Source organism: Malania oleifera, chromosome 2 (assembly GCF_029873635.1).
Source record: "Malania oleifera isolate guangnan ecotype guangnan chromosome 2, ASM2987363v1, whole genome shotgun sequence".
Lineage (NCBI taxonomy): Eukaryota > Viridiplantae > Streptophyta > Magnoliopsida > Santalales > Ximeniaceae > Malania > Malania oleifera.
The window spans coordinates 21,248,057-21,392,235 of record NC_080418.1 but is presented as its reverse complement, the minus strand read 5'-3'; the positions used below and the strand labels follow the sequence as shown (position 1 = coordinate 21,392,235).

Below are 144,179 nucleotides of genomic sequence, written 5' to 3'. Positions count from 1 at the left end.
CTCATGTCAAGTTTTAACATCATATTACCTCCTCTCACCCATCTATGTAATAATTTTGTCATCTCTTGAGCAAGAGTTATATTTTCAAAAATACTCCTCCCTTTCACAAAAGCACCTTGCTCAAGTGATATTAAATCACTCATCACTAACGATAGCTTGCCAACAAGGATTTTGGAGAAAATTTTAAGGATTACGTTACAAAGGCTTATCGGGCGAAATTTATCAAAAGACTGAGGATCCTTTACTTTTGGAATAAGAACTATATAAGAAGAATAAAAATACCGAGGCAACATATCACCTTTGAAGAACGCCCTTACCGCTTCCATCACATCATTTTTAATAATCTTCCAGCAGGTAAGATAGAAAGAAGACCCAAAACCATCCGGTCCCGAGCTACTATCCACAGAAATAGAAGAAATAGCCGCATATACCTCCTCCTCAGTTGGTTCTTCCTTCAGTTGTCTTATAGAATCCTCAGAAACCACTGATTGGATAATACTTCCCAAATTTGGCCTTTGCACAGAACTATTCTGCCCCAAGAATTGCTCAAAATAATTCACGGCCTTATTATGAACCATCTGCATATTTTCCAGCACCGAACCATTAGGAAGCACAATTGAATTCACACAAGAGTTACGTCTTTTTTGTGCAATCACCGCATGGAAAAAACTTTGAATTTTGGTCACCATTAGTTAGTCATTTCTTCTTTGTTTGCTACGCCAACCTTATCTCTTCCCATCTATACTATACCTCCAATTCAGCCTTAGAAATAAGGAACTCTTCTTCAACTGATTCTGAGTACTCTACCTGCAGTAAATTCTCATATTTTTCCATCCTTTCCTCTAACTTTTGTATGATACCACCAACACAACCAAAAGTCTGTTTATTCCACACCCTAAGCCTTTGTTTTACCCTTTTCAATTTACCCGCCAATTTACAATACCTTGAATCCACCACTGTTGACCCCATAGGTCATACCCTGTTTTGATTATGACAAATACTCTGGTATTTGTTTGCCAAAGTTTGTGTGCAAGACCATAGTAGGAAGATCATATTGATGGTACATGGCAACTCGAAGAAATATGAAGACTCTTTCTACTTTCATTGTTGTAATTTATGTTATATGAGTCTGTAATAATTTATATCGATTTGTAATAATCTCTGCATGTCATGCATATAGGTAATTGTAAGATCAACAAGACTGTAAAATGACCATAGGGACACCATAGGGACCGAATGACCTTAGGGCACCCTTCGGTCAACCGACACAGGATTTTTGGGACTATCTCAAAACGGCCTCAGTAAGACCTTAGTATGACTATAGGTCCCAACACTCACACACATATCATATAATATAGGTGTTTAATTTGTGCTAAAATTGAACTTAATTGAAAAGATTGAGAGTGTTCAGGCGACCAAAACCATTGCATTTAAAACGCTTCGAGCGACCGAACCCTGGACAAGTCAACTTGTTGACTTTTGTTCGGGCACCCGAACCATTTTGAGTGTATCTTCCTCGGGCACCCAAACACTTGTCAGAGTGCTTTTCACCAACCCAGGTGACCGAAATGTTTAGTTCAAATGAGCCTCGGGCGACCGAACTTAGCACGGGCACCCAAAGTCACGAAACTTGGCTACTGACTTTGATTCAGGTTGTCGAACCTCTATCCGAGGGACCGAACTTAATTGAACAACTTTTATTACTGTGTCTGTTCGGACGACCAAACCAAGGTTCAGCCACCCGAATCTCGCCGGGTTAAAATTAATTTAACTGAGGTAAAAATGGGTTGATTGTGTTTAAACCATTTGAAACTTTTTTTAATAATACCCAATAGGTCCCCAACAGTTATATTTTGGTCTTGGCCTATATATAGGGTTTCATTTGTGAGGATTAGTGAGAAATTAGCCAAAAATCATTAGTAAAAATCCTCTCTATCTCAAATACTCTTTTTGTCCAAATACTCTCAATTTTTTATTCCCTTGATACATTTTAGTATTGTGAGAGTATATTGATTGTGCTAGTATATATTAAGTATTGCTAATACTCCCAGTGTGCTTGTGTGATTGAGATATTATTTTTGAGGAGTTTAGCTTAGGTTTATCCCACAGATTTTCATACTATAAATCTTGTGTTAGGATAACCTAATAAGCTTAGGATATTTGCATTATTATTGCAAGTGTCAAATAGCTTGGTTTTTGTTGTGCAAATATTTTTCAAATAAGCAAAACATTTTCAAACTAGTATTGTGCGTATTTCATTGAGGAAACTCTTATTGAACTAGTTTGATTATTTGATTCATATCTTTGGAATATTGATTTGCTACTGAACTGTATTGCTTAGATTCCAAGATACTGCTTGTTTAGAACACTCTTGAGCATATTAGCGATCATATCTTATTGAGTGTAGCTTGCACAAAAATACACATCACTAAGCTTACATTTACCTATATTGTTGATGTGCATTTGATTGATTAAGTATACTGCGCGTATCTGGGTATACATCTACTTTACATGAAAGCATAATCACTGTACCATTTCGTTGTATTTCAAATATTATTGTATTTCCAGGCACGAACCTGAAGAGGGAGACTAGCCCTTTGAAATAGTCCCAAATTGGCTTTGATCCAGTTAAGAAAGCTAGGTGCGCCATCCTGATAAGGCGTGTTGGTTGAGGTCAGCCCTTTAATTGACCTGGTTAAGGTTGAGGTCAGTCCTGTGGTAATTGACCTTGTTATAATCAGTCCCACTCCACCCTTTAAGTGAGCATTAGTGGAATCTTCGGGCTTGCGAGCTAGAGGCGAGGACGTAGGCACAGTTGGCCGAACCCCGATAACATATCGTGTGCCTTGTTTATATTTCTGCTCTTTATATTTGCCGCACATGTATGTTATAATTGGTGAATGTTGCGCATGATTTTAATTTCTGCACGTTGTATCTATCTGCGCATTTGGAACTGCATAGACAAACCCTAGGTTGTGAATGTACTGCTGCTAGATTAGTTTAACTTAGGCGATAAATTTTAAATTCCAATTCACCCCCCCTCCCCTCTTGGGAATACACCAAAGCTAACAGCCACTATATGTTCTCTCCAAGATGTTTCAACCATTTTCAAAAAATCCCTATGCGACGTCCACATGTTTTGAAATCTAAAAGACGATGACCCATACCTCTTTATACTTGCACCCAGCTGTAATATGATAAGAGAATGATCTGAAGTATTTCTTTTTAACAATGATGTCTTAGCTTCACCATATTTTACAGAAAAAAACATTATCAATCAACACCCTGTCAAGTTTTTCCCAACATCTCGTCAATTTTTGATGGTCACTACACCAGGAAAATTGACTTCCTTCGAATCTGAGATCCAATAAACCGTATCTATTAATACAACCATTGAATTCAGCCATAGACGAACCCAAGCGAGGTTGACCTCCCTCCCTTTCCTCATCTGACCGAATTACATTAAAATCTCCCATAACAACCCAACCCACATCAAAACTCAAAATCCCCTAAAGTTGTTCCCATAATTCTCTTCTCTTAATATGATAACATTTAGCATACACAAAGGTAAAAAGCAGAGAGCCTCTATCCTTTGTTAACAAAACTATCAAACATTGATTTGAAGCACCCACCCAATCAACCTAAACATTACCTTTCTAGAATAGTCAAATCTTCACACCTTCCTCTACATTAGAACAAAAATTAGTAAATTGCAAATACACCACCCACCTTCGTATCTTATCCACATCTTGAAAAGGTTCAGAAACAGCCAAAATCAAAACTTTCTGATCTATCACAATTTGTTTTAATCTTTTCTTCGATGTGCCCAACGCTCTTATATTCCAAAACATAACTTTGTCAATCATAAGTTTAATTTTTGAGGCATTGTCTTAGCCCTCTTAGACTTTCTCACTTACACATCTTCTTTTTTTCTTCCTTTCAATACACCCACTGGCACATTACCTAGATCAAAACAATATTCTTTTTTAGTATCAATACAAACCTCCATCTCTCTCAGATAACACATCATAATTATCCCTACACACCACACCCTCCTCTTCCCCTTCTCTCTCATCCACCTCCTCCGCAATACACTTCTCCCCATCCTTATCATTTTCAACTTCTCCCCCCTTCTTCATCAAAAACTCAAATTTCCTGGGCAGTCCTAAAACAACTACCCAGTTCTATCTGCACTCCTAACACCCTTGACTTATGATCTTGAAAAAATTTGGCTTTCTCTCCACTATTCTTCTCTACCAAGTTCACTTCATCCACTTTATGTGTACCCGCATTACAAACCTCATTCACAACTTCTTTATTTTTCTCATTCATATTCAAAGGACCACTTACATCTTCATTCTTTTTTTCCTCCACCCTCTGATCCTGAATTCGCAAAATAGGACCTTCCTCTTCTACTATCACATTTCCTTTTCTACCCACTTCTTTCCAAACCATCTCATCTCCCTCCTTCCTCGTACCTACCTTCCTTTTATCCTTAGGTTTTACTCCAAACCGACATACCACATTAGTGTGACCTTGCCTACAACAGTTATTACAATAGAAACCCCTCTTCTCGTATACTACCCTTTGCCAACTTTGTTTTTGTCCTACCACCAACGAAAATCCCTCCACATATTCCTTTTGCAAATCTACTTCAACACACAATCTTGCACCAGTGGCTCGTGTTCTATATAATGTGGCATTATCCGTACCCAAAAATCTACCAAATCTAGTGGCAAAACTCTGTAAACAGTCCAGTTTATATAAATGTAAAGGCAAACCTGGTAACAAAATCCATTGTGGTGCAATCGATGACTCCTTGTTGACATCAAAATTCACGGACCAGTTAAATAGCCGAAATTGGCCCCTTGCCACCCATCTTCTTTCTCGTGCCCATGCATGAATATAGTCCTTTTCATTTACCCAATGCAACAAAACATGATAGTTGTCCATAAAACTTATCATTGGAACTTCAGAAAGACCCCAAAATTGGATAATATGCCTCTGAATGACATCAATAGACGACCTTACAGAAAGAAATTTAAGCACCAACGCAAATTTCATATCTTCAGCAGCCCTTTCCATCTCCACATCCGAGAAAACAAAACCTAATTCCCCATTAATCAGTTCCGACTCCCTCAAAGGGATTTTGAATTTCGAAGATGGAATTAGCCTTTTCAATGCTTCCGCAAACGATTTTCCACCAGATAAAACTTCCCCCTTTCCGGCCATATCATCCCTTGAACCACTCCCCGCAACCCGTAAACCACCGTCAGCACCTCCCCTCAACCCTCCGATAGCAGCTATCAAAGGTGGCTATATGAATTAATAACTTTTTCACTGTATGAATTGACCATGACCTAAGTGCAAAATCAAGTACATTTTAAATATACAAAGTTATTTACCTTAATGCTCACTTTACTCCCTTAAGTGAATGTGAAATTTAAAAATATGCAAATCAAAATATTATGATATTAGTGTTCTTGATTGAAAGAACTATTGACTCATACGAAGGAAATTCACATTGGTTAAAATAAGGGGAAAAAAAGTTAGAAAAGAATAATGGCATATAAAGAAGAATGGAAAAAATAAGTGACAAAATTTACACTTTTATAGAGTTTCTAAGTACATTTTAAATATGCAAATCTATTTACCATAATGTTCACTTGACTCTCTTTAAGTGAACGTGAGATTTGAAAAAGTTTAAATTGAAGTATCATGACATTTGCTTTTTTGATTGAAAGAAAAAGTCATTTATACAAAGTAGATCACATTAGTTAAAACAGGATAAGAAAGAGAGTTAGAAAAAGAATAATGTCGCATAAAGAAAAATGAAAACCAGTTAGAAAAAGAATAATGTTGCATAAAGAAAAATGAAAACCATAAGCAATAAAATTTACATCTTCTATATATGGGTTTGAAGGCCACGCTACAAGTGACTCCAATGGTAATTTCTTTTACTTTTGGTTTCTTTTTTTCTTTCTTACTTTTTTTTTAAAAAAAATTATGAACAAAGAAAAATGATAGTTTTCACAATTAGGTCATTGTTAATGTTGTCCAAAACTACCAATGCGCAACAAAAAAAAACAGTTTTGAATCAAGTAATGCAACAACCAATGATGAATAATACGAAAAAACAATCGCACACAGATAATAAAGGAAAGCAAATAATCAATGATACAAGGGCTTACGTGGTTTGACAATGTTTCTACGTTCACGGGAGCAAACGACTCAATTTTCACTATCAATCATCAAACAAGGGTTATAATATTGTTTATATGCTAACCCTACATGTACAAAGGGCATAGGAAGTTCCTAAAGTACCCCTATAGCAATTCTCAAAGGAAAATCCTCCAAAATCTCCAACCTACTAATCTTCTCGATTCAAAATTCAAAATCAGCACCAAACAAGACGGTTGACGGTTTCAGCAAACCGTTGACAGTTTAATACCGAGACTGAAATGCACAGATTGAAATCGTTGATGGTTTTCTCCCTAGGGTAAACCTTTGATGTAACCATTGACCAAACTGTCGACAGTTTTTCTCCTGTAGTCTAGCTCTCTTATCTTTGCTCATCATGCTTTCTCTGTGCATGCATTCGACTCAATATGAGTTACAAACTCCAACTATTAAAGAAAATTTTCCTTCTTACTCTCGACTTTTCTCATGATGCTTTATTTAATTGACCCAAGTTTGCAACTTTTTGAAGTAAATAAAAACCAAACTTTACAATCTTGAATTTACCCTATACTTGAATTAATTGCTAGTAGGAAATTATGGTTGATTTACCTATGGCTTCAAGTTTACTTATGTATTTTTGTTGGTCAAATTAAAGACAATCGTGTTCCCATCTTAATTCTCATTTTCTCTTTAGTACAAGATAATTTGGTAATTTAAACTAACCATTATTTAGACAAATGATTCTCTTTTTATGGGACAATGGGTTGAATTGATGATAAAATAATCAAATATGGCGACATCATCCAATTCGAGAGAGAATACATTAGATCCTTAAATAATGCGCCTGATCAATACATTTCCATCACTTTTATTAATTTTTTAACTAAGTATACATCGTTCGCATAATTTTTCAACTTTTTCCATACAATTTTTATGATTTTTCTTTAAGTTCAAACTTCACTAAGGATTAAAATGTTAGGATATGTTGAGCTTGAGCTTTGAGAAATATTTTTATTTGATTTCAAGTCTTCCAACTTTTATATTAAAATGTTAAAAAATAATAAAAATATTCTCGTAGTGGGGTTTGGTAAAATTAAGTATTAATTGTTGAACATTAAATTGAAATATGATTATGTGAATCAGTTCTAAGTTGAACTTGAGTCGTGTATCTAAAATATGAATTATTTTATCTATTTGGTATCTATATCTGAAAATGTGTTGTTTTTAATTTTAACTTTCTCAAAATTTAAAAGTATAAATATTTGATAAAATTAATGAGCAATTACATAAGTTAGAAGTTTTTAATTTAACATAAATAATATTTTCTTGGCATATATTTGATTAATAATTATAAAGAAAAATATTATAATGTATTATTGAACAAAAATTAAATGTTTTATTTTAATTTTAACCACTTCGATATTGAATTTTTTGTCATTTTCATTTTTATAAGAGATATAATTGGAAAACTAACCTTTGAATCTGAATTAAACATGCTTCTATGTTTGTTTTTATCAAAAGAGTTTTAAGAAAATTCATAACTGTCATCAAATCTTCTAATATCTAATTAGTTCACTTATTTAGTGAATTAGTTCAAATGTAACCTTTATCTAGAAATAATTTAAATCAAACAAATGCTCCCTAACTCTCTATACAAATTTTGAAAAATTATAAAATAATACAAATTTTTGTAATGTAAAACTATTTTCCAAAACTGAACCTAGTCGCCACGTATTTTATAACTAACTGCTCATTACTTTAATTATCAAATAACTATAATATAAGTAACTTATAACTAACTCATAACTAATTTCATTTATTATTTTTAACATCTTAAAAAAGAGTTTATATATAAATGCTAATTTGCAGGAAACAAAATTATTATTACTTAATCATATTTATTCAATAGCTTGTTATCTTTAACAAATTGTTGAGTAAACATTAAGAGAAAGAATTTATTCATTCAAAGTATATAAATTATAATATATATATATAGATAAAATAAATTTTATAAAAATATATTAATTAAATTTAAATAAAGGGCGTGTTCAATGATTAATTTGGCAAAGGGAAAATCTGTTAGAGAAGGGCAAGTTGAATGTCCGAAAAACCCATATTGCTCTTGTAGTCTGGGCCAAGGTCCCCCAATGGCCAGGGGCAAATGTGACTTTCTCCATGGGCTGCCTCGTGGATCATGAAATAATTGTAGACCTCACCTCTCTTATTGTATGCCAAAACTCTTTCTTTTGTTGCTAAAATTGAAGAAGCCAAACTGACAGATGCCGGTGGAAGGTACATCAAAGCAGAGAGAGAGAGAGAGAGGGATCTGCTGATTATCTTTTTGGTCGCAATTAGGACTTTAGGACCTTCCTATTACGGTAATCCTCTCCTACCTTAAAATCCTTTACCATGCTTTCTTTACAATTTAGGCAACCCGCTCCCACCACCAAGATTATGACCCCTTAACAGGATATAGCCGGTTGGGTTAACTGGTCCACCGGCTGACCAATCCCCATCTCCCGTAGATCTTATCCAACGGCCGTCGTTGCTTTTTTAACCTTTTAGAGTTTTTTTTTTTTTAAATAAATTTATTTATCAGTAATTGCACTTGATTGGTAATCTTTACTTTATTCCATTTTACTTAATTTTTGTAGCTGGTCATATTAAAGGGGCAGGGGCCCCCTAGACCCTAAAAAGGAGGACAGAGAAACAAGTAATATAATGACATTTTCCCATCACGCATAAATGGAAGAATAGAATATAGATTGGAAGAAAGTTCACCATTGTTTTATATATATTTATGTAAATAAATTTATTAAAAAATTATTTTAATATTTGAAATGTCTTGTCTTCGAATATTTTTATTGGAAAATGTCGTTATTAAATATTGAAAATCCCACAATATTTTATTGGTGACCACACTTTAAAGTTTTAGTAGGTAACGTGTAATTTATTTAATATGACTTTAGAAAACTACTTATAAATACGTAAAGTAATTCACGAGAGGATTATACTGATATCAAGTATTTATAACATATGTGTGTTTGTATCTTTATTTTGAAACTTGTTTAATGCTCAGCAACAATAACAATAATAATAAGAATAATAATGTCATTATCATGATTAACAAGAAATACTATTTTTTTTCTTGAGATTTAGAGTAGGGGTGTGTGCAAATGGCGGTTCGGCCAAATTTAGTTAATTAACCGAATTTTTTGGTTAACACTAATCCCTAACCTAACTGACCAAATTAGTTGTTGTAATCGAATCGTACCTGACCGAACCAACTTTTCGATTAACCGAATTTGACTGAATAAACTTAAAATTAATTATAAAAACAAAATATGATTGCAAATTTTGTTTCTAATTTACCAATTTCAACTTAATTAATAAGAGGGTTTATTGATAAAATGGATATTTTAAGATTAAACATTTAAGATTTAATATATATCATATATAAACATTACTAATTTATATTCAATTATTAATTAATTAGAAATTTGGGTAATTCGGTTAACCAAATTAAAGATTCCCCATACCCGAATCGAAAACTAAATACGCGAAATTATCCAAATCTCAAACTGAACCGAGCCGACCGAACTCAGTCGATTAATTCGGTTCAACCTGAGTTATGCCCACTCCTAACTTAGAGTAAACGAGGTGAGATTGTTAGTACAGTCATAGAGGTATACCCCCACACCACCTCGAAATTACTAACTTCAAATTAAAGAAGTGTCATATTACATAACTTATGTGAACGACTTTCATTGGATCACATGGATTGATCAAATGTAAGCATTTAGGTTAGTGCCACACTAAGAAACTTACTGATTATGTTTAAGACTGACTTCCTCCACTCTAAGTAACTGTTTAAACAAAAGCTATCCAAGTGTATTAACAGTCAACTATTTAATTTCAACACCCTATTAATAAGTTTTCCATCCATACATGGATTTAAGTAATAATAATATAAACAAGTATCATAGACTTAAGCCTTGAATTAGTGGTCATTTACCTCTATTTCACGTGAAAGGTGAGGTTTAAGTTCGCACAAGGTGATTATTTCTTGCCTTTAACGTGAAAGGTGAGGTAGGTTTAAGTCCCACAAGTGGAGAACGAGATTGGGGCATGGTTTTGAGTAAATTAAGTAATTAAGTTTGTCAGCAGTGACAACACTTGTGGAAACCACCACGCTGCCTCAAAATTATGAGCCTCAAATTAAAGAAGTATCATATATATGTGTGACTTATGTGAAAGACTTTTGTCGGATTGCATGGATGATTGAAGTAAACATTTAGGTTAATGCCACACTAAGGGGCACACTAAGGACTAAGGATGTTTAGTATCACATCCTCCACTCTAAGTAATTGGTCAAAGAAAAAGTTACCCAGGCGTGCTAGAAATCTATTAATATTTAAATTCAACATCCTATCAAGTAGGTCTGTTCTCAATAAGAACATCTTTATTGTAATAAAAAACATCATATTATAATAATAAATAAAGTATTATAAACTCGAACCTTAGAGTCAATTGAAGAATGAGTGGGGAAAAACTGAAAAAGTTTCAAGTAAATGAGGTAAACCTATCGGTTCACTTGTGAGGACACCACCACACCGCCTCAAATGTGTCGCTTGGATTCACTAAAGGTAAGCATATGGGTAAATGCCATACTTACCGCACTAATTAGGTGCTTACTGATGACGTTTTAGACTTATCACTTTCTCTACTCCGAGTAATTTTGATAGTGAAACTAACCAAGAAAGTAATTGCTCAAAGAAAAAGCTATTAGTAACTTTTTGTTATGGCACACTTGTAAAAAGAAATTTCTTTAAAAATAAAAAATAAAACTCCACCCATAACTTTTGAACTATTTTTCCTTTTAAAATTACTCAGGTCCCAAGGAAAAATTACTCCATCTTGACTCCATGATTAATCTCTTTTTTTTTTTTCAAAAAATCTTCCATGTCTTGATAACCTTTTTTTCTGGTTTAAGTAGCTTTATCATACAAGTATTTCAAAATTCAATTCATTGTCTTCTATGTTAACAGTCCTAAATAACAATAAATTCTCAATTAATTAGTTAGAAAGCTGGCAGGGAAGAATGCATGCAGATGCAAAAATTATTAACTAAAAAACATTACTTGTCCAAGAGGACATGCACAGCATAGATACTAATTCATGTTCAATATTTGACGTACGTGCCCAGAAGTTGACAGATCGAGGGTACTACTGACTCAGTGAGTAAGTCTACTATTGCGGCGCACTCTGTCGCCTCTTGCCTCGCCCTCGTCTTTCCAAGGCTGAATTAAGTTATATTCATTCCTTCCTCCCCAGTCCCTCCCCATCATCTCATTAATTAACTCATTCATGCATTGAACAAATCTAATATGTAAGCATTTGTGTGCTTCCACTTAGGCTATCATAGGCCAAACAAGTCCAATTGTCATATATATATATATATATATATATATATATATATATATATATATATATATATATAAAGAGAGAGAAAAAAAAAATTATCGTACAATTCATATTTTTACGTTTAGTTATCAAGAAAAATTTAAATTTTTTTTTAAGAAAAATACACCAATTCTATAAAAAAAATTTGATCATCCACACCGTTAATATTTAATTTTTTTTTATTTTTTAATCATATTAAAATAAACTTTCATTCTTAATAATATTCAATAGAGAATGAAAATATAAAAAAAAAAATAAGTTTTCTCTTGATTTATGTTTTCTTTCCTTTCTCCAAGAATAATGTTGGTTGATCTAAATGGATCCTGAATTTTTCTTATTTTTTAATCATATTGAAACAAATTAACTTTTATTTTTAATAGAATTTGATATATAGAGAAAAAAAAAATAAAAAATGAATTTCCTTCTCATTGTCTTTTCCTTTCATTTTCCTACCAATAGAGGTCCTCTCACATTATATCGATTTTTAGTGAATAGCTCATTAAAAAAAATTGCCAAAAAATCTGTGATTCACTACCATTAACAATTATGGATATTAGATAAAAGTTAGAAAAAACCACATAGGCACACATGTGTACAACCTATCGATCATTAGTAGCAAGAATTTTTTTTATCATGGGTCATGGTTGTTCCTCTCGATTTCCTCGCACCAACAATACTACCAAGTAGCACTTTAGATGCTAGTGAGATATAAGTTTTATTTTTCCTTTCTTAAAAATTATTCCCATTTTATATGTTTATTTAGGTATGTTTTGTGCATCTCTATGCATTACTTCTAATACTCATTCATTGGTAGAATTATATTATAATAAAAAATTTATTGATTGACTCTACATAAAGTATTTAAAATAGTAAATTTTTGCTTTATCACTTAAATATAAATTTGATATCACCTAAAAATAAATATATTTAACGTTTTGTAAAATTTAAATATATAATATAACTACAGTTTTAGAGTTAGGAAAATCCTAATCGGGTCATATGTCGAAAACTCAAAATTCATTTTTGTAGATCTTGTTGGGCTATACTGAAAACTTTAAGAATAATATCACAAAAAAAAAAAACAATTATGTGTCGCTTTGCTTTTGATTAGAACATGGGCTCACTGTACATTTTATAAGATTAAGTATATCATTTTTTTAAAATTTTTTCAAAAGAAAGAAATAATATATATATATATAAAGAATTGGAAGGATAAGTAGAATTGTGGAGTTTACTTTTTTGGGTGAGCATAATTTATAATATTATATTTGTATTATGTTTGTACTATAATATGTAATATGTTGGGGGGGGTGTCGGCAAGAGTGTACGAGGTTTGTGCTTGTGCCTAGGGAGACGTGGCTGCTTCATATCCACTCGTGGAAAGTCCTCCTTCATACCCTCCCCGACGTCGTTTAGTCAAACTTCACAATTTTTTTTATTACCCGTACTTTCATTATTTTATTATTTTCTCTCCAATCTCTCCTCAATTATTGTCCCGCCCCGGAATGATTGAAGTTTTGCTCCAAAGGGGCTCCACTGCTTTTTCCCGAAATTACCTAACTGCCCCTCCTCCCTTTCACCGGTCAATTTCCCACCCTTCACTTCTTTTGTTTTCGTTCTGCCGTGAAGGGCTGGACTGCCATGCGGTCAATTCCAACTTGTGACACGTGGCAGTTTCTTATTTGAAGAAAGAAAAAAGCGAGGTATTCGCCACCGTTGATTTGATGACTAATGTCTAATGACATGAAGTCTTTGGTTAACAAAATAAATTATTGCAATATGTTGAATAAATGTGCTTGGAAATATATATAGCTAAGAAAATTCTTTTGTTGAACTTCCCATTTATTCAAATGCAATTAAAATAAGTCGTTCGGTAATAAATGTGAATTGAATAGATTCTTATTTTATTTTTCTTAAAAAAAAAATAAAAATGAAATTTTACAAAAGCATATCATACGAGTGATTTATCATAATATGAAAAAAAAAATTACATAGAAAAATAAACAAGAGCATGAACTTCTCATTCATTTTAGAATAAGAAAAAAAGTAACACAAAACTATGAGTAAAAGAGTGGAGTTCTCATCCATAGTCTCTTCAATTTAATTACAATTTAGAACTTACACTCATCTTTTTAGTTCTTAATTTTTTTTTGCTTCCTTCAACTATAGAAATATTTTTTTTCAACAATAAAAAAAAATCTAATTGAACATATTTCTTATAATGTTTTTTTGTTATTTCACTAAATTTTATTACCTAGATAATAAAAAATCTTGATGATTCTAGTGAAAGAGAAAGCCTACAAACATGAGTTTGTAGTGCAAAGCAATGCATTATTACCTTCCCCAATCTAATTGCATTTCCTTTACTAAGAACAGCATATCCAACCATTTTTCTCAAATCACAAAAAACTTCCCAAAGAATTTTATATTTTTTTCCAACAATTTCTCTCAAATATGATTTAAAGGGCATGATTGAGTAATGAATTTTTATTACTTGTCGAGTTATTAGGTGGAATGATAACGTGACAATGCAAGTAACTAATTTCAACATTCATAATAAGATCATGTGACTCTTGTCGATAATAAAGTCATATGTTCATATCACAAGTTTTCAATAGAAAACAAAATTCTTGATGATTCATATACCACAAGGAAGGCAAAAAAGAAAAGAAAAGAAAAACTTTGTATTGCCGAAAGCAATATTATATATTTTTGCCTTCCTTTGGTGAAAATTACGATTCAAGAACTCATCGATTCATGATTTTCTTTTGTTGTCCCCTCAACTAGAAAAAAGTATCCAACTACTTTTCTCAAACCAATTCAAGAAAAATTAGTGAAAATTAAAGGTATATTATACCATTTCTCTATTACTCATAGGGCATATATTAGAGTAATGACTTTTTATTTGATGTCTAGTCATAAGAAGAAATGATAGTACTAGAATGTAATTAAATAGTTCCAGCATTCATCATATGATCATGTGACACTTGAAATATTAAAATCATTCTAGTCATGTCAAGAGTTTTAAAATACAATAAAATCTAGATGATTCCAAGCGAAATAAAAAGTAAAAACAAAAAAAAAAAAAGTACGTAGTGCCAAAATTAAAGAAGGTATCCAACCATTTATCTCAAACATAGTCATATACTACAAAAAATAAGATTATTAGTGAATAATCAAAATCATCACTAATAATCATAAAGTCGTCACTAATAGTATTAGTGACAAATTTATAATTATTAGTGACAATTTTAAATAAAACCGTTACTAATAGTATTAGTGACGAATTTATAAGTATTAATTACGATTTTAAATTAGTTGTTATATCTGTCATTACGACTAATTATTAGTGACACATTTTGAAACCGTCACTAATAATTTAGTATTCGTGACGGATTATAACCATCACTAAAACCCCAATATCGGCACTATAAATTCTATATTGGTTCGATACAAATTCATTACTAATAGTAAGGTATTAGTGACGAATTTCAAGACCGTCACTAATAGTGCAGTTTTGATCCTTCACTAATACTCTACTATTTGTGATGAATCCTGAAACCGTCACTAATAGCAGAGTAATAGTGAATTATCAAAACTGTCTGTCACTAATACTTGGTCTTTAGTAAATGATCATAATTCGTCACTAATAATGTAGTATTAGTGACTATTTTAAATTCGTCACTAATAGTTTGACTTTAGTGAAAGATCGAAATCGTCACTAATTCTTGACCTTTAGTGAAGGATCAAAATTCGTTATTAATAGTATAGTATTAGTGACGGTTTTGATCTTTCACTAATATTTATAGACAATTATTAGTGACGATTTTCAAACTATCACTAATAATTTAAAATTAATATTTTTTTAATCATTAATTCATGTGAAAATACGTAATACATGTTTTCATATAGATAACATTAAACCATAATTATTTAAAAGATTCATAAATTATTAAAAATTTTAATTCAAAATTAAATACATTATACAAATTCCGAATGTTTTGTACATGAATCTCATATGTTCAAAAAAAAAAAAAATCAAAAGATGTATTCGACTGTAGTGCATGGCATTGTGTTGATGTTGTGATAGCTGCAAACCTTACAAATTAAGAATTATAACAAAAAATTAGTGTACGATTTTTTACTGTATACGTACTGTAACGCCCCAACCTGGGTCTGCCAAGGAGCACTGCATCTCTCCTCCACCTAGACCAAATAACAAGGGGCAGGCCTTATCGGACTAATGACTGGCCCCACAGACCAACACGTGTCATTTTCAGTGTGTTTTGTCCTCACTCACAAACTTCCTAAGAAAACTTCCCAAGTGGTCACCCATCCTAAGATTGCTCAAAGTCAAGCACGCTTAACTGTGGAGTTCTTATAGGAAAGCTCTCGAAAAGAAAGGTGCACCTTGTTGATATGGGTAGTAACATCTAATCATTTTAAGTCTTTCATCCATGAGGTATCACATTCTCCCTCACTTATAAAACGCAACATCTTCGTTGCGAACCCACATTTTCAAACCCAGGCGATGTGAATCTCATCATTTATGGCTGGGTGTTGGCTCTGATATAATCTTATAACCCCCCAACCTGGGTCTGTCAGGGAGCACTGCGTCTCTCCTCCTCCACCTGGACTAGACAACAGGGGGCGGTCTTTATCGGACTAATGACTGGCCCTATAGACCAACATGTGTCTTTTTTAATGTGTTTTGTCCTCACTCATACACTTCCTGAGAAAACTTCCCAGGTGGTCACCCATCATAAGATTGCTCCAAGTCAAGCACGCTTAACAATAGAGTTCTTATGGGGAAGCTCCCGAAAAGAAATGTGCACCTTGTTGATATGGGTAGTAACATCTAATCATTTTAAGTCTTTCATCAATGGGGTATCACATGTACTATAAGTATCAATGATTTAATAGAAAAGTAATTGGACATTCGTACTAAATTAAAAAAAAAAATGACACTATTTTAAACAGCACAAACAATACAGTTCCAATATCTCCCAACAATTCATAATTCATCATATGAATAGAATTAAATAAGCAACAGAACTACCAACATGCAGTTCAAACTACGTTTTACATACCTTCTAATGAGATGAGTCACCTTCTTCTATATCAATGGACCTACTTGTTATGGATATAGATCTTTATTTTGATTAGATTTTATGCATGTCATTGATCTTCGTTTCCCTAATTGGGTCTTAAGTTGGGAGTTTAATATTATCCGATCTTTAGTTAAGGAGTTGGGAGGCTCCTATATTACTTGTAAGTTATAGTGTTTTGAAGATTTATTTTGGAGGAGGTTAAGAAAGCGTTGGAAGGAGGGAGGAGTAGGAGGGAGGAGCAGGCCGAGAGGAGAAGGGAGGAGATGGCAGGAGCACAACACGCGCAAGAGGAAGGAGAGAATTTGGGGAAAGTGTGGGAAAATATGTCAGGGTTAAGAGATTTAAGGTTTTTAGTATTAGTGACGGTTTCAAAATTATCACTAATATTTTTAAATAAATTATTTTTATTTCTTTAAATAAAAGTAGTATTAGTGACGGTTCCCAAATCCCTCACTAATAAGGGGCTAATAGTAATGAATTTTCAAATTCGTCACTAATATTGTAAAATAAATCTTTTTAATTTTTTTAAATAAATGAAGTATTAGTGACAGTTCTAAAATTCGTCATTAATAAGGGGCTAATAGTAACAAATTTTTAAATTTGTTACTAATATTGTGAAATAAATATTTTTTATTTTTTTTAAATAAAAGAAGTATTAGTGACAATTTTAAAATTCGTCACTGATAAGGGATTAATAGTGACGAATCTTCAAATTTGTCATTAATATTGTGAAATAATTTTTTTTTAAATAAAAGAAATATGATTGACGGTTTTAAAATTCATCAGTAATAAGGGGCTAATAGTGATGAATTTTCAAATTCGTCACTAATATTGTGAAATAAACTTTTTTATTTTTTTTAAATAAAAAAAGTATTAGTAACGGTTCTAAAATTCATCACTAAGGGACTAATAGTGTCGAATTTGAGGATTAGTCACTAATATTAACTTTTATTTTATTTATTTATTTTTAAATAAAAGAAGTATTAGTGACGATTCTAAAATATGTCACTAATAAGGGGTTAATAGTGACGAATCTTCAAATTCATCACTAATATTGTGAAATAATTTTTTTTATTTTTTTAAATAAAAAAAATATTAGTGACGGTTCTAAAATCTGTCACTAATAAGGGACTAATAGTGACGAATTTGAGAATTCGTCACTAATATTCACTTTCTAAATATTTTTTATTTTTTTAAATAAAAAAAGTATTAGTGATGGTTCTAAAATTCGTCACTAATAAAGAGATAATAGTGACGAATCTTTAAATTTGTTACTAATATTGTGAAATAATTTTTTTAAATAAAAGAAGTATTAGTGACTGTTTTAAAATTCATCACTAATAAGAGATGCTAATAGTGACGAACCTTCAAATTCATCACTAATATTGTGAAATATATTTTTTTTAATTAAAGAAGTATTAGTGATGGTTCTAAAATCTGTTACTAATAAGAGACTAATAGTAAAAAATTTAAAGATTCGTCACTAATATTCACTTTCTAATTTTTTTTTTAAATAAAAGAAGTATTAGTGACGGTTTCCAAATCTGTCACTAATAAGGAGCTAATAGTGACAAATCTTCAAATTTGTCACTAAAATTTTGAAATAAATCATTTTTATTTTTTTTAAATAAAAGAAGTATTAGTGACGATTTCCAAATCCTTCACTAATAAGAGGCTAATAGTAACGAATCTCCAAATTCGTCACTACTATTATGAAATAAAATTTTTTATTTTTTTTAAATAAAAGAAATATTAGTGACGGTTATTTAATCGTCACTAATAAAGGGCTAATAGTGACGAATCTTCAAATTCGTCACTAATATTGTGAAATAAATTATTTATTTATTTTTTTAAATAATAGTAGTGACGGTTATTTAATCGTCACTAATAAATATCTTTTAGTAACGAACCTGATTCGTCCTTAATATCGCATAAATCCTCACTAATATTTTTTCGGGATAATTTTTACGCAAAAAATGTTTTCCCTTGATATTTTCTTATTTTTAGTGACGAAATTATTAGTGACGGATTTGAATCTGTCGCTAATAGTGTCGTATTAGTGACGGTTCCTAAAATTGTCACTAATACCCATTTTTAGTGATGAAATTGAATCCGTCACTAATAGTTTCGACACTAAAAACCAGTTTTTTTTATAGTGATACTATAATTGATATAGAATTTGTTGAATGCATTCATTGATATGAAGATGTCCTATATATAGGACTTGTAGAGAGTATGGTTGTTACTAATTCAAAATTATTTAAATACCATAAAAAGAAGATCCTAAACTATCAAATATGAACAAATATTTAAATAATACAACAGAAGAATCTCAGGCTATCAGATATAAACCAATATTCAAATATGAAGATTCTCGGTTATATCAGCAATAAATAAAACCATCAATGATTTCACTACTCCATCGATGGTTTGGTGAAACCATTGACGGTTTCCTTTTGAAAATGTTTCTCTCTGAAACTGTCGATGTAACCGTTGATGGGCTATGCAATAACCATCGATGGTTTTCTAGTAAACTATATAATTTCCTTTTTACGCCCCCATAAGACATGCGTGCCATCAGATAAGCCGATTTTTGTGCACAAAGTTTGAAATTTCTAACATGATAGAGCTTTAGTCAGTAGGTTTGCAAGTTGATCGTGTGTGTTGACATAAGATACTTGTAGCATTCCTTTGGTGACCAAATCACGAACAAAATGAAAATCAATAGCAATATGTTTTATCCTCGAATGCATTACAGGATTAAGACTTAACTAAGTAGCACCAATATTGTCACAAAATAAATGTGGGGGCTTAGTAATCGAAATACCGAGTTCATGAAACAATGATTGAATCCAAACAAACTAAGAGGTGGTTGAAGCAAGATCACGATATTCCGCCTTGGTGGAGGAACAAGCCACAACACTTTGCTTTCACGTGCTCCAGGAAATGAGACAATCACCTAGAAAAATAAGATAGGTAGAGTTGGAGGATCTAGTATCCCTATCACCTGCCCAATCTACATCAAAGAACCCTTGAAGAGTGAGATTCTCAGTGTGCTTAAGGAGAATGTCATGATTAAGAGTGCCTTTCAAGTAACGCAAAATGCATTTGGCAGTACTCCAATGAATCTGAGATGGTTTATGCATGAACTAAGCCAACTTATTGACCAGGAAGTCAATGTCGAGCCGAGCAAGAGAGAGATATTGGAGAGCTCCTATAATTCTGCAGTACTCAGTCAAATCAGCAGGAGAAGAGCCATCGTGAAGCTGAAGAAGATCCTTTGTGGCAAGTGGTGTCACGCCCCGAACCCGGTAATGGGACCCAAGGGTGAATAAATAATCTAACCTATCCTTATATCATACAAATCATCAATGACACAGCACAATGAATAAGGGACCAACCCCGTGGGGTTCCTGTACACCCTATACACATTCATATACATTACAGATATACAGCGAAAAAAGGTCTTTCTATACACAATCAGTATCATACTAGAGTTTATACAAAGGAGTTGAAGCTCCATACAATACAACCTGAGTGTTAGCCATAACCACAAAAGACAACCTGATGCAGTCCTAGTACTTACCCAAGTACCTCTCGCAGTACACCAACCACTACGCTCCCAACACAAGGATGCTAGTTTCGGTTACTCGAAGGACCTAAAAAATATGTACATAGAGCAAGGGTGAGACACCTCTCAGTAAGGAATAATTAGGTTATATTGATGTGTGGCATATGAGTGTTATCATGACACAATAGTGTGCAAAGTTTAAACAGTAATAGCAGTTCCAGTATTTTCACAACAAAACAAGTAATACAATCTGGTGTCGTTACACCCTTCGACCGAAGTCAAACTGTCTAGTGGTATTTCACACCCTTCAGTAAAAACCGGCGATATCTCACACCCTTCAGCAAAAGCTGGCATTCTAGTGATATTTCACACCCTTCGGCAAACGCCAATACCCCCGATAACCTGGCATAGCATCAACCCACAGTGTTGAACCGATGCAAATTTGGTGTTTTCACACCCTTGGTCAAAAGCCAGTCGATCTAGTGGTATTGCGCACTCTTCGGCAAAAGCCGGATTTCAAAACCTAGAACAATTTGGAACCTCGCTCCTATTTCATTTCATCAAAACACAACTCATGCATGTTCATATAACCAAACAACTCCATATCCATTTGGTAATATAAAATCATGATTTTCCAAACATATACAATTTAAACAAGTCAAGGCACGGCCATCTCTATAACACAATATATATTACAATATATTTACGATTTTCCAATAGAACCAAGGATGCAGCACAATACCCCATTTCCCCCAAATATGTAACATGAAAAACCCATAATTTTACCCATTAGATTTCCTAAAATGAGTAACCAAAACGCACACAAGACCATGAACCACAGTTTTACCGAGTCTCATTTCAAAAACAACCAACATAAACTGAATCCCCTTACCTTTGCCCAAACGACAAACCCCGAACTCTACGGCCCCTAAAAAGCAAATCGAGTTCCCAAAACCTATAATTCACAGTACAGAACATACTCACAACTCTATTCTCTACACAACTACTGAAATGGAATTAAAAACCGAACCTTACCCCGATTTCGAGCCAAAACCCAAAAATGCCCGAAACGAAGATCTGATCCGTAAATCTTATAGAGAATCCTTCCTTGATCCTCGTGGTAACCTCGGATTGACGATTCTCACAGCGTATGACAAAGAAATCTAGAGAGAGAGTGTGGTATTCGAGTTCTTAGAGAGAGAGAGAGAGATTTAAATTTCTTAGCTGAGAAGTAATGGAAACTGATATTTATAGCCCTTTGACTTGGCCAACCTCATCGACAAGATGGCATCTTCATCGACGAGTCACTGAAAACAGTTCATCAACGACACGGTGGCCTCGTTGACGAGCCTGAGATTCTTAATTTCCCGAAACCTCTCGGCTTCTCCTCATCGACGAGCCTCTGAAATTCATCTCTGAGTAATAGAAAGCCTTTGTCGACAAACACTAGCTTCGTCAAAGAAGCTTGCTCAAATGCCATTTTACCCTTCTCCTTATTAATTTATTCCATATACCATAGTTCCGATTCTTACAACCTCCCCTCCTTACAAAAATTTCGTCCCCAAAATTTGCAATCTCTCATTCACAAACTCATTTATACAATCAGACATGCACTCAATTCTAGAAAGAATTGGTGGCTATTACAATAAAGCCCCGTCACAATACATATACATACCCTCACTTATGGCGGAAGAATACCGTGGTTACATACATAAACTGTCTCAAAAGTTCACAATACACACACTCCCCAAGACTAACCACCTATTCCAATACAAAGTAGGGTAATGCACACACATACTCAGAACAATTGTGGATACTTTCGGCGTATCTCTTCTTCCAGTTCCCAAGAAGCTTCCTCAACCTCGTGATTCTGCCACAATACCTTCACTAACGGTATATCTTTGGTACGTAGCTTCTGAAATTTATGATCCAGAATCTAAATAGGTACCTCCTCGTATGCTAAAGTATCCCCAATTTCCAAGTCCTTATAACTAACAACATGCGAAGGATCTAACACATACCTTCTCAACATGGATACGTGAAACACATCGTGGATCCTTGAGAGAGCTAGGGGTAGTGCAATCCTGTAGGCTACCGAACCTACTCGCTCAAGAACCTTGAATGGTCTGATATACCTCAGACTTAACTTGCTCTTCTTTCTGAATCTCATCACCCCTTTCATCGGAGCAATCCTCAAAAATACCTCACCCCCACCTCGAACTCTAACTCTTGGCGGCGAACATTTGCGTAACTCTTTTGCTAACTCTGATATGATTTAATCCTAACCTGAATCAAAGCCACCTTCTTAGATTCCTGCTGCACGAGTTTAGGTCCTAACACCTACTATTCACCAACCTCATCCCAATACAGAGGAGATCGACACCTCCGACCATACAACGCCTCGAACGGTGCCATCTCGATACTAGTCTGGAATCTATTGTTATAAGTGAACTCTACCAATGGCATAAATTGTATCCAACTACCACCAAAGTCTAGCACACAAGCCCATAACGTATCCTCCAAGATCTGTATTGTCCTCTCTGACTGTCCATCAGTCTAGGGGTGGAACGCTATACTGAAAGTAAACTTCGTCCCCAATGCTTCCTACAAGCATGTCCAGAATCGAGAAGTAAACCTTGGGTCTCGATCTGACACAATGGATACCGGTACCTTGTGCATTCTAACTATTTCATGCACGTACATGTCTTCTAGCCTACTCAAAGGGTAGTTAACCTTCATCGGTAAAAGTTGAGCAGATTTTGTCAACTTGTCTACAATCACCCAAATAACATTATGCCCGTGAAGTGCTTGCGGCAATCTAGTCACAAAATCCATAGAAATATGCTCCCACTTCCATTCTGGAATAGCTAAGGGTTGTAACAGCCTTGCTGGCCTATGATGTTCAGCTTTCACCTGCTGACACATCAGACACTGCTCCACGAACTGAGCAATCTGCCTTTTCATACCACTCCACCAGAAGGTCTCGCGTAAATCCCGATACATCTTCGTACTACCTGGATGTACCGTATACAAAGAACGATGTGCTTCCTTTAGAATCGTCCTTCTGATCTCGTCGTTGTTCGGAACACATAACCTGGTCCCAAACCTCAGCACACCTCCCTTAGAGATGTTATATTCTGCAGCCAACCCCTGCTGCACTTTCTCTACAATCTCAGCTAACTCCGCATCACTAGCCTGCGCAACTTTAATATGCTCAAACAAAGTCGACTGGACCACCAAGCTAGCAATAACAGCCTGATGATCCCCAAACACTAACTCTATACCCAAGCTTTCTAGATCCCGTCTGATGTGATGCTGAGCTACAACTGCAGGTGCTATAGCACGTTCCGACTTCCGAATCAACACATCGGCTACCACATTAGCTTTCCCCGAATGGTAACTGATGGTGCAATCGCAGTCCTTAATCAACTCAAGCCACCATCTCTACCTCATGTTCAACTTCTTCTGCGTGAAAAAGTACCTGAGGCTTTTGCGATCAATGAAAATCTCGCATTACACACCATACAAGTAGTGTCGCCAGATCTTCAGTGCATAAATAACAACAACTAATTCCAAATCATGCGTAGGGCAATTCTTCTCATATTCCTTTAGTTGCCGAGAAGCATATGCTATTACCTTACCCAATTGCATAAGCACATATCTCAAACCCTTCAGATACGTGTCGCTATAAATCACAAAACCGCCATCCCCAAAAGGAATGGTCAAAACTAGAGCAGTAACCAGCCAGTGCTTCAACTCCTGAAAGCACTGCTCGTAATCATTGGTCCACTCAAATTTCACCCCTTTCCTGGTCAATTGAGTCAAAGGCCCAGACAATTTAGAAAACCCCTCCACGAACCAACGATATAACCCGCTAGTACCAAAAAACTCTAAACCTCTTGCACACTCTTCGGCTTCACCCAGTCGACCACAACTTCAATCTTGTTAGGATCCACTGAAATATCGTCCTTAGACACCACATGGCCTAAGAATGCAACCTGATTCAACCAGAATTCACACTTCTTCAGTTTAGCATACAACTTCTTCTCCTGTAGAATCTGTAGCACTAACCTCAGATGGTTTTCATGCTCTTCCAAACTCCTCGAGTATACCAGAATATCATCAATAAACACCATTACAAACTGGTCCGAGTACTCCTGAAAAACCCTATTCATAAGATCCATGAACATTGTCGGAGCATTCGTCAACCCAAAAGACATGACTAAGAACTCGTAGTGGCCGTATTTGATTCGGAAAGTAGTCTTCGCCACATCCTCAGATCTAACCCTCAACTGATGATACCTTGATCGTAGGTAGATCTTCGAAAAGACCTACGTCCCCTGTAGCTGGTCAAAGAGATCATCGATATGAGGCAACAGATAACGATTCTTCACAGTCACTTTGTTGATCTCATGATAATCAATGCACATGCGCATTGACCCATCCTTCTTCTTCACAAACAGAACTGGAGCTCCCAAGGGCGAAACACTAGGTCGAATGAAACCCCTGTCTAGTAATTCCTGCAACTGCTCCTTCAACTCCTGATGTTCTGCTGAAGCCATCCAGTATGAAGATTTAGAGATCGGTGCCTTGCCAGGTAGCAACTCTGTCATGAACATCATCTCACGATCCGGAGGTAAACCAAGTAAGTCTTCTAGAAACACATCCAGGAACTCACTGACTACCCGAATATCCTCGAGCCTCAACTCATCCCACAGGAATTCCCTTATGCAAGTTAGGTACCTTTGACATCTGTCCAAGAGTAACCTCCTTGCCTGTTGTGCCGATAGAACTTGTGGCGTCAAATGCACACACAATCCTACTAAACTCATACTCCTGCTCCCCAGGAGCTCTAAACACTACCACCTTCCTACGACAATCGACCACAGCATAACTAGAGAATAGCCAATCCATCCCTAATATGACATCAAACCTCGTCATATCGTATACCACAAGGTTCCCTGGTAGAAACTTCCCTTGAATTACCACTAGGCAGTCTTCTAACATTCTCCTACAGAATGATATACTTCGAAATGGTGTAGCTACAGACAATCCTTCTTCCATGACTTGGGCCTTCAGCCCACACAGTTTAACAAAATTAACAGATATAAAGGAGTGGGTCGCACCCAAATGAAATAAAACCACAGCTCTATTCAAAAGCAATATCATAGTACATGTCACCACATTCCCTGCCTACTCAGCATCTTCTGGAGTAAGCGAGTACACCCTTGCCGGAGCTGTGTTCACTTGATATGTTCCTCGGGATACCTGATTACTTCCCCGATTCTAACTTGAAGAAGGCGTACCCCCAAACAACTGGCATTCACCGTTATGCCACTTGTGGCACTTGATACAACGATCATGCGACTGGCTCAACTGAGAACCCTGATGATCGGTACTCTGGCAGTAACCCGAGCCCTTGTTCCTCTTCTTCCATGATCCTTAGCAAGATCCAGACTGAGAGCCAGAAGGTGCTAGCCTCTTCTTTGGCTCCTAATCCACCTCATCCTCTCGAATGCCTGTCTCGATCACCATGGCCTTATCTACCAAGACTGAAAACTCACGGATCTGAAGCAACCCCACAAATTAGTGGATTTCCTTTTTCACGTCCTTCTCAAACCTCCGAGTTTTCTCGTACTCGTTCAAGATCAAGCATGGCGCAAAACGGGATAGCTCTATATACCAAGCCTTATACCCCTGCACTGTTATTGTAATAATCCCAAAAATGACTATACAAGATTAGTGGAGTGATTCCAAAAAAATAATTAATTAATTAATTAATTAAGTTGATAAAAAAAATAATAATTAAAATTTATTTTTATTTTTATTAATAAAATATATTATTATTAATATTAATTAAATATGTTATAATTATTATTATTATTATTATAATTATATTAATATATCAATTCACTTGAAGCAGGTGAGTTTAGAGAGCCCCCGCCCTTTTCCTTTCTGTTCTTCTACGAAGTTCTCTCTCTCTCTCTCCTCGTTATCTCTCTCCCTCTCTCCTCAGTTCTATGATGAATTCTCGCCTGATCGAAAATTGAAAGATACCACTGGACTCCATTCTCCGCTGCCATCATTTCTACCAGAGTGAATTGGTGGTAGGAGCGGCGTAGGCGTATCTCCTAGGATAATTTAATTTCTACTTTTACCTCAATTTCTTGTAAATTTTAAGCTCAATCGATGATCGAACACCACCACGAGAATCTAGGGATGATTATTTGGGGTTGAAGTAGGATTTTTGAAATTTAAGGTCTGGGTGAGCGCCGCAGGTGTAATTTCGAGATCGGCATGCATAATTCATAAAATTAAGTGAGGGTGTTAAATAATAGTTTAAATGTTAATTCTGGGTATATGGAGCCTAGGGAAGGTTAGTTGGGTATTATTTTAGGGAAATGAGTTAATCAATCTAGAGAAAATGCAAATTGCAGGATTTGAGTTTCGGGCACCAAGGACGAAAAAATCGAGGTTTTAACGAGACTCTCAGTAAGCCAGATAAGGGAAATAAATTATAACAGTATTTTTAGAATTACTGTTTGAATTAATATGTGAAAATGAACATATGATATTTTGTCTGGAAATTATTATGATATCAATATTAGTTAAATTGTGTGGCATTTGAGTAATATTGAATTGTGATATTTTAGAGTGTGAAATTAATATATATATATGAATATTAGATGGAGACTGTGTGGTATATGACGTATTTTGAAAAATGTGAAATATAACGATGAGTATTTTCTGAGAAAATATTGAAATGAGAATTATTGATGTGATTAGTGGAAAATAATGAAATATGGTATTTATATGTAAGTAGAAACTATTTGCATGAAAAATAAGATTTTGCAAATTGCTGATATGGGTATTTTGGGAAATGTTAAAATACGTTAAATATGATATATACTATTATGAGATGATGAAATATGCACAGAAAATGATGAGAACATTTATATTGATATGAATTGAGATACACTGGTATGTGATTAATGATGTATAATGATATGGAAATATTAAAATGTGAAACGAGAACGTGAATTCTGAAACGTATATACTGAAATATGATTAATGAAATGCCAATACCGCATAATGATTTCGGTATGTGGTAGTGAACCCTGATGGATGGTTATGGAAACCCTAATGATGGGTTGTGATATTGAGCACGATACCATTGCTAGTGGTGTAGTGCAACCACACGGACTCTTGGAGCGTGTGGTATGGCAGTCGACTGTGCCATTTTGTAGAGTTGTTGTGCCCCCTGAGTTCGAATCAGGGCTATGGGCTGCCCAGTCGTACGATAGACGCGATATGTGATATGAGATTTTGATCTGATTGGATCGGCCAACCGCGGTTAGATCCAGCCTTCGGGCCGCACAACCTTGACCATGGGGGGAAGCATGGTGTGAAAAGAAAGATTTTCAGGGTAGCCATGTGTTACAAAAGCCATGTTGGTACTAGGTACCAAGGATACTTATGAGCTGGATAGTAAAATGGAAACGGAAAGTGAAAAAATGACAAAATGGGTTAAAATGAGAAATGAAAATTGAGAAATAGAGAATGGTAAAATTAAGAAATGGAACCGTGTGAGTTAATAATATAAATAATGGAGGCGAAGTGAAACTCTCTGCATTATTGAGTAAGGTGAGTGCCCTGATAGGTATCATATGTGATCATACCTGGCTGCATAACGTGTTAGGGCAGAGGGAAGCTACCTGTATGGACGGGTAATCTTCCCTATTCTCAGGAACTTCGCGGGTAAATATGTGTTGGAAATGATTGAATTTGAGAAATGATTTTAAGGCTTATAAAAGCTTGTATTGTATATCTATATGATTATGAGAATATATTTATCAGTGTATTTTTCTCAGATGAAATGTTGATTTGAAAAGTAAAGTGCATTATAACTAAACTCATATGGCCACACACTATAAATAATTTATTCCTTCTGACTGAGATGTGTCTTACCCAAATTATCAAAATTTTTCAGGGAATAGGGATAGGCCAGGTTATAGAGCTCCGTGACCATAGGGAGCTGGGACCCCAACTCACAGGGTGAGTTTTTGGACTAGGGGAGGTGTAATTCCCCTAGAGTTAAGTTGTTTTGAGTATGTGATGGTGATGTATATGTATGTATGTTGATACTTTGGGTATTGAATTCTGACTGTTATGTATATACCGTCTTCCGCTATTAGGTTGTATAAATGAAATAACTTTTACCCGGTACCCAATGCAGGTCGGGTCACATAAATGGTAATAGGGTTGTTAACGTGACCGATTTATGGTTGTTGTTGATGACGAGTGAATATTTATTTATTTATTATTTTTTTAAAAAAAATTGTACGAAAATCGGGGCATCATAGTTTGGTATGAGAACCTAGGTTGCTAGGTTCTGTTGACTTTAGTAAATAGCATAATACAATACCATAGTATAGGAGTGGATTTTGAGGGAAATAGGAGATGCGTAGATTGAAATGTGAGCTAGTGATTGTTAGAGAATGAGGTGAGAATTTAGGGTTCTATCTTGCATCCTAGAGACAGGAGTAACAGGGTTGTTTCTGTGTTTTTCCTGGGGTGACGATTTCAGGAAAACCATGGATACAATCGTTGGGTCTTGTTTTTGAGTGGTAGGACTGAATCCTAGATGGAGATTATGGATGTGGAGATAAATGGTCGTAGAAGAGTAATTTATGAATTATAGTAGTGTATTGGTTGTGTGGTAGTAATTATATGCTGAGATTAGTTGCTTCATTTTCAGGATGGCTTCGGGGAACAGTAACATGAATGCGGGAGGTGATGGAGTAGGACCTTCCAGTATGGGTGGTGGAGAGTTCGATGCGGTGTTGTGTAGCGTCACTCAACAGGTGATGGCTGAGATGGCCAGAAGCTTGGGGGAGCGGAGCTGCACGATTGAGCAGTTCACGCGTATGCGACCCCCGTCTTTTGCTGGAGGAGCGGACCCACTAGTAGCAGAGAACTGGGTTTAGGACATAGAGGATATACTGGCAATTCTCTCATGTACAGACGAGCAAAGGGTGTTATTTTTCACATTTAAATTGATCGGGGAAGCAAAGCGCTGGTAGAGGTTAGTGAGATTACTGGAGAAGCAGAGGCTTTACCCTATAGCGAAGACATGGAGTCGCTTTAAAGAGATTTTCTTCGAGCAGTATTTTCCCACTACGGTCAAGAGTGCAAAGGCATCAGAGTTTCTATATCTGACACAGGGGTTTTAACGGTGCAGCAATACGCAACGAAATTTGTTGAACTGTCTCGATTCGCCCCATATCTGGTGCCAGATGAGGAGAGGAAGGCAAGGAAGTTTGAGGAAGGCCTGAGGCAGAACCTGTATGAGCAAGTGGTAGGTTTCTAAGCTTAGACCTTCTCAGAGATAGTGGATAGGGCTGCGGTGATTGAGAGCGTCCTACTGAGAGGTGCAGTAGCACAGAGCCAAAGGAAGAGGCCCACACCTTCTAATCTTCAGGCAAGGTCCAATTGAGGGCCGTGGAGGAGATATGATAGTAGAGGGGGATGATGACAGGGAGGAGGAGATCAATTAGTACAGGGCAGATAGATGCCCCATCTTTGTCCCAAATATTTGAGGAGACACCCAGGAGAGTGCCAAGTGAGGGAGGTTGTCTGCTATTAGTGCCACCAGCCTGGGTACATCGCAAGAAATTATCAGGCACTGCCAGCAGTAGCGGCTACTACTCGACCATATAAAGGAGGCTATCAGGCACCTCGAGGTGGATAGCAGAGGAATACTGCTCCAGCATGAGTTTATGCACTGCGTCGGGAGATGCTAAGGCGGTGGGAGATGTGGTGATAGGTACTATTTCAATACTGTCATTTAAAGCTACTGTCTTGTTTGATTCTGGGGCGACTCATTTTTTTATCACCCGAAAATATGTTAAGTTGTGTGGGTTTGAACCTCAGCAGTTAGATATTAGTTTGTTTGTTGCTACACCAACTGAGGCTGTAGGGATATGTAGAAAGGTACTCAGACACTATCCAGTGGGTATTCAGGGGAGGTCTTTATCAGCTAATTTGGTGGTTTTAGATATGCATGGGTTTGAGATAATCCTGGGAATAGACTGGCTAGCTGCCCACTATGCCAGCATTGATTGTCATCAGAGAGAGGTAGTGTTCAGACCTCTAGAGGGACAGGAGTACAGATTTGTGGGATCACATGTACGCACCCCACCTTAGTTACTATCCGCCATCCAGGCATATAGATTTCTATCAGAAGGCTGTCATGGGTATTTAGCCTGTGTGAAGGCAGTATCAGAAGGGGAGTTGAGGGTGGAGGATATCCCAGTGGTGAGAGATTTTCCTGATGTATTCCTCGAGGATTTTTCGGGACTACCTCCTGATCGTGAGGTAGAGTTTGTTGTTGATCTGGTTCTGGGGATAGCGCCGATTTTGAAGGCACCGTATAGAATGACAACAGCAAAGTTGAAAGAATTGAAAGAACAGTTATAGGAACTGTTAGATAAGGGGTTTATTCGGCCCAGTGTGTCGCCCTGGGGAGCACCAGTTTTATTTGTGAGGAAAAAGGATGGGTTGATGAGGTTGTGCATCGGCCACCAGGAAATAAATAAAGTAACTTTCAAGAATAAATACCCGCTTCCGCATATCAATGATTTTTTTGATCAGTTACAGGGGATGCAGATCTTTTCGAAGATAGACTTACGCTCTAAGTACCATCAGGTGAAAGTCAGGGTGGAAGATGTTCTGGAGACAGCATTTAGAACACGGTATGGACACTATGAATTTCTGGTTATGCCGTTCAGTTTGACGAATGCTCCTACAGTGTTTATGGATTTGATGAACATGGTCTTTCACCTATATTTGGATCAGTTTGTGGTTGTATTTATTGATGATATACTGGTGTATTCAAAGAGCCCAGTGGAGCATGAGGAACATTTGAGGATAGTGCTTCAGGTGCTGAGAGAAAAGAAGTTGTACGCGAAGCTCAAGAAGTGTGAGTTCTGGTTGGAACAAGTTACCTTGCTTTGACACGTTATATCTAGGGGTGCTATTTCTGTTGATCTGAGTAAGATTGAAGCGGTAGTAGACTGGGTACGACTAAAAAACATATACGAGATCAGGAGTTTCCTAGGATTGGCTGGGTACTACAACAGGTTTGTTGAGGGCTTCTCTAGACTATCAAGCCTTTTGACTAGATTGACCAGGAAGGGGGTGAAGTTTGAGTGGTCTGATGAATGTGAGCAGAGCTTCCAGGAATTGAAGCAGCGACTCATCACTACGCCTATGTTGACGATTCCTTCAGGAGAAGAGGGGATCGTAATTTACAGTGATGTGTCCTATAAAGGGCTCAGATACGTGTTGATGCAGTGAGGGAGAGTGATAGCCTATGCCTCACGACAATTGAAAGAATATGAGAAAAACTACCCTACCCACGATCTAGAATTGGTGGCGGTTGTGTATGCATTGAAGATTTGGAGGCACTATCTATATGGGGGTAGGTGTGAGATATTTACTAACCATAAGAGCTTAAAGTATTTCTTCACGCAAAAGGAATTAAATATGAGGCAGAGAAGATGGCTGAAGCTAAAAAAGGATTATGACTGCACTATCAGCTACCACCCAGGAAAGGCTAATGTGGTTGCTGATGCTTTAAGCCGAAAATCAGTAGAGATTCAACATCCAATCCACATAGATCTAGAGAGGCTCGGTGTGGAGTTGGTAGAGGATGATCACCAGGCGTTTATTGCTGACTTGGTTTTGCAGCCGACTCTACAAGAGAGAATTACAGTAGCCAAAAGAAATGATGCAGAACTAGTAGAGCTTATGGGGAAGGTACAGGATGGTCAGCAAACAGAGTTCAACATCTCATATGATGGAGCTTTGAGGTTCTATACCAGGTTATGCATTTATGCCGACCATGATATCAAAAAGGTTATTTTGGAGGAAGCACATCAGTCCATGTATACTGTACATCCAAGTAGCACTAAAATGTACAAGGATCTTCGAGAGTCCTTCTGGTGGAGCAACATGAAGAGGGAGATAGCCTAGTATATGGATCAGTGTTTGACGTGCCAGCAAGTGAAGGCTGAGCATTAGAGACCGGCGGAATCATTATAGCCACTCCACATTCCTGAGTGGAAGTGGGAACATATAGCGATGGATTTCGTCACAGGATTACCGTCGGCGTTGCATGGACAGGACACTATCTGGGTAGTGGTGGATCGACGGACAAAGATTGCCCACTTTTTGTCTATCAGAGTTAGCTACTCCATGGATAGATTGGCTGAGTTATATATCCAGGAGATAGTTAGGCTCCATGGCGTCCCAGTGTCCATATTTTCAGACAGAGACCCACGGTTCACATCTCATTTTTGGAAGAGTTTGCAAGGGGCCATGGGTTCTCAGTTGTCATTCAGCACAACTTTTCATCCTCAGATAGATGGGCAGACGGAAAGGACAATATAGATTCTTGAGGATATGCTGCGAGCATGTGTGTTGAACTTTGGAGGTCGTTGGATGCTGTATTTGCCACTAGTCGAGTTTGCGTATAACAACAGCTACCAGGCCAACATTGAAATGGCACCGTATGAGGCGTTATATGGGAGGAGGTGCTGATCCCCGTTATACTGGGATGAGATTGGGGAGAGACAGATATTAGGGTTAGAGCTAATAATGTAGACTCAAGATAAAGTTAGACTCATCAGAGACAGGATCAGAATAGCACAGAGTCAGTAGAAGAGTTATGCAGATACTCGCCAGCAAGAATTGGAGTTTGACGCAGGAGATCACGTTTTCTTGAAGGTGGCACCGATGAAAGGTGTTATGAGGTTCAGGAGGAAGGGTAAGCTGAGCTCTAGGTATATTGGAACATTCAAGATTCTTAAAAGAGTGGGTCCAATTGCCTATCGGTTGGCATTACCACCAGTCCTATCTTGGATCCATGATGTATTTCATGTTTCTATGTTGAGGAAATACATCCCAGACCCCTCCCATGTGATCATCTATGAGGCACTGGAGTTGGGAGACACTTTAGCTTATGAGGAAGTTCCAGTGCATATCCTTGATTGGAAGGAACAGGAGCTACGCACGAAGAAGATTCCATTAGTAAAAGTTTTATGACGCAATCATGTCATTGAAGAGCCTTCCTAGGAATTAGAGGATCAAATGCGTCAGAGATATCCATACTTATTCAATGGAATTTAGAGTTGAGCCAGTCAAAATAAAAGGAATAATACTGTATATTCTTATTTGTATAGTGTAACATAAGATAGATAGAGTTTTTTAGTTTTGGAATGTGAATGGCTTTGGGAGAATTTTGAATAGTTGTAATCTCCCAAAACCCTTGTTGTACCACGGTATTCCTCCGCCATAAGTGAGGGTAATTAATAAAATTAGAAATGTTTTCTCTAAGAATGGGAAGCAGATGAATAGCAAATTTCAAGGACGAAATTTTGATAAGGAGGGGAGAATGTAATAATCCTAAAAATGACTATACAAAATTAGTGGAGTGATTCCAAAAAAAAAAAATTAAGTAATTAATTAATTAAGTTTATAATAATAATAATAATAATAATAATAATAATAATATTTTATTTATATTTTTATTTCTATTAATAAAATATATTATTAATATTAATTAAATATGTTATTATTATTAATATATATATATATATATATATATATATATATATATATATATATATATATATATATCAATTCACTTGAAGCTTCAAAGAAGCTTCAGGGGAATTCAGGTGAGTTTAGAGAGCCCCCCTTTTCCTTTCTGTTCTTCTGCAAAGTTCTCTCTCTCTCTCTCTCTCTCTCTCTCTCTCTCTCCTTGTTATCTCTCTCCTCAGTTCCGTGACAGATTCTCGCCCGATCGAAAATCGAAAGATATTGCTGGACTCCATTCTCTACTACCGTCATTTCTATCGGAGCGGATTGGTGGTAGGAGCAGCGTAGGCGTATCTCCTGGGGTAATCTAATTTCTGCTTTTACCTCAATTTCTTATAAATTATAAACCCAATCGATGATCGGACACTACCGTGAGAATCTAGCAAATGATTCTCTATAAGTCTAGCGGAACGGATTTCTTGTGGGGTTGTCGTAAGCATAACCCTAAATTTGGGATAAGGGGGTTATTAAGGGGCTTATTATCATTTAATTAATGTTAATTTAGAAATGCTAGAATATTGAGCATTTGGGGTTGAAGTAGGATTTTTGAAATTTAGGGTCTGGGTAAGCGCCGCGAGTGTAATTTCGGGACCCGCAGACATAATTCAAAAAATAAAGTGAGGGTGTTAAATAATAGTTTAAATGTTAATTCGTGGTATATGGAGCCTAAGGAAGGTTAGTTGGGTATTATTTTAGGGAAATGAGTTAATTAATCTGGGAAAAATGCAAATTACATGATTTGAGTTTCGAGCGCCAAGGGCGTAGGATCGAGATTTTAACAAGACTCTCAGTAAGTCAGGTAAGGGGAATAAATTATAACAATATTTTTAGAATTACTATTTGAATTAATATGTGAAAATGAGCATATGGTATTTTGTTTGGAAATTATTATGATATCAATATTAGTTAAATTGTGTGGCATTTGAGTAATATTGAATTGTGATATTTTGGAGTGTGAAATATTAGATGGAAACTGTGTGGTATATGAAGTATATTGAAAAATGTGAAATATAACAATGAGTATTTTCTGAGAAAATATTGAAATGAGAATTATTAATGTGATTAGTAGAAAATAATGAAATATGATATTTATATGTGAGTAGAAATTATTTGCATGAAAAATGAGATTTTACAAATTACTAATATGGGTATTTTGGAAAATTTTGAAATACGTGAAATATGATATATACTATTATAAAATGATGAAATGTGCACAGAAAATGATGAGAACATTTATATTGAGATGAATTGAGATATACTAGTATGTGATTAATGATGTATAATGATATGGAAATATTAAAAAGGTGAAACGAGAACGTGAATTCTAAAACATATATACTGAAATATGATTGATGAAATGTCAATACCGCATAATAATTGCGAGTATGTGGTAGTAAACCCTGATGGATGGTTATGGAAACCTTAATGATGGGTTGTGATATTAAGCACAGTACCCTGCAGGTGTGGGACAGATTTTCCTAGGGGCTTTTCAGGAATTAGGTAAGGGGATAAACTAAACTAGTATTTTATGAAAAAAAATATATATATATATATTGTTATAGCATTCGATTTCAGAAAATAAATATATTTATTTATTATATATATATTTGGGAAAATATTGTTGAAAATGATGGTATGTTGAATATGAGAAAAATCTGGTAGTGTGGCATGAGTAAAAACTGTTATGAAATACTGTTTTCTGGGGATGTGTGAATGATACGAATTTTTATAATGGAAAACCAGCATATGGGCCGAGATTTTGATATATTTGTCGGTGTATGGGCCGTGCTATGTGTATGATTTGCCGGCATATGGGCAGAGCTATGTGTATGATTTACCGGCGTACGGGCCGAGCTATGTGTATAATTTACCAGCGTACGCGCTGAGCTATAAATATGTTTGTCGGCGTATGGGCCAAGCTATGGATGTGATTTGCCAGCGTACGGGTTGTGCTATGATTTATCGGCGGACGGGCCGAACTATGGTATAATGTGTAATACCGGCATACGAGTCGATGATTTTCATGCAATCGTATATAGGAAAATGATATGAATGATCTGATAAGTAATGATATGAAATATCCATGTATCATATTTTCAGTATATGTTATATGATATCAGAACTTGGTTGGCTTGGTCTAGGTTAGCACTTGCACGGTACCGTTGCTATATGTCCATGGTCATCATGATCATGATATTTGTGTTAACGCCGCTGTACGGAGTGGTGTGAGATTGGATGTTCGATATGGTTTATAAGAAGTGCGTGAGCACCCCTGGTATACGGACCAGGTCTGGCAGACCCATCAGACTTACAGACTGTACTTTTGACTTGGCAGTGGTCGGCCAACCATTGTCAGGTCCCGCCTTCGGACCACACAACCCAGTCATGTGGGGGTAATACATGACAACAGCCAGCTAACCTACCAGGAATGTTTTTGTGTTATTATTATTATTATATGAGATGAGATATGTTTATGAAAATGCAGTATGTTCTGCCATGTTTTGATGATATATATGTTTTCTCATATTTGAAAAACAGTACTAAATATGTTCTATATGGTATATGTATAACACGGAATACTCATGTTGCCACACACTAGTATTAGTTTATTTCCCTTACTAAGAGGTGTCTCACCCCAAAATTTTATAAACTTTTCAGGAGCCCCAGATAGGAGAGCGGGAAAACCCCTTCTGATTTAGAGCTGTAGATCTGCCCTTCTAAAAGGGTAAGTATTTTCATTGGGTCGGATGTATCTTGTCGAAATGACCCTAAAACATCTTTTTGGGTTGAGTGTTGTATATATATATACAGTGATTGTAGTAACTCTGGTATTGTGATGTATGGTATAATGAGATGTATATGATTATGTGTTTCCTGCTGCTTAGGCTTTTGCTATATGTTCTGATATATCCCTGGTACCCACGGGTCCAGGTGGATTATGATATGCTGAGATTTATGCTGTTGATTTTATAAAAAAAAAATGTGGAAATTAAGCAGGTCGTCACAATTTGGTATCAGAGCTTAGGTTGCTAGGTTCTATAAACTTTAGAATGCAACGGAAACAATATCAGAGTTTAGGAAATAACTTGAGGTTTTGTTTCACAGTCAAGAGGTAGGACTTTCGTGGTAGTTTCTGTGTTTTTCCTGAGGTGACGATTTCAGGAAAACCATAGCAAGCTATTGTCGAGTTGTGTTCCTAGAATGTAGAACTGGGGATTAGAAATGAGTTAGAAATGTTAAGATAAGTGGTGAGGATAGGTGGGTAAATTATGAGGATAGGGTTACTGAGTTGTAATTGTTATTTTTTAGGATGGATCCAGGGGGAAATAGTGCCCATGCAAGTGGCAGTAATGGAGCAGGGCCTTCAGGTGCAGCTGGGACCGACTCAGACGCGGTATTGCGTAGCGTGGCTCAGCAGGTTATGACTGAGATCGCTAGGATCTCGAGGGAGCAGAGTGGTCCATCTGCAGGCCATGGGTGCACTATAGAAAAGTTTACGAAGATGAATCCTTCAGCGTTCTCAGGTGGAGTTGATCCTGCAGTCGCTAAGAACTGGATGCAGGAGACTGAGAAAGTCTTGGATTTGTTGCAGTGTACTGAGGAACAGAGGGTCCTCTTTTCCACCTATAGATTGACGGGAGAGGCTGAGAGGTGGTGGACTGCGGTGAGACTATTGGAGCAGCAGAGGGTGACTCCGATAGCCATGACATGGGACCGATTTAAAGAGTTGTTCTTCGATAGATATTTTCTAGCTACTGTCAGGGAGGCTAAGGTAGAAGAGTTCCTGAGTCTGAAGAAGAGACAGCTATCCGTCCAGCAGTATGCGGCACGTTTCATCGAGCTCTCTCATTTTGCCTCGTATATTGTTCCCGATGAAGTGAAGAAGGCGAGGCAGTTTGAGAGAGGTTTGAGGCGAAGTATATTTAAGTAGGTGGTGGTGTTGTGGATCCAGGACTTTGCTGAGTTGGTCAATAGGGCGGCCTTGGCAGAGATTGGTAAGCGTCTCAATGCAGAGGAGCAAGGACAGAGGAAGAGATCTGCATCTATGGGCTACCAACAGGGTCATAGACCAGGTCAGTGGAGAAGAGGAAATCATGGCAGAAGACGGAGGCAGGAGACAGGAGGACGCGAGGTGTAGACATGTCAGGGTCCTCCAGTCTGTCATATTTATGGTAGGAGGCACTAGGGAGAGTGTCGAGCAGGTGGTGTGGTGTGCTATCATTGCGGTAGATCTGGGCACATGGTGCGAGACTGCCCTGCCCTACCCTACCAGATGCAGTTCCAGCTCCCAGACCATACCGGGGAGGTTACCAGGTGCCTCGTGGTGGCCAGCAGAGGAATGTGGCCCCAGCATGAGTATACGCTCTGACGCTGGGTGATGCAAATGCCGCTATGGATGTGGGTACAGGTACATTTACTGTTTTATCACATCCAGTCATTGTTCTTCTTGACTCGGGTGCTACTCATTCTTTCATTTCTGCATCTTATGTTAAATTATCTGAGAATGAGACCCAGTCATTAGATATAGCGCTGTCGGTAGCTACACCATCAGGATCAGTGATCAGATGTCAGAAAGTACTTAGAGGCTATCTGATAGAAATTCAGGGGAAAGTGCTACCAGCAGATCTTATTGTGTTTGATATGTGTGGGTTCGATATAATACTGGGTATGAACTGGATGGCTGCCAATCACACTAGCATTGATTGTTTCCAAAAAGAAGTAATTTTCAAACCTCATAGAGAGTAGAAATTTAGATTCGTGGGTTCATGGATACGTACTCCAACGCAGTTGATATCCGCCGTGCAGGCGAGTTGATTACTCCTGGATGGAGGTCAAGGATTTATAGAATTTTTGAAAGAAGTATCTGAAAATGAACTAAAGATTGACAACACCCTAGTAGTACGAGAATTTCTAGATGTTTTTCCAGAGGAGCTACCAGGGTTGCCTCCTGTGCACGAGGTGGATTTTCCTATAGATTTACCTCCAAGGACCGCGCCGATCTCTAAGGTTTGTTATCATATGGCTCCAGCCGAATTGGGGGAATTAAAGGAACAGTTGCAAGACTTGCTGAATAAGGGGTTTATATGACCCGGTGTATCGCCATGGGGAGCTTCAGTATTGTTCGTAAAGAAGAAAGATGGATCCATAAGGATGTGTATTGATTACAGGGATATAAACAAGGTTACTATTAAGAATAAATATCCTCTACCCCGTATAAACTTTTTGTTTGATCATCTCTAGGGTACACAGGTATATTCCAAGATTGACCTCAGATTCGGGTATCATCAAGTGAGAGTAAAAGCGGAGGACGTCGCGAAGACAGCCTTCAAGACTAGGTACGAACATGATGAATTTCTCGTTATGCTGTTTGGTTTAACGAATGCCTCGGCTGTGTTCATGGACTTGATGAACAGAGTTTTTCACCAATATTTAGACCAGTTTGTAGTAGTTTTCATTGATGATATACTGATGTACTCGAAGAGTTTTGAGGAGCATGAGATGCATTTGAGGCAGGTAATGGAGATTCTCAGAAAGGAGAGGCTTTATGCTAAGTTTAGCAAGTGTGAGTTCTGGCTTGAGAAGGTAGCATTTTTAGGCCACGTGATCTCAGGAAACGGTATTTCAGTGGATCCTAGCAAGATCGATGTAGTGGTAAATTGGTATAGGCCGAGAAATGTGCAGGAAGTCAGGAGCTTCTTGGGACTAGCAAGTTATTACCGTCGTTTTGTTGAGGGGTTTTAAGCTTTGTCAGGTCCTCTCACACGGTTGACTAGGAAAAATGCCAGATTTTTGTGGGATGAAGAATGCAAGCAGAGCTTCCAGGAATTAAAGCAGCAGCTTGTCACTGCACCAATACTAACGATTCCATTGGGAGGTGATCGTTATATTATTTATAGTGATGCGTCTTTAAAAGGGCTTGGTTGTGTGTTGATGCAGCATAGTAGGGTAATAGCATATGCATCTAGGAAGTTGAAAGAATATGAAAAGAACTACCCTACTCACGATCTGGAATTGGCTGCAGTGGTACACGTACTAAAAATCTGGAGACATTATTTATATGGTGAGAGGTGTGAGATATTCTCTGATCATAAGAGCCTAAAGTACTTCTTTACACAGACAGAGCTGAACATGCGGCAAAGGAGGTGGTTGGAACTTATCAAGGATTACGACTGTACCATCAGTTACCACCTAGGTAAAGCAAATGTGGTGGCTGATGCTTTAAGTCGTAAATCAGGAGACACAGTACAACTAGCAGCGGTAATTCAGCATCTGATTCAAATGGACTTAGAAAGACTTGGTGTGGAATTAGTGGAGGATGATCCTGAGGCGCTTATTGCTAGTTTGGTTGTACCCACATTACATGAAAAGATTAAAGCTGCTCAGAGAGATAATTCAGAGTTAGTGGAGGTGTTTGCCAAAATACAGGATGGTTAAGGAGAGGAATTCAGTATTTCTGATTTATAGGGCTTTGAGATTTCGCACCGGATTATGTGTGCCTACAGATGATAGCATCAGGAGGTCGATTTTAGAGGAGGCACACAGATCTTTATACACTGTTCAGTATGAAAATGTATAGGGATCTGTGCGATTATTTCTGGTGGAGTGGCATGAAGAGGGAGATAGCAGAGTTTGTGCAGCATTGTTTGACGTGCCAGCAGGTAAAGGCTGAACACCAGAGGCCGATAGGGCAGTTGTAGTCGTTATTTATCCCAGAGTGGAAGTGAGATTATATATCCATAGACTTCGTGTTAGGACTGCCGATGGCATTACATGGCCAGAATGCCATCTGGGTGATTGTTGACCATTTGACTATGACCGCCCATTTTCTTCCTATCAAAATCAGTTATTCCCTCAGCTGTTTAGTGGAGATTTACATTCAGGAGATAGTTCTTTCTCAAGGGGTTCCTGTATCTATTGTGTCATATCGAGACCCGCGATTCATGTCACGATTTTGGAGGAGCTTGCAGGAGGCTCTGGGGTCTTAGTTATCTTTTAGCATGGCATTCTATCCTCAGTCAGATGGGCAGACTGAGAGGACGATACAGATACTAGAATCCGAGCGTGTGTATTATACTTTGGGGGTAGTTAGAATCAATTCAAGTTGCTGGTAGAGTTCGCGTATAATAATAGTTACCAGTCCAGCATTGGCATGACACCGTTTAAGGCTTTATATGGTAGGATATGTCGTTCTCCTTTATTTTAGGATGAAGTGGGTGAGCGACGAGTAGTGGGGCCAAAGCTTGTGCAATAAGAGCGTGATAAGGTTCGGCTTATCAGAGACAGGATCGGTGCAGTTCAGAGCTGACAGAAAAGTTTTGCTGATATTCGTCGCAGAAATCTAGAATTTGATGTGGGTAATCATGTGTTTTTTAAGATAGCTCCGATGAAAGGGGTTATGCAATTTGGGAAGAAGGGTAAACTTAGTCCTAGGTTTATCGGTCCATTTGAGATTCTAGATAAAGTGGGACTGGTAGCCTACAGGCTAGCTTTACCACTTGTGTTGTCCAGAATCCACAACGTATTTCATATTGCTATGTTGAGGAAATAAGTCCCATATCCTTCCCATATCATTAGTTATGATGAATTAGAGTTTAGTGATTCACTGGTGTATGAGGAGGTACCAGTACAAATTTTGGATAGGAAAGTATAGGAGTTACGTACCAAGAAGATTCCTCCGGTGAAAGTGTTGTGGAGAAATCATACTGTTGAAGAGGCTTCTTGGGAGTCCAAGGAGCAGATGAAGCAGAAGTATCCACATCTATTTCAAGAAGTCTAAACAGGTAAAATGTAAGTAGTTAGGTAGTATTTCTTTTGCAGGTACCTGTAATGGTTTAATTAGCGTAGGATTTTAGTTTTGGGAGAATTTTTCTTTTTATGTGTAATCTCCCAGGACTCGGAATGAAACCATGGTATTCCTCTGCCATAATTGAGGGTAAGTAATAAAATAAGTAGACCTTTTCTTGTTAAGGGATGACAAGTTACGTGAATAGTAAATTTCAAGGGCAAAATTTTATAAGGAGGGGAGAATGTAACAACCCGAAGAATAATGGCATTTTAAATAATAAAAGAAAGGGAAATGGAAATCGGAAATAAAAGGATGCAGTCGACTTTGTCGATGACATTGCATTTTGGAAAGGATAAATCTCAGGAATCTAATATAATTGGGCTCATCGACGAGGTGACGTGGCTCGTCGACGAGGAAATACCGAGGGGATGATTTTGGGGTTTCTAAATTTCATCGACGAAGGGGAGAGTTCGTTGACGAATTTTGTATTGACCTCGTCGATGAGGTGACGTAGCTCGTCGACGAAGGCCACAATTTAAATAGGCCTAAAGTTCATTTTTGGACTAAATTTTCTACGCAGAGTTTCTCTCTCTCTTACCCTTCGGTTTCTCCGCCGGTTCGACGATCTGAAACCGCCACGACGCTCTTGGGAAAGTTCTCTGCAAGTTTGCCGGAGCGGATCGTCAGTGGGGCTGAGTTGGAAACCATCCCAAATCTAGGGTAAGGCTTTCTACTCAGTATTTGGTTATTTGACAGTTGTAGAAAGTGATATATGCGTAGAAATACTAAAGTTTAGTAATGGGAGTTTTCATTTCCAGGGTGTTGAACAAGGAACCCTGCAGGTGCGGGACAGATTTTCCTTAGGGGCTTTTCAAGAATCAGGTAAGGGGATAAACTAAGCTAGTATTTTATGAAAATATGTATATTGTTATAGGATTCGATTTCAGAAAATAAATATATTTATTTATGATATATTTATTTGGGAAAATACTGTTGAAAATGATGGTATGTTGAATATACGAAAAATTTGTTAGTGTGGCGTGAGTAAAAATTGTTATGAAATACTGTTTTCTGGGGATGTGTGAATGATACAGATTTTTATAATGAAAACCCAGCATATGGGCCAAGATTTTGATATATTTACCGGTGTACGGGCCATGCTATGTGCATGATTTGCTGAGGTACGAGCCGAGCTATAGGTATGATTTGCCAACGTACGGGCTAAGCTATGAATATGTTTACCGGCGTACGGGCTGAGCTATGGATGTGATTTGCCAGAGTACGGGTTGTGCTATGATTTGCCAGCATACGGGCCGATGATTTTCATGACATACGTGTATATGCAAATGATATGAATGATCTGATAATTAATGATATAAAATATTCATGTATCACAGTTTCAGTATATGTTATATGATATCAGAACCTGGTTGGTTTGGTCTAGGCTAGCACTTGCATGGTACCGTTATTATGTGTCCATGGTCATCATGATCATGATATTTGTGTTAATGCCGCTGTACAGAGAGGTGTGAGATTGGATGATCGATGTGGTTTATAAGAAGTGTGTGAGCACCCCTGGTGTACGGACCAGGTCTGGCAAACCCATCAGACTTACAGACTATACTTTTGACTTGGCAGTGGTCGGCCAACCATTGTCAGGTCCCACCTTCGGGCCACACAACCCAGTCATGTGGGGGTAATACATGACAACAGCCAGCTAACGTACCAGGAATGTTTTTATGTTATTATTATTATTATATGAGCTGAGATATGTATATGAAAATGCAGTATGTTCTACCATGTTTTGATGATATATATGTTTTCACATATTTGACAAAACAATACTGAATATGTTCTATATGGTATATGTATAACACGGAATACTCATGTTGCCACATACTGGTATTAGGTTATTTCCCTTACTGAGAGGTGTCTCACCCCAAAATTTTATAAAATTTTCAAGAGCCCCAGATAGGAGAGCGGGAAAAGCCCTGCTGATCTAGAGCTGTAGATCTGCCCTTCTAGAAGGGTACGTATTTTGATAGGGTCGGATGTATTTTGTGGAAATGACCCTAAGACATCTTTTTAGGTTGAGTGTTGTATATATATATATATACAGTGATTGTAGTAACTCTGGTATTGTGATGTATGGTATAATGAGCTGTATATGATTGTGTGTTTCCGGCTACTTAGGCTTTTGCTATATGTTCTGATATATCCCTAGTACCCACAGGTCCAGGTGGATTATGATTTTCTAAGATATATGTTGTTGATTTTATAAAAAAAATGTGGAAATTAAGTAGGTCATCACAATAAATACCATGATGAACCGGTCTAAGTATTCGTGAAAGACCTTGTTCATCAGATCCATAAATGTCGCAGGTGCATTCGTCAAACCAAAAGGCATAACCATAAAATCATAACGGTCATACCGAGTTTGAAAAGTTGTCTTTGGAACATCCTCCGCTTTCACCTTTAGCTGGTGATACCGATATTGTAGATCGATCTTAGAGAAGATCTGTGTGCCCTGTAACTGGTCAAACAGATCATCAATTTTGGGCAGCAGGTATTTGTTCTTTACTGTCACCTTGTTAAGCTCTCTATAGTTTATGCACATCCTCATCAACCCGTCCTTCTTCTTTACAAATAACACCGGTACTCCCCAAGGTGAAACACTCGGTCGAATATATCCCTCGTCAAGTAGCTCCTGTAACTGCTCATTTAACTCTCTCAATTCTGTTAGAGCCATATGATATGGAGCTTTCAATATTAGTGTCATACCTGGAACCAACTCTATAATAAACTCCACCTCTCGATCTGGAGGTAATCCTAGCAAGTCCTTTGAAAACACGTCTGGGAACTCGCACACTACAGGAATCCCCTCCAATTTACATTCTTCTTCTGGTGTGTCTTTCACAAATGCCAGGTACCCTTGGCATCCTTCCAAGCGTAATCTCCTATCCTGCATAGATGAAAGGATCTATGGTGCAGAACACACACACAACCCTAAAAGCTTGAACTCTTGTTCCCCTGACGGTCTAAACACCACCTCTCTCCTATGGCAATCGATATTGGCATAACTGGAAGATAACCGGTCCATCCCTAGGATGATATCGAAGCCATGCATGTCAAACACAATAAGACTGACTGGTAGTACCCTCTCCTAAATTTCAACTAGAAAATCACGGATTACTTTACTACACACGACTACCAACCCAGATGGCGTAGCCACTACCAGTTCATGATCAAACTGTTGAACCTCTAACCCACACAATTTAACGAATCCCTGTGAAATAAAGGAATGTGTTGCCCTTGAATCAACTGTTAGCTTTGGTGTATTCCCAAGAAGGGGGTGAATTGGGTATTTAAAACTTATTCTTAGGTTGAAATAATCTAACAACAGTATTACTCAACCTAGGGTCTGTCTAATCACATACCAATACCCCAACAGAATGATGCTGAGCAGATATATAAAACAGATGCAGCAAACTCAGTATTTTCAAATCATTCACAGTATTTAAAGCATGCACAACATTCATATAACTATTCAAATATAAACATAAATGTACATAAATTAAATTGTAGAAATATAAAGAGTATAAGGAAAGAGAGAGCCGACATAGGATTGTTATCGAGGTTCAGCCAACTATGCCTAATTCCCCACTTTGGCTCACTAGCACAAGGATTTTACTAATGCTCACTTAACGGTTGGAGCGGCACCGGTTACAACCAGGTCAATTAGCGGGGCTGAGCTCAACCTAAACACACCTTAACAGGATAGTGCACCTAACTTTCCTAACCGGAGCCAATCCGAGACTATTTACCAAGGCTAGTCTCCCTCTTCAGGCTCGTGCCTGGAATACAAAAAATTTAATATAAATTGCGTACAAGTAAAGTGCTTCTTACTCTAAGAAAATTTGCACCAATATGCTCAACCAAATAATGCACTCACATATGTTATGAATTAAAGCTCAATGTGAGAATTGCATTTTTCACTAAAAAATTATTTCTCAATAAAGACCTAGTGTGAAAAATAATTTTCTTACTAATAAGAGTAAGATACCTTCCAAGCAAAGATATTAAAATAAAAATATGCTCAAGGTACTCTTTTCAATATGTTAGGAGTTTTCCCAAAAACTAGTTTTTCAAATAAAGCTTAGGGGAATTAGGATTCTTGCTCAAAAATAATTTTACAATGAAGAATATATGAGCCTTTGAAGTCTTGCAATATGTGTGCAAGATTCACAAGCAATAAAAAAGTTTTTCTCCAAAGATATTTATCAATGAAAATATATGGAGAAAACTTAGGATTTACTCTCAAGATAATGATTTTGAAAATAATGGAATATGAGAGTATAAGTAATATGATTTGTAAAAATAAAATGCCTAAGATAAAGAATACTCTCTTAAAAATTATTTTTTGAATATATAACAAAGAGAGGATGAAAAACAAGCTTAGGAAGATGAAAAAATGATATTAAAATTTGAGAGGATTTTCTAACTAATAATCTTACTAATTTTGAGTTATGAGGGGGTGTATATAGACTCTTTAGAAAATTTGACTGTTAGGGACATATTAGTCATTTTTAGAAAAGGTTTAAGTGAGGTTAGTAAAAATAACAATGTTTTTAACCTTGATAAAATTCGCCAACTCGAGAGCATCAGCCGATCAAACTTAAGGTTCGGTTGACCGAGTGGCTGGGTTCGTTCGACCGAGAGAATTTTGAATTACGAAGATGGTCGACCATACTTAAGGGGTTCAAAGGCGATTTTCCAAATCCACGCGGTTCAGTCGACCGAATCAATTTGAACAAGGAGGTTCGGCCGACCAGACGGTTGGGGCTTCTCCCAAGGATGTTCGGTCAACCAGAGCGTTTGATTTCATTTTTTTTGTCGGTTGACCGAAGAGTCAATTGTTGACCCTAGGGAGGTTCGGTCGACCAGGAAGTTGGAGAACATTTTTTGTCGGTTGACTAAAGAGTCAAAATGTTGACTTGGTGGGAGTTCGATCGATCGAGGATCTTAGTGTAACTGAGTTTGGTCGACCGAACATGCCAATTTTGATATTTTCGGTCCTTTTCTTTTAAAAATGTTTTCCCTATTCATATGATGATCAACTTAATTTTGATAAGGCACTCTTTTATGCATTGCATACAGGACCTAAGGTCAGTCTAGGTCTTTCTGAGGACACCGAAAAAATTCGGCGTCGGTCGACCAAAACCTAAGGTCCTGTGCTCCCTATGGTCAATCAATGGTCATGTTGACTTTTATTCATATCATGCATGCAGATGCATATATTACAGACCAAATAGAAAAACTAAATGCAATACAAGTGAAATTTAAATGTCTTCAATCTTGTGAAATTTAAATGTCTTCAATCTTCTTTACTCTTGTGACTTCCTTGGAATACGCCAGCTGATGTACATGTCCTTCAAGTTTCTTCTGAATTTCATTTTTAGTCTTCTTATGTGTGCGCTAACATATCAAGCCTGCTCAAAAAATGGATACACACATAAGAAACTTGCGGTTTGTCATTATCAAAACTAAGGATCGGACTCAAAAAGTCAAGATCGAATAATATAACAGCTTTATGAGAAAACATGTAAATGATACTTGTGACTACATCACCAGCATTCTCTGCGTCACCTGGAGTCAGGGCATACACCCTAGCCTAGGCTGTACCCCCTATTGACCACCATGCTGCGCCTACGTATCTCCTTTGTATGGCTATTGTGGGGCTCCTCCATTCCCCCATATGCAACAATCTTTCACCAGATGTCCCTACTTACCACACCGCAAACAAGCCCTTGTAATCTTTTAACAATACGTTGAGTGCCTTTTACCACACGTAGGATAACCATGATAGGATGTGGTGCTCTGAGATGTAACACTACTGTTCTTCTTCTAGTTACCCTACCTTGTACCAGAAGAATAACGGGGAGGCGCTGGCCTCTTCTTCGGTACCTAAACCTCTGTGTCCTCCTGTAGACTCTCCTCTACTACAATAGCTTTATCTACCAGTGTAGAAAAGTCTTGCAGCTGAAAGATCATTGTCGGCCTCCGGATCTCCTTCTTCAGACCCCTCTGAAACTTCCAAGCCTTCATTGCCTCATCCGGTATCATGAATGGAGCAAATCGGAATAGCTCTTGGAATCTGGCAACGCACCGCTGCACTGTTAGCGACTCCTGTGTCAAACTCATGAATTCTTCCATCTTCACATTTCTAATCGTGGAGGGAAAGTACCGTTCAAAGAATAATTCTCTGAAACAGGCCCACATCATCGCAACTAGTATCAGTCAGTGCTCCTCCATTTTCTTTACCGACACCCACCATCCCTCCACCTCCTCCGACAACTTGAATGTTGCAAAGGTTACTCTCTGCTTCTCAGTGCAGTTCAGAACATCCAGGATTTTCTCGATCTCCTAGATCCAATTCTCAACTCAAATCGGATCTACAATTTTTATGAAAACAGAAGGCTTCAGTCTAGTGAACTAGTCAATGGAGCATCCCGTCTTAGCTATGGGACGGTCCTGTGCTCTATTCATTCGCACCACTTCAGCCATAAGCTGCTATGCAAAATCCCACAATACACTCATGGAGTCACTGCCAACCTCATGGTCAGCACCCTCACTACTACTGTTGAAAAGCAATTGTGACCATCAATTAGAAGCTTAATAACCTAAGTATCAGCTAATGCTACAATACTATAGACTCGGTTCCCTAAATCCACATTCCTACTACTGACGTACTTAGATAACTCAACATTCTCATTCCAACTCAAATTTCGCCCTTCCACTTGGAAACAAAACTGCTAATGGATTGTCATGATTTTTTGAACCTTTCGATTGATCCAAAAAAACACAGAAGTCTATCAATTGATTTTTGTCTCCAGGTCTACTAAGCAAAACTCAAATCTTATTCTCATCCTAAACTCTAGTATAGTTTAATCTACAAAACCTAACAACCAAAGCTCGGAGCACTTCCATAACTAGGTAGTGTGAACCATTTCACACTTCTGGCTAGCTAAGGCTCTAATACCAATTCTAAAGCCCCGGCCCTTTATACGGCCCCAGAGTGCTACCACACTTGTATAATACACCTGTCTCTATATGAACATACATATACCACCCACCCTTAATAGGGACACACGGGTGATTCATACGGATATCTAATCTCATGCACAGCGTAAAACATAAACATTTATATGGAATCTAACAGACAAAACCAGAGTTTCTAACTGTATCCTCAATTACATACGATCGTACTTAAAACATAACATTTTCTTACTATCTCCAAAAGATATTCTGAACTAAGTCTATTACATATACAAAACACTTACGTAAGCTAAAATCAAAATGACACTCCAAGTCCCTCCAATAACTAGGACCAACGTCCTATAGGACCTGAAACAAAGGTTGTATGTTGGGGGTGAGACACTCCTCAGTAAGGTGGAAGATATTACATCAGTGTGTGACAATACATATTCAAACCAATAGAAAGCAGTTACATATAAAGCATATTCTCAATACTATAATATAGAAGATATATAGATATTTCCTATAATAGATAATTAGGCATCGTTGCAAGTGGGAGTTCCCGCGGTTAGGGTAGGGTATAGGCCCATACACTATACGATCCCTTCGTCCTGTACTCAAACTTGTGACTTTACCTATTTTAGTTTTTAAATCATTTATATGCATATTCAGAACACTGTCCATCTTAGATACAATAATAACAAATGCCAACACTACCCCTTGGCTCGGGTTGTGCAATTTACTATAGTCTGACTGGTACCACCTGGTCCATTAATCCACCAGTGGCACACTCCAATTCCAGCCAACTATCTCGATGCCCACACTGAAAATCTGATGTGTATAAAGCAATAGAACCACGCTTAAGCTTTTTAAGGCTTCATATAACATTAAGCTTTTAAAGGCTCTCTTATAACGGTGAGTTTTTTAGGGCTCTCATATAACAGTGGGCTTTTTAGGGCTCTGATAATAACAAGCTGCGATTTTAAATATCATACAAAATTTTTAATAAAACCAAATTGACTTGTTTCCAATTCAAAATCACCTGTACAGTTCCAGTATTTTTACAAACTCATTCATTCATACTGTGGTATAAATCGACGCACACATTCTCGGTTTAAGCCCTTTTTACATACAAAGCTTAGTATATAACCGACACCTATTTTCCACATTTTTAGATAGCAAAATGGAACTCCAGTTCCCATAGTTCATATACATATTTAACAGATTCACATATTCCATTTCATATCATATGTCACACTCATTTGGTCAAAATCCGCTAGATAGCATATAACTCGAAAAATATCATTTAAATAGAAAATAAGGGGTTCAAGCATCTCCTACGTTAAGATTAATACAAATAATTTTGAAAAGTTCAGAGATTATATGGCAAAACCCTCATTTTTACCAAAATCGTAAAATCTACATTTTTAACAGGTAAAACTTTGCAAATAAGCAGTCAATACGTGCATATAAACATAAGCTAACTTTTTAGCAGTTTAGTTTTTCTAAAAAGACTAATGTAAACAATTCCTCTTACCTATTTTCCCAATACTGAAAGACGAACTACCTAGCTCCAAAATAACGAACCGACTTCTTAAAACCTAAAAATCGAAGAACAATACTTTAATACAATCCTATTTACTACAGATCTACCAACCAAAAATGAACTTAAACCATTACCTCGATTTCGGGATAAAACTTGGAAGTCCTTAAAACGAAGATCCAATCCGCTCTAATCATAGAGTTTTTCCCCTTGATCCACTTGGTAGCGTTGGATCGTAGATTTGGGTGATGAACAACGAAGGATTGAAGAGAGAGAGAAAGAGAGAGAGAGTGAGAGAGAGAGAGAGAGAGAGAGAGAGAGTTTTGAGTTTATTAACCATTAAGCAACCAAAAATGATATTTATAGACCCCTTGACCCGATCAAACTCGTCAACGAATGGTGCCGTCAACGAGCCACAGAAGGCTCTTCATCGACAAACCTCTTCCTTCGTCAACGAACACTTGTCCGATATTTTTCTTATCGGTCGAGATCTTTTCGTCGTCGAGGCTTTAAATTTCGGCGATGAACCGCAGAAGGGCCTTTTTACCCTTTTCCTATTTTATGGGTTCGAGTCTCTACAGTGACAATGTCGACGTTCACTCGTACCATTATGTTAAAGTGTATGAGGAGCGGTGGTTAGCCAACTAATGGAATTAGAAGAAAGAAATTGGCGAAGAACATGATATTCCCCTATAGTATCAGAGTACAAGTGCTTGATTTGAAAACCAAATTATTTTTCAAGTAGCCCTTTTATCTGATAGAAAATGGAGCGAACATCACTTTTTCGACGGATGGGAAACAACCAACAATACATGGTAAAATGATCAACAAATAAGGCATAAAAGCGAAACCCATTAAGTGAAATGGAAGACTAGGCCCCCAAAGATATGTATAGATATATTCAAGAGGATGAGTGCTAACAAGAGAAGTGGAAGAAAAAGACAATTTATGACTTTTATTGCATTGGCAATAATTACAAAGAGATAGTGAAGAGGTATGAGACTCTACAACTGGAAGAGAAAATGTACGAATAACAAAATTAACAATTTTATTCGATGGATGCCCAAGTCATCTATGCCAAGTTTCAGATGTTGTTCATTCACCAGCAAGTGCTAAAATAGAAGACTTGGTAGCGTGAGAAACCATCGACATTGGATAGACACCATCCTAACATTTACCGCGAAGAAGAGTTGCCCCCATGCTCCGATCCTTCATAAGAAAATAAAATGGGTGAAACTCAAGATAGACATTATAAGAATGGGTGAAATTATGAACAGAGATTAAATTCTCGTGAATATTAGGAACACAAAGAGTATTAGTTAATGTAAAGGGTTTCGAGGAAGAGGGAAGAGTCATAGAGCCAACATATGTGACTCGCAAACCTGAGTCATCGCCAATGACGATCTCATTCATGCCATCATACTCCAAGTGAACAGATAAATTAGCAAGATTAGAGGTGATGTTTTGAGAAGCAGCACAATCCATAAGCCACATTTTGTTGTTGGACCCAATGGTAGTGACATAATTCACAGACTTCACTCTGGAAGTCAAGTGACAAGTCTTGGCTGAGTGTCCCACTTTGTCACATAACTGGAAAACAATATAGGGCTTACCAGACCGCTCTTTGCGATTATAGCAACCAGAGTTGGTGCGATTCTAACCATAGGAATTAGTGCTAGAACGTTGGTTGTGGTTGAATTTAGAAGCGGTAGTGCGGCACTGAATGGTGTTAATTTGCAGTGGCAACCAAGGCAGAGTTGGAAGCTTCAACATGTTTCAAGTAGCTTTCATGGCTTAAGAGAAGTCTCACATTCCCGAATGGGTGCTGCAATATCACAAAATTCAGGACCGAGGCCATTGAGGACATAAAGAGTAATGTCATTTGCTGAGACGGGAAAGTCAATCACAACAATTCATCAACTAAAACCTTGATGGCATGGAGATATTCTGAGACCAAGCAGGACTCTCGCTGAATGAGAGTCAAATCCTCGTTAAACTGCATAACATGAGTACGTGAACGATTGGCATACAATCGTTGCAACTTGGACGAAGCATTATGAGTAGTGGTTGAAGCAGCAATGAGTGTAATCACTGGCTTGGATATAGATGCAAGGATGATGTGAAGGATCAACTTATCTTTCTTGAGCCAACACTAAAAGGCTAGATTGGAGACATTTGTAGAAGATGAACCGGCAGAGGAGGTGCTGGTGGAAAGCGTTGGTGACAGACATACAGTGGTACCATCAAGATAGCCCTGGAGGTCATAGCCAATGAGTAAATAAATCAGTTGGGCGCGTCATGAAGGAAAGTTGGAAGGGGTCAGCTTTAGAGGAAGCTGGGAGTTGACATTGATGGAAGCAAGAGGAGTGTTACCATTGCCAGGAAGCTCGAAATTGTTAACAATCATAAATTCAGGGGAAACGACCATGAGAAAAAAAAAAAGTTCGTTAAAGAAATGAGCTCTGATACCATATAGAATTTGTTGAATGCATTCATTGATATGAAAATGTCCTATATATAGGAATTGTATAAAGTATAGTTGTTACAAATTCAAAATTATTTAAATACCATAACAAGAAGATCTTAGACTATCATGTATGAAAAAATATTCAAATAATACAACAGGAGAATCACAAGCTATCGAATATCAACCGATATTCAAATACAAAAATTATCGGCTATATTAGCAACGAACAAAACCATCGACGATTTGCTGAAATCGTCGACAGTTTTAGTACTACATCGATGATTTGATGAAACCGTCGACAATTTCCTTCTGAAAATGTTTATGTCTGAAACCATCGATCTAACCGTCTATGAGCTATACAATAACCATCGACGATTTTTTGGTAAACTACATGATTTCCTTTATAACTGATTACTAGCTTTTATTAACCATTTAGTTATTAGGTGGAATGATGACATGATAATGCGATATTAACATTCATTATAAGATAATGTGATGCTTACAAATAATACAATACTAATAGAGGTTTCATAGATAATAATACTTCGATGATTCCTAGCAAAAATATATGGAAAAAATGAAAAAATAAAAATAAAAATAAAAACTTAGATATGCCAAAAGCAATACTTTTTTTGTCTTCCCCTTAATGAAAATTAAAATTCAAGGTTTTCTTCAACCATTTCTCTCATTTAATTATAGGAGATGGGTGAGTAATGACTTTTTTATTTTCAGCTTGGTAAATTATTAGATTGAATAATAACATGACTGCCATTAATTTAACATTCATTATGAGACCAACATTCATAATGAGATCATGTGACACCTATAAATACTTAAATCATAATAGTCATCTCAGAAGATTTCAATAGATAATAAGATCATGATATAGATAATAAGATCATGATGATTCAAGCATATAAAAGAAAAGATTTGTAGCACCAAAAGTAGTGCATTTTTTGCATTCCCCTAATAAAAATTGCAATTCAAGACATTCACTAATTCACTTATTTTGGTGTTCCTCTCAATTAAAAATATGTCCAAAAATTTTTCTCAAACCAATTTTAGTAAAATTAGTATAAAATATGTATCCAACCATTTATCTATTACCAAGTTCAAAGGAAATAATTTATTAATGATATATTTTTAATATATTTTCTATCTAGTTATTATGTGGAATGTTGAATATGATAATGGAATGAAATAGTAACATTCATTCAAGATCACATGACAAATACTAAAATCACAATAGAAAACTTATCCAACCAATTTTCTTTAAATAACTAGTGAAAAATATTGATATGTCCAAACATTTTTCTCAAACACAATTCATAGGACAAAAATCAGTGATGCATTCTTATTTATTGTCTACTTAGTAAATGGAATGATGACATAAAATTGCAATTAAATAATTTTTATATTATTGAAAATATTAGGTGGCATTGACATCACAAAGTTTCAATAGAAAATAAAAATTTCAATGACAAGGAAAAAAGAAGAGGAAAAAAGACAAAAAAATTGTTTAACACATTTGAATATAAGGTGGTTCTAGGGATTCTTGTAATGTCCCGAACCCTTAAACCCGAGTCCGGTGCGTTATACCTGATAAAATCCCTGATAATTCATAATTCATAATATATGCAGCGGAAATATAACCATAATCTCCATATAACATAATACTAGAGTTTACTAATTCTAACTACCAACCATAATAAAGTAATCATCCACTAGTATTCAAATATATACATGTCTCCAAAACATTATCCACTAATACCAGTATGTTTCACAACCATCCATATCTTATAAAACTTAAAACATAAATTATAAATTATAAAATATAAAATATACATATCAAAATTAACATAAAAATATATTCTTTTTTCTTATGTCTTCCAAAAAATGTTATAAAATCTCGAGCTCTCAAAGCTCGATCTTGAGGAATTCTTGAAAAAGATGAATTCATATTCGGATGAGACACATCTCAGTAAGGGAAGAAATAATATATTAAACTCAGTGTGTGGCCATCATGAGATTATACATATCATTTTATAATATTTGTAAATCATTAACATAATACTGAAAGTCATTTTCTAATCCTAAACAAACACATGCAAATGTTTAACTCACGAGATTACCTAAGGATAGGGGTGATTACCCGCCCATACAAGTAGCACCCTTCTGTTCTGATACATTTAACAACCTAAAGGTCACAATTTAAGCATACCAGAGCACTCACCTTACTCAGTAAGCCCTCAAGTGTTAAATTAATCTCGTACTCACGCATTCAACAATAGTTTACTGGCAAAGGCCCTAAGGATAGGGAATTCTACCCGCCCATACAAGTAGGTTCCCTCTACCCTAGTACGTTATGCGGCTACTACCACATCTGTAGCTACTAGTGTACTCGCCTTACTCAGCAAGCCCTCAGGCGAAAGGTACGCCTCGCCCAATCGTAACATGTTCTACGTACATACATACTTCTAATATCATAATACATCATTCTTTTCTATCATTATACATTCATGCACATTCATTCCTGTTCACAACTTAACTTTGCATTTCATTTCACTTTAAGTGATTCTTTCCCATTTACATCATTTATCTTTGTCATTTCATTTCATTGTCATTTTATCATCATTTCATTGCATAACATTTCATTTCATTACTTCGTACTACAGCTGGTCTTTAGCCATCATTAGTTAGTCTACATAGAAATGTGTTAGATCTGCTAACACAGCTCCTTTTAGCCGTCATCAGTTAGTCTACACAGAAGTGTGCTAGATCTACTAATATGGTTGTCTTTCAGCTGTCTTACATTTATATGGTTGCATTTAACATACACAAACAACATTGTCCATATCATATTTTATTTTCATTGCTTTACTTACATAGCCTGCATCTCATACATTTAACATATATTTGCACAGAATCTCATGCCACACAATTTAGCAATAAATTTCATACACTGCCTGTAAAATAAGCCAACCAACATTTAATGTTTATATACTGAAAATACCTTTCATTTCTTACTTAATTACCCTGAAAATATTTCCCACTTTCATCAATTCATTTTCGCATATACATATCTAATAAACAACCCTAAACTCGAAGGAAATATAATTTAAACAATTGGCATTTTACCCATACCGAAACATATACACGTACATATAACATAATTTATTTTTTCATTAAATTCATAAAAATTCTGATTTAATATATATTTTTCCCCTTACCTGGTTTCTTGAATTACGCCAACAAGGACTCCGAAAAATACCTACGGCGCTCACCCGGACCCTGAATCAAAAATTCCTAACTCCAATAAATAATTTCTGAATAAAATATTATTTAAATATTTCCTACGGCTATAATTCCTAAATAAATAAATATACCCTTAAATTTAGCCAAATTACCAAATTTCTCAAATCCCACTCTCACTTTGGAGTAGGGCCTAAAAAACCCCAATTAAAAAATTACCTATGTTAAAATGACGACAATGACGATTAGGACCTCGTGGTGGTGCCTGATCGTTGATTCAACAGTAGATTTAAAGCAAAATTGAGAAATTAGGGAAAATATACCTTTCCCCAGGAATAGGGTCTAAGCCGTTCCCACGATAAATCTGCCCCAGTAGAAATGTCAGTGGCAGAGTTACGAATCCAATGGCACCTTCCATTTCTGATTTACCATAAACTCGTCGAAAAATAAAGGAAGAAAGAGAGGCGGAGGCAGAGAAGTGGCGACGGAGAGTGAAGGTGATTGAGAGAGAGCTTTCTGGAGAGACGCGCACTGAATTCAGGTTCAAGAAGTTTTCTCAGCTTCTTTATCTTCTTCTTCATTTTTTTTTTTTTTTTTACTTTACTTACTTTAAGATTACTTTTATATATATAAATATATATATTATACTTTAACTTTTATATATACATATATTAAACTTACATATATATATATATATATCTTTATTCCTTTTTTTTTTACTATTTTTGTTTATTTATTTATTTAATTTAATAACGTTTAATTAATTAATTAATTAATTAATTAATTAATAATTACTTTTTTTTCATACTATTTCTTTTTACTTGTTTATTTAATACATTAATTGAATAATGTTTAATTAATTGATTGATTAATAATTTTAATTAATTAATTTTTTTTAATAATTTTTTTTTTTCGGGTCATTACATTCTTCCCTCCTTTAAAAAAAATTTCGTCCTCGAAATTCGTTACCTAATCTTTCATCTCCATAATTCTATGATTTATTATACCTCATACCATTTAATAAATATATCTCCCAAATAAATTTTTACATCATCAATAATTAAATAAAATCATCATCATCTTCAACATAAATTCATACTTGCCCTCTTGGCTTTATCTGCCTCATCCAGAACCATCGTATACCCACGTGCTCGTCCACCTCTACCTAGTGGTATCTGCTGATTTCCCTCGATACCATAATCTCTAAATTCAACTAACCTCACTATCGAGTTCAAATCCCAAGTTCGAATTTCTCTGCTCGAAAACATCACCATCGATGGATTTACCATGATTTTCTAAAGCTAGCTACTTCTTTAGAAAAACACTAAAGACCATCAAGGGATTTCTGCCACCAAACTTAGGAAACACGACTCAGAATTCCTAACGGTATTTTAATCTATCCATTCCTATCCTTATCGCAACTCAATCCTATACTTTGGTATAAATCATCCCTAACCTAAAACTCTAATATTTCTTTATCCAGACGATGTGAATCTAATCACACTTTCGGCTGGACATTTCTCTGATACCATCTGTAATGCCCCGAACCCTAAACCCAAGTCTGGTGCGTTATACCTGATAAAATCTCTGATAATCCATAATCCATAATATATGCAGTGGAAATATAACCATAATCTCCATATAACATAATACCAGAGTTTACTAATTCTAACTACCAACCATAATAAATTAATCATCCACTAGTATTCAAATATATACATGTCTCCAAAACATTATCCACTAATACCAGTATGTTTCACAACCATCCATATCTTATAAAACTTAAAACATAAATTATAAATTATAAAATATAAAATATACATATCAAAATTAACATAAAAATATACCCTTTTTTCTTATGTCTTCCAAAAAATGTTATAAAATCTCGAGCTCTCAAAGCTCGATCTTGAGGAATTCTTTAAAAAGATGAATTCATATTCGGGTGAGACACATCTCAGTAAGGGAAGAAATAATATATTAAACTCAGCGTGTGGTCATCATGAGATTATACATATTATTTTATAATATTTGTAAATCATTAACATAATACTAAAAGTCATTTTCTAATCCTAAACAAACACATGCAAATGTTTAACCCACGAGATTACCTGAGGATAGGGGTGATTACCCGCCTATACAAGTAGCACACATTTAGCAACCTAAAGGTCACAATTTAAGCATACCAGAGCACTCACCTTACTCAGTAAGCCCTCAAGTATTAAATTAATCTCGTACTCACGCATTCAACAATAGTTTACTGGCAAAGGCCCTAAGGATAGGGAATTCTACCCGCCCATACAAGTAGGTTCCCTCTACCCTAGTACGTTATGCGGCTACTGCCACATCTATAGCTACTAGTGCACTCGCCTTACTCCGCAAGCTCTCAGGCGAAAGGTACGCCTCGCCCAATCGTAACATGTTTTATGTACATACATACTTCTAATATCATAATACATCATTCTTTTCTATCATTATATATTTATGCACATTCATTCCTATTCATAACTTAACTTAGCATTTCGTTTCACTTTAAGTGACTCTTTCCCATTTACATCATTTACCTTTGTCATTTCATTTCATTGTCATTTTATCATCATTTCATTGCATAACATTTCATTTCATTACTTCATACTACAGCTGGTCTTTAGCCATCATCAGTTAGTCTACGTAGAAAAGTGCTAGATCTGCTAACACAGTTCCTTTTAGCTGTCATCAGTTAGTCTACACAGAAGTGTACTAGATCTGCTAATATGGCTATCTTTCAGCTATCTTACATTTACATGGTTGCATTTAACATACACAGACAACATTGTCCATATAATATTTTATTTTCATTGCTTTACTTACTTAGCCTGCATCTCATACATTTAACATATATTTGCATAAAATCTCATGTCATACAATTTAATAATAAAATTCATACACTGCCTGTAAAATAAGCCAACCAACATTTAATGTTTATATACTGAAAATACCTTTCATTTCTTACTTAATTATCCTGAAAATATTTCCCACTTTCATCAGTTCATTTTCGCATATACATATCTAATAAACAACCCTAAACTTGAAGGAAATATAATTTAAACAGTTGGCATTTTACCCATACCGAAACATATACACGTACACATAACATAATTTATTTTTCCATTAAATTCATAAAAATTCTGATTTAATATATATTTTTCCCCTTACCTGGTTTTTTGAATTACCCCAACAGGGACTCCGAAAAATACCTGCGGCGCTCACCCGGACCCTGAATCAAAAATTCCTAACTCCAATAAATTATTTCTAAATAAAATATTATTTAAATATTTCCTAGGACTATAATTCCTAAATAAATAAATATACCCTTAAATTTAGCCAAATTACCAAATTTCCCAAATCCCACTCTCGCTTTGGAGTACAACCTAGAAAACCTCAATTGAAAAATTACCTACGTCAAAATGACAACAATGACGATTAGGACCTCGTGGTGGTGCTTGATCGTCGATTCAATAGCAGATTTAAAGTATAATTGAGAAATTAGGGAAAATATACCTTTCCCCAGGAATAGGGTTTAAGCCGTTCCCACGACAAATCTGCCCCAGTAGAAATGTCGATGACGGAGTTACGAATTCAACGGCACCTTCCATTTTCTGATCTGCCATAAACTCGTTGAGAAATAAAAGAAAAAAGAGAGGCGGAGACGGAGGAGTGGCGACGGAGAGTGAAGGAGATTAAGAGAGAGCTTTCTGGAGAGACGCGCACTGAATTCAGGTTCAAGAAGTTTTCTCAGCTTCTTTATCTTCTTCTTCTTCTTTTTTTTTCTTGTTTTTTTTTTACTTTACTTACTTTAAGATTACTTTTATATATATAAATATATATATTATACTTTAACTTTTATATATACATATATTAAACTTACATATATATATATATATATATATATATCTTTATTCCTTTTTTTTTAAATATTTTTGTTTATTTATTTATTTAATTTAATAAGGTTTAATTAATTCATTAATTAATTAATAATTACTTTTTTTTCATACTATTTCTTTTTGCTTGTTTATTTAATACATTAATTGAATAATGTTTAATTAATTGATTGATTAATAATTTTAATTAATTAAATTTTTTTTAAATAATTTTTTTTTGTTGGTCATTACAATTCTTTTGAAAAGGAAAGTAAATGGGTTAGTGTGGGGCGATGCAGAAGAAGAACCCTTTAATTCTTTGGTTTGTAAAGGTTTGTGAGGAAAGGAGAGAAACATCAAACAAGGTTTGTGACGAAAGGAGAGAAACATCAAACAAAGCTTTGTCTTCGAACAACGTACCCTTTCACTGGAGAAATTTCATATACATAGTCTTGGATGTCCCAACCTGGGAGTATATACGTGTGCTCCGCAGCAGATATACAATATAGAGTCAGAGGGGGTGAATGACTCTTTTTGCGTATTTAAAATTTTCTCTACAAAATAAAATACTTTGCAAGGAACAAGCAATTATATGACAATATATAGCAAATTCAAATCAAGCACAAGTCAATATAATAAAGAGTAGTGAAAGAAAAGCTTAACACCGGGTTTTAACATGATTCGATACCAAGCCTATGTCCACGCCTTAACAGCAAGCCAAGGATTCCACAATCCACTATAGACGCTCCTTCCCCAGCGGAGCAAGCCTTACAACTTAGGTGTAAAACCCTACACTTGGGAACAAATCCCTACGCACTCACAAAGAGCCTTCACTTCGATTCACAAAGAACCTTCACCAAACCAGTTCACAAATAACCTTACAAATACATGGAAGACTACAAATCAATACTTCTCAAATGAGCAAATATGAAATACAATTCAAACCTCACACTATTCTCTTAAGGAATGATTCAAACAAGATGAATGAGCAAGAGAGATTGAGCACTTTGTGAAGGAATGACTAGTATGCAAGTGTAAAGTGCTTGGTTTTGGATTCAAAGATATTTCTCACTAATTACTTGTAATAAATAATCAAAACCATACTAAACAAGTCTATGGACTTGTATTTATAGCCAAAAATCGAAACTAACCGTTATTGGACCGTTGGGAGTGAATCTCAAGTGAAACTAGCCGTTTTCTAGCCATTGGTGTTTTGTCACCGTCCTAAACCGCTGACGGTTCTTTTGGGCTCTCTGAAACCGTCAACGATTTCCTTCATATATCGACGATTACCCAAAATTAGAAAAAGTCATCAACACAAAAGTTGTGGGATTTTTTCTTGACTTTCCATAGACATCAAGATTGTCATTTTTGAACTTTTCTAGCAAAAGTTATGCCCCAAATATCGAAAAGTGTTTAGGACTCGAGGCTGCACTACATTAGACGACAATTGCTCGTTTTTCCTTGCTAATGAGCCTTTTAAAGACTTAATACACACTTGGACAAAAGTATATAAAATATATTAAGTTTATTAAATATTAAAACTTATCCAAGTGAGTTTCCCTTTCATTATAAGATATCTTGAATTATGAAAGCATATTTGAAAGATTGTTTAGATATCTTATATGCTTAATATGTCCTTTATAAAATATTTTTTGACTTTCTTAACACTTTAGGACATAAAACTCATTTAGACATAAATGGGATCAAGTATGAAGATGTTCATAAAACCATGATGTTTGAAAACTTGTCCCTTTGAAAACATGCTTGAGTTTAGAATTGTTTTGACAAACTCTTTAATTTAACTTTGAAAACCATGAATGTTGAGTTTTTGATTTTAGTGCAATCTTATAAACTTATGTGTCCTAGTATGCATGTGCATTACTCAACTCTTGCTCAGAAATCATGCAGAAAAAAAATGCAAGAGTTACAAAAAGTTTCTACCACACACACAACCCTTATTACAAATAATTCTACAATTAAGCTTCCAGTTGTGCTTGGGTCCTTCCGAGTACGTGTTTATTTGATCTTTCCTTCTTGACGTCTACTCGGTCCAATCTTTGCCTTCGATCCAGTACTTCATATATGAGAACATGTACTAAACATGATCTGCAAAAATAGGAAAACACTAGGAACAACACATAGGTTACTATCATTAAAACACATTAAACAATGATGGTGTAGCCACCAAGGCTAACACATGGAGTTCGGATAATGAAGGTTACCTCAATACAATTGTTCATTAGCAAGGCCTAACTAGTAACCACGCTATTGCTATGAGCCATTTTTGGAGATTATGAAAAGAATGTTTTGTTTTCAAAGTGGTTCATTTTGTGTCCTTGTATTGTAGCCTCTTTATGCTTAAGTTGCAATGGTGGACAATTTGTCCTCTAATTAGGCCACATAAGTCCCTTTTATCGTGTCATAATCTCATATATCAATTGTCCTTCAGTCCCTTTTGTTTGGTTAAGAGTACAAACTAAAGGTGAAGTATTGAAGTGTGGAGGTTTTGGCAACTTCTTATCTCCAAGCTTTCAAGTTAGTAATGTATTAAATTAAGTAATTTTTCCTTAGTATATTGGTTTAAAATTGGGTTGCACCCTCTAGAAAGCATCTAGCACATATTTAAAAAAAATTTCACAAGGAAAAGAACATTGGAATGTAAGGGAACCACTTAGAAAAAAAATTCAACTTGAATTTATTAAATTTTGAACATTTGTCTAGTGGTGCCTTCACATTTTTAAAAGCATCGCGATATTGTGATGAGGGGTATAGCATGATGAATGGCACGATAGGTGAAACAACTATACATATGGAGGGTCCTAATAGAGCATATTGACAAAGCATATTTCCATTTTTTGATTTTGAGAGGTCTAGGCTATTCATGAGTGGAATTTTTGTGACTGCTTGACTTGCCATATCTTTACAACTAGCATGATCATTTCAAGTAGCTTCTACCAAGCTAGGTGTGCCAACATCCTCTCTCCAAGCTATCATAGAAAAGGAGAAGAGGGGGACTACAATGGTGCTGGCCCTCAAGATTATTTTGAGTTTTCCAATCAAAGGCTAAGTATTGAGCTAAAGCCATGGAAGAGGAGGTTTAATATATACAATAATTCCTAAAGGATGTTCAAGTCTAAGGGCAAGACTAGCCAATGACACATAAAAGGAATTTGCCCAATTCTAGACTTCCAAGGACTACTAGAAGGAAACAGACATGCACGGGATCCTTTTGTAGTTGATGACTTGAAACTCTATAAGAAAGGGGTCTCTAAGATTTCAAAAGAAGGTAGAGTGATGGACTTGAGTAGCTAAGACCCCTTAATTATGGATTTATAGGATAACTAGCTTGAAGTTACAGTAGATGACTCAATTCCCTTTCTAACCACGATAAAGCCCAGCTCTAGAGGGAGTGGACATGGTAGTGACTTCTTTAGCTACCCCTTCCACTTACATAATGTATCCCTTTATTTTTTATTTTTTTATCAATAAAAGGTAAATATATTGATCAAAAGTGGAATATGTACAAACATACACTGATTGAGGAAACAAAGTTCCCCCATCCAAGTAACACAAGTAACAAGGAATACATCAAAATCTGGGCATACCCAGGGGCATGAGGCCATTTCACATAGAACTCAACAATGCATCAATACAATCCAATGGAGACCTACTCAACTGAACATATTACAATCAAATCATGTATAGGTCAAAGTTATCAAACACGGCTCTATAAGTATGTCTCTAGATAACCTCAATCAACTCCTCAGTTCCAATAGCCTTATGTTCAAATCTCATCTTATTCCTGAAGTGCCATAGGAAAAAGACAGTAGTAGCAAGACCGACCCTTTTCCCCACCGCACCGATACCATTTCCTTTTACCTCTTTAATGTATCCCTTTATTATTGTGTATCAAGTTTGCAGCCCCTGTAGTTAGGAAAATACTTTATTTCTTTTAATAATGAATATTTCCTCCTTCTTCTTCTTCTTTTTCTTGCTTGTCATGGTAGCAAGCTAGGTTATAGAATTTTTACCTTTTTATGGGTTGGTTACCCTAAGCTTTTTTTGTGTCTATAAGCTTAATCGAGTTCTGTGCTTTATATCCTTTCCAATGTTTTTTATGCCAATACCCTTAATCAAGCTCTATGTACATCCTTTCTAGGTTATTTGCCCTTAGGGTTTTCTGCCTTTAGGCTTTACAAAGTTGTGTGATCTTCATGTTTTTTGAGCTTATTTTCTCTTAGGATTTTTTTTTTCTTATGTATATAGCTCAATTCTATGCCATTTATCTTTTCCAAGTTGGCTGCCCTTTGATTTTTTGTAGTTTGGGCCCTATACCTTTTATCCTTTCTAAACTAGTAGCCCTAGGATTTGGTTGAATTTAGGCTTGATAGTACTTTATTACCTTCTCTCTTTTTTTCTCTTTTTTTTTTATTGAATAGTTGTTCATAGAATTATCACGCCTTAAGGCTAGATTTAGGAACAAATAGAGTTGTTTTTTGTGGACTCAATTGTTGAGTATTGAACATGGAAAAATTACGTTAGATTTATATTAAGTTGGTGGACTATGATGCAAGGATTAGTATGGGACATATCCTTCAGGGACAAGGCAAAAACATCAATGTGATCTCAGTCCACATGTTCACACTTGAAATGGCCTTGCAAACCAAAAACTATACAAATAATATTTTTGGGGCTATAACTGTACGAATAATATTTTTGGGGCTATCTTCACGTCGCCCTGCTTACTCCCACTCTTCCATTAAAGATCCCTTCAACTTACATTAAGGTCACATCTTTCAAGGAGTCCAACCTAGGATATCCCGATATTGGATTACAAGTTATGGGGATTTTTATTACTAAGAAGTCTACCATTTTAACCATTAGCCTTCAAAGACGCGGTCCCTAAGGTGACTAGTAACAATAAGAAAAATAATATGTTATAGTTGATCGCTGTAGTTCGCATAGAAGGTATTATTAGATAACACCTTCTCGTTGAGGTGGCACCATAGATTCTATGAAAATGAAGTGAACTAACTAGGTAGTCAAGTTTTAAATGAACCTTCTTATGCTTAAGATGGAATGGTTTGTGAGAAAAAAAAAAAAAAAACTAACAAACATAATTAAGGCTCCCTATGGGTCAAATGATTACCCTCCAATTGGGGTTGATGTCCTATAAATAGAACTAGGATAAATGGGGTTACCCTGAGGTGATTGCTCATTAACATGGCTTAGTTTCTATGGTTTTAAGTCGCTCTCCATGGTTGTGAAATAGTGGTCTACTTTGAAGAAAAGTTAATTATTTTTCTTCTTATATCGTGGTCACTTGCGATCAAGCTATAAGGATCGATAGTTGTCCTCCTCTAAGTAGGCCACATAAGCCCCCTTATAGAGTATTAAAAGCAATGCAATGAATGAATTAATGACCAATGGTGATATTTTTTGAGGGGATTAAACGTTTTAAGTGAGAAAAGCTAATCTCGTGTGATGGTATCAAATAATTGATGACATAATTATGATTGATTTTTTTCATTATTAATTACGTAACTTTATTATATTTTTAATAATTGATTGCAAGGTGAAGCAACATATTGTGGGGCCGGTTCTAATAATTTATATGCATAGTATTTGTGAAAAGAATAATGTGCCTTTTTATAGGAGGGCCATGACCCTGTGCAGCCTAACTCAATGGCCCTCAATAATCAGTTGATTAAAGTTAAAATCCTATATGATTGTCATTAATTAGCATAAACATATATTAATTCTCATACTTTTTCATTGAAGAAGTCTTCCTATAAAATAATATATTATTAGTGTGAATGAAGAAAAGTTAACTGCAGTACAATGAAGAAATCATGCCAAATAATTAAAGGCGAGCCTGATGTATTTGACCCTGAAAATACATAATATTTAGACAACAAAAACAAGCCAAGTATTTTGAACGAAATTAAAATGAAGTCCTAACCTAAGCTCTGCAAAAAAGAGGTCTCAATTCACCTCACATGTTGCTGGTGCGTGTAATTTGACGTCAAATCAAAATTCCTTTCCCCTACTTTCTGCGCTCCGGTTTAATGCATTCATATAAATGGTAAGAGTTTACTTCAGCAATATAGACCCAATAAGGTGCACATTAATATATTAATATAAAGGCATTTTTAATTTAATGAATTAAATTATGCTAAAATGCAGCCATGGCCACATGGGACAGATATTTAAAGATTATTAATGAAGGTGCTTGCTTTTAAGCATACGTTATTTCGGGGATATTAAGATGCCAAACTATAATAATAGTTATTAAAAAAATAGTGCACCCATTCATTAATTAATTGCAGTTGGATCATAACATAATCCAAATTAGTTTAATGAATGTATATGCTTTAATTAATTAATTAATTAATTAATACTCCTTGCTTGAAAGCCAAACAAAATCCAAAAGCAGATTTCAGATAAGTTTAAATATATTTTTTTCTTTGTTTTACGCATCAAAGTCGGGCTGAATTGGGCTGTTGGCTCAGGGCATGATTCACACATCCATATTATATATAAATATATATATATATATATATATATATATAGAGAGAGAGAGAGAGAGAGAGAGAGAGAGAGAGAGAGAAGAGAAACCTTAAAAGCAGTCAATTGTTTGGCTTCTTTTCATGGTATTTTCCGTTGTACGTGCGTACGTTTACGTTGCCTGAAATTTGTCTTGATCTTTAGCTAAAGTCTAAAGAATAGACAATAGGAATTCATATGTTCGTCTATAATTGAACTCTCTCTCTCTCCTCGTTTTTGAGGACTGATCACATGATCGAATTTAACAACCACAATATTAATAATGTTTTCTTGAATCGCAGAGGAAGGAGTGCATGTTCGGGTATTCTATTCTGGTCCCAGCCATCAATCTGACTCATAAACTATATATATATATATATTAAAATGCTTATTCCATAGATGCGAGTACACCACCTTTCTCCCTATACCACCCCCCCCCCAACACAATGAACCGTTGATTCCGTTGGCACATCCTCGATCTATACACATTGATCTGACCATGAAACCCAACTTGCTTCATTCTTCTTTCTTGCTGTACTACACATTATCCATTCCTTGTAACTTTTGATCTTTTTCTTTTCTTAGAAGCTACATACACACATTCGCACATACAACTGTCTCTCTCTCTCTCTCTCTCTCTCTCTCTCTCTCTCTCATATGCTGTAAACTTGGCTGTTCACAAGAATTTCTTATATATCTATGCATCCTCCATGGTTCAAACCTACAATGGAATACTGTGTTTAGTGTTTCTTTCTGGTTAGTGAAAGGGGTGACAATGCAAGATGCAAATATACTCTTTTATGTTTGGGCAGGAGCTAGTTCAGATTGGAGCCCCTGCACTAAAAATCAAATCCAAACCAAACTTAGTTTGGCAAAAGCTAGTTTCTTAAGTTTTCTACTGGGCCATTAGGCCTCTCCCCAGTCTCCAACTCTTAAGTTTGAACTTGGAAGCATCAAAAGAAGGCTGCTGCTCAATCTCATATTCTTCCAGGCATGGGATGGATAAAACTAGGAGAGGAGTTTATTTTCCTTTAGCGTCAACAATTGATATGGACTCTCTTTCCCTTTTGTTTTCTAGGGGTTGGGTTTCCAAAGAAAATGAAAGAACTTTCCCTAGAAAAGCAGAGAAAAATATTACCTGTGATTTGTCCCAGCTGCTTTCCAGCTTGTCCATCCGGCTCCAGGCACTCCTAAGAAAAAGTCCTACGAGCTACTTAGGCCTTCAATGGAGTGGGAATCTCAAATACCATGTTCTGCCTGTGATTAACAAAATCTTACACAAGGATCCTAAAGAAGTTAAATCCAAAAAGGTTAGAACTTAGAAATAATCACATTCACAGCGATATAATTTACATTTCTTTTCTTGGGCTGGCTTCAATTTTAAAAAGGATGGATGGAAGAGAATAGTCATCAGCAGGCGCCTATTCTCTCGTCTGGTCAAACATAGGCCAACATTACATACTAGCGTGATGCCTTTGACAGATAAGATAAAGGACCTAAAATGACCCATTTTATACTTACGTGTATTGCACAAACACACAGCGCACAAGCACTCGGATTGCAGGTTGGAATCTCTTTTCTTACCTCTGGCCCATTTCAACAGTAGAATGGCTTGATTGGCTGATTCCTCCTCATCCATACTTCATATTAAAAAATAAATATACAAATAAAAACTTAAATGCAACAGGGTACAGGATTTACAGTACACCAATTCTGTTGTGCCGTGTTAGCATTATCCTAGACCCACTCGTACCCATATTTTGTGTGAAGTAGGCCTCCCTTCATGAATATCCTAAATGGTACGGGATTATTGCATTGTCAATTGGTTCCCCATTCCATACAAGTTCTTCTCATTTCGACGTGCATACTATGTTTGAATCGCTTGAAACAATCTGAAGCTCCAAACAATTTCAGTCTCTGCTCATCTTGAAATCAGACTAGGTGTGGTGGCCTAGGAATTTTTAAGCTTTTACATAATATCCGTCATACCATAAAAAAAAAATTTTATTTTATTGTCAAAACAGAAGATTTGTATCAATATGCCAGAATGGCCAGGATTCCACAATTTTTTTTGGAGATAATTCAGTGTTAGATTGTTCGATAGCAAATTCACAGTCGTTTTGTTCATCATTGCTGAGAAAAACTTGCAAATAAATAAGCTGAGACATGATCATCAATTTTATCAACATGTTCGGCATTCTCAGATCCAGGTTTACTATTTCCTTGACAGTATGTACGTAGTTCTGAGTACCTATTTACCAACAGCTTTTTTCTTGTACACTATTTCAGTTAAATAAAAATTAAAAAATACAATAAGATAAAACAAAACCCCATTCATGCAGGAAACAATTAGAAAAAAATAGAGTATGGAATAAATTTAAAACGGTGTGGAGTGAGAGGATGAACTGGGTTTTAAAGTACATTTGCGCAAAAAGGAACATTTAAAGTTTTTGAGTACATGATGAGCTCTCCCTTACCAGTAAAGGATAACATAGACAGTTCAAATATGAGATGAACTATCACAGTATACAATCACTTTATCATACCTACATTGATTGATAAGGCTCCCAACATCATTGATCAACACAAGCTTCCCCCGTTAAAATTAATGATGTCATTGTGGCCTGCATTAATCATAACAAAAGTTCATGAATACTGACACTCCTAAATCACCTTCCATTAGAACAGAGACACAAATGCATGCCACATCTATTGCCAAACACAATGCCGCATGCAGGCCTTGAGGCCCATCCATCATCTTGGTAAGTTAACTAATTTTTTATTCTTCTTTTTCCAATTTTTTGTTGAGAATTAGCATTTTCATTGCACCACTAAAGGGGTCCATAAATATGACCTACCAAAGATTTGTTTGACTTTTTTTTTTCCAGGAAATGACAGTATGTTTGGTTTGTGAAATGGAATGGGGTAGGATAGAAATGGAATGAAAATTTAAATGGAGAGCACGATGAAGTCAAGTGATAATTTGATTCCATTCCCCTCAATTTCATTCCATTCTTAGGTACCAAACATGCAGTAAAGATCTTAGTAACAAACCTTGACAGTGAATAGTGCTAATCTCCGGTCCTATCATTTCTATTCCATCATCATCTTGTAATGAAATCCCAGATGAAGTTATAATGAAGGGGAATGACAGAGGTGGAGATATTGGAGATTTTGCTACCTTGATGAACCTCTGGCCTGCAAGATAAAAGAAATGTAAGTTTCAAATATGGGTTACCACATTAACAGAACTTTGCCTGCATGCAATAGCTAAGAACTTATGAATTGTGACTTCATAGGATGGTCTTTCTGTGTCATAATCTTGAAGATTTTATCAGTTTCACTTTCCATCAAAGTACAGAAACATTAATAGAATTTTCAATCAGACACGAACAACCAGAAAACAAATGATTGAGCTTTAAGCTTGGTTTGAAGCCCAAAAAGATGTATGAAAAATTTTTAGCACTTTGGTAAGATGATTGGTTCCTTAACTAGTAAGGTATCCCTCTTTCATCGACATGGTTGAGAAGGTATCCACAGATATTGCCATTCTCAAAACACTCATGCATGAAATTGGTATTACAGGTTATGGTTGTCGTTGAGTGAGGACAAAAAACTCTTTAAGAATGTGACAGCTCCATTCTTTTGAAAAAATATGTAATTCCCTATGAACCATATTTATTGTCAAGTTGTCAACTTTCAAAGGTCCAAAGGTGGAAATATATGATAGTTGACTCTGTCGTACAAAAAATGTTTATCCTCATTTAAGTTAGTCATAAAATTGGAATGAATAATGTAAATCAATATCCACAATAGAAATTTAAGGGGGAAAAAGCTGCATTGCAATCTCTTATGCACAGATTTGGTGTGGTAATGTGGTCCAAAACCCATAAAGCCCCATTATCTTTAATATGATCTGTTGTAAATGATCACGCGAGGGTGTCCTGAAAAGATGGACCTGGAAGAATGCAATTTGCACAAAGTAACATTGCACAGCCAACCATGCACGCATGGAAGAAAGCTATGTCATTGCAATTTGCAACTCATAATACACAGCTGGAATTTATCAATTACAAGAAAGGTCAATGGGAGGCAAATGAAACTAAATTGAGGCAAAAAAGACATGGTTAAGAGCGTTATAAATCTAAAAGAACCATAAATAACCTGAGCAAGACCTGCCAATGGACATTAGATATAGATTGAAGATAAAATGGACTTCATGTATTAGAATTTAGAGTTGAAGATAAAAGAATTCTAACATTATAAGGATCTTAAAATGCTAAAGGTGACTTACTAAACGAATGCAAACCATAGTTCAAGATAATATTAGAGATCATGATCAAGTAGTTGGTTTTCATGAAGTTGAAATAAGAACCTAAGAAAATATGTTCCTTTACTTTGCATTAGGACCTAAGAACATCGAGTTCATCTTTCTAGGATACTTTGCACATTAAATAGCCTCTAACATTCCATGTAATCAAAAAATAACACGTTGAACTGATAAGAAATGACTAAAGAAAGTGTTGCAACAACAAGAAGAAGAATAACAACAATTAATTACAACAACAATTAATGGTAAAAGGTAAATTAACCAACTACCCCTTGATTTGGCTTAAAAATAATTAAACCCCCCCCCCCCCCAAACTGCCCCAACAAAGTATGAAATGAAAGGTTACACCAACCTCCTGAGTCTAGTTTGACATACAAATATTGTTAAAGAGAGGTAAAAAATGATTGTTAAACGCTCAATGTGTAGTGCCTAAAATTTATTTTCGTAATGGTGCAATGGAATCTCATATTCTGAAAGAGTGTATGAACAATTGAGAAGACCCATGTTTTTTCTTTTCGATACAAAAACATATTGAGAAAAAGAAAGGAGAGGGATTACAATGTAGGAAAGAACAAGAAATCTTCAAAAGAAAAATAACAAAAAGGAAGAGGAAAAAAAATAAAAATCAACAAATCCTAAGTAAACCGCTCTTTAATCCCTTGCCATCATAATTGACACCTTTCTCTGCCTCACTTTTACCACCATCCAACTCAATTTCTAGTGCTGCAAGATTAGGTATCCACAATCCCAAGTTATCCATTAACGGTTTGAATTCCAACACCCTTCCTGCAACTCTCCTCCACAGCGGTGGGCAAAAATCCATCCTTACCTTGATTACTCACTGGCTCTACTTCATCGAACTAATTCACCTCAAAAAAAGATACCCCTCCAAAACCCTTCAAGTGGAGCTGATGGAGAAGAATCAGAAACATGCCCAAGTTGTTCTCAAATCTCATCCAGTAAAAGTCCACCACAAACAAATACGCTACCAAACTCAACGGTTGGTTACAGCATTTCTTCCTCACTTCAATAAAAATTGTTTCTCTACCCTTGTCATCCAAACCCATTTCTTTAAATAAACATGCTCCTCATCATAAAAATTTCCATATGTATTTCTTTTTAAAAACTTACTGCAAAAGAATTTTCCTTCTTTAGCCCTTCCTGCCCTACAGTCTGACGAGAATACACCTTAGTAGAATTGGCCTTAATATGTGCCTTACCAGCATTTGGTCTACCATCACAGCCCCCCTGAATTACAATCTGCCTCTGTATGCAAGCCCTGACAAGCTCAAGCCCATACCCAGATCACCAGCAGGTTGATGCATCTGCCCCACCTTAATATCAATAATCTCACAAGGAACTTCTCTAGCTTCTCCATTGGTACCATGCGCACTACCCTTTCCAGCACCACTTAATCCACTAGAAATAGATTTAACAGACCCAGTTGATCCACTGGACGACTCCACGCGAGTTTGCTGCTTCTCTACCTGTGCATCTTTAATTTCATTGCATGATCCTCACAGCAAGTCAAACCCTGGTGTGGATAATAGTGGCCCTTACGCAAACTATTCGTCACAGCCGCATGGCTCTCAGAATTCTTCTAGGCTTGCTAGAAATCGGATCCTTGACTAGACCCTGTCTTTCATTCAGAGTCCACTGGGCAGGAATCTTGACCTGGTTCCCAGTTAAGAAACTTGGAAATTGGGCACGTTCACTCAGCCAGCACATCTCTCAAATCTTTCACTTAACCAAAATCTGGCCCAAGTCCAAAACAATAGTCAAGCACCCTGGCCCTCTCCGTGCAATCATCAATGCATTCCCAGCCCCCATTGAAATCCTTGCAGCTTCTGACATTAGTGCCATAGTCCATATGGAGATGCTACCCACAATGGACAAACAGGCTGCTGCTGCTGCATCTGCATCACACAACCACATCTTACACAGATCTTGTTCTTCTCTGCCATCACTACGTGACTCCACAAACAAATAATTTGCAGTAACCCTTTGCCTGCACCACCATTACCAGCAAGCAAATCCCTAACCAAGCACAGAATTCTTTCACGAAATCTTGCCATCCATCTCCTTTTGATCCGCCACAAACGAACACTGGAAAAATTCCCTTCCAACCCAGCTCTAGCTCCAAGCAAGTTTTGTTGGTTGAATTGCCAATAAGTATCTCACATTACCCAACATAACACTTTGAAATCCCCTTCTCAGCCTGCCAAAAATTGATAACAATCCATCCAAGAACCACTTCACTGCCATGGAAGAAAACGTCACCCATGAACCATTAGTCAAGAGACAGGCTGCATTTAAGAACAAGCAAAAAACCACTCTCCTACTTTATCCAGTCTCGGGTAAGTTTTCCCTTCGAACTGAATGAATCAAACACACCTCGCATCTGTCCATCCACCGCTCTTGATAATTTCATCCATAGTTGATTTTCAGGTTGTGTTTGGGAGAACAGGTTTAGGCCTTGGATTTGGGGCTGTGTGGATTTGTACATAACTTAATACAATTTTGCATGGTGTTCTGTCCAAATTCACATAAATGCAAATCCAAAGGCCGAACTCCAAGCTCGCAAACACTAGATTAGAGTTAATCTACAAAAGAAGACCCATTGTTGACTTCTAGGTTTATCAATGAATTACTTGGGAAGTAAATGGTCAAAATAGATTGTCTGCTATCCTAAATAGGGAACCCTAAAACCCAACAAAAATGTCATCTTCATTGTTAGCAACTTTTGCTCTAAAATTCAACTACTCTTAATTTTGCACATATTTTACATACAAAAATAATCTAAAGGACAAGTTTAGTACCATAAAGAAGTAAATAAATAAATAAAGATAACATCAGTAAATCTTGTCACTAAATTTAACATAAAATGGTCAAGTAAAAAAGGGAGATAATTAAAACACAAAACTAAACCTTGTGAAGGTCAGTATAATTTTTCAAACTGAAAGGATCGATTGTAACAAAGTCAAACCCCAATAATATTATTGTAATAATAATAACAACTATAGTAATAACAATAACAATAAAAGCAATAGTAGCAGCAGCAGCGGCAGCAGTAAATAACTTAGTTTTCAATACCATACATAAATCGTAAACAATACACAATTGACCAATTGATTGATATGCATTGATTCACACATTAAAAGCAACACATAAAAAGAACAGGTTAGGCTTCATGTATGATATAAAGTTACAAGAAATTGCTAACACCCTAGCAAATCACAAATTGATACCAATGTTCCAAAACATAGTACTTTTTTGTTTCGGAACACTAAATATAGCAATTCAAAGTTTTTAAGTCAATATTTTTCAAATAACATGTTTTTTATAAGTTATAACTAGAGAATTATCACATTATAATCCTATTTTCAGTCATTGATATATTTCATCAAAAAAATGTCTTCTAACTTCAAAACACTTCAACATCCTATCCAAGACATACAAGTGCCATTACATATTTTTCACCAATAAATCCATATAACTATATCCCTAACATTTCAAATTTAGAGCATGTGCTGTGTTCCATGTCCTAGTCAACATGGATTAACCCATTTTGCACAGAATAGAAAGGAAAAGAAACACACGCACCCGCGCGCACAAAACAAAATAGTAAAACAAAACCCAAAAAAAAAATATTTCTTAGAATATGTAGAATAACTTCCACACGAAGATTCATGATAATGTTAAAAAAAAAATTAAAATAAATAAATAAATAATTCTTAACGCTCAGTTTCCTCGTCTTCAGCCAACAGTATTCCAGCAGAACACAACCTAAACTGATATATTTAAGAAAATCACTTCTAATACGTACTAGAGAAGCACTGTGAGATTACCACTTCACCTAAAAGCTTAAGCTGTTAGGTTGTGGGCCAATAGTGTAAATCAAGCCTTAACACAACACTGCAAGTGCAGCCCAATTGCACATGGAGAGATAAACACAAATGAATAACACCCATATTGAGAACATGAACATTTTTTAACTTACATTAAAAGTGGGCAACGAGACTAGAACCCAGGACCTCCTGGCAACCATGGCTCTAATACCATGTTAAATAACCACTTTACATAAAAGCTTAAACCGTTATGCTGTGACCTGTGGGCCAACAATGCATATCAAGCCTTAACAAGAACATCCAAATATCCTCTAGATGAAAGGGCTCATTTCATAACGAGTTCATAAAATTTGAAGTAAATGTTACGCCAACCTGATTTAGATTCAAACACAAGACGAGTGGTCACAGCATGAGCCCAGTTGATCCCCAGAGCAGCAACCAGATGAGAATTCAACCTCTCAGATTTCTCTGCCCGGTCACCCCTGCTCTGTCCTGGACAGAATGTATTGTATTGCATAATTATTTGAGTAGCAGCTTAAACATATAGTATGAGACTATACCTTGGAAAGAATACTGGCAAGACTCATTAGAGATTTGGGATCTCACTTGGTTTGTCACCACAACAGGAATTTGTGAAAATTCAGCCAGGGACCTAGACGTGGGAGGAAAACAATGTCATGCAGTAGAAAAGAAAATCAAATGTATAAAAAATGTCTTTTAAAGTTTAAAGTGGACAGATTATATTCTCACTTAATAAAAGAAATATGCCAACCCAATGAGTGTTGTCTAGAACCCCCCGGCTCATGTTCCCTGGTGAAAACACAGAGGCCAGTGCTTAATGACATATAAGACGTGCCAAGAGAGTAATACACAAAAAGCTAGACTTTCCATCTATCTCATAAAAACTTCACAGAAAAAATGTAAGGATTCTATACAATGACTTATACCTTATCTAATATTGGAAAACTGAGATATGAATCATTTGAGTTAGCACATGATATCTGAAATTGGTTACCTCTGAAACAATATTATAAGAAATGGAATAAATGTCCAGAAAAAGGGAAGATAACACATGCAGCAAGGAGTTTTGAAGATGTTATCAAATCCAAAATGCATAAGATGACAACAGGGACTGCTTTCTAATAAACCATGAGAGGACCCTAAATAAACATGTAACAACCTGTAAGTCCTCATCAATCTAAAAGCTTAAGCTGATTGCTACTATATTCATCCAATATGGTTACTTATAAACCACTTCGATGTAAGACACCTGCATTCATTTTGAGTGGTACAGATCCTCTTGCTTTCAAGCACTTTACATCATTGCAAATCTTGTGGTCCACAGCTCCAAATCATGCACCAAGACTGGTGAAGTGGAGCTCAGTACTTAAGGATTGTGTGTGCACCTCTACCCACAAGCACTATGGAGTCTATGTTCTTCTACCCACAGGCTTTTTTTCTAACTGTGGAGTGCATGTGCCTACCACAAAGCTCAATCCGACAATACTCTCTGCTGGCACTAGCTCCCATGTGCAATAATTAAAACAAGAATCCTTGACAAGCACATAACAACCAATAAGCGCTCAACAACTAAGCTAAAATCTTAAGCTGATTGACACTGTACTTCCTAAGTACTTGCTTATAAACCACTTCATATTCTTATCTATGGTCAAAGTGGCACAGTAATTGATTTATTTCACATTCACATCTGGTCACGTGCTTCACTAGTTATTTTGGGCTGTTACAGCTTTTTGAGGCATTAAATGGACTCAACTAGTTATAATAGCTCGCAGCAATAAAAATTTCCTAGATCAAAAACATGGGCATATTGTCATTATTAGAAGACTTGGAATAGTTTCCCAACAGTTGGGACACACCCATTTTTTCCATTTTTTGATGTTGGAATCATACATGTTTGCACAAGTCAACTTTGGTATGGCCTAAATAGAACATAAGCCAAAACAAACCAACAATAACATTGATGGCCCCATTGTTCAAATAAAGGTTTCTTATCATTTTCCATACTCAAAACTTGTATTGAAGTTTGTCAGCACATATGTCCTTTTTGATGCAAGTAATAGAAATGGAAAAAAATGTGTCATATGTAGAAAGAAAAGAAACCAACTCGCTCTTGCATTCTCTCTTCCTAACACACAAAAGAAGAGGGACTTGCATATGATTTTTATCGACTTAAAGAAAACCTGTGATAGGGTGCCTAGGGAAGTTCTATGGTGGGTTTTAGAGAAAAAAAAAGTAGTAGGTATGATGTCATTAAGGATATGCACAGAATAGACTAGTGACTAGCACTAGGAACTTGGGACTATACGTGGAGGGTCCAGGGAATTTCCAATCACAATTGGAGAGCATCAAGGATCCACTTTTCTTATTTTTTTGCACTAGTGATGGATGAACTTACTTAGAGTATCCAATAAAAGCTCCATGGTGCATGTTGTCTGCAGATGATATTGTCTTGATTGATGAAACTAGGGGTGGAGTAGAATCTATGTTAGATTTATGGAAAGGAGCATTAGAATCCACAGGTTTTAGGATAAGTAGAAGAGAGACGGAATGCATGAAATGTAATTGCAGCGATAGAAGGAATATTGCGAAAGAATATTAAACTAGATGACCAAGAAATTAAACACTACGAGATTTCGATGCCTTGTGTTAGCCACAAATGTTGTCCGGGTCAACTTTGTGCCCTTGAATGCCATTTCCACCATGTTTTCCCTCTTATTTTATTTATACCATAATCCCAAAAAAAAATGATAAATTCAAAACTTAAAAAAAAAATTGAAATAAAAAAAACTCAAAAAATAGACACTGAAACCATTCTCATCCGAGCTTATGAATTAAGGCCAATCGGACCCTTAATTAACGTATCCCAAGCCTAGCCTACCCTAGGCCCACTGTCCAAAATCCCCACAGATCCCACATGCATGCTACCTTCCCCACAAAATTGAGTTGCCTTTGCCCTCACTCTTTTGCCAAAGCATTAAATGCAATTTGACATGGCAATGCTCACCCACTCCTTTTGATTGACCACCCCATTTCTTGAGATGACATGCCATCAGCACCATCATGTTCACCTATATTGTTTTACTTGAGTTAGAGAAAATAGGGGCATTGGCAGTACTTAAGTGCTCTGCCCTCACCAACTCCTCCCCTCTCCAAGTAACCTCATGGATTTGCCTATAAAGGGGCAAGCACACCCCCATGCATGGAGACACCCTCTTGGCCAAGGACACTCTAAAAAAACTTTGAGAAATGGATACTCTCTTGGGCTAGAAAATGCTGCAAAAGTCTTGAGATACACTCTCCGGTCTAAATAAATTTTGCAAAATTCTTGAGTGAGCTGAAGTCAAGAGGGAAAAATCCTGCAGAAATGGCCATCCTGATTACTTTAACTCTTTGATTCAGCTTCTCCACTATAATTCAGAATTTCTGTGAGATATGAAGCTAAGGGAGGCTCTGCTAAATTTCCTTTTACTGATGCAAAGGTGGGGCACTTTCTTTGATGGAGTCTCTCGGAGGAACCGCACTTATCCTTTCGTAATGAATTTTTACTCAAGCAAACCAAACGAGTGATATATAAGAATACAAAAAAAGAAAAAATTACATAGAAAGATGAATAAGAGCATGAGCTTCTCATTCATTACATAAAACGATGAGTAACAATGTGAACTTCTCATTTAGAATATACACTCATCTTATTATTATTATTATTATTATTATTATTGCTTCTTTCAAATATAGACTTTTTTTTCCAACCAGTGAGAATTTAACATTTGTACCCAATAATTTTTCTCAAACTTAATATTTTGAGATATAATTGAGCAATCACTTTGTTTTTGCTGTTTAGTTATTAGGTGATATAATGGTATGATAATGCAATTTAATAGTTTTAAAAATTTATTATTTGATTATCTAGAAGTGGAGAAGAATTGAAATAGTATTTCTTATTATTGTAAAATTAGGTACAATCTGAATGTCTTATAGACTACAAGGATAATCTAAAAGGAAAGAATAGAAGAAAGGGAAGGAATGACAATTGCTAACAAATCTCCAAGAATATCTCCTAAGAATATATCCTAGGATATCTCCTAAGATTATTTACATAATTACATAAATTTCTCCTATAATCAAGGAGAGTTGACAAGATAAATTTTGAAACTTTCCAACATATTATAACAAAAAATGATGTGATGCATGCAAGTATGAAAATTATGATAGGTTTCAATAGATAAAATCTTGATGATTTCCAACAAACACAAAAAGGTGATTAATGCGAAAAGTTAGTGTTGTTTTTGTATTTTTTAATAAAAATTACAATAAGACTTCTTTTACTGATTCATATTTTTTACCTTCTCCACCATTAGAGAAATGTATTCAACTCTTTTTCTTCTTTTGTTTTTCAAACAACTTTGAAGTAAAACAAGTATATTCATACATCAATCCCAAATCCAGTTCAAAAAGGCCAAAATTGAGTAATGATTATTTATTTGCAATCTCGATATTAAGTTGAATGATAATATGACAATTAGCATTCAACTTACAATCACAATGGTTATATCACAAGGATACAAAAAAAAAATCTTAATGATTCTAGTGAAAGAGAAGCCTAAAAATACAAGTAATGCAAAAGCAATGCTTTATTTACTTTCCCCAAATGAAAATTACAATTTAAGACATTCACCTATTCACATTTTTTGCGTTCCCCTTGCTTAGAAAAATATATCCAACCATTTTTCTCAAGTCACTTCAAGTAGAACTTTTGAAAAGTAAAACTTTTTCCAACAATTTCTCTCAAATATGATTTAAAGGGCATGATTAAGTAATGAATTTTTATTACTTGTCTAATTATTAGATGGAACGATAACATGATGATCCAAATAACTAATTCCAACATTCATAATAAGATCACGTGACCCCTATCGAAATTATGTATCGCCAAAAGCAATACTTATATATTTTTGCCATCCCTTGGTGAAAATTACGACTCAAGAATTCATTGAGTCACAATGTTCTCTTATTGTCCCCTCGACTAGAAAAATGTATCCGATTACTTTTCTCAAACCACTTCAAGGAAATCTAGTGAAAATTAAAGGTATATATACCATTTCTCTATTATTCATGGGACATATTAGAGTAATGACTTTTTATTTGATGTCTAGTCATAAGATGAAATCATAGTACCAGAATGCAATTAAATACTTTTAACATTCATCATATGATCATGTGATGCCTCAAATATTAAAATCATTCTAGTCACGTAAAGAGTTTTAAAATACAATAAAATCTCGATGATTCCTAGCAAAAGAAAAAGTAAAAAAAAGTGCATAGTGCCAAAACCAAAAATCCCGATACCATGTGCAATAACTAAAACAAGAATCCTTGAACAAGCACATAACAACCTACAAGCGTTCATCAACTAAACTAAAAGCTTAAGTTGATTGCCACTGTACTTCCTAAGTACTTGCCTATAAACCACTTCATATTCTTATCTATAGTCAAAGTGGGATGGTACAACAACAACAACAAAAAAACCAAGCCTTAGTCCCACTAAGTGGGGTCAACTATATGAATCATTTTTCGCCAATTTATGTGATCATGGACTATTTCTTTTGATAGATTCAAGGATATTAAATCCTTACTCACTATCTGCTCCCAAATTATTTTAGGTCTACCCCTACCCCTTCTACTACCCCTCACAGTAACTAAGTCACTCTTCCTCACAGGTGCACTATAAGAGCTACGTTGCAAGTGTCCATACCATCTGAGTCGTCCTTCCCTTATCTTATCTTCTATAGAAGTTACACCTGACTTATCACGAATATGTTCATTCCTTAATTTACCTTTCAATGTTATACCACTCATCCATCTAAGCATTCTCATCTCTGCAACTTTTACTTTTTGGATATTATGTTTCTTCGTCACCCAACATTTTGATCCATATAGCATAACTGGTCTTATAGCTGTCCTATAAAACTTCTCTTTCAATTTTAAGGGTATTCTACGATCACATAGCACACTTGAAGCACTTCTCCATTTTACCCAACCTACTTTAACTATATGCATTACATCATCTTCAATTTCTCCTTCAGCTTGCATAATAGATCCAAGGTATAGAAATCTACAAGTGCTATTTATTTCTTCATCATCAAGTTTAACCTTGTCTCCAATATTCCTCCTATCATTACTAAAATTACATTTCATATATTCTATTTTATTTGTACTTATCCTAAAACCTCTAGATTCCAAAGCTTCTCTCCATAATTCTAACTCAACATCTACTCCATCCCTAGTTTCGTTAATTAATATAATATCATCTACAAACAACATACACTATGGAACCTCCTTTTGAATACTCTTAGTCAATTGGTCCATCACTAAAGCAAAAAGATAAGGACTCAAAGTAGATCCTTGATATACACCTATGATAATTGGAAATTTTCTAGTTTCTCCATCTATAGTCCATACACTAGTCATTACTCCACCGTACATATCCTTAATGACATTAGTATACCTACAACATACACCCTTTTTTTCTAAAACCCACCATAGAACTTCCCTAGGTATCCTATTATATGCTTTCTCAAGGTCAATAAATATCATATGCAAGTCCCTCTTCTTTTACCTAAACTTTTCTATTAATCTTCTTAAAAGATAAATAACTTCTGTGGTAGATCTCCCAGGCATAAAACCAAACTGATTTTCTGAGATCTTCATTTCTAACCTTAATCTTTGTTCAACTACCCTTTCCCATAGTTTCATCGTATGACTCATAAGTTTAATTCCACGATAGTTATTACAATTTTGAATATCTCCTTTATTTTTATATATAGGTATTAAAGTATTTTTCCTCCATTCATCTGGCATTTTCTTAGTTTTTACAATTGTATTAAATAAATTAGTTAATCATATAATTCCGTTATCACCCAAGCATTTCCAAACTTCAATTGGGATGTTATCTGGTCCCATAACTTTCCCATTTTTCATCTTTTTTAGTACAAACTTAACTTTGTTAACTCTAATTTTGAGAATAAATATTATATTTTTAGTCTTTTCCTCATTTGACAATTCTAAGTTTAAGCCTTCTATTTGGTTTTCGTTAAACAACTTACTAAAATAACTTCACCATCTTTCTTTAATATCTTCGTCCTTAACCAAGACAATATCATCCTCACTTTTTATACATTTTACATTTCCTAAATCTTTGCTCTTCTTTTCTTGCCTCCTTATATTTTTCAAAGTTATCTCTATCTCTACATTTTTGCCACGTTTTATACCAAATTCTTTGTCTTTATGATTTTTTGTATATCTTTATCCCACCACCAACTTTATTTGCTATTCGAGAATCTTCCCCTTGATTCACCTAAAATCCCTTTTGCTAATAGAACTAGCTAATCTATTCCAAAGAGTATTTGTGTCTATCCCATCCTCTAAGGTCCAATCCCCATCTTTGATCATTTTATCTTTAAATTTTATAATATTTTCTCCTTTTAGGTTCCACCATCTAGTTCTCCTACACTGGCTTATTTTACCCTTTTTCTTCCATTTTTTAATACATATATCTAACACTGAGACTCTATGTTGTGTAGTTAGGCTTTCACCTGGAATAACTTTACAATCCTTGCATGATAAACGATCCACCCTCCTAATTAAAAAAAATCTATTTGACTTCTATTTTGTCTACTTTTAAAGGTTATTAAGTGTTCTTCTCTCTTCTTAAAGCAAGTATTCATTATACTAAAATCATATCACATAGCAAAGTCTAAGATCATCTCCCCAAACTCATTTTTGTCTCCATATCCATATCCTCTATGTATCCTCTCATAATTTTTATTATCTCTTCCAACGTGTCCATTCAAATCTCCTCCTATAAATATTTTCTCAGTCCCTGGTATGCCTCGTATAATACTATCCATATCTTCCCAAAATTGTCTCTTAAGATTTGCTGCAAAGCCAACTTGAGGAGCATAAGCACTAATGATATTTATTATCTCTTGTCATAATACCATCTTTATTTTTATAATTCTATCTCTTACTCTAGCTACATCCACAACGCTATCTTTTAAGTTTTTGTCTATAATAATGCCTACTCCATTCTTATGTTTTTCTTTTCTAGTGTTCCAAAGTTTAAATTCTGATCTATCGGTTTCTCTAGCTTACTCCCCCACCCACTTAGTTTCTTGAAGGCAAATTATATTAATTCTTCTTCTATTCATTGTATCCACAATTTCCATGCTTTTACCTGTAAGTGTCCCTATATTCCAAGTTGCTAATCTAATCCTAGTTTCCTGAACTAATGTCTTTACCTGCCCACGTCCAAAATGAAGCAGTAACCCTCGCACATTTGACACCGTACCCGGGCGTCGACACGGCGCATCTCTTCGGGGCGACGACCTAGCCCACCCTCACCCACTTTTTGCTACACCTGGGTGGTAATTGATTTATTAAACATTCACATCTGGTCACGTGCTTCACTAATTATTTTGGGCTGTTACAGCTTTTTGAGGCATTTAATGGATTCAACTAGTTATAAAAGCTCACAGCAATAAGAATTTCCTAGATCTAAAACATATGCATATTCTCATTATTAGAAGATTTGGAAATAGTTTTCCCAATAGTTGGGAAACACTCATTTTTTCCATTTTTTTATGTTGGACTTAAGCATGTTTGCACAAGTCAACTTTGGTATGGCCTAAATAGAACATAAGACAAACAAACCAACAATAACATTGATGGCCCCATTGTTCAAATAAAGGTTTCTTCTCATTTTCCATACTCAAAACTTGTATTGAAGTTTGTTAGTACATATGTCCATTTTGATGCAAGTAATAGAAAAAAAAAAATTTTGACATATGTTGAAAAAAAGAACCCAACTCACTCTCGCATTCTATCTCTTCTTAACACACAAGAGACGAGGGACTTGCATATGATTTTTATCGACTTAAAGAAAACCTATGATAGGGTGCCTAGGGAAGTTCTATGGTGGATTTTAGGAAAAAAAAGAAGGGGAGGGGGGGTAGTAGCCTAGTAGGTATGATGTCATTAAGGATATGCACGATAGACCAGTGACTAGCACTAGGAACTTAGGACTAATACAATTAGAGTATAGAAAATTTCCAATCACAATAGGAGAATATCAAGGATCCGATTTAAGACCTCATCCTTTTGCACTAGTGATGGATGAACTTACTTGGAGTATCCAAAATGAAGCTCCAAGGCGCATGTTGTTTACAAATGATATTGTCTTGATTGATGAAACTAGGGTTGAAGTAGAATCTATGTTAGATTTATGGAAAGGAGCTTTAGAATTCAGAGGTTTTAGGATAAGTAGAAATAAGATAGAATGTATGAAATGTAATTGCAGTGGTAGGAGGAATATTGAGAAAAAATATTAAACTAAATGAATTCAATGCCTTCTGTCAACGCCTAATTTTGTTCAAGTCAACATTGTGCCCTTGAATGCCATTTCCACCATGTTTTCCCTCTTATTTTATTTCTTCCATAATCCAAAAAAAATATGGCATTCAAAAATTAAAAAAATAAATAGATTAATTAAAAACTCTGAAAATAGACACCAAAACCATTCCCATCCAAGCTCGTGAATTAAGGCAATCAAACCCTTAATTTTGTAGTTAGGGGTCCAATGGATTTTAATTTACAAAATCCAGCCCATTACCCCTTTTCCTTGGCCCATTAATTCTCAAGTTAGCCCAATTTCACTTTACCCAAGCCCCAAACATATCCCAAGCCTAGCCTACCCAAGGCCCACTCTCCAAATTCCCCACAAATCCCACGTGCATGCTACCTTCCCCACAAAATAGAATTTCCTTTGCCCTCACTCTTTGCCAAAGCATTGAATGCAATTTTACAAGGCAATGCCCACCTACTCCTTTTTTATTTGACCACCCCATTTCATGAGATGACATGCCATTAGCACCATCATGCTCACCTCTATTGTTTGACTTGTATTAGAGAAAATAGGGGTATGTGCAGTACTTAGTGCTCTGCCCTCTCCAAGTAACCTCATGGATTTGCCTTAAAGGGGCAAGAAAATCCCCATACATGGACACCCTCTTGGCAAAGGAGGCTCTGCAAAAACTTTGAAAAATGGATACTCTCTTAGGCTAGAAAAATGCTGCAAAAATCTTGAGAGATACATTCTCCAGTCTAAATAAGTTCTGCAAAATTCTTGGGTGAGCTGAAGTTAGTAAAAAACTCTGCAGAAATGGCTGTCCTGATTACTCTACCTATTTGATTCGACTTCTCCACTATGCTTCAGAATTGCTAAGATATGAGGCTAAGGGAGGCTCCACCTGGTTTTAAATAACAGCCGCAACCATTATATAACACCATTGCGTAACAGTTTTTTGGGCTCCCGATAACGTTACGCACTGCAAAAATCAGTGGGAAGAAAAATCACGACAATAGTGGCCATTAAAGACCACGACCATTACGTAAAGGCCACTACTGCCGTGACATAACCACTACAAAACTGTTACGTCAAATATATATATAATATATATATATATATATTTATTTATTTATTTTTTACTTTTATTCTCACTTTTGCCCTAGCCTCCCCCACCCACCCATAAATCATTCTCAATCTACTATGTGGCAAGGAGGGGAAAAGGTTATAATGAGGATGATAATGATAAAAAATTTACTATTTTTTACATACTAACAAGAGATTCATTAATTAACAATTTGAAAATACTAACTTGTTAGGAAAATATTTTATTTTGATAATATTAGCAATTTGATATTTATGTTCTATATTTTTCAACTTCAACCCTCTTTTCTTTTCTTGTCATTGTATATTTGTATTATTCATGTCTTATGCATCTAATAGATTAATGGAGTGTGTGTTGTATTATGTTTTATTAATCAATTTAGCACACATAAGAACAATGAGAAAGTATAAATATGCACACATGTAATTTTTCTATCAATGATGGTCTAAAACAAATGTGAACTTCTTGCCCTAACCAAACAACTTAGTTAGTTGAACTAAAGGATCCAAAATACACTAAAACTCTTTCTAAGAAGGGTTAAAAGCTTAAAACATGCAAATACACTAATATGCACAAGGTTGTGCGTGCTTGAAAAAAATTCACGGCCGTTACACCTCCTTACTGTTACGTAACATCCACTACTCCTGCTTCCCATTACACCCGTTACCGTTACATTACGCTACCCGCTACTGCGATTTAAAACCATGGGCTCCACTAAATTTCCTTCTACTTATGGCAAAGGTGGGGCACTTTCTTTGACGGAGTCTCTCAAAAGAACCGCACTTACCATTTCTTAATTCTTGTTTTCTAGTTTTGCAGGTCCATATATTGTGTTGCAGGTATCGCCCTCTCCTCTCCTTTTGAATCCATCCATGATAATGCATATGTGAATATGATGGTTTCATGCTACTATACATTCACGTTATAAGCATGATTGAATATTGAGCTCATGTTTGATTTCAAAATCAAGATTAGGGTTGAATATGAATTAGGTCAAGTGTTATTTTATATGAGGCTTTACTCAATTTTCTTGAAAATTCTAAAAGCGGTGAGTGATTAAAGTGAGAGGTCTGTAAGTATTCGTTCCTTTAATCATGAGAGAAGACCATTGACGAAGTTATGGGCTTGCATGTTGCGAAATTGATAAAATCAAAAGAAAAAAGAAAAAAAAAAAAAAAAAGGACCAGTGTTAGGCAAGTGAAAAAAGAGATTATGCAAAATAAGTGAGAGAATGCAAGAGGCCAAGAGGATTAGTACTCTGGGAAGCCGAGAGCAAATTAATTTGCGGATTTGGGTTGAGGCAAAAAGTGAGAAATTGAGGTGATTAAAGGGAAAGAATAAGCGACTAGAGAATAAGAAGGTGAGAGAGTCCATAGCTTAGGTGAAGATGGATAGAGAGTGGAGCAAGTGAAAGAAAAGTGATTTTAGGATAAGATGAAAGAAAGAAATACAGGTTGGGCTAAGAGAGAGAGGGACTCAGAGCTGGAGTAAAGCATCAAATCTGAGGCTTGAGGTGGCCGAAGACCCTCATGGCTATGGGCAAAAGAGAGAAAAGAAAAAAAAAAAAAGGGCTGTCGGTGGGCAAAGACCAAAGGCTGGTTAGGCAATAGAAGCTCGCTTGCTGTGGGCAGGGTCTCTGCAATGCATTGCGAGTGAGCAAGAAAAGAGATGAAAACTGGAAGAAAAACAGCAAAGAAAGGAGGAGTTGAACCTATCGGCCATGGGCAACTGAACCAAGGCAAGGCCCCTCAGCCTGTGTTCACGAGAGCTGTGTTCAAGGATGTTCAAGCAAGGAAAAAAAGAAGAGAAGGGAGAGAAGGAAGCCAAGTATACCAACTCGGCCATGCTTGGCTGTCTTGGGGCGAAAATGCAATCAGGAGGAGGCTGGGTAGAGAGCCTTTAGTCCATGGTTGTGGCTAGGTGAAGACACCCAAGTGAAAGAAGAATGGGAAAAAGGAGAGGTGAAGAAGGTTGAGTGAGGCTTGGCCTTACCTTGATAAGCAAAAGGTGGAGAAGAAAAGAGGAGGAGGCCACTCATGCATGGCCAAGAAAGAGTCAGGTCTTGTGTGGTCGAACCCATGCATGAATTAAGTCTTGGGAATTTAGAAATTATGAGAAAGTCTTCTCCCTCTATTTTTGTGCGCATCCATGCATGAGAATGTGAGTTAGTGAAGAGATTAATGCACACACAAAGTGGGGAAAGTTAGGGTACGCATATTCATGTGTAAAAATGTGGGATGGCTGGGCGTGTGAGGTGGCTTTGTTGCCGTAAGTGCATGAGGGTGTCCAGAGTTTGAAAGTATGGGAGTGAGGACTGAGAGGAGTAATGTGAGTGAAAGTGTGCATGGGTAATAATGAGAGTGCATGTGTTTGCAGGATAAAGTGCATGTTGTGTGAAGTGGATAAAAAGGTATGGATGCATCTGGCCAAGTGTTACAAAAAATGTATGTGCATGGAAAATCTAGAAAACTCGCCAAAAAAAGAAACCTCAAAATTGAAAATTGCAAAATTACCCACAACTTTTAAAAATGATCAAAATACCTCTAGAATGAAAATTTCTCATAAATCACCAAAAAAATCCAAAATTCTTCTGAAAATCCTAGGAGAATTACGGGAGTATTTTTGGTCTATATTTTGACTAGTATAACATGATAAACAATTGCATGTTTAATTTGCATGTGGATGCATGTGTGCATGTCCCTATGATAGAAACAAAGAGAAAGGGGTATTTTAGACCTCACCTACTCAATTCTAAGGGAGGTTTATCTAGCAAAACCCCCTCTTTGGAGGTCTTGTTAGGCATTCTTGAAATCACACAATGCTTTTTGTATCTATACAGATACTAGAATGTCTATTAAATAACACATTCAGAGTTAATTAAAATTCATTTGAATCAACTTGGGATAATCTAAGGTTAATCAAGTACTGTTCGTTGAACATGTGTCCAAGGGGCACAAGTAGCTTTCCCTTGCATGACCGTACTCCTGAACTTGACTCTAGTAAGAGCGAACCGAGACTACTAATTCCTTGGTCTTAAGTTAGCCTAAAGACCAATTAATGGGTAGTAATTATGTGAACTAACCACACCTAAACATAGTTGTCAAATCGAGATTCGAATCATTGAACCAAAATTCCAATTTTGGGAATGAATCGAGAATCAAATCAATTTGAATTGTAAGATTTGGTACAATTTCCAAAATCAATTCTAAAGGATGTGCATAGATTGATATGCAAACAACAAGCAAAATGGTAAACTGCATTTAAATTTTGAAAATATTAAAAAATTTATATATTTCATGTGCATACTTTCCCTAAGCAAATGAAAACTAAAAGAAAGAGTCAAGAAATATAAATAAAAAGAAAATGAACTTTATGCTATTTTAGAGAAGGAATCAAGAAAAAATAATAAAAAATTGAACTCTTGGTGTTTATCAACAATTTAAAAAAAAAAAAAATTTATTTCATGTGTATCCTTTCACAGACTAAATAAAAAAATATGATAATAACTTAACAAACTACCCAAAAGAACCAACTCTTAAATCTCAACAACACAATGAAACATGAGTACCACCTCAACCAGCGAGTGTTCTTTCCTTTCTTCTTCATAGCAAAATAGTATACTCCTAGAGTGAAGAACGGTTTTGTGAAGGCAATAAAAGATGTGAAGTTCCATTTCTTCTCTTTTTTAGCACAAAACTAGCGTAGACAAGGAATGGAAGGTAATAGTGTACAAACAAAAGCAAGAATAAAGAAAGAAATGTTGTTTCGCGGGTTTTAAACTAGTGAGGTTTGTAAGGATATGATAGGTCTAGAGTCGTGAGAATTGATAGATTCGGATCAATTCATTAGATTCACGAGGTGAATCGATAGACTTGACAATGATTTAGTAGGTTTAGATTCACTAATAAGATTTGAATCAATTTGGTGTGGAGTTGATATGAATCGTATGAACCGAATTGAGAATCAAACGATTCTAACAACTATGCACCTAAGTAAATAACAAGTTAGTGGAGACTCCACCAAACCTAAAATGACAAAATTTCTCATCCCTTGCCATTCTGAATTGAGGCGTCGGACCCTTGGTCCACGCATTGTGACACCTTAGATCTAAAATTAAACTAGATGGTCAAGAAATTAATAGCATTATTAGATTTCAATACCTTGGATCTATCATACACGCTCAAGAAGAAATCAAAGATGTTATACATAAAGCAAGGTGGGTAAAATTCAAAAATGCTTCAGGCATGTTATGTGATTGTTAAATACCCTTAAAATTAAAAGGAAAGTTTTATATGATGGCTATAAGACCAACTATGCTATATGGATCATAATATTGGGCAACTAAGAAACAACATATCCAATAAGTAAAAGTTGCTGAAATTAGAATGCGAAGATGGATGAGTGGTATAACATTAAAAGATAAATTAAGGAATGAATATAGTCGTGGCAAGTTACGCTTAGCACTTGTAGAAGATAAGAAAAGGGAGGGGCAGCTCAGATCCCTTGGGCATCTGCAACATAGCCAAATAGTGCACCAATGAGGAGTGAGTTAGTTATTGTTAGTGGTGGTAGACAAGGTAGGAGTAGACCTAATAAAACTGCAAATGAGATAGTAAGGATTTAAAAAGTCATTATAACATGAAGAAACAAATGTTGACTTGTCTCATTTGAAGCTAGGCAGAAAATGCATAAATTTGGGCTCATTGCTTTAGCAGACCTTGTCACCCGCAACAAATCATGATTCTTAATTCTGTTGAGAGCTGAAGTCTATGCAAATGCCTTAATCTTAGAGGGAAACTTAAGACTTCCAAATAACTTTCTCAAAGGAAAAGAAATTAGATAATGGGGAACATAACAAATATGACAGAAAAAATTTAGAAGGAAACACACCAAAGGTATCCCCTAACTAGGTATCACTATCAGGGCAAGGATGAGGTACAAATGATTCAAGAATTGACATCAAACTAACAAGTCCACCACTTCTCTCTCATAACAAGAACCATAAAAAAAAATGAAAATTTCATACGAGAAAATTCCCTTCCAAAGATTGTAGCATTATGAAGGTAAAAAAGTAAAATGATGAGGAAACAATGCAGACAAAGGAGCATCTCCAACCCAAGAATCTTCACAAAAATGAAGTGAATTACCCTTAGGAACCTAGTATTGAGTGAGTGGAAAGAAAGGTGGGAAATCAAAGAAACAAACTTCAACGAGCTCACATAGCCAGCATAAACACTTTCCTTCACATACCACTCACTGCAATGAAGACCATACTTATAATCTTGTATCAAATGGAGTTTATTTCTAAAGGAAATCTCCACAATCATTTCCCACTAGAGAGTATTTTTCAATACCCAGACCCCTTTACACTTAGGCTGGCCAACCACCTCCCAACAAAGTGATCCCTCATGCCATCACCCATGCCAAATCAAAAAATCTCTCGTTGTCCTCTCCACCTCTCAACAAAAAATTCTTTCCACCTCTTAACAAAACCCAAAGGAATCCTAAAAAGGGGCAAAAAAAATAAATAGAAATGTTGAAAAACAAACGCTAATGAGAGTAATATATCCTCATAGGGTATGTAAGCTCACTTCCAACCCTCTAATCATTTTCCAACACACTCCACTACAAGTCCCAAAAAAGAAAAATAAAAAATAAAAAATAAAAAAAACAAAAACACAAAAACCTAATTTAGGATTACCCACTAGAAAACCTACATATGATAGGCGAAGACAACACAAACTACCTGCTAAAGAACTCAAACTCCTTAATCTCATGTTGACACGCACAAAGCTAAATTTAGAGCCTTGGAGGTTTTCAACCATGGACTAATTGTCTTGGTATACTTGAACACATACAACTGTGCATCCAGCAATTGCACTTCACAATCAATTAGGACTATGGAATTGAACCTATGATCACATCCTTGGTGATGACATTAGAACCATCTTTTGGCCAAGAAAACCTTTTCTTGTAAACCATAATAGTCTCCCTCCCTCCCCCACCCCCCACCACCCCCCCCCCCCCCCAACAAAGCCCAAAATATAGGCACAATGTTGGGAAGGTAATCATCAACAGGGTTTTGAAAAATCAACATTGTATAGAAAACTTGAAAAACAATCAAAAATGGAATTTCTCATAAATTTTCCCAAAATTATCAATAATATTTTTAATCTCTTATATTTATATATGCAGCAAGTTATCGGATAATATGTTCATGTTATGCTTGGTCAATCATGAGCTTGTAGATTGCCTTAACATTCGAGAGAGAGGTGAAGAACCTAGCAAATCAAGATTATACAATGACAGCAACAAACCAAACCTCGAGTTCCACTAAATGGTATAGGCTACATGAATCCTTTTCCACCAACTTACACGATCCTCGACTATTCCCTCTGAGAATTTAAGTGCCATTAAATCCTTACTATCTCATTCTGAGTTCTTTTAGGTATACCCATACCCCTTCTATCGCCACTAGCAGTAACTAACTAACTCCTCATTGGTGTACTATTTGGCCAACTTTGCATGTGCCAAAAGCATCTGAGTCTCCCCTTCCTCATCTTATCTTTGTGCTATGCATAACTTGCCGCGAATATGTTCATTCCTTAATTTAACTTTTATCGTTATATCACTCACCCTACAATAAACATACCCTTTAGGCCATGATAAATTTAAACTACTTCGATAAATTAGCATGACCTTGCTTTGTTTTGCATTAAACAAGTTCACACTAGCCATGTTATTCATTAATTGAGTTGTGTTAACTAATATTGGGAATTCCATTTGACTTATTAGTGGTAGGAGGGGCTTAGATGAAAGAAAATTATGAGGGATATGCTAAAACATAAATAACATAGGAGTTGAGGCAGAAAGAAGAAAAAAAATAAAATAAAATAATAGGATGGGGCATGCTGAAACCAGGTGTAACACCTGGCAGCACTACAAACCAGCAGATGACACCTAGCACACAGATGGCAGCACTGCAACACCCTTGTTGCCACCAGCTGCTGCAGTCCTGTTGTGTTTGCAGCCTAGAAGGAGACACTTGACAAGCAGCTGGCAACAAGTAGGTGCTGGCTTTGACCCTTCCAGCCCTGCAGAGCAGCCTCAACACTAAAGAATACCACAAACTCTTGCTGCCTAGTCCTAGAGAGAGAGAAAGAACTCTGCAGAAAATCAAGGAAATTCAAAGAAAATCAAGAGAAAATATAGGAAATTCAGAGGGAAACTTAAACTAACTTTGAAGAAGCTGAAAATCAAGGTAGGAGTTCTTAATTTTCATTTATTCACCTAGGGATTTTGGGTATTCAAAGGAAAATAGGGTGTAGAAACTTGCCTGGAATTGAATCTTAATAAGGGGTTTAGGCTTGTTTTTTTTCTAATTACTTGATATGGCTGCATATATGTTCTATTTGGTTATTGTTGCTGCATACTTTGCCTAGTTGGGAAATTTTCATGTGGTAGATATCCATCTTGTAAGGATGATATAATTGCTATGGAAAAGCTTGTGTCTGCATATGTTGAATTGATGTTGTCTGAAATAGCTGGCACCATGTGTTGTTGTGGCTGTGATATTGTGGAATTTGAGCAAGTAGGGATTGTGTCTCTCTTGGGTGAAAGACCCCAAACCTCCGGACGGTATTTCCACATTAAGCGGTGGTTGGCCAAACTGGAATTTGACACTTCTTGGTATTTCCGCTTTAGGCAGTGGTTGGCCAAGCTGGAATTTAACACTGCTTGAGATAAAATGTGCACTTAGTTGGGAAAGTGCTGCTATGTTGGAAAAATGTGTAAAGGCATTCTATTTGAATATTTTGCGATTGTAAATTTAGATGAACATATTGCTTAGAATAAAGCATGTGTTCATGCATATTGCTCTAAATAGTGTGTGTTCTTGCACCTTATGATTCTGCATGCATGTAAAAAATCATATGTTAAAGTATTGAAATCCTTATTCAAATAAGGGGGAATTAAGAATGTCTACTGAGCTTGTGGTTGCTCACCCTATTCCTTGATAAGTTCAGGTTCAAGCTGAAGGAGAGCTCCACTTGTAAGCTCTCCAAGAGACTGCCATTTTGACATGTATTACATGTTGGCAAGAAGACGATAGAGATACTAAGCACGTATACGATTGGCGGTTATGTATGTAGACTAAGAAGTGTGAAAAATGTTGTATGTGAAGTATAGCCCAATGTAAAGAGCTTGTCACTGAATGAAAAACATTTTTAGTTGTTTTAAGAAATATATGTATGTATCTTGTATTTTCAACAAATATTCACTTCAATTGGTCTCTAACTTGTTTTCAAAAGTTTGTTTAGAAAAATAAATTCTTGCCTAGGCCTAGTGCCTCCATCGAATTTAGATGGGGTCACAGCTGGTCATGTGCCAAAAACAAGGACGTGACGCATCCACCTTAGTATTCTCACTTTGGCAACTTTAAATTTTTTTTTTGGATATGCTATTTCTTTGTTTCCCAACATTCTTATCCATATAGCATAGATGGTCTTATAGTCATCCTATAAAACTTCCCTTTCAATTTCAAAGGTATTTTACAACCACACAACACGCCAGAAGAACTTCTCCAATTTATCCAACTTTTTTTTCCCTTTGTATAACATCTAACATCGTCTTCAATTTCTCGTTCAACTTGCATAGAGATCCAAGTACCGAAATCTAGTAGAGTTATTATTATTTGACCATCAAGTTTAATCTTTTCTACAATATTCCTCTTACCACTGAAATTACATTTCATATGTTCCATCTCATTTTCACATATCCTAAATCCTCTAAACCATCCCTAGTTTTATCAATCAAGGCAATATCATCTTCAAACAACACATGGAGCTTCATTTTAGATACTCCTAGTACATTCATCCATCACTAATGCAAAAAGATAAAGCTTAAAGCATATCCTTGATGTACGCCTATTGTGATTAGAAATTTCCAAGACTCTCCACCTATATTCCTAACACTAGTCATTATTTTATCATACATATCCTTAATGACATCAATAAACCTACATCATGTATCGTGTGGGATAATCGTTTCATTTCCAGCTATAATAGTCTTGTGGGGTTCTTTTCCCTCTAAGCTTTGTTAGATGTAAAAGCAAGGACCATTGGTGTGTTTCTTTAGTTTATGGGCCATCTAGACTGTGATAACCATACCCTTTAGCCCATGGAAAATTCAAATTACTTTGATAAATTTTGCATGGGTTTTGCTTTATTTTTGTATAGAACAAGTTCATACTAACATGTTGTTCATTAATTATATCAATTAAAATTGGAAATTTCATTCAATCTATTAGCCGTAGGATGTTAGACGAAAGGAAATTATGAGGTCCATGCTAAAACATAAATGACATAAGTAGAGATGAGGACAAAAAAAAAAACAAAAACAAAGCAGGAGGCATGCTGAAACCAGGTGTGACACCTGGCAGCACTACAGGCCAGTAGAATCCACCTGGCCGCACCTAAGACCAGCAGCAAACACCTGGCAGCACCGCAAACCAACAGCAGACACCTGGCAGCACCCAGACCAGCAGCAGACACCTGGCAGCACCCAGACCAGCAACAGACACCTGTCAGTCTGTTACACCGCCGGCAACACTGCAGTAGCTGTCGTTCTAATATGTTTCCAGCATTAGGCATACCAACAACAGCAAAATACACCTCACCAAGTGCTGTAAAACCCTAGTTCTAGAGAGACAAAGAGAAGGGAAAAGGAAGAAAACTCAGGAGAAAGTCGGGGAAAATCAGGAGAAAATTTGAGAAGCTGACAACCAAGGTAGGAGCTCTTAATTTTCATTTATTCATCCAGGGATTTTGGTTTTCAAAGGAAATAGGGGTAGAAACTTGCATGAAATTAAATCCTAATAAGGAAGATTTAAGCTTGTTATCTCTAATTTCTTGACATGGCAGCATATATGTTCTCTTTAGCTATCATGGCTGCATATTTTATTTAGTTGGGAAATTTTCCTGTGATAGATATTCATCTCGTAAGAATGATGGTTTTACTTCCTAAGCATTAGCTTGTGTGTCCATATATTGATGTGCCATTATGAGAAAGCTCCTAATCCTGCGGAGAGTATTTCCATATTAAGTGGTGGTTGGCCAAGCTGGAAATTGGAACTTGTTCTAGATAAAAACTGTACTTGTTTGGGGCACCATCGCTATGTTAAAATGATGAAATGCATGCTATTTGAATATTTTGTGATGTTAACTTTAGATGAAGAGATTGCTCAATATAAGAAGTGTGTTCATGCACCATATGATTATGCATGCATATACAAAATCATATATTTAAGTATTGAAATCCTTATTTGAATATAGGGGAATTAAGAATGTCTACTAAGCTTGTGGTTGAGCCCTACTCCTAGACCCGGTGCCTCCATTGAATGTTAGATGGAGTCATAGACGGTCATGTACCAAAAATAGGGATGTGACACAGAACTACTCCCAGGAATGTTTTCTGGGACGAGTTATATGCAATTTTTGGTTTCTGTTAACCTAGGTGGATTGTAGGTGGTGACTTCAATGTTGTTAGGTTCTTTGCAAAGAAAAAGGGGGTGGGAGGACTACTTCGAGCATGCAAAAATTTGATAGCTTCATTAGAGATTGTGGCTCGAAAGATCTCCCTTTGGTAATGCGCTCTTCTCTCAGACCGTGGGTGACACTACAGCTATAGCTAGTCGACTAGAGAGGTTTTATTTTGCTATGAGTGAGAAGATGAGTTCTTGAATCTCTCCCGAATTATTCTATCTAGACCTGTCTCATCATTTTCCTATCATGTTGGAGTCTAGCAAGGTTGCATGAGGTCCAACTCCTTTTCATTTTGAGAATATGTGGTTAGATCATGATTCTTTTAAGTCATTGGTTGGGAAGTCTTGGACCGAGGATTTGGAGAGCGGTTAGGAAGGGTCTAGATTTATTAGGAAGCTTAAACATGTCAAAAAGGCATTGAAAAGTTGGAACAAAGATCTGTTCGGTGATATTAGGAGCAAGAAAGCTAGTATTTCAGGTGAATTAGATTACGTAGATAGGAAAGAAGAAGATGCTAGTCTCTCAGAGAGGAAGGAGGCCAACCCTGTGATGTTGAAGAATAAGTTGAAAGATTTGATTCTTAAAGAAGTAAGAAGTTGGAGATAGAAGACTAAATTTAAATGGGTTAAGAAGGGTGATTGCAATTCAAATTTTTTGCAGGAAGATGAGAAAGAACTTCATTAAGGATCTGGACACGGGTAAAGGGGAGATTATTTCAGATCCTTGTTCAATTGCAGCTGAGATGACTGATTTTAAATAAGTTTATTAGAATAGGATTTTGAATAATAGCACAATCCCACTTCCATCACTTTGGTGCCTAAAAAGAACAAACCTATCGAGATTATTGATTTTAGGCCTATTAGCCTAGTTTCAAGTGCGTATAAGATCATTGCTGAAGTGCTAGCTAATAGGCTAAGTGTTGCGCTCTATAGTACTATTTCTAAGGCTCGAAATCCATTTTTTGTAGTAGGCAAATTGCGGATACTATTTTGGTTGCTAATGAGGTAGTGGAGGACATTTGAAGAAAAAAAGGAGAAGAGGACTATTTTAAAAATGGATTTTGAAAAAAGCTTAAAATAAAAGCGATACTCGTACCCTCTAGGTTGCAGAAAATATAAATTACTTTGATAAATTTGCATGGGTTTTTTGCTTTGTTTTGCATTAAACAAGTTCATACTAACCATATCATTCATTAATTAAGTTGTGTTAACTGATATTGGAAATTCTGTTTAATTTATTAGTGTGGTAGGAGGGGCTTAGGTGAAAGGAAATTATGAGGGACATGCTAGCATAAGAGTTGGGGCAAAGAGTGGAAAATATATATATATATGGGGCATGCTGAAACTAGGTGTGGCACCTGGCAGCACTACAAACCAGCAGTAGCCACCTAGCAGCTTCGCAGAACAGCAGCTGACACTAATGCACCGATGGCAGCACTGCAGGACCTTTGTCACCACAAGCTGCTGCAGTCCTGCCGTTTCCAGCCTAGAAGGAGAAACTTGGCAGGCAGCAGGAAGCAAGTAGCCGCTGTCTTGACCATTTCAGTCCTGCAGAGCAGCCATGACATAAAATACGTCAAAACTCTTGCTGTAAACCCTAGTTCTAGAGAGAGACAGGATAAAGAGAGAAAACTCTGCAGAAAACCAGGAGCAAACAGGAAATTCAGAGGGAAACTTAAGCTAAGTTCGAAGAAGCTGAAAATCAAGGTAAGTATTCTTAATTTTCATTTATTCACCTAGGGATTCCGGGTATTCAAAGGAAATAGAGGTAGAATCTTGCATGGAATTGTATTCTAGTTAGAAAAATTTAAAATTGTTATTTCCAATTACTTGATATGGCTGCATATATGTTCTCTTTGGTTACCATAGCTGCATATTTTGTTTAGTTGGGAAATTTTCATGTGATAGATATTCATCTCATAAGAATGATGGTTTTATTTGCTATAGCACAGTGTGTGTTTGTGTATCTATTGATTGCTATTAAGCAAAATAGCTGGCACTTTGTTTATTATCTGTGGCTGTGATGTTGCAAGATTTTAGCAAGTAGGGATTATGTCTCCCCTGGGTTAAAGGCCCTAAATCTCCAGAGGGTATTTCTACATTAAGCGATGGTAAGCCAAGTTGGAACTTGGCACTTATTTGAGATAAAATTTGCACTTAGTTGGGACAGCGCTGCTATGATGAAAAAAATGTGGAAATGCATGCTATTTGGATGTTTTCTGATGGTAACTTTCGATGAAGATATTTTTTCGAATAAAGCTTGTGTTCATGCATATTGAATGTGCTCATGCACCTTATGATTATGCATGCATATAAGAAATCATATGCTAAAGTATTCAAATTCTTATTTAAATAAGGAGAAATTAAGAATGTATACTGAGCTCATGGTTGCAAACCCCACCCCTTAACAATTTTAGATTCAAACTAAAGGAGAGCCCCACTTGTTTAAGTTCTCCAAGGGACTTCCATATATGTATTAAAGGTTGGCAGGAAGATGATAAAAGATACTAAGCATGTATTTGGTTGGCAGTTATGTGTAGACTAGGAAGTGTGAAAAATGTTGTCTATAAAGTATAGCCCAATGTAAAGAGCTTGTCACTGAAAGTAAAATGTCTTTAGTAGCTTTATGAAATATATGTATATATCTTGTGTTTTCAACAAATATTCACTTTTAATGGGTCTCTAACTTGTTTTTGGATGATGGATTTGTAAAACAAATTCTAGCCTAAGCCTAGTGCCTCCATCAAATTTTAGATGGAGTCACAGCCAGTCACATGCCAAAAACAAGTGTTAAAGCTTGATATACATTGTTGGCCCATAATCTAACAACTTAATTTTTTAGGTGAAGCGGTACTCTAACATGGTATTAGAGCTTATTACCAAGAGGTCCTGAGTTCTGGTCTAGTTGCCCGCGCTTATTTTGTGGTGTTTAAAAAATTGTTATGTTCCCTATCATGGGTGTTCCACATGCTATCAGGCTGCTCGTGCATGGGAGTGTTGAAGTTTGATATACATTGTTGGCCCGCAACCTAACAGCTTAAGCTTTTAGGTAAAGTGGTGCTCTAACAAGGATGTGACAATAGCGTCGGTTGGAATTTCTTGGATACAATACTTGTTAGAAAAGGTTTTGGGGAGAAGTGGCATTCTTGTATAAGGAGTTACATGTCTAATGTTATCTTTTCTATTATTAGTAAATAGGGAACCAAAATCTTGATTTAAATGTTCAAGGGGCGTTAGACAAGGTGATCCACTATCCCCTTTTCTATTTGCATTAGTGATTGATGTTTTGGCTATATTGATCAATGGGGTGGTAGAGAAGGGTGTTGTGAAAGGATTGGAAGTGGAAAGGGAGTCTCATATTTAGTTTGCAAATGATACTACATTTTTTCTAGGTGATCACAACTCCTCTTCTCTAAATATTTTGAGCCTCCTTTGCATGTTTGAACGGGTTTCTGGGCTTAAAATAAACTTGGGTAAGACCAGTATAGTTGCAATTAATAGGGCTGCAAACGAACCAAGCCGCGCTGAGCTTTAGCATGCTTGGGCTCCTACTCGGCTCGATTCGAACTCAGAAAGTTAGGCTCAAGCTTAAATCAAGAATAAAAATATTGCCTCAGGCTCGAGCTTGGGCTCAGCTCATTTGTAGGCTTAGGTTCGGGCTTGAACTTGGGCTCTGGCTCAGGCTCGGGCTTGAACTCAAGCTTGGGCTCAAGCTGAAATTTTATAAATGATCTAATAATAACAATTTCATCCATCTATTTTGTTTGGGTCAAAATTTGTGCTTTTCTCCTTGGTCAATTGGGCTAGTATTAGACTCTTGGGATTGGGCCAACTTAACAAGCCTATTAATGAGCTCATTAACAAGCCCATTCGAGCTAGTTATCGAGCTGTTCACGAACCAAAACAAGTCGAGCCCAATTATGCTCACACTCAGCTTGTTGACAAACTGAGCCTAAAAATTAGGATTGGGACTCACTCATTTAGATAATAAATGAACGCAAACAAGCCCTAACCAAGCTCCCGAGCTGCTCATAAGCAGCTTGGTCATGAGCGTCTTGGTTCATTTTCAGCCCTAGCAATTAATATGAGTGCCAGTTGAGTTAGGACTTGGCCTCATTTGCAAGGTATGGAATTTTGATTGGCCCTTGTCTTATTTGGGGGTCCCTTTGGGTGGTAATCCTAGGAGGGAGGGTTTCAAGAATCCAGTTGTGAAAACGACATCTAAGCGTCTAGATGGGTTGAATGGTGTGTTGTTTTCCTTAGGGAGTCCCATTACTTTAATTTAGGCTTGCCTTACTAGTATCCCTTTATATTATTTGTCCATTTTTAGGATTGCAGTGGCTGTAGCTAGTGGAGAAAGTAATGAAATATTTCCTTAAAAGATTCCTATTTTTTGCATAGAGTCATTAGAAATAAGTTTGGACTATAGGGGAATGGCTGGGATACAAATTTGGGATTAAGATGTGCATCAGGGAGTCTGTGAAGGTATATCTCTCATATTCATTCCCTTTTCATTCCTCATACTAAGTTTGTACTAGGTGAGGGTTCTCGTATTCATCTTTGGGAAGATATTGTTGCCCACTTCTTTTCCTCATCTTTATAGTTTGAGTTCGGAACATAATGTTGCTATTTTTTTGGTTTCAGATTTTCACTTATGCAGAACTCTTACGAATAGGGAAGCAGATGAGCTCTCATCTTTGTTGTTGGTGTTGGACAATTATCATGTTTCCTTTGGTGCAGATCATTGGTATTAGGCTTTGTATTATTTGGTTCTTGCAAATCTTTTCGTGATTTTTTGAGTAGCACTAATCTTTCCCTTCCATTGCATAATAAGATCTGGAAGGCTAAAGCTCCCCCAAAAGGCTTTTACTTGATTGGTTGTGCTTCATAGGGTTAATACCAATAACATGTTGCAGAGTAGGAGACCTTCAAAGGCTCTTTCTCTGGATGTGTGTTCTTTATGCCTTAGCAATTCATAAAAAGGCTTCTCTTTTTTTTCTTTTTTCTTTTTTTGCATTGTGATTTTGCTTGGAAAAGATGGAACAAGTTTTCCAATGTATTGGGGAAAAGTAGGGTTTGCCCAAACTCTTTGGACAATTTGTTGGATATCTCTTTTTGAGGCTTTGGTAGGATAACGAATGCTACAAGTATTATGGAGATGTGCAGTGTTTTGGGAATATGGTTGGATCACGTATTTTTTTCTGGGAAGAAGCTGAATATTTCCATACTTTGGGATAAGATTCATTATTTAACCTCACTTCCGTGTGTTAGTTTTGGGGTGCTTCAAGGAAGTGAGCTTCTCTAAGATTCAATAGGATTGGTTATCTTTGATGGCTTGATTGATACGTTTCCTCTTTTTTTTCTACTTTTGCTTTGTCTGTCCTGAATGGGAGGATTTCTTATTCTCCAATTTTTACATTTTTTATTCCTTGACAAAATCATCTTCTTTTGCTATCCAAAAAAATGGTATTGGGGTTTTAACAAGAGTACAGCAGCAATGTGATTGCTTTGCCATCCTTTGGGTTTCATGGAATGAATGAAAGGAATGCTTTGAATATTCAAGAATCTGCTCCTTCTTACTTCTTGAGCAGAAGAGTGGTTTTCTTGCTACCCTTTGGAGCGTTTCATTGACTGATTTTCACAAAGAGATTGCAGGGCAGCTCTTTTTCCCTTATAGTGGGAGGATTACTTGTCCTATAGCTTATGTACTTTTCTTCTGTTTCTCTTATGTGGTGTTTGGTGACTAGGAATAAACTCTAGGAATCAGAATCAGAATGGTTGATTCCCATTCCTAGGAAGTAATTGGGAATAAACTCTAAGAATCAGAATCGGAATGGTTGATTCCCATTCCTAGCATTTGTTTTACGGTAATCTCAATCCGATTTCCATTCCATGCAGAAACAAGATTCCCCCTTTTGCCTACTTATTGATTCCTAACTCTTATTCCGGAATCAAATCCTACATAAATTTTTAAAAATAATAGTAATATTATGATATCATTACTAATATTTAAAATATAATTATATATTCTAATATAAATATTAAAACATCATTATTAATATTTTTTTACTATTTATAATAATATTATAACATATACAAATTAATAGAATAGTATTAAATGTTAAAATATTATGATATACTTGTGATATGATTATTGATTTATAATATTATTATTTATAATCTTAAAAACAAAATAAAATAAAATATTTATTATTCTCATCAATTATAAATATAATAATGATATAGTATACAAAAAAAATATTATATACTATTGTATAATAAATATATGCAGGCACATATATATTATAATATAATAAAATATATACTACATAAATTTTGAAAAAATATATTAATATAATATTATATAATATTATAACACATAAAAAATAATAGAATGGTACAAAATTATAAAATACTGTGATATAATTGTGGTATGATTATTTATTATATTATTATATATAACCTTAAAATGAGATAAAATGTTAATTATTAATATCATTACTAGAAAATATAATAGTAAATTTTAATAATAATATAATATACAAAAGAATATAATACTATTGTGCAGCAAAATATAATGCTATGATGATTGTTTTATTATGTTAATATGGTGATTGTTTTATTATGTTATTATTTTATATTAAATAATAAACTATGTTATAATGTTAAAATATATAAGATATTCATTAACATTTAACAAAACATTTCAAATATACAACACAACAGCAAGCCTTAAGTGACTCCCACTAGGTAGGGTCGGCTACATGAATCCTTTTCCGCCAATTCACTCGATCCAGAGCATTTTCCTCTATTAGATTAAGGGCTATTAAATCCTTCCTCACTACCTCATTCCAAGTAATTTTAGGCTTACCCCTTTTCATGCCAAAAACCATAACTAACAGTCCCCACAGGTGCTCTATTAGGCCTGCATTTTAATCCTCCCTTATCTTGTTTTCAACCAGTGCTATGCCTAAATTTTGTGTAGATATTCATTTTTTACTTTATCTTTTTCTGTTTAACCACTCATCCACCTTAGCATACACATCTCAGCAACTTTTATTCTTTGTATATGTTGTTTCTTAGTTGCCCAGCATTTTGAACCATAAAGCACAGTTGGCCTTATAGTCGTCTTGTAAAACTTTCCTTTTAATTTTAAAGGTATTCTACAATCACACAACACAGCTCACACACTCCTCCATTTTGCCCAACTGGTCTTAATTCCATGCACTATATCTTCTTTAATTTCCCCTTCACCTTGCATAATAGATCCATGATATCTAAATCTATCAGTGCTATTAATCTCTTGATTATCCAATTTAAGCTTCTCTCTGTTGCTACTCCTTACATTACTGAAATTACATTTCATATATTCACTCCTATTCCTACTTATCTTAAACCCTTTAGACTCTAATGTAGCTCTCCAAAGTTCTAGCTTAGATTCCACTTCACTCCTACTATCATCAATCAACACGATATCATCTGTAAGCAAAATACACCAAGGATCTCATCTTGGATATTCCTAATAATTTCATCAATTACTAAAGTAAAGAGATGAGGACTCAAAGTAGAACCTTGATGAACACCTATTGACATTGGGAACTCTCTAGACTCTCCTCCTATGATCCTAACACTAGTCACTACTCTATCCTACATATCTTTAATGATCTCCATATATCTATTGCAAACTCCCTTCTTTTATAATACCCACCAAAGCACTTCCCTAGATATTCTATTCTAGATCAGTGATTTGAAAGGTGTAATTGAGGTGTGCCTTGAGGCGTTTTGGCCTAAAACGCACCAAGGCATTAACTAAAATGCATAAGTCCACAAAGGCGTATGCCTCAGGCAAGAAGGCATATGCCTCAGGCAAGAAGGCATACGCCTCAGGCAAGAAAACTCACCTTTTTATGCCTCAGATTCAAGGCGTAGGCCTTTTGGGATTCCTGTTTTAAAACACATATTTAAAAGCCTAGAGCCCAAAACGCACCGAAACCCTATCCTCCCTCTCTCTCCCGCGAAGCTTCTTCTCCTCTGCTCCCTCAACGAAGCCTCTACTCTCTCTTCGAACCTCAACGAAGCCTAGACGAAGCCTCTGCTCTCTCTTCAAAGCCTCGACTAAGCTTCTACTCTCTCTCCAACTAGTCGATGTTCCCTTCCAACTCTAATCGACCTCCGACGACTCCTTCTAACTTATTTTTTTCCCTTCAATGAACCCTTCGGAGCTATCGTCTCTCTGCAACGACCCTATACAGTCTCTCACCTCTCTCCACAACCCTCTCGTACTCTCAACCACTGTTGGCTAGAGTTGGCTTTTAGAAATTAGAATCTTGAGACATTTTTAATTTGGCTTTTTCTTATGGCTCATGCTTATTTTTTTAACATATATTGTTTGTGTTTGTTAGTTAAAACTCAAAATTGGCCTATATGATATTGAAAAATTATATTTTTTATTTTTCTCTATTATTTTAAAATTTTTCACATTTTTTTATTATGTATAAATTGATTTTATTTATTAATTATTCTAAAAAATATAGTCCCAAAATGCTTACGCCTCAACGCCTTAAGGCTAATGCCTCACCTCGCGGAGGGTAAAACGCCTCGCCTTACACCTTCGTCTTTTAAAACACTGTTCTAGATCAATAAAAACCATATGCAAGTCCCTCTTTTCCCTAACTTTTCCATTAACTTCTTCAAAGACAAATAGGTTCTATTGTTGATCTCCCAAAGATAAAACCAAATTGATTTTCTAAGATCTTCGCTTCTAACTTTATCCTATGTTCAATTACCCTTTTTTATAATTTCATCATATGGCTCATAATTTTAATTCCACAATAGTTATTACAGTTTTGAATGTGGCCTTTGTTTTTATACAGAGGCACTACTGTAATTTTCTTTCATTCTTCTGGCATTTTCTTAGTTTTTATAATATTATTGAATAGATTAGTTAACCAATAATTCCTTTATCCCCTAAACATCTCCTAACTTCAATTAATATTTTATCTGGTCCTATCGATTTCCCACTTTTCATCTTATTTAATGTCATCTTAACTTTAAGGACTAATATTACGAATAAATCTCCTATTTTTAATCTTCTCTTCATTTTTCACTTTCAAGTTCAATTTTTCATTTTGCTTTTCACTGAACAACTCATCAAAGTATCGCCACCACCTTTCTTTTATGTCTTCTTCTCTAATTAAGACATTATCCTTCTTGTCCTTTATACATTTTACAAAACCTAAACCTTTGCATTTTCTTTTTGTAACTCTAGCAAGCCTATAAGTGACTTTTTCTCCTTCTTTTGGATCTAACTTGGTATATAAAGTATCATAAGCTCAATGTTTAGCTTCATTCATAGTCATTTTTGCATTTTTCTCGCTTCTTTATATTTTTCAAGATTTTCTATATTTCTACAATTTTGCCATATCTAATACCAATTCCATTATGTCTTAATGGCTTTTTGGATTTTTTGATCCCACCACCAACTTTCTTTACTACCCAAGTATCTTCCTTTGGACTCACCTAAAACCTCTTTTGCTATCCTTATGATAGAATTCGCCATTTTATTCCACATAGTATTTGTATCAACCTTATCCCCTATTGTCCAATCACACTCTTTTTTAATTTTATCTTTAAATTTTATGATATTATCTCCCTTCAAGATCCACCATCTAGTCCTCTTGTGTTGATTTATGTTACTCCTTCTCTTCCATTATTTAATATGTATATCTAATACTAAGACTCTATGTTGTGTAGCCAAACTTTCACTTTGGGATAACTTCACAATCCTTACAAGTTAGATGGTCCCTGTTCTAAATTAAAAAGAAATCTATTTGGCTTTTATTGTACCCACCCTTGAGAGTTAATTAAGTGTTTTTCTCTTTTTATAAAGCAAGTATTCAATATAACCAAATTATAAAACATGGCAAAATCTAAGATTGTATCACTAGACTCATTTTTATCTCCATAGCCATGGCCTCCATGTATCATCTCATATCCTATATTATCCTTCCCAATGTGACCAATCAAATCAGCTCTTATGAATGTCTTTTCAAACATCGGGATCCCTTGTAAAATATTATCCATATCTTCCCAAAATTGTCTATTCAAATTTTCTCCCAAGCCTATTTGGGGAGTATATGCACTAATGGCATTCACTATCTTTAGGCCTAAAACTAACTTGATTGTATTGATCCTATCCCTTATTCTTTTAACATCTACTACATTAAATTTTAGGCCTCTATCTACAACATGGTTCGAAATCGCGGTATCGGGTAATGTTGCGTAACGGTCACGGGTGTCGCAAGACGCGGGAGACGCAGGTGTTACGTAACGGGAAGCGGGCGTAACGATCGTGAATTTTTTCCACACATGCACAACCATGCCAAAATTGAAAAATAAGCATGAAATCCATTAATGCATGATTTTTAATGAATTTTGATGGCTTTTATTCAACCTACAAATGCTTTTTAATAGGTAATATAATTTTTATATTAATTTTAGTGCGTTGTTTACAAAAAAAGACATATTTTTTATAGTTTGCATTACTTTAATGGGTAAAAAGATGTGGAAATGTAATTAAAATGAATAATCAATTAATTAAAGACATAAAGTTACTAAAAATGAGTCAATACTTAATATACACATATATGAATTTGAAAAATGATTGGTATCAAATATCAATAGTTGAATACATAAATACAATTTTACAAATTTATAAAATAGCACATGTCACCACCAAAATGAATGATATGGAGGGTATTCATAATTTACATCTCTATCTTGAGATTGGGATTGAGAATTATCTCTCCACCCTTGTGGAAATACATAGCTGAAGAAACCCATGTTTGCGTCATTTTTTTGTTGCTCCTAAAAATGTACTAGTGGTGAAGACGATCCAACTGATGTAAGAGGTGCATAATCTCCTCCTTGACCATATCCTGAATAATATCCATAAGTTGCGGTTGGAGCTAGCTTTGGGTAGTGTGTAGAAGAAGACTCGCTAGATCTTGAAATTCCTGATCCACTAGGATAAAAACGTTAGTCACGAGATGCATAATGTGGATATGCTGGATGAGATCCATATGATTGTGATGATGAACTATCTAAACCAAAGTAGCCAAAACTACAAACCACACCAAATGAATCTTCAGCAGAATCAGTAGGGTCGCCACTAGCACTCCTTCTCCTGGGTTGTGAAGTTTGGTTCCCTAGAGGAATACCCAAGTCATAATTTTCAGGTATATCATGTAGTCCATAATAATTAGAAGGATATATATCCCTTACAAATGATGTCCCTGTGTCATATCCATAATCATATTCTACACCGCCGCCGCCTCCACCACAGTTATCACCCCCATAACCCCAACTCCAGCACCACTACCACCATCATCATTACTTGGTGGGCTCAAACCAAGATTGTCATCACTTTGTGTACGTTCAGGGCTTGAACTTGAATCATCATGGACATTTATTGGTGGTTGATCACCTCCTTCTATAGTACCACCAACTTCTTCATTTAACCAATTTGAATTGTCCTGACCGTCGAGTAGTGGTGTCTCTCTCTCCTCCAACCATTGACTCAAACGATCATTTTCTTCGAAAAATGTAGTCCAAATTGATAGGATTGAAACCATCTTCAATTTCTTGTTGGCTTCTTCTCATTGTACGTCTTAACTTTAACCTCATGTTGTAATATACGAAAACAAGTTTTTGTAGTCTCATGTACTTTAATCTATTTCTTGTTTTCGTATGGATGAGGCTAAAGGTGATCCAATTACGCTCACAGTTCGAAGCTGATGTGGTCTGACTAAAAACTTTGATTGCTACTCTTTGGAGCTCAGGAGCACACAAGTCATAATGAATCCATCATTCGGCTGCATGAATAATTAAAGAGAGTTTTATGTCAGTATAGCATATTTTTCAAAAATCAAATTTGAACATAATGAGAAAAAATTGAGTCATTCATCCATTATTTAGCTTATATTTACCAGGATTTGTTTGTTTCACTACCCTTTGAGCCAACGGGGTTCCAAATGTCTCCTGCCTATCTCGTTATAGTAACAACTAAAAAAGGATGATTGTGAAATATAATTAATTAATTAGATGTATTAAAATTATTTTAAAAAGTAATACAAAATACTAAAACAATTCATTAATCAATTTAATGGAACCAATACTTACTTTATTAATAGCCTGAATTTGAGTATCTATATCGAGCACGAACTTAGTTATCACTTTTTTAACCCCATCCATGACTTCTCTAACAACTTCAGAAGATGGTGAGGCACCATAAAGAAATTGTGGGTTAAAAAAAATATCCTAAAATTAAATTTAGAAACATATTAATCATTAGTTTTTTTAATGCAACTATGCATAATTTAAATGTTAAAATAATAAGAAATTGTATATAATTTACGCTTACCAACAGTGTGCAAATCCTGATGCAATTAAAAACTCCACCAATTATCAATAATTTTCCAATAACCTTTGTAGAACTGACAATCTTTTTGAATGACCAACTTCGTCCTATCAATTGCCTCGTTTATAAAACCCATGGTTGGTTTTTCATCACCATCAACCAATTTAAGAACTTTCACTAAGGGTTCCTGCACTTTAATTATATCGAAGGCCTTTTGCCAAAACTCTTTGCCTAAGATAATCTTCTTCGAATCATATGCTAGGACTAATTTTGCCATCCCAAACCTTGAATTTTTTCAAGAATCAAATATAAACATTTCTCTTAATGCTTGTTTATGCCTAACAATAGTCTCCAAAGCAATGAAGTTGGTGGCAAATCGAGTGATGGCAAGGCGAAGTAACTCTCTATTATTTGTGAATTTCTTCATGAAATTCACTGTCCATGTGTGGTTGTAAACAAAGGAGATTATTGTTCTTGCATCTTCTAAGACCTTCTTCACATTACTTTTCATACTAATATCTTCAAGAATAAGGTCTATGCAATGAGCTACACATGTTGTCCAATAGAGATTGGGTCTCTTCTACATTAATAATTTTCCTCCTGCTTTCATTGCAGCTTCATTATCAGTCACAACTTGGACAACATTCTCCTTTCCAATTTCTTCAACCACCTCGTCCATTAATCTAAAATGAAATTATAGATTCAATAATTACTACTAGTTAATTAAAAACATACAAGTTCATAATACTATTTGCATATACAATTAAAATTATAAAATTACCTGAAATAATATTCAGTTGTTCTGCTTGGCACATCAGAGACATCAACTGACTTATGAACACGGTGCCTCTATCGCAATAAACTAAAAAGTTTATAATGTGTTTTCTAATTGGTTCTGACCAACCATCACACATAAGGGTTAGACCTCTCTCCTTCCAAATTCCAGCAAAAGATATATAATTTTTCATTTCTCAATACTCATGCTCCAAATAAATTTCAGATACCTCGTACGGTGATGGACCCTTCACCCCCTTTCCAACCTCTACAACAATATCAAAAATAGGTTGCACAAATGAAGAGTCAGCTACATTCACTGGAATCCGATTATAAATTAGGAATTTTTCAACTGCTTTTCCTAATTTACTTCTTAAACCTTTCAGCAACTTAGTGTTGATTTTTGGTTGTTTTGCACTCTTACTTCTTTCTAAAATAGGATCCATTGTCTTTAGTCTAACTTTAGGGGCATCGGGATTGATCCATTGTCGTCCACTACCTCTAGCTTCTCGACCACTATAAGATCGAGCTCCTACTCTACTAAAACCACTGGTAGCACCACTGCCAGGGCCACCTCCCTCTTCATAAATATTACCCCCTCCAATTGTTCTTGCTTGAAATCTCTATCTCTCTTCCCATTATTGCTATGATCGTATGCTTTCTTGACGAGCAAATCTCATACTTTCTTCTTCCAAGTCTTCTTCATCACTCAAATTCTCAAAATCTCCTCTAATTTGGGCTTCTGCTTCATCTTGCCTTTTTTATTTATCTCTTTTCTTCTCAGCATACTATTGTAGATGTTTCATCATTTGTTCCCTTACTTGTGTGATCACATTTGAGCATCCAACTACTTGACCCTTTTTATATGCCAAGTGTTGTTTCAAGCGTGTATTGCCTCCTTTAATTTTCTTCCCACACAACTTACACATAATAACATGTCTATTACCATCCACCGCAGTACCAAAATGTCATCTAATATCCTCACTAGGTAAGTTATCATTTCCTTTCTCACGTAGCATCTTGATAGACTTGATTTGATGATCACTACACAAAACACAGAGAAAATACAAAGTTACAGCCTTTATAAAAAAAAATAACAAAAAAAAAAAAGTCGTACCCAGTGCACAAGACTTCCACTTTATAAAAAAGTAACGGTATAATGTAATTAGTAATTTAGTAAATATTAAATAGTTAGTACTAAATATAGTCCTTCTAATTTTAAATACTTATTACGTAAAACTAAAATATAATATTTGATTAAAAATAATAAGCAATGTTTATTTAAAATATTAAAATAAAAAAATTATAAAATATTAGATATTTCATTCATTAGTAAAATAAGAGTGTTTATGCATATAATTAAGGGATGTGTTCGCTTGTTGAAAGGATTTCAATAAATACATATCTTTAAAGTGAGCAAATAATTACAAAAAAATATATTCCTTTATCTTTAAAAAGATATTTTCATTATTTTTTATAACTTGATTTTATTTTCATTTATAACTATAAGAAATTAACATTGCAATTTTAAAGGTGAAAAAGACTTTTGGTCTACTTTCATATACATCACTAATAGAGATCCATACAATACAAATTGACTATTTAACTTTTTAAGCATTTTCGCAGTATATGGATTAAAATAATTTTTTTCTAGAAATTCTAGTAGTTAAAATTAGAATTACTAATGTATTAACTATTAATTTAAAAAAAATTATTAAGTTATTAATTTTTACTTTATTTGATAACTAAAAACAAAAAATAGATCATGTAAAGATTTTTTTTTACCTAATTTCAAATTTAAGGTCAAAATGATGTTTTAAAACTTAAAAATATTAAGAAAAAATAAAATGTGATGGAACTAGATTTTCATAATTACTTTTCAAAAAAATAAGACAATTAAAATATTCATAAATTAAGAAAAAATTATTTCACATATGATTATTATTGATTTCTAATTTTTTACTCAATTAAATTACTTTTTTTTATTCAATTTAACATACATAATACAAGTTACAAGTACAACAAAATATAATTTTTTTAAAAGAAAAATATAATAAAAAGTTTAAGTGGCCAGTGGGTCTTGACTCTTAAACTTATCTCATACGTGCGCTGGAGAGTGGAGTGCTGAGCTGGGACAGAGAGGAGCCTCGAAGGAGTCGAAGCATGAACGGCCAATGACTCCAAACTCCCAAGCCGAAATCGAAGGCTAGCCGCTGGCAAGTGGCGACGACTGGTGGAGGGAGCTGTTGAAGGGCTATCGACGACTCGCGAAAGCGGCGGAGCTGCTGCAGGGCTGTCACCGGTGACTCGCGAAGCTGCTGCAAGTCTGCAACTCCAGCAAGGCTGCGTATGCAACTGCTTGATGGGGTAGATAAGTAGATTTGATCTCACTCTCAGGCTTCGAAGTGAGGTCTTCTTATTTAGCTTCTTCCAACAAAAGTTCAAGGTATGATTTTTATTTTCCTCTTTGAATGTTAGATTGAATGGCTGCCAAAGATGGGTGGTTAGGAGAGAGGGAAAGCAGCGGAAAGCCTGGATTTAGGGATTCAGGAATCGTCCTTCGATTGGCAAGCTGTCCACCAGTGTAACGGACCGTTACGAATTGTAACATTGGGCAACGGCCAATACAGACCATTACGGAAGTGAATTTTTTCCGAACCGCAATATTGGCTTGTATCGGTTTTGGAGACTTCAATTTCCGCTATGTAACTTAAAACGATGATCTACAATAATAACCACCTTGTTTTTATGTTTCTCTTTGCCATTGTACCAAAGTTTAAATCTTGATTTTTCAATTTCCCTACGTAATGGGTTAAGATTGGCATGTGTGTGATCCATTTAACATTGACCCGTTAATGACCCGACCCATTTATGACCCAATCCGTTGACGACCCGCCCGAACCTGGCCTGCCCGGCCGTTTTGCCACCCCTACTTCTCCCTTTTATACTGACCCAGTCTATTCCTTTGATCTAGGTGATGTTCGTAAGAATTCATGATAAAAAAATCTGACAAAATTTTACATCGGCTGTCAGCTACCTAACACAACCCTACTCCTTTATTAAGGCTTGGGACCAGCTGTGTGTACAAAGACTTTGTGTTACACAAACGAAGTACACGTTTGCATTTTTTTTCTTTTTTAGCAAACTTATTTCACAAAGACATTTTTCTAAGTTACACCCTACAACTTGTAGAAACTACTCACACAATACAATGCATCAAAAAAAAAAAACTTAATTATACAATTTTTAATGTGCATCCAAGCTAGACTAAAATCCAAGCAATAGTACTTTTTTAAATAAAAAATAAAAAAATAAAAAAAAATATATTTTGTTATATTCCAAGACTTGCAAATGAAAACACAAAAACACCAAAAAAAAAAAAACAAATATTAAGCTTACAAATCCTGGACACAAAAATCACCACTGCTAACCAACTATTGAAAAAAAAAATTGTATTTATTCAATAACAGTAATAAGAAAAGAAATAAAAAGAGAGGAGAAGATCTCATCGGTAGCTGAAACTAAAAAGGTGAAGACAACTGCTTGAAAAATATCCTTTGATGCAGGAAAATTGATGATGGTAACGAGAATCAATTGAAGAATATTTAAGCAACAAGGAATTGTAAGAATTCTTCAATTTGCCCAAATAGGAGTTGGGTCGGAAAACAAATATGAAGTTTTGGGCCAACCAGGATTTGATTTTCTATGGCTTCGACTGCTATATTCTCGTCTATGCCGCAGGAAATTTGATGCTGCTAACGAAAATCAATCGAAGAATATTTAAGCAACGAGGGAATAAAGGGATTGCAAGAATTCTTCAATCCAAATTCAAGATTCAAAATCCAAGAATACTAAAGAAACAGGATTTCTCAACCCATAAAATCATTATAGCTTTTTCATGATTTTAGGGCAGAAGAAACAAAAATATGATAAAATATAATACACAAAGTGCAATCAAGTACATGATTATTAAAATGATTTTATTGTAAACAATATTTATCATATAACTTAAAAAAATAATATTATATAAAATTATACATTTACAATATTATTATTCCATATTAAATTAATTGAATAAATTATACTATAATGACATAATTGATAAACTAGACTCGTTTCCGATTCCTATGTCTATATATACCAAACATTATGATACAACTTCGATTCTGATTCAATGCCCAACCAAACATGAGAAAGGAATCTAACATTCCATTTCTGATTCCAATGGAATCCGATTCCAATTCCAATTCCAATTTCAACTGGGAATCAAACGCTACCTTAATGACATTCATTTTTATCCATAACAACAACCAAGCCTTAATTCTAACTAGGTGGGGTCAGCTACATCCTACATGAACCCTCTTCTGCCATTCTGTATTATCTAGGGCAATGTCTCTGAAAGTTGGGAGTATTACTAAAACCTTAGTATTTCAATCTAACTTATTCTTCCCCCTCCTACTGCCACTAACAACAATTAACCAACCCTTCCTTGCTGGTGCATTACCTACCTGATGTTGCAAGTGCTCAAACTACTGCCCTTCCTATCTTAAGTTTTATCTCTAAGAAAAAAAGGATCACTTTGTGAGGATCCATTATGATCATTACAATAGCTGATTCTACAGTCAAGTCAAATACGAGGACCTCATTGACCATAACTAATATCAAGTTTATAAAGCAATGATACGGGAAGGATTTAATTATCCTGAAACAATGGCAAACAAGCTATTTATCACAGGAACAACAACTTCATCTGATTGTGAATGGATAGTTTGAAATGAGTATGACTAGACTATTATACATTATTGCAGAAAATTTGAGCTTACTCTGAAACAAGAGCAGCCATGCTATCAATGACAAGCAACTTCACTTGTTTCTGGATAATTGAAACCTTGATTTGTTGCAAGCTGGAAGTGAATAACAGGCAATCTACACATCAAACATAGCAGTCTTGGTGCAATAAGATCACACAACAAAGATTCTATAGAACTAAAAGTTGATGAAAAGAAAAAGCATTGGATAACATCCATTTAAAGCAAAGTAACGAAACATTGTCCAGATACCAGAGCCTGTGCGACTATACATGGACTTCAGAGACTATGGCTCCATGACCCAGAATTAGAAGCAAAAAATTGAACTACTAACAAGAATCAGACTCCCAATCAGTTGATTTCAAATGGATTTATAAACGATTCAGCATTTATGACAATTCTTAAGGAGGTCAACATATGATATCTCTCTCAGGGCATCTCCCATCCCATTTAAGGCCAAAGACAAGCATTTTTAACCCATCTGCATCTTTATAAGAAGTCTATGACATATGGAAAGTAATTAGGAGGCAAAGGACAAGGCTTATAAGAGGCTATTTTCTTTTAATCTCCCTTTGTAAATTAATTATGTCTGATCATGTTTAATTATCCCTACTAATTGATTCCAATGGTCAGCTAAATTAAAAGTAGTCTTAAATCAACACAATGTACTTCATCTATCAAACAGAAACAACACATTTCATGAGAAAGTGATGACCCTTCTTACAGCATGGGTAAACTTATTTTTTCATGGATGGTTGGTCATATTTTTAGAAAATAGGAGTATTTTTATCCACAAAAATTGCTTCACACTATTTATACTTCTATATAAATAAATAAATATACGTATACAAATATATATGTATGTACATTAATGTAGGGATGTGAACCATGGTTCACCAGGCCCCAACTTCAACCCTGATCCTCAATTTCAACTTTTGTGCACCCTTGGTCTTTGCTGCATGTGACCAAACACTCTCACTGTACATTCTTTTCTCCTAGCGTTGCAAATGCAACCCAAGTTCTCAGATTTACAATTAAAGAACATAAAAGCTTATTTTGTCTCACACCTCTCTGTGAATTCAGAAAGTGATGCTGGTTGCAAAACTAAGATCCTCCCAGCCATCTGCAAAATAGATTAGAGTTATTTGACTGATATCCTTAAGTATTCTGCTATAAATAACAACTGAAAAGAATAAATAGATAAATACTCTGAATACCTCCTGTGCTAGTCCCTCCATGTGAAATATTTCTGGGAAACTTTTAGCTCCAATTTCTATAATCCTGATAAAAGCTAATTTCATAATTCAATACTCTATATATTTTGTAAAGCATCGCAAAGATATGACAAACCTTAAACAAGTAATATCATTAAGTCATGCTTCATACCTTCTTGAACAGAATTTAGATTCCACATCAATATAGATTATGCGGCCATCTAAGCCACCATATCTCGCTGGCAGTGAAGCTAATAATGAGAGCTTCAAGCAAAACTGCAAAACTTAAATTTCATCAAACAATACACCCAGTAGTTGGATGCTTCCCTAAAAAATATACACTCCAAATGCATAGCCTCCGTATTTTGCTGCAACTAAAAGAGGGAAGAAGGAAGAATGTGATGAATGTAACACCTCCTTATCCTAATTAGAGAAGGATTCTTCTCAAATGCATAGCCTCCAAAACAAAATGCAAAAAAGTTTTGTTTTGTGTCATGCAGATGCCCACTTTGAGTGAGCATCTAACAAAGTAATCTTTACCTAACAGGGTAAGCTTTTAGGTAAAGTAGCAATCTAACAAAGAAGAAAGAAGTTTCATGTTGGTGCAGTTTTATACGACTAATCCTTTAGCCTCACAACTCGCATCCTTGACAAGCCAAAGCATTGGCTTCTAAAGCAATGGACCCAGGTATATTGAAATCATAAACAACTATGCTGCCACATGCAAATGAAATTTCATATTTTTGACAATCAAACAATATCTCAGTGACCATGTAGTCATCATAATGGTTTGAATGATATAAATAAGAATGCAAAGGATTGAGTGACTAAATCAATATCATTTTCATCGCATTTGGCATGATTATTCTTTCAAATAAAAAACAGATTACTAAGCTCAATCAAACAACTTGTCACTGCATAGGTTTCAAAAAAAACCATTCGATGTATTTATCTTGGTTCTCAAAACAAGTATATCATAAGATTTTGCAATTGCTGGACAAATATGTGGCAGGTCATGTACACACACAAACTCTATAGGCTACGTCAGGCACCCCCTCATAAAAACAGTGCATCAACCATTTATTAGCTTGTCATTTCCCCAGTTACCCAAGTTGCATTCAGCACATGCACCACAATCAACACTGCACCATATAAAAAATGTACCACAATACCCTTTATAGCAAAGTGCCAAAGAAGTTTGATTAGATTATAATATCACCTGTCACACTAACAATATTGGTGAATCAGAGTCGGAGGGATGATGAATGGCAATCTGCAGATTTACTTGTAATAGGAAAAGCCACACTCACACAAACCAAAAAAAAAAAAAAAACCCTTCTAGGTTCGACATTAAAAAAAAAAAATTTTTTTAAATATCCAAAAAAAAAGTCAGCATGTTGTTCAAAGATATGTTGATACAAATGTGTTAATCTTGTTCATATAAGAATATTAAATTCTACGCAAAGAAGTTAGATTTCATCTTATACATATAAAATTTCATTATCAAACTTCATTTAATCCTCATCCAACCAATAAAATAATAAAAAGAAATGACTTAATTTTAAACAAAGTCTTATCGTGGAGGAATGCCACAAGAATGGAATAAAAGCACTTTAATATCTAAATACAAAAATAAAGAAGATATTCAAAATTGTAATAGCTCTTGTGGAACTAAACTTATTAGTCATACAATTAAACTTTGGAACAATGTTTTAAAAGGCTAAGGCGTAAGGCAAGGTGTTTTAACCCTTAAGAGGCCAAGTGTAAGCCTTACAGCGTTGGGGCATAAGCCTTTTGAGAATTTGTTTTTAAGAAAAAAATATGTAAATAAATTTTATATACATTAAAAATAAGGAAAAATTAAGAAAATCACAAATAGTATAAAAAAAAAAATTATATATATTTTGCAACTCCTTGTTGGCCATTCAAAAATTGTCAACTTGAATATATGACATAAATCATGACAAGACATAGCTATACTATTACAAAGTTCAAACTACTTTCACGATCGAAGATACAACTCTCAATTATTTTGAAAAGATTGAGGTTCAAGACTTTTAAAAATCAACTCATATTATGACATTCTTTTTATAAAAACATGTAATTAAAATTTTTTAACCAATTCTAACTTGAAAATCACACATCCAAAATGCGTAAGTCTCCACTAAAAAGGTGTTAAAGGCATGCCTTTTGTAAAAATGCATAAGCCTCAGCTAGGGGTGGGCAAGGAAAACCAAAAAACCGAACCGAACTGTAAAATCAAACCAAACCAAACCAAAAAGTCGGTTAACCATATTTTCGGTTGGGAAATTTGGATTTTTTCAGTTAATGGTTCAGTTCAGTTTCGGTTTTGGCAAGTTCATTAACCATGGTTAACCGAACCGAACCAAACCGATAATATAAATATATAATACTTAATATATATTATTTATTTAAAAAATAAGGTAGTGATATACAGCTGTACATCACTCTCGTGTCTCCCTTAAAATTTAAATCTGATTTCCTATTTTCATAATTTCACTTCCCTCAAAACCAAAAAACCCTAAATCCTAATAGCCTAGTCCCATCCCCCACCCCAACGCTGCCGTGCCGTCAGCCCATCACCCACTCCCAGCAGCCAGCAGGCAGCAGTCTAGCACGAACCAGCAGAAGCCCTTTGTCCTAGAGTCTTCAAGCCTTCGAAACAGCACAAAACCAGCAGGCGCTCTTCGTCCTAGAGTCTTCGAGCCTTCAAACCAGCACGAAACCAGAAGGAGCCTTTTATCTTGGAATCTTTGAGCCTTTGAACCAGCACAAAACTAGCAGCAGCCCTTCATCTTCGAGTGTTTGAGCCTCCCGCCAGCAAGAGAGCCTTCGAACAGCCTTCGGACAAGTGAGAGGCTTTGATTCAATGAGATGTCATCGCCGGTCTTCGTGAGTCATCAGTCTAATAGTTCAGTTCAGTTAACCGTTGGATATTGGTATAAAATTTGATTAACCAAATTTCAGTTAACCATGAACTGAAAATTTGGTTCGGTTAACAGTTTGGCAGTCCGAATCACCCACCCCTAGCCTCATCATGTAATGCATTAGTCTCAAGGCATTTTAGGCATGCCTTGTGTAATGACCCCAAAAATAGTTAGACAAGATTAGTGGAATGATTCTAAAAATTAATTAATTAATTAATTAATTCTTATTAAATTGAATTAATTAAATGAATAATATGATAGATATATATGTATATATATATATATATATTTGAGTGTGTGTAATATGAATATAATATAATATTATTATTATTATTAAGTTATATATATATATATATATGAATCTTCATGAAGAAAGATTCAATTGAAATTTTCAATTGGAGTACCCCCCCCATAGAACCGATTTCAGCTCTCTCTCTCATCACGCTCTCTCTCTTTCTCTCTCCTCGACCACTCTCTCTCTCTCCTCAATTTCTTCCCCGATTCTCGGCCGATTGAAGAACGGAAAATACCATTAGGTTCTATTCTCGGCCACCAATATTTTAACTAAAGTGGATTGATTAGGGCATCGTAGGCACCACTCCTGGGATAAGGTAAACTCTCTCGTTCTCCTCAATTTCTCTCAAATCTTCAACCGAATCGACGATCAGACACCACCATGAGATCCCGACTTCGATTCTGAGCAAGTTAATCGGAGCAGATTTTTTATTTGGCGATCGTCAGCACCACTCCAAAGCTAAGGTGAGGAGTATAAATTATGTTTGTTGTTTTAAAAATTAACCGATTAAGTTGTAATATTTGATTATATTAGATTTTTGGAAATATTCCTGAGATTTAATTAAACTACAAGGATTTGATTAAATATGATTTTTGGGGAATATGTTGGAATTAAGTTAAATTACAGGGATTTGATTAAATTATATTTCTGGGAATATTTTGGAATTAGATTAAATTGTGAGAATTTGATCATATTGGTGTTTTAAAATATGCTAGAAATTAAATTTAAATATGGGAAGTGGATCATACCAGTGTTTTTTGTTAGAATCTAACTGGTTAATTGGAGTACGTGGGCCTAGAAAATGTTAAAATAATTATAATTTTGGGGTAGAGCTAATTAAACCTAGGCATGTGAATACAGGGATTTGTGCGAACGCCGCGAGCGTCGGTTTAGGATCCTTGCAAGCACGTTCTCAGTAAACAGGTAAGGGAAATTAAATTATATCAGTAATTTCTGAAAATTAATTGATTAAATTAAAATATGATATGAAAATATTATATGTGATATTCTGACTTATCAGGCATATAAGAAATAATAGTTTTTGGACTATCCTATGTTTTACTGGATAATTATTATATTGTTAAATATTACTGAAAAACATGTGTGGCATGAGAAAGGATTTTGATTACTGTAAAATGAATATGTGAATATATTATATGATGAGACGTGATTTATGTTGAGATAAAAATAGATATGTTTTAAATAGATATGTTGATATGAGATATGTAAATTTAAATAGATATGTTGATATGAGATATGTACAAATATATTTTACACTGATATAATGATATGAGTTATATACAGATATGTTTAATACAAATATGTTGAGATGAGATATATACAAACTAGTTTTATCAGATATGATGAAATGTAATATTTATACAGACACGAATTTCATTAATATGTTAAAATGAGATATACACAAACATGATGAAATATGATGAATAGCCATGAGTTACAGACGAGATGTGTTATTTACACATGGATACTCATGAGCTTGAGCTTGTTTATGAGAAATGAAAGCTTTAGGAAAGATATTATTATGTATACAGAGTGGTGGAAATGAGAACTCAGTTGGTTAATGATATGAGAGCATGGTACCGTTGCTAGTGATTGAGTTAGTGCAACCACACAGCTCATTGAGCTTGTTGGTAATGGAAGTCGATTGAACCTTCGGAGAGATGTTGACTGTCCCTAGGTCCAAACCAGGCTACGGTGGGCCAATCGTACTACAGACAAGGTATTTTGACTTAACGTGGTAGGCCAACCAAGGTTAAGTCCCGCCTTTGGGCCGCACAAGCCGGTCATGTGGGGTTATTACATGACGATGATATGAATGGGTTCCTCATTACAAACGCGATACACTCATATGATTGTACTTTAGCAGTTATGTTATTTTCAACACAGAAATATTTACTGAGCATGATCATATTTACAAGAAAAATATATAGATGCAAACGTATATATATGTATATGGATATGAGTACAATTTCTATGATTTCTCAGTTAAGTCAATTTTTATACGAACATGATATGATACACTAAAACTCATTTACTACACATTGATAATAATTCATTCCCGCTTACTGAGAGGTGTCTCACCCTAAGGACTTTTAAACATCTCAAGAAGTCTAGGACGCCAGGCGGAGCGAGCTCCGAGATAGCAGAGTCTTAGATTTCCATAGTTCAAATTATGTTTTATTTTTGGGATTAAGGTTATGTTTGCATGACCCTTAGGATAACTTATGAATTTTTGGAAGTTATATGTACTTTTGTGGAAACTCTAGGACTCTGGTATTGTACATAAGGGTTAGATGTGTTATGTTTTTATGTTGCGTGGATAGTTTACATGTATAGACAGGTGTATTCCCCGGTACCCCACCTTGGGTCCGGGTTAACTTTATTATTATTATGATTATTCTGGTATCAGAAATATATGATTACAAAAAAAATGGTAGAGAAAATCAGAGCGTCACACCTTGCCTTAAGGCGAGCCTTGATTGAGCCTTTTTAAAACACTGCTTTGGAAAACATAGAGCAAGTTTAGAACCAAGGGTTTCAAAAAATCAGTTTGATTTCATGCCCAAGATCAACTACAAAAGCTATAAAGCTATTCAACAACAACAACCCATAAGTCCCACTAGGTTGGCTGGATACATGAATCCTTTTCCGCCAATTCACCCGATCAAGAAAATTTTCCTCTCTAGATTAAAAGCTATTAAATCCTTCCTTACTACCTCCTTCCAAGTTATTTTAGACCTATACCTACCCCTTGTCATGCCAAAAGCTGTAACTAAGTCACTCCTCCTCACAGGTGCATTACTAGGCATGCGTTTCAAATGCCCAAACCATCTAAGTTGCCACTCCCTTATCTTGTCTTCGACTGGTGCTATGCCTTGTTTATTGCGTATATGCTCGTTAATTTATCTTTTAATGTTATACCACTCATCCAACTTAACTTTCACAATTCGACAAATTTTAATTTTTGTATATGTTGTTTCTTTATTGCCCAACATTCTAAACCATAAAGCATAGTTGGCCTTATAGTTGTCTCATAGAACTTCCCTAATAATTTTAAGGGTATTCTACTATCACACAGCACACCTAACACACTCCTCCATTTCACCCAACTTGCTTTAACTCTATGTATTACATCCTCTTCAATTTCTCATTCTTCTTGCATGATAGATCCAAGATATCGAAAATGCAACTAGTTTCTTGATTATCAAGTTTAATCTTCTATCCACTACTCCTCTTTAAGTTACTGAAATTATATTTCATATATTCTGTCTTATTCCTACTTATTCTAAAACCTTTAGACTTTAAAGCGGTTCTCCAAAGTTTTAACTTAGATTCCACTCCACTCCTGCTTTCATTAATCAAGACAATATCATCTCCAAACAACATACACCAAGGGATCTCGTTTTAGATATTCCTAGTGAGTTCATCAATCACTAAAGTAAAAAGATAAGGACTCAAAGTAGAACCTTGATGTACACCTATTGTGATTAGAAAATCTCTAAATTCCCCTCCTAGAGTCCTAACGCTAGTCATTACGCTATTATACGTAACCTTAATGGCCTCAATATATCTACTGCATACCCCCTTCTTTTCTAAGACACACCAAAGAACTTCCCTAGGTACTCTATCATATGTTTTTTCTAGGTTAATAAAAACCATATGCAAGCTCCTTTTCTTTTCCTATAACTTTTTCATTAATCTTCTTAAAATATAAAAATCTCCCAACCATAAAACCAAATTGATTCTCTAAAACTCTCTTCTCTAGTCTTCTTTGTTTTAGTATAAATGTATTAATGTGTTTTTCCTCCATTCTTCCAACATTTTCTTGGTTTTTATAATAGTGTTAAATAGATTAGTTAGCCATATACATCCTTTATTCCCTAAACATTTCCAAATTTCAATTGGTATGTTATTTTTTCTGAAAATATTTTTTATTTTATATATATCTTAAATTTTCCTTTTAAATAATCATAATAACAATAAAGGTTGGTCCGCCAACATGCCTAGCAGCGTTTATGAGAGAGAGCGAGAGAAATACAAAGGGCGAGAGAAAAGAATTATGTTATCTGGTCCTATAGATTTGCCACTTTTCATTTTTTTTAAGTCATCTTAACGTCAAAGACTCGGGGAATGCTTTGTTCACTTGGTCAATTGAGGGGGCTAGAGTGGTAGCCATGACATTGGATAGATTTTTGTTCTGCAGTGAGTGGGAGGATGAGTTCCCTAATCTATCTCATATGACTCTTCATAAGAACACTTCATATCACTTCTCTATTTTGTTGGAGTCCGGTAAGGTGTTGTGGGGTCCTACACCTTTCAGATTTGAGAACATGTGGGCATGTGGCTTAACCATGCGACTTTTAAGCCTTTGATTAGGGATTCATGGGGAGAGTAAGTGGAGAGGGGTTGGGATGGGTTTAGATTTATGAGGAAGTTAAAACGGCTTCAGGAAAAACTGAAAGTTTGGAATACCGGGAGTTTGGTGATGTTAGGCTTAGAAAATCTGGTCTTTTGAGCAAGTTGTAGGCTAGGATAGAAAGGAGGAGGAAGTAATGTTGTTAGACAGTGAAGAGGCTACAAGAGTCTGTATTAAAAACAAGTTGGAAGAGGTGATCTTTCAGTAAATGAGGAGTTGGATTGTTGGAGGCAAAAGACAAAATTTAAGGGGGTGAAAGATGGTGATTGCAATTCCTCTTTTTCCCATAGATTAGCCAATGGTAGTAAGAGGAAGAATTTGATTAGGGAGCTGGAGTTGGGGGATGGGAGGAGTACTAATGAACAGCATCCGATATCTTCTATTATAACTAACTTCTTTTCACAATTTGTATTCAGAAGGTAGTCTTAATAAACCTATGGTTGAGGGTCTAGATAGTGATCCTATCTCTGTTGATTAATTGCTTTTGGAAGAGAGACCTTTTGATAAGGAAGTGAGGGAGTGGTTTTCGAGATGGATAAAAATAAGCCTTCTAGCCCGAATGGGTTTAACATGGCATTCTTTGAAGATTGTTGGGAGATAGTTAAGGTTGATTAGATGAAAGTTTTCATTGAATTTTATGGGAATGGGATTTTAAGCAAGAGTATCAACTAGGGGTGAGCAATTGGTCGGTTTGGGTAATTTGGTTAATTAACCAAATTAACCAAAAAATTTTGGTTAAAATTTTTCTAAAACCAAACCGACTAAATTAGTTATATTAATCGAACATTACCCGACCGAACCAAATTTTTGGTTAATTCAGTTAACCGAATTTGACCAAACCAGCTTTCAATTGATAGTCAACTTATTGATTTTTAAAAATCATTTCTATTGCATCCATGTTTCTATTTGTGGCAAAGTACAATCACTATGGATGCAATAATATCTTTAACAAACTGCAGAGCTTAAATGCTTGATAAAAGAAATGATACCATTAATCCAAGGTTGACTCCAAGCTTTGAGAGTTTTTATTTTGGGTCTTAAGAGATGATATCAATGATCAATAGTTCACGACTCATTAGAGTAGGGGAAGGGGAAGTCAATCATCTGAGAAGGGAAAGTTAGCCGAGCGCTGAGCGACAATTGCCACAGTGAGCAGGGCAAGGGATGCAAGGTCACGACAAGGGAAAGGGTACCAATGCGACGGCAAGGGCAACTGGAACCTGGTCTGGCAACGGCAAGAGCGAAGGCCGCGACTTGCAAGACGACTCGGGTGACGGCTAGGGCAACAGCAAGGTCGAGGGCCGGAAGGCGACAATAACCTGGTTTGGGGACGGCAAGGGTGACTGAAACCTGATCTGGCGACAGCAAGGGCAACTAGGCGAAGACTCGAGGCTGTAAATTGGAAATTTGGAATTGCAAAATGGAACCCTAAATTTAAAATCTAAAGGATAACTGATTAAAGCTAATTTATATAAATTATATATAATTATTAATTATTATTAATATATAATTCAATTAACTGAAATTAGATAATTCTCAAATCGAACCAAAAACTGAAAAACGATTTTTACCTGAAATTAAAAACTGAACCAAACCGAATTATTTTTTAACCAAATCAAACCGACAGAATTGGCTCAGTTAATTCGGGGTAATTCAGTTTTTACTGAATTTTGCTTATCCCTGGTATCAACTCTAACTTTATAGCTTTAGTACCTAAGAAAGATAGATCTTCTACGGTGGAAGACTTTAGACCTATTAGTTCTTTAGACCTATTAGTCTTGTCTCTAGTTTGTATAAGATTATCACTAAAGTCTTAGCTAATAGGTTGAGTGCAGTGCTCAAAGGTTCTATTTCTAGAGCCCAGAGTGCTTTTGCGTGTGTATGTGGGGCGGTGGGGTGGGGGGGCGGGGGGAGACAAATAGTGGATGCTATCCTAGTGGCTAATGAGGTGGAGAAGGACATCCATAGGAATAAGAAGAGGGGGATTTGTCATTAAAGTAGATTTTAAGAAAGCCTACAACAAAGTGAGCTGGAGTTTACTAGATAAGGTCTTCATGAAAAAGGGTTTTGGGGAACGATGGCGTAGGTAGATTAGAGGCTGCCAGTCTAATGTGTGGTATTCAGTTATTGTTAATGGTGAACCTTAATCCTGGTTTACTGCATAGAAAGGCATTAGACAAGGTGACCCGTCATCCCCTATTTTGTTCGTAATTGTAGCTAATATTTTAAGTTGGATGATGGATAGGGCAGTTAATAGAGGGTTGGTTAAAGGATTAGGTGTGAGGAATGAGGGGGTGGTAGTCTCTCATCTTCAATTTGCTAGATACCATTTTCTTTATTGATGACTATAATCTTTTGTTTAGAAGAATTTTGGGCATTCTTAATTTTTGAGAGAGTTTTTAGGCTTAAGATAATATATGGAGAAAAGTGGTTTAGCAGCCCTAATGTACCCGATGAGAGGATTAGAGTTGGGCCAGCAGACGTGGGCTGTGGTTTATTGGAATGGTCCTAACTTATTTAGGGGTTCCACAAACTGGAAATCCTAGAGGGGCAAATTTTTGGAATCCAGTAGTGGAGAGGATTACGAAGGGATTAAACTGTTGGAAGGGTGCCCTTTTTTCGGTAGTAGAATTATGCTTATCCAGGCTTGTCTCTCTAGCATCCCTTTGTATTTTTTATCTGCTTTCAGATTTCCAGTGGGAGTCAGGAGCAAGCTTGAGAGAATTATGAGGGATTTTGTGTGGTCTGGTCTGTGGGGTTGTAGGGACCATTTAGTAAATTAGACAAAGGTTAGTAAGTCAAAATAGGAGGGTGGTTGGGTCTTGGCAACTTGGTGTTTAAAAACACCGCTCTTTTGGCTAAATGGTTGCGGCGCTTCCCCTTGGAAGATAATTCCCCGTGGCATAGAGTTATTCGCAGCAAATTCGGGTTTGATGAGATTAAGTGGGATACCAACGCTAGCTTGAGATGTTCTTTGAGGACTCCATGGAGATCTATTTCCTAGATTTACTCTATTTTTACCCCTCCCACCAAATTTGTGGCGGGGAGGGGATCCCAAATTTGTTTTTTGAAAGATCCATGGCTCAGGAATGATTCTTTTTTCATTTCTTTTCAGCGTTTTTTTATTGTGCTTTGAGCCAAACAGAGTTATTTCTTTCTTTGTGGATAATGGGAAAGGATTTCCAGTCTCTTGGAATCTTCATTTCAGGAGACATCTGAATGATAGGGAGATGGTGGTGTTGTCTTCTTTGTTGTCCATATTGAACAATTGCAAATTATCCTCAGGTAGGGATGCTCGTTCTTGGTGTCTGGATCATTCGGGGCTGTTTTCTTGTACATCATTCTTTGAATTTTTGACCTATTCAAATTATCCCTTTCCTCTTTATTCATTGATTTGGAAGGTTAAAGTTTCCCCAAAAATTAAAGCATTTACTTGGTTGGTTGTGCTTAACAAAATTAATACTACCAATAACTTGCTGCAAATTAGGAGACCTTTGAAGGCTCTCTCTCCAGATGTTTGCATGCTCTGTTTTAGGAATTCCGAAACAGCCTCTCATTTCATTTTGCATTGTGATTTTGCATGGAGGATTTGGAACAAATTGCTCAGTGTTATGGAAGAGAGTTGGGTCTACCCTAATTCAGTGGAAGGTTTATTAACCACTTCCTATGCAGGCTTTGGAAGAAGGAAGGAAAGAGCAGCTCCATGGAAGTGTAAATGTATGCAGTTTTATAGGGTCTTTGGTTGGAACATAATGCACGGATTTTTTTTCGGGAAGAAGTTGAATTCATATTTGGTATGGGAAAAGATTCAGTTCTTGACTTCTTTATGGTGTATCGAGTGTGGAATTTTCAGAGAAGCTAGCTTTCAGGATTTAAATAGAGATGGAGGAATTGGTTCAATTGATTTCAGTTTTTTGATGTTTTAGTTTTTCTCTGGTCAGTTCCAGATTTTTTTGGGAGATGCCTTTTCTCCCCTTTGTTAATTCTCTTCCTATTAATGAATTTATTTTTCTATAAATAAAAATAAAAATAAAAACTTCAAGGACTCTAATTTTGCGAATAAGTCAACTATTTTTGGTCTTTTCCTCATTTGTCACTTCCAAGTTCAAGCTTTCATTTTGCTTTTTATTAAAAAGCTTATCAAAGTATCTCAGCCACACCTCTCTTTTATATCTTCCCCTTTAGTCAAGACAATATCATTCTCGTCCTTTATACATTTTACATTACCTAAATATTTGCATTTTTTTCTTAGTCCGGCAAGTTTATGAATGTCTCTTTCTCCTCCTTTTGTACCTAGCCTAGTGCATAAATTATCATCAACTCTAAGTTTAACTTCACCAATGGTCTTTTTGCATTTTTTCTTGTCGCTTCATGCTTTTCAAGGTTTTCTATATATATATAACACTTTGCCATGTTTTATACCAGTTTCTTTTTGTGCTAATGACTTTTTGGACTTCTTGATCCCACCATCAACTTTCTTTACTACCCAAGTATCTTCTTTTGGACTCACCTAAAATCTTTTTTTCTTTTTTAATGATAGAGTTAGCCATCCTATTCCAAACAGTATTTTCATCTACCTTGCCCCCTATTGTCCAATCACACTCTTTGCCCATTTTATCTCTAAATTTACTGTATTTCTCCCTTCAAGCGCTACCATCTAGTCCTCTTGTGTTGATTTATGTTACTGTTTCTCTTCCATTTTTTAGTATGTATAAAGCTATTAAGAAGATTAATTGAAAAGTTTAAGGGAAAGAAGAGGGACTTGCACATGGTTTTTATTTTCCTAGAGAAAGCCTCTGATAAGGTACCTAAGAAAGTTCTTGCGGATTCTTAAAAAAATAAAAATAAAAAAAGGAGCATTTCTTATGCATATATATGTAATCATGAATACGTATATAAGAAATGACTAAAGAATTTCCAATAGCTGTACGTAGGGTCTGCTTTGAATCCTTATGTTTTTGCATTAGTGATGGATGAACTACTAGGAGTATTCAAAATGAGGCTACATGGTGGATGTTGCCTGCAAATTACTGTCTCAGTTGATAAAACTAGAGATGGAGTAGAATATATGTCAGGATTATTTTTGATAAACAAAGAATTTTATTAGAAGGAGAAAAATGTACAACAGAAAAAGAAAAAGAGAAAAAGAAAAATAAAGAAAGAAGGGGGAGAATAAGAAATCCTCCCTTTACATCAATAGCCAAATAAAATGCAGCATAAATCAAAACCCAACTCAACGAAGCAAAGCCAACCAATCCCACTACAAGTCTTCCAAAGACTATGATGCAAGATAAACCACTCAATTCCAAAGCAAGTTAGTAGCAGCAGCTGCTCCTTTCAAAATTCTAGCGTTCCACTCCAAACAAATGCACCAAATAATAGCCATGACAGTGCATCACCACAAAGCTTTCCTACCCTTTCCCTTGAAAAAACCCCTAAGTGATAATACAAAAAGCTTCAAAGTGGAAGAGAAAACCCAATTTTTCACCAAATATACCAAATAATTTATTCCAAATAGCCAAAGTAAAAGGACGCTGAAGAAACAGATATGAACAAGTCTCTCCACCCTTTAAATAGAGAACTCAACATAAGATGATAGGGCCTTATTTGGCCTTCTCTTCTGAAGCAGTCTCTAGTGAATATGTGTCCTAATGCAGACTGGTTTTTTCTCATGTGAATCAGTCTCTAGCGACATTGTATCGTTAGGCAACAATACAGCCTGTAAAAAAATTGTTGGGATTGGAAGGATATAAATCAAAATGCATGATGGTGTTGTGAGAACTCTCGCCCAAGTTTGGAACGTTCTAGATCTGAAGAAGAATCTTGTTTCTCTTGGTTCCTTTGATGCCAAAGGGTACAAGCACTCCACCTTTATGAAAGTTAGAAAAGGCGCACTTGTTATTCTAAAAGCAAAGAAATTACCTCCTAATTTATATGTCTTGTAGGGTACTATAGTTCCAAGTGCTGCTGCAGTTTCTCAATCCTCTATGTCAATTTCAGTTATTACCAAATTATGGCATATGAGGTTAGGACATATGGGCAAGAAAGAGCTAACATTACCGAGTAAAAGAGGTCTTGTTTGTGGCCAAGCACAGGAAAGATGGAATTCCTGTGAACATTGTGAGTTTGGAAAGCAAAAGAGAGTCACTTTCAACACCAGCATCCATAGAACCAAAGGTACTTTGGATTATATTCGTTCTAACCTCTAGGACCTTTCCATGTTCCTTCTAAGGATGACGCCCAATCCATGCTTACCTTCATCAATGATCAGTCAAGAATGATTTGGGCGTTCTTTTTGAAGCACAAGAACGAGGTGTTCAAATATTTCAAGCAATGGAAAGCAATGATTGAGAAGCAAACTAAAAAGAAGGTCAAGTGTCTCAAAGCTAATAATGGATTGGAATTTTGATCATCGAGTTTGAAGAATTTTTCAAAAATGAAAGCATTGTCAGGCATAGGGTAGTCAGACATACACTACTGCAAAATAGGGTAGCTAAGTGTATAAACAGAACCCTCTCGCAGAGAGCTCATTGTATGCTCTCAAATGCTAAATTGTCAAGGCATTTTAGGGCAGAGGTTATTTCTACTGCTTTCTATTTAAAAAATAAATTGTTCTCCAGCCTCAAGTTTAGAGTTCAAGGCCCCAGAAGGGGTATGGTCCAGTAGATATATCGAGTACTCTAATATGAAAATTTTTGGGTGTCATGCCTATGTACATGTTGGTGAAGGAAATTAAAGCCAAGAGCCAAGAAATTTATTTTTCTTGGTTATGCATATGGGGTGAAGGGCTACATACTTTAGTGTCTTGATTCCAAGTCACCCAAGTTCATTGTGAGCAGAGAGATGTTATTTTTGATGAGTCGTTAATGCTTAACCCAAAGAACGAGGAAGATAATTTGGTAGAAATTAACCTAGTCAGTAACATCAAGAGGTGGAAATAGAAGGTACTACCCCTTTGAAAAAGACTACTACTAGTCAACTTTTCTCAATTGAGAACACTAGTGAAGTACAAGAGATGCCACGAGAGGAATCATATAGCATCGCCAAATACATGCCTAGACAAGAGAACAAATTACCATCAACATATAGCAATGTTGTACAGTTTTGTCATTCTAATCTTATTGGCTATGCTTTGGAAGTTGCATAAGAAACCAATAAAACTAGAGAAACTGTTACATATTGTCATATTTAGTAGCAATTTATTGTGTTGATTCCGCCAAGTAGTTAGTGACTATACAAAAGAAGATTGAGTTCTTACACAAAAAAATCACACTTGGGAACTAGTAAGCCTCACATGGGAAAAAAGATGATAGGTTGCAAATGGGTCTTCAAGAAAAAGAAGGTATTTCAGGAGCAAAGGACGCCAGGTATAAGGCACGATTAGTTGCTAAATGTTATAGTCAAATTGCAGGACTAGATTTTAATGATGTTTTCTCTCTAGTTGTTAAACATATATATATGTGTATTATTATCTTTTGTTGCTATGCATGATTTAGAATTGGAACAGCTAGATGTTAAAACAGATTTTTTGCATGGTAGACTTGAGGAAAAGATTTTCATGGATGAGCCTGAAGGTTTTATTATTGATGGAAAAGAAGGCCATGATTGTTTATTAAAGAAATCAATATATGGATTGAAGCAATCTCCTCAACAATGGTATAAAAAATTCAACTCATTCATGTTGGACAATGGTTATAAGAGGAACAAGCGTGATAGGTGTGGGTACTTTAAGAAACATAAAGATGATTATTTTATTTACTTGCTATTTATGTTGATGCTATGTTTGTTGCTTCTAAAGACAAATCTGAGATTGACATATCAAAGGCTTGCTTGCCAAGGAATTTGAAATGAAAATTTTAGGAGAAGCCAAGAAGATTCTTGGCATGGAAATTCATAGGAATCGAAAGGAAGGATAGCTGCATTTGACACAAAAGAAATATGTTGAAAAAGTTCTAAAGTGTTTTGGCATTACAAATGCCAAACCAATTAGCACTCCACTTGCTACTTATTTCCAACTTTCAATTGTTTTTCCTCCACAATCAGACATAGAAAGTGATTACATGTCGCATGTTCCTTATTCTAGTACAATTGGGAGTCTAATGTCTGTTATGATTTTTACCCGTCCAAACATTTCGCATTCAGCTAGTATTGTGAGTAGGTACACGGCTAATCCATGTAAAGAGCATTGGCAAGCAGTAAAATGGATGCTTCAGTATCTAAGAGATACTTTTGATGCTTGTTTAGAACTTGGGAGACATTGGTCCAATGTTATTGATTATGTTGATTCAGATTTTCTAGGGATCTCGACAAGAGAATATTCCTTACTGATTATACGTTCGCTCTTTGAGGATCTCTTGCAAGTTGGAAGGCAAGCCTACACCATGTTATTGCGTTATCCACTACGAAGGCAAAATACATGGCAATAACAAAGGTAGTAAGCTATTTTGTTAAAGGGTTTGATTTGTAAACTTACATCTTGTTGGGACAAAACTATAGTTCATTGTGATAGTCAGAGTGCTATTCATTTGACTAAGGATCAAGTGTTTCATGAAAGAACAAAACTTATTGATGTCAAGTATCATTTTGTTTGTGATATTATTTCACAGTGAAAATAATTGTAAAGAAAATTGGCACTACTAATAATCCTACAGATATGTTGACAAAGTCTCTAGCATCAACTAAGTTAAAGCATTGCTTGGGCTTGATTAGAATTTGTAGTTCATGAAATATGTCTGTCGGGGCATAAGATGAAGATGATAGAAGAAGAAAATTATTATCCATATGTGATTGAAGGGGCAGATTTGTTATGATGGATAAGCCCCATCAGAATGTTTCACAATAAATCTCTCATTCCAGCTACCATTCAAGAAAGGAGTTACTTGTCTTCCCATGCCTTGGTCAACACATTTATACTTCACAATAAATCTCACATTCTCTCATTCAAGAGAGGAATTATTTGTAATAAATAGAGAGTTTATTCTCCCATTCAAGACATGACAGTTTTTTTTTTAGTATTGGAAGAAAGAAAATTAAAGAAAATGTTGACATCAAGGGGAGTTAATTTGCATCTCTGATTTAGGGAGAGTTTATTTAATTCCCTAATTTAAGGGGAGTTATTTTTGAGGAGGTGTATTTATAAGTGCCTTTCTGGGTCTTTGCCTAGTGTGAGAGAGTATAACATCTTAAATGCCCTTATATTTTGTTTCTTCACAACAGTGAAGTTCTCCTGCCATCTTTGCCCATGGATGTAGGCTATAAGCCGAACTAAGTAAATCTTGTGTTCGCATTTGTCTTCATTGTTTACTTATTTTCTTATTAGTTGTACTTCTGCTCCAAACACGTGCGATGAAATGACAAATTTATAAATACATACATACATACATGTACACACATACACACATGCTAAAATTATCTTTTCTTATGAAAATAAATACTAGGTTTCAGAATTCCTCCAATTCCAAATATCAATAGGATAAAGAAATAGGAACAAAATATTTTTTTAAAAAAAATAAAACAATGGAAATATGTCACCTAAAACTAGATCAATCATTTTTAGTAGTTAACTGCGATTCTAACCTTATGTTGAATAATACATCTTGCCAATACTAATACTCAAACTATACTTTATAGAAACGGAACCAAGGAAAACCTAGGTAAAGTAATATTGACATACCTAAGAAACCATAGAGGGAAAATAAATAAAGCTAAATAAAAAGACCACTACCTAAACAAAGTTTATAGTTTTTTATTCTAACTGTTAAAATTTACCATGTTTCATTTTGTTTAAACAGAGAGTAATCCCTACAAAAATGATTTGGAAGACTGGGAAAAGAAACTAACCCACCCAAAAAAAAGGACCTGGGAGGAGCCATAATCAACAAAAGATTATCAAATAGGCTCAATTAGCTTGAAAAGTTTCAAATATGATGAAAAACCATACCATTGTTGTATAAGAGTCAAGGCAAATGCTAGTTGCTAAAATAAGGCATCCTAGACCCAAATTACTTGAAAAAGGCACTGGTGCATTGATAGCTAATCCCAACCTCAATTCTTTGAAAAAGGCACTAGAAATACTAATTGTTATAGTCATCAACATCAAATGGTTAGTTCACTTAGTTGTAAACTAATAAAACAAGAAAGCTAGCTGCAGAATTTTGAAACGAAAATATAGAGAATATGGGAACTAACTCAAAAAGACTCAAGTCAACTGATCCAAACAATGATATTAACTTTGAATATAGACATAAAGAAGTTTATTTACATTTCTTGTATTCCTATTAGGTTAAATGGATAAATTGGCAGCATTCACAATAGTGAAGCAATATCTTGTATTTTCCAACAAACAACCAAGTAAGCAAGTTTTTGGTTGGAGGACTTAATAAGGTGTAAATAACAAGGAAGAAGATTTGAGAAACACATTGCTGTTTGTCATTCCAATGGTTAAAAATTCGCCACATTTCTTCGAAAGAAAGAAAAAAAAAGCATAATTCATGCTAATTTGAGAGTACATTGAGCGTATAAAATATGAAGTAAACCAAAGTTTACCAAACTGTTATACGGTTGACATACTTGTGTTTTGCCAATTCCGGCTGGACCAACCAACTCTGTTAGAACACCAAATGGTATTCCGCCACACAAGGCCTTATCCAATCCATTCAGACACGTAGGAAGATGGCCAGCCAAGTATGCATTTTGAACCCTTTGTTGCATTAAAAACAGTGCCTGGAAAAACAAAACTACAACGAGCAATTTCAGAGATGTGTGTGTGTGTGTGTGTGTGTGTGTGTGTGTGTGAGAGAGAGAGAGAGAGAGAGAGAGAGAGAGAGAGAGAGAGAGATTTTCTCTAGCCAATTGAACTCAATGCACAAAAGCAATCAGTATTATATGCTCACGGTTTGATATGGTGGACAAGCAATTTCACTGATGCGTGCAACTGCAGTTGTTACTTCTGCCAACCCCACATCCAACAACTCCATCAGCTCAAATTCAGTCAAAGATAAAGCATCCTGAAAAGCAAACAACTCAAACTATCAATCTCTTGCATACAAAATAAACCATATATAGCTAAATATATTCTTGAATGTATAATAATCACAGGGCTAAATTTTAGCACAATGTCAGAAAATCAGAATGCAACAAGGTATCCAAATGAAATTTCGAAGAAATTAGAAGTCACATTATCTTTCCGTAAAAGTTTGAAAAGAAATTATATTTGTAGATTAAAAATCCAATAAAACTAATTCCTGGTTTGCCTAGTGAATTACCAGGAATGCATCAATGGATGGGCAGCAACGTTTTTATCCCCTGATTTGGTGCTGGCTGGGTGGGTCTGAAGTGCTTGTTTAGGTTGGTGTTGCGGGTCATCAGAAAAAAAATCCAGTAAAATTAATTTATGACTAATTCACACTTAAAAGCAAACACAGCCACATAAAAACACATCTATGCATGACATGAATCTGAATGAAAATTTTCTATAATACTATGGAGCAATGATGGTGAAGAACACAATAAACTGGCTCTCCTGTGTCCTGTTGTAGTTGTGTTAGGGACTGTTGGTCTTGAAAATGGCAATTTAGTGAGATGAAACTCACTGTTTAGAGTCAATGGCTTTACAGGGGATATACCATTGGAACCCACACAGGTAAATAGCATTAGCCCCAATTAAAGTTTCGAAAAATCCCTAAAATCGCTAAATAAAAATATACAAAGCCATTGATGACGAAAGAATACCTTCGCAGTCAGGATGTTACGAGCAGCGAATATGTTGGTAATTGACTTGGGGAGACCCATCTCCTTTATTAGACTGTTCGCCATCTCTCTCTCTCTCTCTCTCTCTCCCCCGCAAGCAGAGACACTCTTATCTCGCCTTTCCCGCCAAGTCTACCGCACAAAATGAGTAAGGTGAGGGAGAAACTATTACTCGTTTGTTTCTTGTAAAATAACGAGAGGGCTATTGGGGAAGTCAAAATAGATTGAAATGAAAATTTTAGGCGTATTTGGGCATTGTTGTTATTTTTTTTTATTTTTTTTATATTAAATAAATAGATTGTATTATGTTATTAATTTTCTATTTTTATTGTTGATTTTTAATTATTTATCAAAAAATTAAAAATCAGATCTTACGATTTTTAATTGTTTTGACAATCTATTGTCAAAAATTTTAAAATCAAAATTAAATGATCATATGAATTTAAATTTAATTAATAATATATATATACATAGAAATTTCAAAAAATAATAATAAAACTAATTACAAAATAATTTTACTATTTTTCAGTTATCATATCCAATAAAATTTTAATTATAAAGTATATTTTGAAAGTATAAAATTAAGTAAAATAATTATAATAAATTTTATTTTTATTATAGTAATTTTAAGGTATATTATTTCTATTTTTTTATTTTAATAATATTTTTATAATATTATTTGATTTAAATATGAAAATGAGCATTTTTTAATTAAGTTTTTAATTTGTATTTGTTTTATAAATGTTAACCAAATAGGTTGTTGGTTTCAAGTTTTTAATTTTTGTTTTCGCTTTTTTGTTTTCATTTCTAATTTTTATTTTTTAAATTTTTGACAGTGATAACAAATGATCCCTTAAAAAATAGTAACTTACATAATTAAAATATAAATAAAACTTTGATCAATAAATATTTATTTTTATTCTTGAATTAAAGCATAATTAAAAATATGCTTAAAATAATATAAATATAAATATGACAAATCAATATATGATAATGAAAATAAAAATTACCATAAATATTTACTTAATTAATATATTTCAAATCTTCATTTTTAGTGTTATTATAACAATCTTATTGTTTCTAAAATTAAAAAATAATAAAAATATTTTCCAAAAGATTCATCATTTTTCAAATTTATAAAAAAATATAAATATTTTTATTTTAATTATATTTTAATTCACATTATTGTTTTCTTTTTATTTTAATTAAAATTATTCACAAAATGAATAATGCAACTAACACAACAAGTTATAAAAAATAAAAAAAAAATATTCATAAAATTATTTTTTTTTCTTGAAAATATTTGAAAATCAACAATAGAAACAAAAAACTAGTAATGTAAATAAATGTGTTTGACATCATAAGTTTTTCATTGTACAATAACAAAAAAAAAAATTTTAAATATAATAATACTACGTAACCCTAAGTTTCTCAAAAAATTAATTATGAGAATACACGCGGTGTGGGTGTATTCACTCATATCTCACGTCTTCGTCAAATACTCCCAAAATTTAAATTTGAAAAGTATAGCTAAATTTTTTTTCCTCACAAAATTGCATCTACTGTGTCATATTCTCTTCTCCACTCTCTCTATTTTACAATCATGCTTTATGTATTAAAAAAAAAGCATTATTATGTTTTCATAAAATTCTGATCTCTTATTAGTTTTGAATGATTTTGAATAAAATTAAAATATAAAAAAATTTTCCCAAAAAAAATGAATAAATCCTCTATTTTGAGGCTTGGAGTTAAGATTTTAGATTTGAACCCGTGCAAATTTAAACAAAATTATATAAAATTACATTAAATTTTATCCAAAATTATGCAAATTAAAATTTAAAATGTGAAATTCATATTATTTTCAAATCCAGCATAAATATAATTGCAGGACATTTGGTCTATTATATTATCCATATACCAATTTAAAAGAGAAAGACCCTACTTTACTTTAATATAGTAAATACATTTATTAAATAATAGGAAAGAGTTAAATAAAATCCAATGATCCCACCTAAAATAGTAAAAAAATTTAAAAAATTAGAGCCTTAATTTTGTATTTAGTTAAAGTCAAATAAATATTAATAAAAATTTATATTATATCAAATTCAAAATTCATATAGATTCAAATGTAAGGTCCATCTCAAACATAGTGTAGACATCCCAATTTATTCGGAGGTCTTATATTACAAAAATTTAACTTTTCATTCATACAATAAAAAATATACAAATACAAAAAAAAAGATAAAAATGCATAAAAGGAAAAATGAAGTAGGCCAAAAAGTCTTCAATTTGCAAACTTGCAAAAGGAAAAAAGAAGGTCAAATACATATGCTAAAAATTAAGGTTTAATTGTGACAAAATCAAATTAAATTAGATTGATGAAATTGATGGAATTGAAAATTAATCGACAAATCAAAATTAATCAAGATTCAATTACAATTTAATTAGATTTTCCACAAAAAGACCTATAAATGGAATATAGGAAGAGTGGAGGAAAAAAAGAAGAATTTCATGTTAAGAGAGAGAGAGAGAGAGAGAGAGCGAAAGAGAGAAGTGTGCTTTTCTAGAAAATTCAGAATGGGGAGTGTCAACATAGTCAGGTTTCCCTAAACAATTGGATAGTAATTTCTCGTCCGATTGATCTAATGTTTTAACAGATGATGTCTAACTCATCCTTCTTAACTATGAACAGTCCGATTGTCATTTGAAACTTGAAAAACTTCAATTTTTTGGATCCAGACAACAGTCTCATTGCCGTAGCAGGGGTTCCTGCGCAGTCAGTTTGATACAGACGATTTGGTGGTGAATTCTAATTCGATTGAACTGAATTTTTTTACAAATTGTATATGACTTACCCTTTTAAATTTTTGTTGTTTAGATTGTTATTTATAACTTTTAAACTATGGTTTTATGCCTTGGATTACAACTTCATGGTAGCAGCAGTTTTATGATTAGAAGTACTTGCGTAATCAACTTGATTCAGACAATCGAATGGTTTCTCCTCCGATTAAGTTACAAATTTTACAAGTTGTGCATGACGAATCCTTCTTAATTTTGACTCTTTAGATTTTTATTTAAAGCTTTGAAACTTTTATTTTGTGGTTCAGACAACAGTCCTATTGCAACAACAGCTTGAAGATTGCTGGCTTGCCCGATTAGCTTGATCTAGACGATCGAATGATGATTTCTTATTCGATTGAGCTAAATTTTTTACAGGTAATTCATGATTCACCTTTCCTAATTCTGATATGTCAGCTTGTTACTTGAAGTTTTATAACTTTGGTTTTCTGGCTCAGACAGCAAACCCATTGCAATAGCAACTTCAAGTAAGAAACTTTTTTTTTTGAAGTCCTATATTTTTTATAGAATAAATTTTAAAAAATCAAAGGTAGGCCTTAGAGAGTGACACGTGTTATGGTGACAAGTATCAAGGTAGTGTTGTGCTAACGTCATCCTGCTACAGTATTTCTAAAAAATACCCAAAAAAAAATGAACAAAAATGCCACGTAACTTTTGTGAGTGGACACGTGACACCCACTCATTTAACTCAGTTCATTTTGAATGAACCAGTTGACCCGGTTCACCATTTTATTTATTTATTTATTTATTTTATTGTATATATTTATTTAATATTTTGAATTATTTTTAAATTTTAGAAATTAGAGAAAAATAGCTGAAAATCATTAAAAAAAAAAATCAGGAAAATGGTGAAAGCTTTAAAAAAATACAAAATTTGAAGTCAAGAAAAATATTTTGAGTTATTTTTACTCAAATAAAAAAATGGAAAATAAAATACCCAAAAAAAAGAGAAAACTCTTTAAAAATCTCAGAAATTTTTAGAAAAAAAAATATTTGAAAAATTCTAGAAAATTTTTACAATGATTTTAAAATATGGGAATATTTTTAAAGATGATTTTTTTACAATTTTCTTGATTTTCGTATGGGTGCATCCCGATGATTTCAAAAAAAGGTAAAGAGGTATTTCAGACCTCACCTGTATCAACTCTAAGGGTTGGTTTATCTAACAAGATCCCCTCATTTGGAGGTCTTATTAGACATTTCTAAATTGCACTTTGATTTATTTTTTATTTTTATTTTTTGTTTATTTTAAATGAATTAATTAAAGACCATAAAAATTTAATTTAGGAATAATTCATAACTAATTAGGTATCGTTCATAGAGTGGATATGTAGGGGGTGCTAGTACTTTCCCCTCGCATAACTGAACTCTCAATCATGATCATGGTAAAGCATGCTAAGATTAGGTATTCTAACCGCACCAAGGTAAATAATAGGTTAGTGGCAACTCCATTTCAAAATTCAAAATCTATTATCCCTCGTCATTCCGGATCCTTTCTCTGGGACATTGCGACAGCTTGACGACTCCACCGGAGATATAAAGAGTGGATCCATCAATTAGTTTTGAATTATCCTTGAAAAACTAAGGTGTAGTCCCAAAAGGGGGTTGAATTGGATTTAAAAATTTTCTTTTAATTATTTTCAAGAATTCTTGACTTTTTGTTGATTTATCTAATACACAACAAATACTTAATATTCAATCCATAACCATATACCAACAAAGTAAATCAAGACTTAAACATTCAGCCAAACAATCAACCAAAGTGTTCAACTCACAAAATTCAATATTCAGCACTTTACCGATTCTTAACTTTTGCAGCCCTGTGTATATGAAATTGATTTAAGCTCTGTGGTTAATGCAAGCCCTGTGGATAATTGATTACTCAATATGAAGCACAACACTCTTATTAACAAATACTATTTTAGTTAGTGTAGCTAATTGTTAGATTAGCTGTTAATTAGTTGTTAATTCAGTTTTTAATTTAGTTAGTTCATGTACTAGTATAAATAATGATACTCTGTATATTCATTTTGTACTCAATAGACAATTTTATTTATTTAACATGGTATCAGAACGTTTTCCGATGCGGCTCTCTGTGATTCTCTTCGAAGAGCTTCCTTCAATCAAGGTCTCGTTTGTATTGCGATGAAGCCGTGCAAAGAATCGAACTCCGGAAAGGAGATCAAGTACATGGACGTCGCGACACTACCGATGCTCAACATCGATCTGGACATCAACGGCAAGTACCTGCTGGTCATCAAGGGCTCTGGCGACGATGATCAGCAGATGACGGGATCTTTGTCCTCTCTTTTGGTGGATTGGAATTCCTACGCTTGTCCAAATCTTCTGACGAGAGCACCTATAACAACCCGAGATTCTTACATAAGGCCTCGTCGATGAACACAGGGAATTCATCGACGAGCGCATAAGGGGACCTTGTCGACGAAGCCACGCCTCGTCGACGAGAAGATACTGAGAAGGTTTTTTAGGACAGTTTGAAATTCGTCGACGACAGAGAAAGTTCGTCGATGAAATTATTGAAGGACTCATCGACGAGGTGACGTGTCTCGTCGACGAATCTCGCCCTATAAATAGCTAAAACTCAGAATTTTTATCAAATTCCAGCGCAAAACCCTCCTCTCTCTCTCTCCTACAACCCCCTTCCCTTCACTCTTTGATCTTGGCCTCATTTCTCACCGGATTGAAGATCTAAGGCCACCATGACGCTCCCAGTGAAGTTCTCTGCAAGTCTGCCAAAGCAGATTGTGGGGAAAGTTGATTTGAAATTCATCCCAAATCCAGGGTAAGGTATTTTAATCAGATTATGTCTTCCTTGTAGTTATGAGAAATGTTGTAGGTAAGGCAATGCTGATATTTTGTTCTAGAGGATATTGTTTTCCAGATGTTGAGCTAGGAACCTTGCGAGTATAGGGCCAGAATTTAGTAGGGATTTTTTCAGAGTTAAGGTAAGAGAAATATGCTATGTTAGCAAATTTTTAATATGTATACAGAATATTATGAATAAGTGTTTCAAGCATGTATATCAGATTATTTTCCAAAGAATTATGAATATTATCTTATAGCAGAAAATTACAGAAATTGAGCAAGAGACTATGTTTATTCAAATGTGTGGCATGAGTTTATTACAGTACCCTACATATATAGATTTTATAGTATTTCAGATATACCAATATTCAGATGTTTCAATATATTAGAAATAAATGAGACTTACAGTATTTTTAGAGAAAAACATGATTTCTAGACCATAATACTCAGACAGATTATACAGTGATAGCATCAAGATGCTACAGCAGATATACAGAGTATACAGATATTATATATAGAGCATATAGATATTATATATAGAGTATACATATATTATATACAGAACACACAGATACTATATACAGAATATTCAGATATTATATACAGATATTACAGATAGTTTAGACAGAAAACACAGATGTTACAGACAGATAATATATATATTTCAGTCAGATATCTCAGATAATATAGCTCAAAATTATAGTGTTATGGTTGTTTTTGAAATCATGTTAAAAGCAGTAAGATGAGTATATATATTTTTATATGTATACATTATTACACGATATCAAATCCCTGTGGAAATTACAAACAGATAATTATACAGCAGAGCACGGTACCATTGCTAGTTTCAGACACGTGCAACCACATGACTCAGATAACATGTGGATTTTGTCTAACTGTGCTAGGAGAGATTTGCAGTCTCCCCAGCATGCTGGGTTGAGGTAGCCGATTAGACGATGACAGAGGTTTGAGATAGACCGAAGTGATTGCAGTGGGCCAAGTTTTACATAGATCATTACAGAGTGGTGGATGATAGAGATTGACTTACCTGGAGGGCTGACCAGAGTAAGTCTAGCCTACGAGCCGCACAACCCTATCATGAGGGGATATATCATGATATACAGATCCCAGGGTATAACAGAAGTTCTTATGTACAGATATATCATATAGCAGCAATTTATATTATTATACTGGCAGTACCTTCAGATAGTAAACTCAGATACTCAGTCATGTTTTAAAGATTACATGATAGATAGATATATTCTGTACAGTTTATCAGTTTTCTTATATTACAGTATTATTTCAGTATTTTAACTATTTAACTCAGCCGCCACACACTACTAATAGCATATTTCTACTTACTGAGCGTTGTCTCATCCCAAAGACTTACCATTTTTTAGGAGATCCAGTTAGGCGAGCAGATCAGGGTCACGAGTAAAGATTGACTTGAGCTGCCCTTGTGGGAAGGGTAAGTATTTTTGAGATAACAATATTTTTGGGATAGTCTTCAGATTGTAGTAATGTCACTGGGTATTTTGTATTGTAAATGTATTGCAGAGCAGTATAGTTTTCCAGTATATTGTATTGTATATAGCAGTTCCCAATTTTTATGTACCGCTACATAGATATATATGACAGACAGAGTTTCCTTAGTGCTTTTTGAGTTTGGGATGTTATTTTCAGTATTTCAGACAAACGACATTTATTATGTTTAGAGAAAAAAAATGTTGAATAAAGAGCAGGTTGTTACAGTTTGGTATCAGAGCCTAAGTTGTTAGGTTCTGTAGACTTTAGAATGCAGCGGATACAATACCAAAAAATAAGAAAATAATTTGATGATTTGTTCTATGGTCTGAACACAGGATTATCATGGTGGTTTATGTATTTTTCCTAAGGTGACGATTTCAGGAAAATCATAGTAAACTATCGACGAGTCATGTGTTTGGGTCGCAGGATTGTATTTTTGGGGTAGGAACAAGGGAAATAGTTGATAGTGAATTTTAGGTTTTAGTTGGATGGAGTAAAGTAGATCTGTATAGCATTTTAACATAGTGTGTTGTGTATTTTCAGGGATGGATCTAGGTAGTGGTGGTACAGATGCAGGAGGTCACAGACCAGGACCCTCCAGTATGGGAGGTGGAGATACAGATATCGTACTACACAGCATCACTCAGCAGGTGATGGTTGAGATGGCCAGGAGTGGAGGAGAGTGTGGCTGCACGATCGAGTAGTTTACGCGGATAAGACCTCCTTCTTTTGCTAGAGAACCTAACCTGATTGTGGCTAAGAATTAGGTTCAGGATGTCGAGGAGATTTTAGCAGTACTGGCATGTACAGATGGGCAGAAAGTGGCGTTTGCGACGTTTAAATTGACAGGAGAGGCAAAGCGTTGTTGGAGATCAACGCGTATGATTAAGGAGTAGAGGTCGAATCCAGTGCCAGTGTCATGGAGTCGATTCAAGGATTTGTTCTTCGAGCGATATTTCCCTACTATCGTTCGGAGTGCAAAAGCAGCAGATTTTCTGCATCTAACTCAAGGGTTGATGACGGTGACACAGTATGCTGCACAATTTCTTGAGTTATATCGTTTCGCCCACATTTAGCACCAAACAAAGAGAAAAAGGTCAGGAAGTTTGAAGAGGGATTGAAGCAGAGTTTATTTGAGCAAGTTATCGGCTTTCAAGCTTAGATGTTTGCTAAGGTGGTGGATAAAGCCGCTATTATTAAGAGTGGTATGCAGAGGAGCGCTGCAGCTCAGGGTCAGAGGAAGAGGTCTGTGCCTCAGGATTTGCAGGCGAGCTCTAGTCGAGGGCCATGGAGAGGAGATCACTATGGAGGTGGTCAGAGACAGGCCGTGGTGGTTTTCATGGTGGACGAGCTGCTCCTGTCTGTCCTAGATGCTCAAGTGATAACTCATAATACTCCCCCTATCAATCAGCATGCTCAAATTAGAACTTGCAAAGTTTTCAGAATTATCATTAATATTAGAACTTATAATACATCAAACTGATAACAAAACATTGCAAAAGTTCAGAGTTTCAAAGCTTGAATACATATAAAGACTCATAGTCTTTAGCTTACACATTTTCCCTTTTTGTACAACAAAAACAAAATACATCCAGAATATAAGCATACAAAATAGCAAAAACACCAACATAAGTCTATATGTCAGAATTAGTGTCACTGTCTTCAGCAATTCCTTTTCCTTTGGATTACTTCTTCTTCCTTTTCCTCTTCCTCCTCTTCCTCTTCCTCCTCTTCCTCTTCTTCTTCCTCTTCCTCCTCTTCTTCTTCTTCTTCCTCCTCCTCTTCTTCTTCTTCTTCTTCTTCTTCAATTGCTGCTTCATCATCTCCTACATCTTCTTCTGCTTCTTTTTCAGTTGCTGCTTCATCATCTACTGCATCTTCTTCTGCTTCTTTTTCTTCTTCTTCTCCTTCACCTTCTTCAGATTCAGCTTCTTCCTTATCATAATTTTTACTATCCTCATTATCTGAATCAGTGTCATGTTTAGTGACATGATGTTCTATCTTAGCAATACGAGTGTCTAATGAGGTATACTTGTCATCAATGGTGGAGAGTTTATCTTGAAGAGAAGAAAAGTTTTCTCTTATTTTGGAACTGAAGCTAGTATAATTCTGATAAAATGGAACAAACCAAGGTGGCATATCAGCTTCTTCAGGAGCTGGACTCCTTGCCTTAGGTGCAGGTATTGCCGGTCTATTGCCCCGAAACATCCAACCCTCGGTATACTTTTTGTAACCCATTCGTTTCAATGTAGTAGATGAACAAACATGATAATGGGTTCTTTTTACTATTTTTGAAGTTGGAGAGAGGACTTGAAAATGGGCAAATATTAAGGAAAGAATACCATCGTATGGAAGCCCAATTCTAGGAGATTCAAGCTTCATCACCATCCACTTCAGTATGATACTAAATAAGTCTAGCTTCTTCCCTTTTAGTAAGCACCACATAACAAAACAATCAAAATATAAAATGTGATCAAAAGATCCAGACCTCAAAATTATGTTGTATGCAATGATCTTATGCATAATTGGTGCCTGAAGATTAAGCTGCTTGTGTGGTGGAGGATG

At 35.5% G+C, this 144,179-nt stretch overlaps 1 protein-coding gene across 5 annotated transcripts; it reads right to left on the bottom strand.

Moving 5' to 3' along the window:
- Positions 1-68,867: 68,867 nt before the first annotated feature.
- Positions 68,868-134,594, bottom strand: LOC131148121 (DNA repair protein RAD51 homolog 2). 5 transcript variants are annotated; one of them, XM_058097851.1, is made up of 12 exons: positions 134,385-134,594; positions 133,547-133,660; positions 133,224-133,376; positions 115,146-115,249; positions 114,977-115,040; positions 114,827-114,882; positions 113,775-113,855; positions 75,444-75,503; positions 75,254-75,345; positions 75,066-75,185; positions 69,570-69,713; positions 68,868-69,139 (listed from the first exon to the last, which is right to left on the bottom strand). In XM_058097851.1, the coding sequence occupies exons 1-12, from the start codon at positions 134,466-134,468 to the stop codon at positions 69,096-69,098; spliced, it is 1,116 nt and encodes a 371-aa protein (XP_057953834.1). In that variant the 5' UTR covers positions 134,469-134,594; the 3' UTR covers positions 68,868-69,095. The 5 variants fall into 5 exon arrangements, with proteins under 5 accessions (XP_057953834.1, XP_057953838.1, XP_057953836.1 ...); XM_058097855.1 differs by having other exon boundaries at positions 133,224-133,390; positions 134,385-134,404; XM_058097853.1 differs by lacking the exon at positions 113,775-113,855.
- Between the last annotated feature and the right edge of the window lie 9,585 nt (positions 134,595-144,179).

What these genes read in the sequence shown, in the direction of transcription:
- LOC131148121 (XM_058097851.1), bottom strand. Translation starts at nt 134,468, where the DNA reads ATGGCGAACAGTCTAATAAAGGAGATGGGTCTCCCCAAGTCAATTACC. An exon ending in CTTTCTGAATTCACAGAGAG is followed by an intron (nt 113,856 to 114,826) that starts GTGTGAGACAAA and finishes ATTCACTTCCAG; the next exon opens with CTTGCAACAAATCAAGGTTT. An exon ending in ATGGCTGCTCTTGTTTCAGA is followed by an intron (nt 75,504 to 113,774) that starts GTAAGCTCAAAT and finishes TGTTTTCACCAG; the next exon opens with GGAACATGAGCCGGGGGGTT.